At 40.7% G+C, this 144179-nt stretch overlaps 2 protein-coding genes, 2 long non-coding RNA genes and 1 pseudogene across 7 annotated transcripts in view; 2 read left to right on the forward strand and 3 right to left on the reverse strand.

Moving 5' to 3' along the window:
- The window catches only part of LOC117258750 (uncharacterized), a 9721-nt pseudogene extending 5146 nt beyond the window's left edge, over window positions 1-4575 (forward strand). Inside the window, exons 3-8 of the transcript XR_013488010.1 lie at window positions 1587-1790; window positions 2036-3079; window positions 3198-3267; window positions 3697-3871; window positions 4002-4167; window positions 4352-4575. The product of XR_013488010.1 is annotated as an uncharacterized LOC117258750 (transcript). The remainder of the gene's footprint in view (window positions 1-1586; window positions 1791-2035; window positions 3080-3197; window positions 3268-3696; window positions 3872-4001; window positions 4168-4351) is intronic.
- A 7907-nt stretch (window positions 4576-12482) lies between these two features.
- Window positions 12483-15510, reverse strand: LOC144458613 (E3 SUMO-protein ligase ZBED1-like). Its single transcript, XM_078161422.1, has 2 exons — window positions 13876-15510; window positions 12483-13539 (listed from the first exon to the last, which is right to left on the reverse strand). The coding sequence occupies exons 1-2, from the start codon at window positions 15361-15363 to the stop codon at window positions 13108-13110; spliced, it is 1920 nt and encodes a 639-aa protein (XP_078017548.1). The 5' UTR covers window positions 15364-15510; the 3' UTR covers window positions 12483-13107.
- A 22768-nt stretch (window positions 15511-38278) lies between these two features.
- bcl2l12 (BCL2 like 12) lies at window positions 38279-81239 on the reverse strand. Of its 3 annotated transcripts, XM_033643905.2 has the most exons (12): window positions 80908-81239; window positions 73206-73290; window positions 72016-72082; window positions 71051-71150; window positions 70790-70877; window positions 61948-62128; window positions 59413-59602; window positions 55784-56006; window positions 55316-55408; window positions 52348-52424; window positions 51736-51999; window positions 38279-44472 (listed from the first exon to the last, which is right to left on the reverse strand). In XM_033643905.2, exons 4-12 carry the CDS (start codon window positions 71054-71056, stop codon window positions 44431-44433), a joined length of 1164 nt encoding a protein of 387 aa, XP_033499796.2. In that variant the 5' UTR covers window positions 71057-71150; window positions 72016-72082; window positions 73206-73290; window positions 80908-81239; the 3' UTR covers window positions 38279-44430. The 3 variants fall into 3 exon arrangements, with proteins under 3 accessions (XP_033499796.2, XP_078017552.1, XP_078017553.1); XM_078161426.1 differs by lacking the exons at window positions 70790-70877; window positions 71051-71150; window positions 72016-72082; XM_078161427.1 differs by lacking the exons at window positions 70790-70877; window positions 71051-71150; window positions 72016-72082; window positions 73206-73290 and having other exon boundaries at window positions 80908-81017.
- Window positions 65661-67342, forward strand: LOC144458692 (uncharacterized). Its single transcript, XR_013488078.1, has 4 exons — window positions 65661-66163; window positions 66279-66443; window positions 66540-66653; window positions 66845-67342. It is a non-coding gene; the product is annotated as an uncharacterized LOC144458692 (long non-coding RNA).
- A 14321-nt stretch (window positions 81240-95560) lies between the features above and the next one.
- On the reverse strand, window positions 95561-98665 carry LOC144458680 (uncharacterized). The gene is made up of 2 exons (XR_013488059.1): window positions 98457-98665; window positions 95561-96352 (listed from the first exon to the last, which is right to left on the reverse strand). It is a non-coding gene; the product is annotated as an uncharacterized LOC144458680 (long non-coding RNA).
- Between the last annotated feature and the right edge of the window lie 45514 nt (window positions 98666-144179).

Raw genomic sequence — 144179 nt, forward strand, 5'->3', positions numbered from 1 at the left:
CCTTTACCAGGATGCGTTTGAGGTTGTGAATCCTCTTGGCTCAGGGAAGAAAAACATAAAGTTTTGGGAGTTTACATGAGTCTCGGTGAGGTCCAGCCACACAGTCGCTCTTCGGTTGATCCCATGCAGTTGGTGTTGCTGTGCAGAAAAAGTGACTTCAAGACTTTTGGTCAGGAGAAAGTCTTCTCAAGCATTATCAGATCTAGAAGATACAGGGATTGAGACAGATGATGGAAATACCCTTAAAGCAGCCTTAATTTCCATTTGTGGAGATAATCTTGGCTCACGCTGTTTAGGTGGCTTCACGGAAAACTTCAGTTGCAGTACACATTTTTGTAGATACTGCTTGATTGAAAGAAGTGACTTTGAAAAGACACCACTAAAGCTTGGCCCAAAAAGAACAATCAGTGATCACAAAGAGAGTGTACAACAGCTATCCACCACTGGCCAGGACATGGTACAGGGGGTAAAGTTTGACTCACTCTTCAATTCGCTGAAATATTTTCATGTCTGCACTGGGCTTCCCCCATGCTTGGGTCATGATTTATTTGAAGGTGTAGTCTCTAATGATTTGGCATTGTATATTAGTCATTTAGTGAAACAGGAAAAGCATTTCACTTACGCTCAACTAAACAGGTCGATCGCACAGTTTAAATACTCAGGAAATGATAGTCTCAGTAAACCATGTGAGGTTAAGGAGTGTGGCAAAAAACTTGCTGGTTCTGCAGCACAGAACTGGTGTCTGTTGCGATGGTTGCTATTGTTGGTTGGTGACAGGATCAAAAATCCCATGGACAGTCAGGTGTGGCAACTGTGTCTGCAGCTCAAGGAAATGGTTGAGCTCATGTGTGCTCCCAAAATCCATCATGACCAGATTGCATACCTTAAGATTATAACTGAGGAGTATGTGCATTTAAGACACACAATCTTCCCTAATCACTCACTCAAGCCCAAGCATCACTATTTGCTTCACTATAGTGACCTCTTTTTGCACTTTGGGCCACTTATTCGTTTGTGGACTCTCAGGTTTGAGAACAAGCATTCATATTTCAAGGAATGCACCTGAAAACTGCACAACTTTGTTCACCTTTGTAAAACACTGGCAGAAAGGCACAAGTTGCTTCAGGCGTACCTCAGCAGTGGATCATTGTTTGCCCCAGCAGTTCAAGCAGTTGGTGAAACTAGTGAATATGATGAGCAGTTGTACAATGCTCTTATTCAGGAGTCTGTCAGGACAGCTGGCTTGACAAAAGAAACCACGTCAGAGGTATCAGCAGTAGTTTACAAAGGGACAAAGTATAGCAAAGGGCTTGTTGTTGCGATGGGTCATAATGAACATGGCCACATCTTTGGAAAAATCTCAGTGATCTTCATCAGTCACAAACAAGTACACTTTGTTTTAGACATGCTTCAGTCTGTGTTACTGATCGATCTTGGACTTCACTGCCTACAGAATTCTGAAAAAAGATTCATATGTGTTCAAGCAGACAGTTTGTGTGATTACTACCCTCTGCCAGTGTATAACGCTTCAGGCTTGACCGTTGCATCTTTACATCATTCAATATTCACCTCTTAAATCATTGCAGATATGGATGATGGCAGCCTACAGCATGAAATTAACCTGACATTACCTGAACTGCATGAAGAGACAGCAAGGACACTTACTGAGCACCTAAGAGACATTATCGGTGTCAGAAACAGAGAAGATCTCCTGTTTGTTGAGCCTGACGACATTAAGTCTTTCCTGACGCCAATACAAAGTCGAAGACTTATTCAAGTATTCAGAAAAGGTGAGAATATATTGGTGTCATAAATGGTAGAACACCTGTCTTGAAAATAGTTGGACATGAGTTATTTTGAGAGGTATTTTAAAATTGTACTTCATATATCAATTCATAGTTCATAAAAGAAAAAAAAAATGAAACTAGCTTTCATTGCCATGGGTATTATTTCTCCAAACACTCTTGATTTTTATTATTATTATTTATTATTTATAATTATTCTGTTGTGTTTGTGTGTGTGTGTGTGTATTCAGATGACCAAGTGGAGTCAGATTCTTCAAACCACCCAAAGGAACCTGAAACCAACTGCCCACCAACTGTGCTCGTGTCACTACAGGGTTATTCACTCCATTCTGCACAAGCATCAGGTCAACTCCCTTCCACATAACCAAATGCAAGCAACGCCTCCTGGATCAGCAGTTTTTCAGTTCCATGGGAGAAGATGCCGACAAGACTCTCACAGGCCATGGCAAGAGGTGGAATGGCTCCCCCAGAAGACAGGAGAATAATGATTATGACTGTTGTAGAAGCAATGCGAGTACACTGCCCCAACCCTAACAGAGCTGCTTGTGCGGAGGTAGCCAGAGCTATAGTATCCGGCTACCTTTGCGGATAAGACTGCAGACGGTGAGCAGTTAGGCTGCGGTTATTATTCCCTACTCAAACAGCTTAAAACAAGAGTTGAACATGTAAACAGAGACAATGGCAGCAGCAGAATCCAACAGCCAAGGAAAAGGCCTACCAGTGAAAACAATGATGGTGATGCTGCCATCAAAAGGGGGAGATCTGAACTTGATAGTTATGGTTGCATCAACTGGCAACCCACAACTCTACCAGAAGGAGAAACGGCAGAAACCTTGGAGACAAAAAGACAGACTATGTCAACTGTCTTCAGATCAGCAGGACCTCAAACTATTGAGACAACAGATGTTAATGAATTTATGTCATTGACTTATACTTACCAGAGGCACATGCTAAATTCTTGGCCTGCCCACACCTTATGTGAGATTCAAGAGCATTGGCCATTTCTTTTTACTAAAAGAGGCCTCTGCACTCACTTCCACACACTCACAGATATTGAGGTAGACACACGCCTCAGTGAAGCTCTTCTTATGAAGGGAAGGAGAATTTGGAACTTCTTTCAAAGCCAGAGACTTAAGTGGAACAAGGAGACTGAACATCTGCTACGTGAGTGTGACAGCGCAGAGTTGAACCACCACCAGATCGCCACAACAGCCATCCTTCTACTGATGAAGTACTTCCAAGAAAAAGAGGACTCAATCTTCATCTTGGCTGATGTAATTATCTTTTAAATTTTACACATTCACTGTCAACATAAAACACACATCTTAAAGGAGAAATGTTTAAATTATTTAGGGTATCATCATTCATATCACTTCCTTTTATGTTTTAAAGGCATCTTCCACCAAGATGTCTGTTGAGAGGGAGATGACCTTAGCCACCACATCAAGGGTAATCGTGCTTGGTAAGTAAATATTTTCTATCATATTGTAATTTTTTTTGTAGAAATCTATGTAATTATTGTGGTATTCTATATTTTTACCCACGACAGTTAACCTAACAGGGGGTTGTCTGTTTTAGATTGTACAAAAATAGGATCCACACACAGTTTGCTGCTGTATCTCTTATTATTTATTATACATGATGACCAACAGGAAAAAACAGCCTAACGTTTCGGCACAGGCCTAAAGGCCGAAACGTTAGGCTGTTTTTTTCTGTCATCTGTCATCATGTCAAATAATGTCAAATAATAAGAGAAACAGCAGCAAACTGTGTGTGGATCCTATATTTGAACAGTGTGAGGCCTGCTATCTGTGGACTGATCCAGCACCCGTGTGGAAACAATTATTTGTAAGGGTGAGCACATTGTCCTGTTGAACTCTGTCTGTTTTAGGGAATAGTTTGGTGTCTGCAACCCAGTGGATGGTCAGTATGGAGGGCAAGGTATTTTACGAGCCTGAGCAGCTGCATGACTTTGCCAGCGCCCTTGCTGTCTTCTTTGCGTCATACTACATCTTCAACCTGGAGTATCAGGAGTCAGCGTCCACCACGCTGGAGATGATACATAGGTAAGTACTTGACACCATAAACCATTTAAGAATGAAAACTAATGCGTGATGAAGATGAAGAAACATATAGGTGATTGCTGTACTGTATGTCTTCATTTTAAAATTAAAGCGCCCTTTTTTCTGTTAAAAGATTCTTTGTGAGGATCAACCCAGACGTGGGTACAAAATGCCCTGCCAAACTCGGTACGAGCCGCAAGACAGGAAGTGTTGTCAAGAGCAAAGTGGCAAGCATCAGCTCTCAGGTCACCACCTTCCTCCAGCGACTCACTGAATTTGAATGGAGGACTTCCAACTAGGTAAGAATACAGAGATGATAATATCTTTCACATAGCCGATGAATATATACATAACTCTGTCCAACACTTATATATTACTGTACACACATCCATACAACACCATAAATAATCTCAGACAGACAGACGAGAGACAAACAGGTGTATAACCTTAGGAACATGAATACTGATCATGTGTCTCTGACAGGCGGTGATAAAGATCATTGATAACACTCAGCTGAACCCGACCATCCAGCAGAAGGTGAGAAACTCAACAACTCAGCTGTTCAGATCATTGATTAGTTTGGTTTTCCAGCAGCACTGAGTGACTGCTTTCATATTAACTGCTGTCCAGTAACAGCCAGGAAACACTGGCTTTAAAGACAGAGAAACAAACATGATATTATAGTTCATTAACTGAGTTTCTTACAGAGCAAACGTGTTACACATACTACACATTGTTAATGTTTTCTGATAATGTGGTCTTTGCTGTTTGGCATTTAATTTATGTACATGTTGGTGGATATGTTCTGTTTTGAGAACAAAGTTAAATGTTGCAAAAATGTTGTAAAAATGTTTTTTTTTTAAAGGAAAAGAAAGTTGCTTTTAAGCTTTCAAGTGTTTATTATTAAAAGTGTATGAAACCCATGACAGAAACAGTCATATTCTGTGTAAGTTATCAATGAAATTCTAGGGGAAATTTACTGGGGACCCCCTGATTATTATTATTATTTTTTATGAATTTCTTTTTTTGACAGACAGACAGACAGGTGACAGACAGACAGACAGACAGACAGACAGGGGACTGACAGACAGACCGACAGACAAACAGACAGACAAACAGAAAGACAGGTGACAGACAGACAGACAGGGGACTGATAGACAGATGACAGACAGACAGGTGACTGACAGACAGACAGACAGACAGGTGACAGACAGACAGGGGACTGACAGACAGACAGACAGACAGGGGACTGACAGACAGACAGGCAGACAGACAGACAGGGGACTGACAGACAGGTGACAGACAGACAGACAGACAGGGGACTGACAGACAGACAGGTGACAGAAAGACAGGGGACTGACAGACAGACAGACAGACAGACAGGGGACTGACAGACAGGTGACAGACAGACAGACAGGGGACTGACAGACAGACAGGTGACAGACAGACAGGGGACTGACAGACGGGACAGACAGACAGGGGACTGACAGACAGACAGGTGACAGAAAGACAGGGGACTGACAGACAGACAGGTGATAGACAGACAGGGGACTGACAGACAGACAGACAGACAGACAGACAGACAGACAGACAGGGGACTGACAGACAGACAGGGGACTGACAGACAGACAGACAGACAGACAGGTGACAGAAAGACAGAGGACTGACAGACAGACAGACAGACAGGTGACAGAAAGACAGGGGACTGACAGATAGACAGGTGACAGACAGACAGACAGGGGACAGACAGACAGGGGACTGACAGACAGACAGGTGACAGAAAGACAGGGGACTGACAGACAGACAGACAGACAGGGGACTGACAGACAGACAGGTGACAGAAAGACAGGGGACTGACAGACAGGTGACAGACAGACAGGTGACAGACAGGCAGACAGACTGACAGACAGGTGACAGACATGTTGGTGGATATGTTCTGTTTTGAGAATAAAGTTAAATGTGTAAAGGTTGTAAAAATGTAAAAAAGTTGCTTTTAAGCTTTCAAATGTTAAGAAACTGTATGAAACCCATGACAGAAACAGTCACATCCTGTCATTGTGTTATTTGAAATGAAATGAAATGAAATGCATGAAATGCTAGTGAAAATAATTTGCTGGGGACCCCTGAAACCCCTTCAAGGACCCACTGTGTCACTTACGGTAACTTACTGGCAACAGTGTTGCCAGTAAGTTACCGCAAAAATACAATAAAATGTCTAACAGTAAACTGTTAAAAAGCGTGACATTAAACTGACTGAAAAAGCACTTTTGGGAAAAATTGCTCACCTGGAAAAAGAAAGAAAGGTGAAATTAAAAAAGGCATGGGATATCAAAGAAACAGTTGTTGGTTTGATGAATGACAAAGGGTTTGCAAAAGAGGTGAAATGTTCATTTGCAAAGTTTAATGCTCTGTGTGATTAAGCAAAAGAAAAACATGACACTTTGATGGGTTTATTACTGAAATATGAGGTGGAAAAACATGAAATGTGGTTCAAGGTAAAAATTCTCAGTGTCACTGACTTTACTGCTGGTCAACCAACAAATGGTTGGTTCACAATGAAAGTTGCATTCAAGCTGAAAGTGTTGCCATCAACAATGACGAGGTTAATGTGGAGCCTCAGGACACTGAGGTTAATGTGGAGCCTCATGACAGCATTTCAAATGTTCAATCCAATGCTTCCAGCACCAATACTTCCAGCAAAAGCTCTGGTCGAAAAAGCAATGTCTCAAAAAGCAACAAATCTTCAACATCATCTTCAAGCAGAGGCAGAAAAGGCTGTACTCATGGCACGTGCTGCAGCACTACAAGAAAAACTTGCTTTGGAGGAGCAAGCAGAGCAACTGAGGGAGCAAACAGAGCAACTGAGGAGGAAAAAGGAGCAACTCGAAATTCAAACTGAACTTGCAGCATCTGCAGCAAAATTAGCAGTGCTAAACACCTCATGCCACAGCAGTGTTTCAAATGCACATTCGGATGGAATGAGTTCCTATTTCAAAAGAGGAACACTCAATCCTCATGCTGAAACATACAACCCACAGCAAAAGGACACATCTCAGCAGAGATACTCATTATCTGCCAACACCCATACAACACAGGAAAAATCAATGGAAATGGACAAGAATAAAAATGCACATCATCAAGCAAGCTTCAAGTGGAAAAAATCTGGTCAAGCAGCATCACATCAATCAGATTTAAATCCTGCTGGTCAGCAAGCAACACATGTTCAAGACAATCCTCAAGCATCTGGAGATCTCTACAGTCTGTTACAAAGACAGAATGAAATAACAGCACTGTTGGTAAAGACGCAGAACTCTCATTTTCTGCCACACAGAGAAATACCTGTTTTTGATGGAAATCCAATGCAATATAGGACATTCATCAGAGCCTTTGAACAGTGTGTTGAAGCTAAAACAACCAAGAAAGGGGACTGCTTGTATTACCTGGAGCAATTCACTAGAGGGCAGCCTAAAGACCTAGTGCGCAGCTGCCAGCACATGACGCCAGACAGAGGTTATGCTGTGGCCAAAGACCTTCTCCAAGAACACTTTGGTCATGAATTAAAAATCACAGCTGCCTACACGGACAAAATCATTGCATGGCCTGCTGTTAAGGCAGAAGATGTTAAAGGGCTGCAGGCTTACTCATTGTTTCTACGTGAGTGTTGCAACGCAATGGAGGATTTGACATATTTGGATGAACTCAATATGCCGGCTAACATGAAGACAATCATTCAGAAACTTCCTTACAAGCTCAGAGAGAAATGGAGAGTAACTGTATGTGAAATTTCTGAAAGCCAAAGGCGCAGATCTGGCTTTAAGGATATTGTCAAGTTCATCGAGTACCAAGTCAAAATCATTTCCGATCCAATTTTTGGTGACATCCAAGACACTCAAGTGGTAAATAAAGGAGGTATCAAGACGAAGGTACAGCAAAAATCACAGTTCCAACGAAAGAGTTTTGCAACTGCTGTATTTATGCCTAAGGAACCAGTTATGAATGCAACCAAGAAAAGCATTCATACTCAAACACAAAGTGTGTCATCAACAATATCAAGCTTTGTCTCCTGCTTGTACTGTACACGTGGACATGAATTGGATCAATGTCCACAACTGAAAAAGAAGATGCATCGTGAAAAGCTGGACTTTCTAAAGGAGAAAGGAGTATGCTTTGTTTGTCTGCGCATAGGGCACATGAGCAAGAATTGTAATAAGCGCATATCTTGCAAAGTTTGTAACCAAAGTCATCCCAGTATTCTTCACATTGAGAAGATGGCACAAGGCAAAGATGAAGGTTAGTCAAAGGAAATGTCGGTGAGTGGCACGGCTGTCTCCACTTGTGGTCATACAGGGGCCGGGGGTAGTAACGGCATCCTTTCGATCCTACCTGTCAATGTTAAGTGTACAAAAGGAAACAAGATCATCCAAACTTACGCATTTCTGGATCCAGGAAGTATGGACACTTTCTGCTCCGAAAGTCTAATGGAAAGGCTGAACATCAAAGGAAAAAGGACAAAGATACATCTGCGTACAATGGGTCACATCACCACTGTTCCAAGTTGCATTGTAAAAGGTTTGGAAATATCTGACTTTATTGGCATGCAGTTTTTTGAGCTTCCAAGTATGTTCACACCAAAGGAAATGCCAGTGATGACAAATAACATCATCACTGAAAAAGAGTTGTCCAAGTGATCATACCTGAGAGGCGTGCATATTCCCCGTATCAACGCTAATGTTGATTTGCTCATCGGCACAAACTCCTCAAAGTTAATGGAACCATGGGAGGTGATCAACAGTCGCGGAGAGGGACCATATGCAGTGAGAACTCTCCTGGGCTGGGTGATTAATGGACCTCTACATGGGAACAGTGCAAAGCAGTGTGAGAGTGGCTACCCTGCTATCACTGTTAATAGGATCAGTGTTGACAAGTTGGAAGAGCTGCTGATAAATCAGTACAATCTTGATTTCAACGAGAAATTCTTTGACAAAGAGGAGATGTCAATAGAGGAAAGAAAGTTCATGGAAACAGTGGAAAAATCTGTGCAACTTCTCGATGGTCATTACAAGATGAAACTGCCTTTGAAGACACCACATGTGAAAATGCCAAATAACATTTCTGTTGCCAACCAGCGTGTAAATGCACTGAAGAGGAGACTTCAGAGGAATGAAGTATTTCACAAAGAATACACTGACTTTCTTACCGATGTCATTGACAAAGGACATGCTGAGAAAGTTCCAGAGTGTCAATTGGAATGCTCTGATGGAAAAGTTTGGTATCTCCCACACCATGGAGTGTACCACCCACAGAAAAGAAACCTGCGTGTTGTGTTTGACTGTGGCGCAGAATTCAAAGGAGTGTCACTGAATAATCAGCTTCTGCAAGGCCCAAACCTCACAAGCTCTTTGCTAGGAGTCCTGACACAATTCAGGGAAGAACCCGTTGCAATCATGGCCGATGTGCAGGCAATGTTTGACCAAGCCAAAGTGGCAGAAGAACATCTGGACTTTTTGAGGTTTTTGTGGTGGCCGGAAGGGAACCTGGAGCATGAACTTGTACATTACCGTATGACTGTTCATTTGTTTGGAGCGGTGTCCTCTCCTAGCTGTGCATGTTATGCTCTGCGAAAAACTGCAGATGACAACCAGACCAGTTTCCCAGCAGAGGTAGTGGACACGATCACAAGAAACTTCTATGTGGATGACCTTTTGAAAAGTTTGCCTTCTGAAGAAGATGCTAAGCTCATGGTCAGGAACCTCACAGCTATCTGCAAGCTAGGAGGTTTCAATCTGACAAAATGGATCAGTAACAGTCGTGAAGTTCTGTTGGAAATTCCAGAGGGATACAGATCCAAAACCTTCAAGGAGTTGGATCTGGACAGAGACGAGTTACCAGCTGAAAGAGCTCTGGGACTGCAATGGTTCATTGAAACGGACACTTTCAAATTCAAATTTAACATCAGAGATCAACCACAATCAAGACGTGGAATGTTATCCATGATCAGTTCCGTCTATGATCCTTTGGGTTTCTTAGCTCCATTCACAATCCCGGCTAAGATGATCTTGCAAAACCTGTGTCAGTTGAAATGTGGTTGGGATGATCCAATACCCCAATGCTTTCAGCAGAAGTGGAACAAATGGTTGGAAGATCTTGAAAAAGCTGGAAGTTTCAAGATCAGCAGATGTTTCAAACCGCAAGACTTTGGACAGGTAACATCTGCTCAGTTACATCACTTCTCTGACGCCAGTGAGAATGCATATGGTACCATTGCATACCTCAGGCTGCAAAACAACAAGAACAAGATCCATACTGCTTTCGTACTTGGCAAAGCAAGAGTGTCTCCGTTAAAACCAGTGACTATTCCTCGCTTAGAACTGACAGCTGCCGTTCTTGCTGTTAAAGTGGACAAGATGCTAAGAGCAGAGCTACAACTTCCTTTGGAGAAGTCACAGTTCTGGACTGACAGTACATCAGTACTGAAATACATAAAAAACAAGGACAAAAGGTTCCAAACATTTGTTGCAAACAGAATAGCAACTATCAGAGAAGCCACAGACATCTCACAGTGGAGATATATTCCGTCAGCACAAAACCCAGCAGACGACGCATCAAGAGGACTGAAAATCGAACATTTGGTTCAAAGAAGATGGATTGACAGTCCAAAGTTTCAGTGGAAATCAGAAAATGAGTGGCCAGCACACTTATTGGATATGGACATCACTGATGACCCAGAAGTTAAAAGGAGCTTCACAGTGAATGCAGTTGTCACTCAAGATGTTTCAAATGCCACACACAAACTGATCACTCACTTTTCCAGCTGGGAAAGGTTGAAGATTGCAGTGGGATGGATTCTCAAACTGAAGATGATCTTGATGGCTTTGAGCAAGGAAAGGAAACGGCTAATTTCTATAAATACCAGTGACAACGGAAGTCAACAGACCATCACTGCGGAAATACAGAAATTTAAAGCCACATTGAGAGGACAAAGATTGTCTGCAGATGATCTCATTAAAGCTGAGACATCTATTGTTCACTTCAGCCAATGGGAAAGATTTCACAACGAGATTGTTGCATTAACATCTGGAAAATCCAAGGTGAAGAGAGAGAGCAATATCTATAAACTGGACCCAGTTTATGAAGATCTGTTAAGAGTTGGAGGACGGCTGAATAAGGCTTTCATGCCTGAAAATGTGAAACATCCGCTCATTCTAGCCAAGGACCAACATATCTCAATTCTTATACTCCGTCACATTCATGAGCAACTGGGCCATGGTGGCAGGAATCATGTACTCTCTAATCGAAGAAAAAGATACTGGATTACAAGCGCCAACTCAGCAGTGAGAAAGGTAATTGCTGAATGCTGCTTCTGTAGGCGTTGCAGAGGCAAGGTGGGTGAACAAAAAATGTCGGTGTGGATTATTTGGGACCAATTGATGTGAAAAGAGGTTGCAGCATCTTAAAGAGCTACGGAGTACTTTTCACTTGCATGGCAAGTAGAGCAGTCCATCTGGAAGTCGCTTACTCACTTGATACAGACTCCTGTATTAATACCTTGAGAAGATTCATCTGCCGTAGAGGACAAGTTTCTATGATGCTATCAGACAATGGAACTAATTTTGTGGGAGCGGAAAGAGAACTCAGAGAAGCTCTAGTTTCATTGGATCAGGACAAGATTCAAAGAACCATGGCACATGACGGAATTAAATGGAATTTCAACCCTCCTGCCGGATCCCATCATGGTGGCGTATGGAAACGAATCATACGTATGGTCAGGAAGATTCTGAACACTGTTCTTTGTCAGCAATGTTTGGACGATGAAGGATTCCACACTGTGTTGTGTGAATGTGAGGCCATACTAAATGATCGTCCTATTACAAGGTTGTCTGAAGATCCTAACGACCTTGAGCCATTAACACCAAATCACATTCTGTTGATGAAAGGAAAACCTTTTTTGGCACCTGGACTCTTCGAAAAAGGGGATCTGTACATTAAAAGGAGATGGAGACAAACTCAGTATTTAGCTGATCTCTTTTGGAAGCGATGGACGCAAGAATACGTATCATTGCTACAAGAAAGACAAAAATGGAATAAAGAAAGGAGAAGTTTTCTACCTGGGGATATTGTTGTTGTTGTCATTCAACAGCACCTCGTGGATCCTGAATACTTGGAAGGATACTGCAAACATTTCCTGATAGGAAAGGACTAGTACATTCTGTTCGTTTGCAGACCAAGACCAGCATAATCGAAAGACCTGTGACAAAGATTTGTCTTCTGTGTGAAACAAATGACTAATAATGGATAATGGAAACCATACCCATGGTTAAGAAAAAAGAAAAAAAAAAAAAGAAATATTGGTTTATGGTTTATAGGCCTGTGAATCTTTGAGTGTCCCACGATTCGATTCAATATCGATTCTTGGGGTCACGATTCGATTACAAAACGATTTTTTCGATTCAGCTCGATTCTCAATTCAAAAACGATTTTTTTCCGATTCAAAACGATTCTCTATTCATTCAATACATAGCGTAGTATATATATTTTTTAACTTTTATAATTGTAAAGGACAATGTTTTATCAACTGCAATAATGTAAGCACATATTAATGTAAATCCAAGACAACAATAAGTTGTCTCTCTGATTTATTTATGCTTGCAGACAGAACATATTTTTAACTGGAAAAAACAGTTTAACTAACATCTGACTGAATGAATGTCACTCAGTTGCTTCAATTATCAGCAGTACACAATAAAACAATAAGGTGCTGTTAGGCTAGCTGCCAGTCTGTGCCAGAACTTGGTTCCACTTCTCAACATTACTATAAACAACACAATACTGCAACAATTAACAACAACTGTTGTTCATTTACTACTTCTTATAAAGCAACAAACAAATCAAATGGGCATAGGCTAGCCATCTTATATTCCTGAGAATATGCCACTTCCAAAATAATTACAAAATTAAAATAAATACCAGTAGTTATATTTCTCATTTTTGTCTTAACAAAAACATTAATACTGTTACAACAACTTCTTTACTACTGTAAACTGTTAGCCTGGCTGACTTGACTTAGGCTAGCTGCCTTTATTTCTGAGAACATTCCACTTCCAAAAATAAAATTACACAAACTACTGTAGTAGACAGTTACATTTCCCTTTTTTTCCTAACAAAACAGTACAATAAAACTTTGTAACTTGACAACAAATCCCAAAAGTGCTTGACAAAAATGTCAGTGTAGAATAGGAGGATTAATTATCATAGTCACTAATCTGTAGGTTCTTTTGGAGGAAAATGAGCTGATCTACATGCTCTGATAAGAGACAGCTCCGCTGAGCTGTCACTACATCTCCAGCAGTAGAGAATACTCTCTCTGCTGCAACACTTGTACCAGGGATACATAGAATGCGTTTAGCTAATTTGGCTAGTAGAGGGAGATCTTTCTCTTTGGACTTCCACCACATAAGGGGGTCTTCTGTGAGAGGGAGTGCAGGTTGCTCCGAGTACTTTTTCATCTCCTCCTCAGCTCTGGTACTGACTGATTTGGGGGCAGCTCTGACCTCAGTGAATGTCTTCCCCAGCAGATTGACCAGTGCAGCAGATGTTGATCTTCTTTTTGGGGCAGGGCCTTCAGCTTGGCCTGTCTCTGGCTCCACAGGACTGCCTTCAGCCTCTCCTGGGTCCTGCAGGAAAATATTTATCATGTTTTACTTTTTGTAAACAAAAGTCCATAAGGAAATTACATATTATTCTCTTACTTGTCTGTTCATTTTCAAATTATTCTTGTTTTCTACTCTCTTAAGTCTATTTTTCCATGCTGTCTTAATTCAATGTTGTTGTTTTTTAATTTTCCTCACATTTGCTGTATGTAAAGCAGTAAAGCACTTAGTTTGATGAAATGTATATATAAAACTGTATGAAAACTTAGGCAATGGGCATTTAGGCTGGCATGACAATATAGGCTACTTACAGCAGGGTACAACACACACACACACTAATAAATAATAAGTTCATTTTACCTCGAGTGCTACAGCCTCTGCTATCATCCTGGCATGGATGTCCTGCTGTTCTTCTTCAGAGAGGAAAGGCAGTGCTTTAAACCGGGGGTCGAGTGCAGAGGCCATGTGAAGAAGGTTCTGAGTTTTCACACTGCTGTATCTTGGTGCTAAGTCCTCATGGACCGCCCGTTTGATGTCACGGACCATTGGAGAGTCAGCCAAGTCCAACTCTGTGTCTTGAATCAGCTGTGCAGTCAGTGGAGCTATGACTGACAGTGTGGGAGAGGAATCCTCGGACATAATGTTGGTGGCATCTTTCAATGGTCTGAGTGTCATGACTATTTCTTCAGCATGTTTGATTTCTACATCAGTTAGCGCGGCACTGTCGGTGCTGTTATTTCTTCTCACATCAGGAGAGGCAAGAGCGGCACATACAGCAGGTAGCTGCTCCAGAAACCGTTCCACCATATCGTGCGCGCTATTCCATCTGGTTGTGACGTCGGTTATCAATGAGTGATCCGAGATCCCCTTCTCATTCTGACTCGCTTTTAGGGCGTCAGCTGCCACGGTGCTCCTGTGGAAGAACCCGGTTATTCGTCTGATCCTCCCTAGCAGCCGGGCAACAGTAGGAAGCTTCAGAGCCTTCTGGGCTGCGAGGTTGAGTGTGTGTGCAAAACACGTTATGTGTGTTAGCTCATCATCAAGCCGCATAGCAGCAATCATGTTGGCTGCGTTATCGGTAACAATCACCAAGTCACTGAGCATCAGCCCCCATTCTCGTGCGACCGCGTGAAATGTTTCATTCACGTTAGTAGCAGTATGACTTACATGCATCGCCCTTGTTTGCAAAACTTGAGACTTGAGCTCCCATTTATCTGTGATGTAATGGGCAGTGAATGTGGCGAACGACTCGGTTGCCCTAGAGGTCCAGTGGTCACATGTAAGCGCTACTCGGGCGGCTTTAATAACAGCGTTCCCAACTTTTTCCTTAGTCTCTCTGTAAAGACGGGGCACAACAGTGTCTGTGAATACGGCGCGTGATGGTATAACATACCGTGGCTCTGCAACTTTCCACATGAACCGAAAGCCCTCTTTCTCCACTGATCTGTATGGTTGCATGTCTTTTGCAATGAAATAGCCGATGGCTGTCGTTAGCTTCTTTGCCCGTGCAGAACTGGGTGGTAGTTTTGTAAACTGGTGGAGAGTGCGTTGGTCAGCTGCAGCTGGTGTTGGTGTATCGTCCTTTTCTTCTGATAACTCTGGGTGGTATCTGTTCAAGTGTGCACGGGTATTTGAAGTATTTCCAAAATACTTTACTTTTGCGTGGCAATGTCGGCAAACTGTAAAAGTCATGTCAAGCTCTTTCTTGCCCGGTTGACGGTAAAATCCAAAGTGTTTCCAAACGTGTGCTTTCAAAGAGCGCGGAGGCGGTTGTATTTCTTTTTTAGCGTCATCTCTAAGTTCTGTTGCCAGCGGCTGCGGCTCCGTTTCATCTTCACCCCCCTCCATTTTAGCGAAGCACAACAACACTACACGGCACACTACACGCCCCTTGTAGCCACGCTGGTTTTACAGCTATATACCTCAGGGGCTGCCGTAGAATACTACAGCAGCCAAGAAGGTTCAGACAGCACCGACGCGCACACACGTTGTCGAGAGCGGGGGGGGTGGGGGATTTTTAGAAAATGTGAATCGATTCTGAATCGCGCGACGTCAGAATCGCGATTCGAACTCGAATCAATTTTTTCCAACAGGCCTAATGGTTTATATGGTTCTTATAAATTGACTATTTCAGTCAGATTTTTTTGTTTCAAAGGTAATGGCTCCTCATGTAAATTTAAGAATTGTTTTGTCTTCTGTCAGAAACAATTAGGGGCCGGTGTGTGAGAGCCATTTGTATTAAATGTGTTTATTTGTATTTTTTGTTACACTCCCGCCACTTGGGGGAGTAGTGGTACTGGCAATTGGGCAGTGCCAGAGTTTATATAATCAAGGTGTAACCACACACAGGTGTTGCTGTGTGGAGACGAAAAGTTTTTTGACCGTGCTGCATGCACCATGCACCTGTCGTCTCCACAGCGCCTGGTGCATGCAGCACCAGGCGCTGCATGCACCATGCACCAGCGCCTGGTGCATGCAGCGCCTGGTGCTGCATGCACCAGGCGCTGTGGAGACGACAGTCGAGTTATTTTGTTTACTTATTTTTGGTTTATGAGTGACAAATGGCTGTACCTGAACTGAATGAAAGTAAGTAATAAATCAACATTGGAACATTGGAAATATGGTCTGTGATTGCATTGCACGCATTATAAATTACCTCAAATGGCAACCATGGTGGTGGTCTTTTTTTGGATAGGCGAAGGGTCACTACAAAATATATATACAACCTGCATCCAACACTCCATCAACCTCAGCACCAGGATCCTGTTAGCACACTGCATAAGGAAGAGGAGAGGTTAATACAAAACAGGCTGCTTTACATTACAGGGGCATGTGATTTACTTGAGGAATTTCAGTCAGGATTTAGAGTGCATCATTGCACTGAGACAGCACTAGTTAAAATTACAAATGACCTTCTGATTGCTTCAGACAAAGGACTCGTCTCTGTACTTGTTTTATTAGCTCTTAGTGTGGCGTTTCACACTATTGACCATCAAATTCTGCTACAGAGACTGGAACACTTAATTGGCCTAAAAGGTTCTGCACTAAGCTGGTTTAAGTCCTATTTATCTGATCGTTTTCAGTTTGTTGACGTTCATAATGAATCATCCTTACGTACTAAAGTTTGTTTTGGAGTTCCGCAAGGTTCTGTGCTCGGACCAATCCTATTTACTCTATATATGCTTCCTTTAGGTAACATCATTAGAAATCACTCTGTAAATTTCCATGCGGATGATACACAGTTGTATTTATCTATGAAGCCAGAAGAAAGTTATCAATTAACTAAACTTCATAATTGCCTTAAAGACATAAAAACCTGGATGAGCACCAATTTCCTGATGTTAAATTCAGACAAAACTGAAGTTATTGTTCTTGGCCCCAAACAACTCAGAGACTCTTTATCTGATGACATAGTTTCTCTAGATGGCATTGCTCTGGCCTCTAGCACTACCATAAGAAACCTCGGAGTAACATTTGATCAAGATTTGTCTTTTAATTCTCATTTAAAACAAACCTCACGGACTGCATTTTTTCATCTGCGTAATATTGCGAAAATTTGGCCTATCCTGACCCAAAAAGATGCAGAAAAATTGGTCCACGCTTTTGTTACCTCAAGGCTGGATTACTGTAACTCTCTATTATCAGGTAGCTCTTGTAAGTCTTTAAAAACTCTCCAGCTAATTCAGAATGCAGCAGCACGTGTACTAACAGGAACTAAGAAACAAGATCAAATTTCTCCTGTTTTAGCTTCTCTGCACTGGCTCCCTGTAAAATCCAGAATTGAATTTAAAATCCTACTGTTAACTTATAAAGCTCTAAATGGTCAAGCTCCGTCATATCTTAGAGAGCTCATAGTGCCATATTATCCCACCAGAACACTGCGCTCTGAGAACGCAGGGTTACTCGTGGTCCCTAAAGTAAAAGTAGATCAATAGCCAGAGCCTTCAGCTATCAGGCTCCTCTCCTGTGGAATCATCTTCCTGTTACGGTCCAGGAGGCAGACACCGTCTCCACATTTAAGACTAGACTTAAGACTTTCCTCTTTGATAAAGCTTATAGTTAGGGCTGGCTCAGGCTTGCCTTGTACCAGCCCCTAGTTAGGCTGACTTAGGCTTAGTCTGCCGGAGGACCCCCTATAATACACCGGGCACCTTCTCTCCTTCTCTCTCTCTCTCTCTCTCTCGTATCCTATTACTGCATCTTGCTAATTCGGCCATTCTGGATGTCACTAACTCGGCTTCTTCTCCGGAGCCTTTGTGCTCCACTGTCTCGCAGGTTAACTCATATTGCAGCGGTGCCTGGATAGCGTGACTTGTGTGGTTGTGCTGCTGCCGTGGTCCTGCCAGATCCCTCCTGCTACTGCTGTCATCATTAGTCATACTTCTACCGTTATTATATACATATGATTATTGTCACATATGTATATTATCAAATAATAATATATACATTCAACATATTGTGCCACAGTAGCCAGAACTATAATTATAATATTATTACTTTCATTAATGTTGTTGTAAGCTACTGTCATTACCGTCTGTCCTGCATCTCTGTCTCTCTCTCTCTCTCTCTCTCTGTCTCTCTCTCTTTCTGTCTCATTGTGTCATACGGATTACTGTTAATTTATTATGCTGATCTGTTCTGTACGACATCTATTGCACGTCTGTCCGTTCTGGAAGAGGGATCCCTCCTCAGTTGCTCTTCCTGAGGTTTCTACCGTTTTTTTCCCCGTTAAAGGGGTTTTTTTGGGGGGAGTTTTTCCTTATCCGCTGTGAGGGTCCAAAGGACAGAGGGATGTTGTATGCTGTAAAGCCCTGTGAGGCAAATTGTGATTTGTGATATTGGGCTTTATAAATAAAATTGATTGAATTGATTGACAGCGCATCCGCCCCCAGGTTATCAGACCCCTTAATGTGATGTATGACCAAACAGTAAGATTGCAACATCAGAGACCACCTGATCAACCTGAAACACTGGGTTTCCCACACCAATCTCATTACAAGGCAGCCATTTCCTCACCAGCACACCATTGTCCAAGAAATAGCCATGAGCCCTGTCCCTCACTTCTGCCACATTACTTACGACCTCTCGCAGCTCCTTAATGGAATCTGACTGCTGCTCTGCCACCAACTCTGCATGTGAAACAGACAATGGAAAGTAAGACAAGTTCACACATGGTTCCTCCACCACACTCAATTTGTCAGGAACACCACCAGCACGAGTGCCAGCACGCGTCACTACACATGCTGGAAACTTGCGTTCATACTCATCTGGTCCATCACTAATTTTCAAAATATGCCCCAGCAAATAGATACCGAAATTCAATTTGAAATGTAAAATTTGAAAATTAAAATGCATTTGCAGAACTGCTTTTTCATTTTAAGAATGTGGCTGCATTATTTCACTCATAAATAAAATGAATAGCCGGTTCCGGAACGCCATGTGAAACAAGGGCGTCCCGAGCTCCACAGACAAACTTATTTTACAGTTAATTTAGCATGTGAAGTACTCAAACTTATTCACATAACATTGTCAAGATCTTGTGAAGGGAGAAAGTTAGTGTGCGGACGGGGAGAAAGTTAATGTGCGGACGTCTATCTACGAACAATGACTACCCGTAATGACCTGAGGAGCACCCAAGCTAACGTTAGCATCCCGGCTACGGGTGGTAAAGAGGGGAACTGTCCATTGGTCCGACAGCCCATTGGTTCGATATCCCATTGTTCCGACCATATTAAACCCATTGTTCCGAAGTCCGCTCCGAAATCATCATGATGCCCTATGGTTAAGGTCTGGTTAGGTTTAGGCACAAAAACCACTTGGTTAGGGTCAGGAAAAGATCATGGTGTGGGTTAAAATGAAAAAGAAAGGGACAAACACATAAGCCGTGAGCCTGCTCCGCCTCAAGCCTTTCCCAGCTGACCCAGAGCCGTTCAGCACCGTGGACAGTCAGACTAATGGGATGTCGAACCAATGGGCTGTTGGACCAATGACATGGACCCGGTAAAGAGACGCTTTCTAAAACCGATGAACTTCCCTCACGTGCTGTGGAGAGGTTTATGGCCGCAATTGAAGCGTTGGGCACGAAGGTGGAGACTCAAACTACCTCTCTTAATCAAGAAATAGCCTCTATCCGCCAAGAACTGCACACGACTCTTAACGCACTACAATCTGCTAGCTTGCAAAATACTAAGCGGATTGACGACCTGGAGCACTCCGCCACTGTGTGGAGCTCATCCGTCAGGGCGCTGGAAACTACGGTGGAGCGCCTACAGTCAGAAGTGTGTATGCTGAAGGAGAAGTGTTTGGACTTGGAGGGCCGGAGCCACCGCCAAAATATTCGCTTGGTGGGAATCGAGGAAGGCCAAGAAGGGGGAAACCCTCGGCAGTTCTGCGCGACTGCGCTGAAGGAGATACTGGCCCTTGATGACATCCCACGCCTGGATCGCGCACATCGTACATCGGCACCAAAGCCCCATGAAGGAGCGAGGCCCAGACCGATCATCATCCGAGTGCACCATGGAGATGTCAAGGATCATATTCTTCGCCTCTCGAGCCAGAAGACACAACTTGCATACGGGGGAAACGCATGCATATTTTCCCCGATTATGCACCGGAGGTTGCCAGGAAACGAGCTGCTTTTACCGACGTGAAACAGCTCCTGAAAGACATTCCTGATGTCAAATTTGGCCTCCGCTTCCCAGCCAAACTTCAGATCACGTTTCAGGGACAGGAGAAATCATTTGAAGATCCAAAGCTGGCCATGTCCTACATACGTGAGAACATTGTACCACTACCATGACCAGGTTAAGGTAATGGCTATTCAAGTTATGTTCCGCGATCTTGCTGATAGCTGATAAACTATGACGAAGACAGTTTTTTTTTCTCTATCGCTCTTGGGAAAATCCTGAGACTTGACATTTGAATACACAAAAAATAAGTATCATTTGACTACTGTCTCACATCTGTCGAGCATGTCAGTGGCCTTACTTTCACTATGTGGTTTGTGCTTGTGACAGCTGGATGTTAAGTCATAAATTTGTATTTTGTATTAATGGCACCTCTTTTGCTGCTTTTGCCCTGTTTTTGTTTGTTTTAAGTTTCTTTACACACAGAAAATTACTTCAGCATTTTGTCCAAACAGCACGTGAAGCTACTAGAATAAATATTTTGAAACTGCACTCATAAAAACTAGTATAATTTCATTTATTTATTTTTCTTTTTTCTTTTTGGGGCGGATGTAAATTGAAACAAACCAATCACGTCTTGTCCTTTGACAACTGACAAGTGGCTCAACCTCAAACACCTCATCCCTCTCCTCGCATTACTGCGCCGCTAACAGCTGTTAGTGGCCAGCGGCACTACTGCCGCATAACAAAGTCCCACTCTTTGAGCATAATGCAGGATCATGTATTATGCAGCATCACGGGAGACAGAATCCTCGTCGCCAAGAAAGTGCAAAAGGGAATCAAAAAGGCAACATGACCGGCGAATTAAAAAAACAAGGGTCAGCATTGGGGTTGCCTTTCCCAGGTGGAGAGAGCTGCCGAAGGAGAAAGGTAATACAATCACAGGCCAGCGCTAACAGCGGCTAACAGCGGCGCAGTGATGCAAGGAGAGGGATGAGGCTGTTAGCGACTGGCCGCTAACAGCGGCTAACAGCCAACAGCGGCGCTGGCCTGTGATTACATTACCATTCTCTCTCAGCAGCTCTCTCTACCTGGGAAAGGCTACCCCGATGTGGGCCTTTGTTTTTTTAATTCGCTAGTCACGCTGCCTTTTCTATTCCCTTTTGCGCTTTCTTGGCGACAAGGATTCCGTTTCCCATGATGCTGCATATGCATGATCCTGCATTATGCTCAAAGAGTGGGACTTTGTTTCAAATTTGCCAGGTTAGTAGCGAAGCGCCTCTTGCTCCTCTCCTTCGGCTCCTCAGTCATGCAGTGCTGGCCTGGCTCTCAACGCCGAAGGCAGTGCTGTATGTCCCTTGCTGGCAGGTGTATTCTCAAGATGGCGAAATGTAATGGAACCCCACAGACGACTTACCCGCACAATGTACAAACAAATCCGAAATTCTCCTTTTACGAGAATAAGTCAGATTATTGGTGGAGGTAATAGTACACCAGTGATGACATATTTATGAATGCAGACATCAATTTTTGTCAATAAACAATTGAAAATGTTACACAATGTCTCTTTAAGGTTTAGCTAGAGACCCAAGCTTGTGAAGCTGGGCATATTGCCCCGGGTTCATGCACTGCATTTGGGGTAGTGCTGTAAGGTGCGGGGTAAGTATTTTGTGTTTGTTAAATACTGTATTTCGCTTTTTAATGTTTAGTGTTTCTTTTCATTTATCTGTTCTTATGTTGGTTTTTATTTTTTGTTATGTCAACCAGAGTCACAGAGTCTATTTAATAACATACTGGATATATAAAATGTTATACCCATTTGCCTTTAATATATTATATTAAGCAAATATGGCTGATTTAGGGACACATATGAATGATAGCAGGCTGCTAACTAATTTTACCAACTGGAATGTAAAAGGACTAAATCATCCTATTAAACGCACTAGGGTGCTTACTCACCTTAAGCATTTGAAAACAGACATAGCCTTCCTTACTGAAACACATGCTTAGTTCAGACCATGTCAGTATGAGGCGGGGCTGGGTTGGACAGCTGTTCCATTCGTGCTTTCAGCGCAAGGCCAGGGGAGTCATGATTCTGATTCGTAAGTCAATACCATTTGTTGCATCTAAAACTATCTCAGATCCGAATGGATGCTATATTATTGTTGTCGGAAAGCTCTATAATATACCTGTGATCCTTGCCTGTGTTTATGCTCCAAATTGGAATGATTCTAAATTTATGAACAAATGTCTTTCATCTTTACCTTATTTAGACACTCATCGGTTGATTTTATCTGGGGATTTTAATTGTGTGATTAATCCCTTATTGGATAAATCTTCTAACAAAATGACAACTAAATCAAAAACATCAGAGTGTATTAAGAGCACTATGCATTGTCTGATCCATGGCGATTTTTGAATCCGACCCAAAGAGAATATTCATCTTTTTCACCCGTTCATCATACTTTTTCACGCATTGATTATTTTTTCCTGGATAAAACCTTACTTCCTTTTGACTTCTGCACAACACAACTGATGGTCCCAACCCCATTGATAAAGCAAGAAATTCCACTAATTAACCCTGATAAGGCACACCTGTGAAGTGGAAACCATTTCAGGTGACTACCTCTTGAAGCTCATGGAGAGAATGCCAAGAGTGTGCAAAGCAGTAATCAGAGCAAAGGGTGGCTATTTTGAAGAAACTAGAATATAAAACATTTTTTATTCAGTTATTTCACCTTTTTTTGTTAAGTACATAACTCCACATGTGTTCATTCATAGTTTTGATGCCTTCAGTGAGAATCTACAATGTAAATAGTCATGAAAATAAAGAAAACACATTGAATGAGAAGGTGTGTCCAAACTTTTGGCCTGTACTGTATGTTTATCAACTCAGAGACAGGTTTATTGACGGACCCTTCGGATATAAACAGACAATTTCATAACTTCTATTCTAATTTATATACATCCGAATAGTCAACTGATCCGGATTTAATGGATACATTTTTTGAAAATCTAGTAATTCCTACTATGAACAGAGATTCTAGAGAGTCTTTAGACAGCCCCATTACTTTAGATGAAATAAAAAATGCTATTTTGTCTATGCAAAGTGGCAAAAGTCCAGGCCCAGATGGTTTCTCTACAGAATTCTATCCAACATTTTCTCCAAAATTGAGTGTTCTACTTAAAAATGTATTTGATCATAGTTTAGACCTATCCAGTCTTCCTCCAACACTCCGTCAAGCTTCAATTTCTCTACTTTTGAAAAAAGGCAAGGATCCTCTAGACTGCTCCTCGTATCGTCCAATAAGTCTCCTTAATGTTGATGTTAAGATATTAGCTAAAGTGCTGGCTTTCCGTCTTGAATCTGTTTTGCCCACCATCATCTCCTCAGACCAGACTGGCTTTATTAAGAATAGACATTCTTTCTTTAATATTAGGCGTGCATTGAATATCCTTTACACTTCATCTTAATCACAGCGTCCAGAGGTACTTTTGTCCCTTGACGCAGAAAAATTTCAATTCAATTTTATTTATAAAGCCCAATATCACAAATCACAATTTGCCTCACAGGGCTTTACAGCATACGACATCCCTCTGTCCTTATGACCCTCACAGCGGATAAGGAAAAACTCCCCAAAAAAAACCCCTTTAACGGGGAAAAAAAAAAAACGGTAGAAACCTCAGGAAGAGCAACTGAGGAGGGATCCCTCTTCCAGGACGGACAGACGTGCAATAGATGTCGTACAGAACAGATCAGCATAATAAATTAACAGTAATCCATATGACACAATGAGACAGAGAGAGAGAGAGAGAGAGAGAGAGAGATGCAGGTAATGACAGTAGCTTACAACAACATTAATGAAAGTAATAATATTATAGTTATAGTTCTGGCTACTGTGGTACAATATGTTGAAAGTATGTATTAATATCAGACAGTATACTTGTGTGACAATAGTCATATGTGTATAATAACAGTAGAAGTATGACTAATGACTAATGATGGCAGCAGCAGCAGGAGGCATCTGGCAGGACCACGGCAGCAGCACAACCACACACGTCACACTGTCCAGGCACCGCTGCGGTATGAGTTATTCTGAGAGACAGTGGAGCACAAAGGCTCCGGAGAAGAAGCCGAGTTAGTGACATCCAGAATGGCCGAGTTAGCAAGATGCAGTAATAGGATGAGAGAGAGAGAGAGAGAGAGAGAGAGAGAGAGAGAGAGAGAGAGAGAGAGAGAGAGGGAGCCCGGTGTATTATAGGGGGTCCTCCGGCAGACTAGGCCTAAGTCAGCCTAACTAGGGGCTGGTACAGGGCAAGCCTGAGCCAGCCCTAACTATAAGCTTTATCAAAGAGGAAAGTCTTAAGTCTAGTCTTAAATGTGGAGACGGTGTCTGCCTCCCGGACCATAACAGGAAGATGATTCCACAGGAGAGGAGCCTGATAGCTGAAGGCTCTGGCTCCTGATCTGCTTTTGGAGACTTTAGGGACCACGAGTAACCCTGCGTTCTCAGAGCGCAGTGTTCTGGTGGGATAATATGGCACTATGAGCTCTCTAAGATATGACGGAGCTTGACCATTTAGAGCTTTATAAGTTAACAGTAGGATTTTAAATTCAATTCTGGATTTTACAGGGAGCCAGTGCAGAGAAGCTAAAACAGGAGAAATATGATCTCGTTTCTTAGTTCCTGTTAGTACACGTGCTGCTGCATTCTGAATTAGCTGGAGAGTTTTTAAGGACTTACTAGAGCTACCTGATAATAGAGAGTTACAGTAATCCAGCCTTGAGGTAACAAAAGCGTGGACCAATTTTTCTGCATCTTTTCGGGTCAGGATAGGCCTAATTTTCGCAATATTACGCAGATGAAAAAATGCAGTCCGTGAGGTTTGCTTTAAATGAGAATTAAAAGACAAATCTTGATCAAATATTACTCCGAGGTTTCTTATGGTAGTGCTAGAGGCCAGAGCAATGCCATCTGGAGAAACTATGTCATCAGATAAAGAGTCTCTGAGTTGTTTGGGGCCAAGAACAATAACTTCAGTTTTGTCTGAATTTAACATCAGGAAATTGGTGCTCATCCAATTTTTTATGTCTTTAAGGCAGTTATGGAGTTTAGTTAATTGATTACTTTCTTCTGGCTTCATCGATAAATACAACTGTGTATCATCCGCATAACAATGGAAATTTATAGAGTGATTTCTAATGATGTTACCTAAAGGAAGCATATATAGAGTAAATAGGATTGGTCCGAGCACAGAACCTTGCGGAACTCCAAAACAAACTTTGGTACGTAAGGATGATTCATTATGAACGTCAACAAATTGAAAACGATCAGATAAATAAGATTTAAACCAGCTTAGTGCTGAACCTTTTAGGCCAATTAAGTGATCCAGTCTCTGCAGTAGAATTTGATGGTCAATTGTGTCAAACGCCGCACTAAGATCTAATAAAACAAGAACAGAGACGAGTCCTTTGTCTGAAGCAATCAGAAGGTCATTTGTAATTTTAACTAGAGCTGTCTCAGTGCTATGATGCACTCTAAATCCTGACTGAAATTCCTCAAATAAATTATTATCCTGGAGAAAATCACACAGCTGGTCTGCGACTACTTTCTCAAGGATCTTTGACATAAAGGGAAGATTAGATATTGGTCTATAGTTGGCTAACACCTCTGGATCCAGGGTGGGCTTTTTTAGGAGAGGTTTAATTACAGCTACCTTAAAAGACTGTGGTACATAGCCTGTTAATAGGGATATATTGATCATATCTAATATATGAGTGTTAACTAAAGGAAAGACCTCCTTAAGTAGCCTAGTTGGGATGGGGTCTAAGAGACACGTTGATGATTTAGATGAAGAAATCACTGCGGTCAATTCTTGAAGAGAAATTGGGGAGAAGCAATCTAAATATATATTAGATTCTACAGCTGTGTTTGAGGTTAGATAGGTAGGCCTACCATCCGAGGGCAGGAGGTCATGAATTTTGCCTCTAATAGTTAGAATTTTGTCATTAAAAAAGCTCATAAAATCATTACTGCTAAGGGCTAAAGGAATACAAGGCTCAATAGAGCTTTGACTCTCAGTCAGCCTGGCTACAGTGCTGAAAAGAAACCTGGGGTTGTTCTTGTTTTCTTCTATTAATGCTGAGTAATAGTTTGCTCTGGCATTGCGGAGGCCCCTCTTATAAGTTTTGAGACTGTCTGTCCAGATTAAACGAGATTCTTCCAGTTTGGTTAATCGCCAATTCCTTTCAAATTTTCGCGATATTTGTTTTAACCTACGGGTTTGAGAGTTATACCAAGGAGCAAACTTTCTTTGCTTTGTTAACTTCTTTTTAAGAGGAGCTACAGAGTCGAGCGTTGTTCGCAGCGAGCCTACGGCGCTATCAACAAAATGATCAATTTGGGAGAGGTTAAAGTCGGCACGGGAAACCTCTGTTACTGAAGGTATTGGTATTGAATTTAACGACGAAGTAATCTTTTCCTTAAATTTTGTGACAGCACTATCTGATAAACATCTAGTATAGTAACTGTTGCTAAGTGGCGTGTAATCGAGTAAAAAGAAATCAAAAGTAATCAGATAATGATCTGATAGCAAGGGATTCTGTGGAAAGACTTTTAGGTTATCAATTTCAATTCCATACGTCAGAACTAGATCGAGGGTATGGTTAAAACAGTGAGTGGGTTCATGTACACCCTGACTGAAGCCAATGGAGTCTATTAATGAGATAAACGCGGTAGCCAGGGAGTCATTATCAACGTCGACATGAATGTTAAAATCGCCTACAATAATAACTTTATCTGATTTAAGAACTAAACTGGATAAAAACTCTGAGAATTCAGATACAAATTCAGAATACGGGCCAGGAGCACGGTACACTATAACAAATAAAAGTGGCTGCGAGGTTTTCCAGGTCGGATGTAAAACACTAAGAACGAGGCTTTCAAATGAATTATAATCTAGTTTAGGTTTAGGGCTGATTAACAGACTAGAGTTAAAAATGGCTGCAACTCCCCCTCCTCGGCCGCTGCCTCGAGGAATGTGGGTATTATTATGACTGGGAGGAGTGGACTCATTTAGACTAACATATTCATCTTGACACAGCCAGGTTTCAGTGAGACTGAGTAAATCAATATGATTATCTGATATTAATTCGTTTACTAACACTGCTTTAGACGATAGAGACCTGATATTTAACAGTCCGCATTTAATTCTCCTGTTTTGTCTTTCTGTCACAGAAGAGGTTTTAATTTTTATGAGGTTGTTATGCACAACTCCTCTTTGTTTAATTTTAGATTTAAATAATTTAGGTGGTCGGGGGACAGACACCGTTTGTATAAAACTATGAAAACTATGGCTGGGTAACTGAACTAGAAGCTCAGAGAGGCTCAAAAAGCCTTTGATCGTGTGGAATGGGGTTATCTGTTTTATGTTCTTCGACGTTTTGGCTTCAGCGATACTTTTATTTCTTGGATCAGACTGTTATATACTTTCCCCCTGGCTTCAGTTAGAACAAATAATACACACTCACCATTTTTTCCTCTGCAGCGCGGGACAAGACAAGGTTGTCCATTATCTCCTCTACTCTTTGCACTAGTTATGGAACCTCTGGCAGCCTCGATTTGGCAATGCATAGATATTAAAGGGATTTTTAGGTCAAATCGGGAACATAAAATTTCATTATATGCAGATGATGTTCTTTTATATGTATCTGATCCTCTTTTATCTATTCCGCATATTCTTAATACTCTTGAAGACTTCGGTAAGTTTTCAGGATATAAACTCAACCTTGACAAAAGTGAGCTACTACCTATTTTCAATACTGCCACCAGTCAAATCTCTTTTAATTCCCTACCATTTAAAATAATAAATAATAAATTAAATTACCTTGGTATATCTCTTACAAAATCTTACTCTCAATTGTTAAAAACCAGTTTCACTCCACTTCTGAATCATACCCGGCGGGATCTTCTGCGCTGGTCTAATATGCCTCTATCATTAATCGGACGAATTAACACAGTTAAAACAAACATTCTCCCTAAGTTTTTATATTTATTTCAATGCATTCCACTCTTTCTCACCAAGTCTTTCTTTAACCCTATGGGCCCGAATGACGCATAGTGTGTCCAAATTCATACCTGTTCTTCTCTATTGATTTTCTCCGCGACCGTGCGTCATAGCAAGAAGCCACGTACAGTACAGGCCAAAAGTTTGGACACACCTTCTCATTCAATGCGTTTTCTTTATTTTCATGACTATTTACATTGTAGATTCTCACTGAAGGCATCAAAACTATGAATGAACACATGTGGAGTTATGTACTTAACAAAAAAAGGTGAAATAACTGAAAACATGTTTTATATTCTAGTTTCTTCAAAATAGCCACCCTTTGTTCTGATTACTGCTTTGCACACTCTTGGCATTCTCTCGATGAGCTTCAAGAGGTAGTCACCTGAAATGGTTTTCCAACAGTCTTGAAGGAGTTCCCAGAGGTGTTTAGCACTTGTTGGCCCCTTTGCCTTCACTCTGCGGTCCAGCTCACCCCAAACCATCTGGATTGGGTTCAGGTCCGGTGACTGTGGAGGCCAGGTCATCTGCCGCAGCACTCCATCACTCTCCTTCTTGGTCAAATAGCCCTTACACAGCCTGGAGGTGTGTTTGGGGTCATTGTCCTGTTGAAAAATAAATGATCGTCCAACTAAACGCAAACCGGATGGGATGGCATGTCGCTGCAGGATGCTGTGGTAGCCATGCTGGTTCAGTGTGCCTTCAATTTTGAATAAATCCCCAACAGTGTCACCAGCAAAACACCCCCACACCATCACACCTCCTCCTCCATGCTTCACAGTGGGAACCAGGCATGTGGAATCCATCCGTTCACCTTTTCTGCGTCTCACAAAGACACGGCGGTTGGAACCAAAGATCTCAAATTTGGACTCATCAGACCAAAGCACAGATTTCCACTGGTCTAATGTCCATTCCTTGTGTTTCTTGGCCCAAACAAATCTCTTCTGCTTGTTGCCTCTCCTTAGCAGTGGTTTCCTAGCAGCTATTTGACCATGAAGGCCTGATTCGCGCAGTCTCCTCTTAACAGTTGTTCTAGAGATGGGTCTGCTGCTAGAACTCTGTGTGGCATTCATCTGGTCTCTGATCTGAGCTGCTGTTAACTTGCGATTTCTGAGGCTGGTGACTCGGGTGAACTTATCCTCAGAAGCAGAGGTGACTCTTGGTCTTCCTTTCCTGGGTCGGTCCTCATGTGTGCCAGTTTCGTTGTAGCGCTTGATGGTTTTTGCGACTCCACTTGGGGACACATTTAAAGTTTTTGCAATTTTCCGGACTGACTGACCTTCATTTCTTAAAGTAATGATGGCCACTCGTTTTTCTTTAGTTAGCTGATTGGTTCTTGCCATAATATGAATTTTAACAGTTGTCCAATAGGGCTGTCGGCTGTGTATTAACCTGACTTCTGCACAACACAACTGATGGTCCCAACCCCATTGATAAAGCAAGAAATTCCACTAATTAACCCTGATAAGGCACACCTGTGAAGTGGAAACCATTTCAGGTGACTACCTCTTGAAGCTCATGGAGAGAATGCCAAGAGTGTGCAAAGCAGTAATCAGAGCAAAGGGTGGCTATTTTGAAGAAACTAGAATATAAAACATGTTTTCAGTTATTTCACCTTTTTTTGTTAAGTACATAACTCCACATGTGTTCATTCATAGTTTTGATGCCTTCAGTGAGAATCTACAATGTAAATGGTCATGAAAATAAAGAAAACGCATTGAATGAGAAGGTGTGTCCAAACTTTTGGCCTGTACTGTATATCACGTGAAACAGCGGAAATGTAGCTTTCCTGTAGCTTTCTGACAAGGCCAAGCACTTGTCGGTAGTCCAGTGTTTTCACAGCGAAAAAAAATGATAGTTACACTAAAATTATGTATAACAGAGCTTTCATACAGCTTTGCACACACATTACTCTTGGATGGATTTCTCGCGAATGCAGGCTCGCACAGAAATGCCACGCATATCACATGAAAGCTCAGTACCAGAGCTTTCCAATGATGACACACACATTATTGTGCTGTCATCCCAGCACACTATAAATCCAGATTAATTGTCTACAAAACAAAAACCTGACGAATTTCTTTACAATCCATTATACAGATCTTGTTATCAGTCACTTCATATAGTGAGAAATATTGTATCTTACCACGTCTTAGGCTTGCGTGTGTTTCTCCCTGTCTATCCACATTTGTAGTCCGGCTTTCAAGATGCAAATATCTCCATATTGTCCAGTTGACACTCCATCAAACTTTGTATGACAAGACCAGCCACTTCACCTTTGCGCACCCAGACAACTGCAGCCTAATTATGTATGCATGACAGGGCCGTAGTCACCATACATTGAGGGGGACATGTGTTCCCCCCAATGCCCAAAATGCCCCCCCAATATGTAACTGAAACTGAGAAACAACAACAAACTTTGTTTACTGCAAACAAAGTGGCAAATATTATCTTGGAGGACATCATTGCACTTGGTTGACTATTTTTCTATGATCTTAGATGTAAATATTGCATGTTTCTTTCAGATAAAACACATTTTTGACTTGTGAATGAATCAATGGAATTTCTTGCAATAATGAAAAAATACTGGCAATCATGTCTGCCTGGCACAAACCACATGTTTTGGACAACTGTGAAGTGACAGAATGTCCCAGCATCATGATTCTTATATTGCCAGATTCCAGAGAGTCTCCCCTCTTCATATATGGCAGAATATGTTGACTTCCAACTTGCTATGGTGAGATATATGTAAAAATGTAAGAATTTAGTCACACAGATTTATTTTTTCCATTGATATAAAGATTAATATACAATACAGGCACATAGAAGGACATGGAATGATGGCAAATCTGGATAGCCCAGATTGTCCTGAAAAAAAAAAAACAAGATATAGCATGTGTATGTAGCCTTTATAATGACTGTGATATGAGCTTAGAAGTAAAGGCAGTAAAAATACCCCAAAAATGCCTAGGGCCCATAGGGTTAAAAAGTTGGAGAGCTTAATTTCATCATTTATTTGGAGCAATAAAACAGCTCAGATTCGGAAAGTATTCTTCCAAACACCAAAGATGCATGGTGGTATGGCTCTTCCGAGCTTTCAAATTTATTACTGAGCAGTAAATATCAAGACTATGCTTTATTGGCTGTTTGATACCACTTCTCATGATACTCCTGCTTGACTACAAATTGAATCAAGTTCCTGCACTCGATTTTCACTCTCTGCCCTTCTGTGCTCATCAATCCCTTTGCGCACCCCCCAAGCCTGTCTGAATCCAGTGGTCTTACCCTCTTTGAAAATTTGGTCTCAGTTCAGGAAACATTACAGACTATTTTCCCAGTCTATATATGCCCCTATTGCAGCTAAACATCTGTTCCTAGCCTCCCTCATTGACAAAGCATTTGATCAGTGGTCCAAAGCAGGTATTTCAAATATAAGCTTTCTGTATAATGAAGGAACTTTTATGTCATTCGATCAAATCAAGAACAGATTTAATCTTCCTCCACATAGTTTTTTTTTTCGCTATTTACAAATTAGAGATTTTATTAAAAGTCAGTGTATACATTATCCCTCCATGCCACCAAAAACATGTCTTGATTTATTCTTGGAAATCAAACCAGAAGTCAAGGGAACAATATCCAAGCTTTATACATTTATTTTTGAGTTGGAAGACTCTTCACTTGTGTCTATAAAGGAAAAGTGGGAGAATGATCTTGAATGTAGCATATCAGAAGATAAGTGGTCTAAAATTTCTCAAAAACATTCATTCTTCATCTATCTGTGCAAGGCATGCTCTTATTCAATTTAAGATTGTTCACCGTCTTCATCTGTCTAAGGTCAAGCTCTCTCAAATTTTTCCGGAAATTAGCCCCACATGTGACAGATGCAAGCAAGCCCCTGCCTGCCTTTACCACACATTCTGGTCATGTCCCACTTTGCTAACGTTTTGGTCTTCTATATTTAAACTGTACTCAAAAATCGTGGGCTGTACAATTAAACCATGTCCATTCTTTGCTCTTTTTGGTGTGCCATCAGGGGATCTCATTTTAACGAACACTCAACTTAATTGTATAGCTTATTCTGCTCTTTTGGCAAGACATCTTATTCTTTTAAACTGGAAGAGTGACTGCCCTCCTTCCTTTGGCAGGTGGATTTGTGATGTCATGTATTTTCTCAAAGTCGAAAAGGTTAGATATGTATTACAAGGAGCTACTGGTAAATTTAGTGTAATATGGCAGCCTTTTATTTCTTACGTGGATCAGTTAACTACACCTCATAACACTTAGAAATGGGTTTTACTTGGTATAATTCTGAAACTGTGAGCTGGTGCTCTGTTGCTGTTGTGTTGTGTTTTGTTTTTGTTTTTTTGTTTTGTTTTTTTCTTAGGATTACACAACTGTAAATGTATTTGGTTGTGAGTATTGTGATTGTCAATGTGTTATGATTTGTTATGTAATAAGGACATGATTAGATGTCGCTTTCATGTCTTTGAGCTCATGTTGATACAATGGCGCCAGATAAACATATATAGATATATATATATATATATATATATATATATATATATATATATACAGTACAGGCCAAAAGTTTGGACACACCTTCTCATTCAATGCGTTTTCTTTATTTTCATGACTATTTACATTGTAGATTCTCACTGAAGGCATCAAAACTGAATGAACACATGTGGAGTTATGTACTTAACAAAAAAGGTGAAATAACTGAAAACATGTTTTATATTCTAGTTTCTTCAAAATAGCCACCCTTTGCTCTGATTACTGCTTTGCACACTCTTGGCATTCTCTCCATGAGCTTCAAGAGGTAGTCACCTGAAATGGTTTCCACTTCACAGGTGTGCCTTATCAGGGTTAATTAGTGGAATTTCTTGCTTTATCAATGGGGTTGGGACCATCAGTTGTGTTGTGCAGAAGTCAGGTTAATACACAGCCGACAGCCCTATTGGACAACTGTTAAAATTCATATTATGGCAAGAACCAATCAGCTAACTAAAGAAAAACGAGTGGCCATCATTACTTTAAGAAATGAAGGTCAGTCAGTCCGGAAAATTGCAAAAACTTTAAATGTGTCCCCAAGTGGAGTCGCAAAAACCATCAAGCGCTACAACGAAACTGGCACACATGAGGACCGACCCAGGAAAGGAAGACCAGGAGTCACCTCTGCTTCTGAGGATAAGTTCATCCGAGTCACCAGCCTCAGAAATCGCAAGTTAACAGCAGCTCAGATCAGAGACCAGATGAATGCCACACAGAGTTCTAGCAGCAGACCCATCTCTAGAACAACTGTTAAGAGGAGACTGCGCGAATCAGGCCTTCATGGTCAAATAGCTGCTAGGAAACCACTGCTAAGGAGAGGCAACAAGCAGAAGAGATTTGTTTGGGCCAAGAAACACAAGGAATGGACATTAGACCAGTGGAAATCTGTGCTTTGGTCTGATGAGTCCAAATTTGAGATCTTTGGTTCCAACCGCCGTGTCTTTGTGAGACGCAGAAAAGGTGAACGGATGGATTCCACATGCCTGGTTCCCACTGTGAAGCATGGAGGAGGAGGTGTGGGGGTGTTTTGCTGGTGACACTGTTGGGGATTTATTCAAAATTGAAGGCACACTGAACCAGCATGGCTACCACAGCGTCCTGCAGCGACATGCCATCCCATCCGGTTTGCGTTTAGTTGGACGATCATTTATTTTTCATCAGGACAATGACCCCAAACACACCTCCAGGCTGTGTAAGGGCTATTTGACCAAGAAGGAGAGTGATGGAGTGCTGCGGCAGATGACCTGGCCTCCACAGTCACCGGACCTGAACCCAATCCAGATGGTTTGGGGTGAGCTGGACCGCAGAGTGAAGGCAAAGGGGCCAACAAGTGCTAAACACCTCTGGGAACTCCTTCAAGACTGTTGGAAAACCATTTCAGGTGACTACCTCTTGAAGCTCATCGAGAGAATGCCAAGAGTGTGCAAAGCAGTAATCAGAGCAAAGGGTGGCTATTTTGAAGAAACTAGAATATAAAACATGTTTTCAGTTATTTCACCTTTTTTTGTTAAGTACATAACTCCACATGTGTTCATTCATAGTTTTGATGCTTTCAGTGAGAATCTACAATGTAAATAGTCATGAAAATAAAGAAAACGCATTGAATGAGAAGGTGTGTCCAAACTTTTGGTCTGTACTGTATATATATATATATATATATTTTTTTTTTTTTTTAATTTTTTCTTGTTGCACACGTTGTACGAGATGCGCATGTGTATTATTCATGATGCATTTGTGCATTGTACGCGATATGTAGGCAGTCATTTTCACAACACGCTAGTATTGTTGTTTTATTTTAGGGAGGGACTGGCGTTTCCGTATGGGTGTGGCCTTTTTTTTCAGGCCCCCATGTGATTTTGGACGTTGTGGCGGACTTGAATGCGACTCCAACAAGACTGTACGGCTATGCGGCCCTAGTTTGTTGTGTTTTTTCTTGTGTTGTTGTCTCGTGTTGTGATTATTTGTTTTTTTTATATTTTTGGTTTCTTTTTACTTAGCCTATAATAATGTATTATGTACAATACTTGGGCAACCTTTTGTGCTTTCGTCATGTTGTGTCCATGAATCTTTTGTGTTTAAAAAAGCTCAATAAAAAAAAAATGAATAAATAAATAAAATGAATAATCAATCAACCTATTTGCATTTGCATTTTCTTCTTCAAGACTGCACATTTTATGCCATAATCAAAAAGAAAACAAAGAAGACATTGCTATTTCATTTTCGTGGTCTGCCCTGCAAAATAGTGCCCATAATTCGAAAATGATTTGGCAATCTGAGCGGCGCAGGAGAGTGACGTTAGTAGCTGCTCTTCTTCAGCTCTGTGCTGACCATGGTGCTACCCATCTAATACGGTAGGGGGTGGTGTGCACATTTGATATATGGATGCATCACAGATCATGGCGCTCCCTGAGATTGTGCTTTCTAAACATCGTAATTTCCCAAAATTTAATAAATACCACACATAGCAACACAAAACTGCTTCATATTGTAACTAAGATATCTGCTGGAAAAAATAATTTTTTCATGGACTGTTCATTGAGTTATGGAGTTAATACGTCTGCTGACTTGACAGTCATTTAAGCTAGTAGCAGCTTATACTTGTATTTATAGCTTATATTTTGTAGACATCGTGATTTCCCAAAACTGAATAAATACCACACAGTCCAGCAACTTTTCCGGGGGAAACCCTGTGACATTGACACGTTAAATAATTTTCATACATACAAAGCTGCCTAACATAATTTAGATCTGCCCTGTAAAAGTGTGTGTATAGCGCACTGAATGAGTGTTTGGTGCGAAGAGGACCTTACAAGTGAGCACATTGTGTTTTCTTTTGACAAGCGGTAATAACATCTTCGCACAAAACACTCATTCAGTGTGCATTCAGTGAGCCACACACTGATAGGCAAAGCCTGCCAACCCTGTGGCTCGTGGCCAGCCCTGGACTATGGATTCATCACCCTCCTTAAATCAAACCATCTCTACGGGGTCTAATTGCCAAAGACTTTACACATTCCTATTCATACATTCACATGTTAATAAATATTCTTTTACCATAAAAACAAGTCTCTCCTGATTGAAATGAAGCTCAGCATAAGTTCAAGTTCTGCTGATCCCAGCCATCATTTTACCTCTACCACCACCAGCGACTAGACCATGGGGAGAGGAGGGGGGGTCCCTATTCGACTATGGATTCATCACCCTCCTTAAATCAAACCATCTCTACGATGTCTACTCGCCAGAGACTTTCCACATTCTTATTCATTCGTTCACATGTTAATAAATATTCTTTTACCATAAAAACAAGTCTCTCATGATGGAACTACAATGCACAGAGCTTGATGTCTAACAGTCACAATCAATGTCTTTGTAATATATTACTTGTAAATACATAATCAAAATGATTGTATAGACACTTAAGTCATGTGTATTTTCTGTTCTGCTGCAACCCATGCTAGGGAGCTCAGGTGTGGTTTCAGTTTCAGTGGTTTCAGGAGTGCCTCACAGAGGTTTCAGGTTGGATACATAATCCATCATGGATTTTTTTTTTTTTTGTAAATAATTGTGCTTATTTGTAAATTGTATTTTTTTTATCTGTAAATTGTATTTTTCTAATGTATTTTGTCTATGTGAACTGTAAAGTGTTTCGAGACCATGTTTATGGTGATTTTACACTTTAAATAAAGCTGAATTGAATTGAATTGAATTGAAGGGTTATTCATCAGAACACTTCAAACAGAAAACTGGCCTGTTCATTGTTTAAAGACACTGGATCCAGAGGTTATGGGAATAGGTCAACAGATAAACCAGAACTAAATCCTGGTTCTATTAAAGGGTCAGTTCCCCCAAATCATTACAAACATGACATTTTTGAGATAAAGCGTTTCATGTTAATTTGACTTTTACCGTAGTGCTATTGTTTTCTCAATTCTGCTCCCCTTATTTCTCTTCCAGTCCCATTCACTCTTACAAATTGTTGTATATAAACAGCTGTTGCATTGATGAGGTGTTGCTCTCTTTTTTTCTGTCAAAGTGAAACTGTAAATAAAAATATAACTAAAATTATACAACAGTAGGTCCAACCAAGCAATTTGATTGGACAATAGGCATTCCATGAGTGCTGATGCACAGTATAACAGCACTGGGACTTTCAACTCTGCAAGCATCACTCTACTTTACAGGTGTTCTGAACCATTAATTATGTCAATCATTAATTAGCCAACATTAAGGGTCGTCGTAACAAACTTCGCACCGAAAAATGAAACCTATTACCACAACATATATGAGTAAAATAGTGATCATGAGAAGAGGATGAAGGGGGTGAAGCCTGGATAGGCAAACTTCACAGCAAATCTCCAGGTATTTCAATTTCAATTTCAATTTTATTTATAAAGCCCAATATCACAAATCACAATTTGCCTCACAGGGCTTTACAGCATACAACATCCCTCTGTCCTTAAGACCCTCACAGCGGATAAGGAAAAACTCCCCAAAAAAAAACCCCTTTAACGGGGAAAAAAACGGTAGAAACCTCAGGAAGAGCAACTGAGGAGGGATCCCTCTTCCAGGACGGACAGACGTGCAATAGATGTCGTACAGAACAGATCAGCATAATAAATTAACAGTAATCCATATGACACAATGAGACAGAGAGAGAGAGAGAGAGAGACAGAGAGAGAGAGAGAGAGATGCAGGTAATGACAGTAGCTTACAACAACATTAATGAAAGTAATAATATTATAGTTATAGTTCTGGCTACTGTGGTACAATATGTTGAAAGTATGTATTAATATCTGACAGTATGCGCATGACATCAGAAGATGACGCAACATACTGATTAACCTGTTTACTCATTAACATCACACATATGCCACCAAAGCGACTGTCAACAGGCTGATTTAACTGGTCGTAAAATAAATAGAAAAATACACAGATGTAGCCTACACATAGTTGCTGATCTGCGGTAAAGTGTCGACCTAAACAAAGTAGCAAGCTAGTGTGCAGTGTGTGTGTGTTGCTTGGCAACATTACAGTCCCAATCCAGTTGCTAAACTATTTGTGCTGGTGGAGCCAAATAAATCATTAGCTAAACTAACAAATTATAACCTGTTGCCACTTTTTTATTGTTAATAAATGGAGCTTGTAGAACTTATGTCTAAAAGCAATATCACGAGAGGGAGTGCTGTTGTACTGAATATCAGCACAGCTGTGATTATCTTTGGCACTCCTTCTGCAGCCTTGTGCCTTCCCCTGAATCACAGCCGTGCTGATATACAGTACAGCACTCCATCCCTGTGATACCACTTAGATAAAATCTAATATTTAAGTAGCAAAGGAACTGTTTCATTCACCCATTGCATTCCGCATGGTGTGGAAGCAAACAAAGAAATTCAAAATGCCATTCAAAATGTGTGTGTGTGTGTGTGTGTGTGTGTCACATGTATATGTTTACAAATATAAAAAATGTAAACATGGTATACAAGCACAGTCACTATTTCTTGGAACCAAACAAAATGCGCATTTGTTCACAATATTTTAATTATGTTCAAACAAAAATAATGTCACAACAGAAAGCAACAGCACCTCAGACTGAGTTGGTTTAAACTGTTCATCTGGGTATCAAAAGACCTGTTAATTAATATGACAGTGATAGAATCTTTTTATCAAATGAGACTGTACCTTTAACAAATAAAATAACAATAAAAAAATATCTTGCCAAAAGTGGCCATTCCAGGTTCCAGCCCTTTCTTCGTCCACAGAAGGAGGCAGATCAACTGCTTAAAATCACAGGTCCAAGCGGCAATGAGCAGGTTTCAGGCTTCACAATGCTCAGTAAAGTTACTTGAGCTGGTTTAAGTCTGTCTAAAGAAGAGGACCAAACACACTTGTTTCATCATTACAGTGTATGCGAAACTTCGTAATTGTAACCCAAAGTCCCACCCTTTGCCACGCCCACACACATTTGTGGACAGAACTTGACGTGTATATTAGAGGCTGACATTTTTTCGGGAGTCCCACGGGTCACGTGGATGGGAATCAGTTTCACTATTCGTCATGTGATTGGGACGGGATGGGAAAAAAAGTCAACGGGAGCAGGCGGGACTGGGAATCATAATTAGGCTGTCGCATATGCAATAAGTCGGTTAATTGCACGGTAAATTAAAAGGGAGACGGTAACTCTTCCGGCCGCGATTAATTCATGCGTGTTTGTTTTTCTCGTGTCTCTCCACCAAAAAGACTGGACGACAAGAGCGTTCACTGCCGTGCATTGTCTGACAGCCAGGTGAGTTGTCATTAGCGTAATGAATGGAGGGAAAGCTCTTGTCATCGAGTGTCTTTGTCTCTGTGGGGGGGGGGGGGGGGGGCTATGGGCTACACACACACACACACAGATCTTCGTGAGGGGGAGACGAGGCGGAGAAAAAAACAGAGAGTTGAGCGTAAGAGAAAGACAGGGAACTTGCAGTGTTGCCAAGTCCGCTTATTATAAGCGACTTTGGGCTTGTTTTTCTGTAAAGTCGCTTACAAATATTGGTAGTCACGTAGTTGCTTATTTGGGCTTGTTCCCAGCTCCATAATAAGTTGTCAAGCCGATATTTTCGATATGTTATTTAAACGTAGGATAGTTTGTCTTGCCTGTTCCCTCTGTCCCTCCCCTTTCCCCAAACACACAGGAGACAGCAGAATTTTTTCCCACCCGCATCCTGCTTCTAATTAGCTCTGACCCTGATGGCAACGAGTACTAGCCAATCAGAGGCAGAGCAGGGTAATGTGTTTTTTTTCTGGTTAGGAAAACGTCAGTCCTGTAACTAAAAGAAAAAGTTAGATGAGTGCATAAAAAGCGATAATAAATAAAGAATTTGTGAATTCAGGATGATATTTATTTGTGTGTGCAAATTTTAATTATCAGAGGTTTACTGTGTATATAATGTACTTGGTACATCAGTCTATATTTGATATCCCATCTGTTTTCTAATGTTAAATAATGTTAAAAGGTGGTTTAACTCCCTCTTGTGGTCATTGTCCTGAAGCTCAGGGGGGAGAAAAATAAATAAACTGTGTACCGTGGGTACAGTTTTGCAAAACTGCGCACAGTTTACTAATCTGTCCACATGGTTGTAAATTGGCAATCTGTACCATAGACTGTATAAAATAAGATCTGTACCCACAGTTTAAAATCCGTCCCCACAGACTGTAAAACCGTGCACATAGTTTATTTAATTTTCTCTCACTGGAACCTAGGGGGGGCTCCGTAGAAAAAGTCGTTTGTTTTGGGCTTGTTTTCACAGGCCTGGTTACTTATTTGTCTCGCGAGATCTGGCAACACTGGGAACTTGTTCCTAAACCAAATGCAACGGCCAATGTGTGGGAGTGTTTTGGATTTAAACCAAATGACAGAGGGGAGCCCAGTAATTTGACGAGCCGGTGTGTGGGGTTTGTTCTAAAACCATCTCAACAAAAAGAGCGAATATGACCAACTTAACTGCACACCTGAGAGTGAGAGACTGACAGTCTTTTTTTTGTATTTATAAGGTCTTTATTTAGCCTATTTATTTCGATATTTTTACATGTTATTTCGGGTATTTAAATTTTATTTTTTGCATTCCTCAATATTCTTGTTAAATAAATGTTTATTTCTCTTTAAAAGGGTGTACTTGCATCAATATGTCTTTATTATCATTATATAAGTTTAAAAAATGGTCTAAAAACAGCAAAATTACAACAATAATAAAAATGGTATTAAAAGCACAATATTACGCAATATTATTGCTTATCGCGATAATTTTTGACACAATTAATTGCCCAGCAAAATTTGTTATCGTGACAGGCCTAATCATAATAACAATAGTCAAGTCTTTATAAAGTAGTTGAAACTAGCTCCACCTCCAGCAGCTACAACAGTAACATGCTGCTCTAACACTGATGCTTCAGTATTAATAATCTAATGATGTCATATAATATCAGTCAGAGGAACCAAACACTACTTTTACTGCAATACTTTGCCATTTTTATAGCCTGAGTGTCAGACTGAAGCTCCCAGAACCTTCAGTCTGACATGGCTTCCATTGAAGGCGATTTACAAGGGGGAGGGAATTTGATTTTTTTCCCTAACCAATCAGTAGAGATCAACGACTCACCCAGAATCTGACGTCATTAGTATCCATGCCTCGGGGGTGCCGAAAACAAGCGAGCATTGCCCGTTTAAAATGTCTCCATCGTCGTGCACGCCCAGCTGCATCGCCGTTAAATCCAGTTTAGCAGCTTCCTTAACTTGGTCCTCCATTAACACGAATAGTGGCGAAATACCTCAATAGCATCGTTAATGTGGTCTGTAGGATCTGTAGCGGTCGCCATTGTTGCTATCCTCACCAGTTACCCACCGGCGTACAGCTTGACATCAGCGTGACGCTGATTGGCTAATCGCTAGACCCCCGGCGTTCATTGGTCCGTCCACCGTTTGGACGAGATAAATCGCAAATTCATTTAAGTATGCCAGACCAGAGATGCAAGCCTACTCAGTTGAGTGGGCAGGGTCTATGGTCTGGAACCAGGCTACCATTTTTATCTCTCAGAACTGGTTCTTATGACGTGTTTTTCATTCTGAACAGCTTCAAGGTGGAGTGAATGTAAAAATAATTAGGCAATAAACATCAAAACACAACATTAGATGTCATATTTGGGTTTATATTCAACTAAGGTAAGCATTGTGTGTTCCATGTACTGTATTTTTTAAATTTTTTTTCACTGTAACTGAAACACAACACGGGAGCGGGATGGGACAGGAGTCATTCTTGTGGGATTGGGACGGGATGGGATTATTTTTGTGGGAGTGTCCCTTTAGACCTAATGACATCTTAATGAATCGCCTTGAAAAGGTGGTTGGTCTTTCTGATTGTGTGTTAAACTGGTTCAAAACATTCATTTAGGAGAGGAAGGTTTATGCCAGTCTTGAAGATCGTGTGTCTGAGAAACATGACCTCTGTTTTGGGGTTGCACAAGGGGTCCATTTTTATTCTCATTGTACATGCTGCCACTTGGTGACATCATTAGACAACACAATGTGTGTTTCCATAGTTAGACACGCAAGACACGCAACTGTACATCTCTGATGAACCAAACAATACCGAAGCCATAAACTCCTTTACTACCTGTCTTTTGGCAATAAATAAATGGATGAGCAGTCTTCTTATTTTACTATATCTGTGTGTGTCTGTGTGTCTGTTCCACGTTTTTCTCCTCACTGACTTGGTCAATCCATGTGAAATTTGGCACAGTGGTAGAGGGTCATGGGAGGATGCGAATGAAGCAATATTACATCAATTGGCCAAAGGGGGGCGCTATAGCAACCCATTGAAATTGCAAACTTTGAATGGGCATATCTCATGCCCCGTATGTCGTACAGACATGAAACTTTGCACAGAGATGCTTCTCCTCATGAGGGACAAATTTGCCTCAAGAACCCATAACTTCCGGTTATATAGATTTTCCGCCATTTTGAATTTTTTGAAAAACACTTAAAATCGATCTCTTCCTAGGAAGTTTTACCGATCTGCATGAAACTCTGTGAACACAATCTAGGGACCAATATCTAAAGTTCCCTCTCGGCAAAAGTTGGAAAACTCACTAAAACTGAGCTTCTATAAGGCAATGAATATTGCAGAGGGCGTGGCTCATCACATAAAAGTGTATAACATCTCAAGGATTTCACCGATCACCACACAACTTTGTAGGCATATGACCACACATACTCTGAGGGGACCCCTCCATTATTGACCCGATCAAACAAAATGGGGGCGCTAGAGAGCTAATTTCTTATCTAGGCCTAACCACCATATCAATTTTTACTAAACTTGGTAGATATGTAACACAGGACACCTCAAGGTGACTGGAGAAAATTAACTCTAATTGGCAACTGGGTGGCGCTATGACAACAGAAAAATGCTTAAAAATGGCTAAAATGCGACCGATCGCTGTGGCTCCCCCTGTGGCTGAATGTTGTAGTTTTTTTCTAATTTTTGGTATGAAAAAATAAAGTGATAGCATGGTATGGTCATGGTATGGTATGCTGTACATAATCATGGAAACTGTCAGTGTGTCATTTTGTCAGTCAGTCATTCTGTCTGTCCCACATTTTTATACTCACTGACGTGGTCAGTCTATGTGAAACTGCACATAGGCATTGGGGATTGGCATAGGTAGAAAGTGACAAAGCTACCAGTGGGTATGGACTAGTAATTTCTTAAAGTCAAATAAAGACAAAACTGAAATCCTGCTTGTCAGCCCTAAAACAAAAAGAAAAATGCTACTTAATAATCTGGGAAATTTAACTCCCTGGATAGATTCCGAGGTTACAAGCCTTGGTATGATCCTTGATTCAGATCTCATTAAAGGGCCAGTGTGTAAAATGGGTTGAAAACAGTGACATCAGTGGTCAAAATCTAGATTGCAGGGCTCACTCGCTCACCCCTCCCGTCGGGTAAATGACAGCCACAGCGCCGCGCCGGCAGCGGTGTGTGTTGCACTAGAGACTTCAGCTCATTCAAAACTCTGCAGCTCACCTATTAACTTGAACCAAGAGGAGAGAGCACATCAGGCTAGTCTTAGCTGCCCTGCACTGGCTTCCTGTTACATTTAGAATTGATTTTAAGGTCCTCCTCCTTGTATACAAAGCCCTACATGGGCCGGGACTAAGCTACATTGCTAACTCCCTTGTTAACTAATTGTCTCTGTGATCACAGAACACTGTGATCATCTGCGCCCCATTACACCCCAAATTTTTGGAACGAATGACTATAGATATTTGGGACGCTAGCTTGCGAAATATTTTTAAAAGAAAGCTAAAAACAATCTGTTCTCTTTAGTTTTTAACTAGCTTTGACTTTCCTGATACAGGTCTGAAACTCTTTATGCTTTTACTTTCTATTTACACTTCATGCTGCTGCAAGTCTTTTAAACTCTTACTTGATTTTATGATTCATAGTTTTACAACTCTATGATTTTATGAATCAGTTAATCCATGTTTTAAACTGTTTTAAATTAATAAACATTGTTGAGCGTTACACTCTGAGTAACGTTGCTTGTTAGCAAGCAAAAAGAAGCAGCTTGTGACTGTGTGTGTTAGGGAGAGCATGACTGTTTGCTACCTCCCAAGGACAGGAATGACAGATAGCAACAGTGAGGACTGCAGTGTAAACAGAACTGACATGAAAATGCAAAGAATAAAAAAGAACACAGTATAAGTAAAAAGTTTTTTAGAGGGACCTGAGATAACGGAAACTGCAGCTTTAACAATGGGATTATATCATTGAGCAGAGTCAGAGAATAAAATGCTTGTTTGAAAGGCTTAACTCATGATCCAAATGTAAACCACCCATTAACCAAGTCAAAACACCATTACAGCCTGCTATCACTTTCAAACTGACTGACAAATCCTTCATAAAAGTATCTATACATAGCTCCTTCTTCTGACCGTGTAAAAACAGTAACTTTCTGATGCCTAAACCCCAGATTAACATCAATCAAAGAGGTTTTTGGAATCTTGTCACAGTCCAGATGAGACTCTGTGAGAAATCTTGTCCATCTGCCTCTCTTCACTTTGATGACACCATCCAGAGCTCAGTGTTGGCCAGTGATTATTTGGAATAAAAAGACACCTGAGAGCTGTGAGAAGTCAGTCGTACTCTGCAGGGTCCTCCAAATGTACCACATTCTCCTACAGAGGAAAAAAAAAGGTCAGATGAAAAGTAGAAACAAAGGAAAATATCAGTGTGGGTGCAACAGTCTACATCAATCAATCAATTCAATCAATCAATTTTATTTATAAAGCCCAATATCACAAATCACAATTTGCCTCACAGGGCTTTACAGCATATGACATCCCTCTGTCCTTATGACCCTCACAGCGGATAGGGAAAAACTCCCCAAAAAAACCCCTTTAACAGAGAAAAAAAAAAAAACGGTAGAAACCTCAGGAAGAGCAACTGAGGAGGGATCCCTCTTCCAGGACGGACAGACGTGCAATAGATGTCGTACAGAACAGATCAGCATAATAAATTAACAGTAATCCGCATGACACAATGAGACAGAGAGAGAGACAGAGAGAGAGAGAGAGATGCAGGTAATAACAGTAGCTTACAACAACATTATTGAAAGTAATAATATTATAGTTATAGTTCTGGCTACTGTGGTACAATATGTTGAAAGTATGTATTAATATCTGGCAGTATACATGTGTGACAATAGTCATATGTGTATAATAACAGTAGAAGTATGACTAATGACTAATGATGGCAGCAGCAGCAGGAGGCATCTGGCAGGACCACGGCAGCAGCACAACCACACACGTCACGCTGTCCAGGCACCGCTACGATATGAGTTAATCTGAGAGACAGTGGAGCACAAAGGCTCCGGAGAAGAAGCCGAGTTAGTGACATCCAGAATGGCCGAGTTAGCAAGATGCAGTAATAGAATAGGAGAGAGAGAGAGAGAGAGAGAAGGAGAGAAGGTGCCCGCTGTATAATGGGGGGGGGGGGGCGGGGGTGTAAGCCTGAGCCAGCCCTAACTATAAGCTTTATCAAAGAGGAAAGTCTTAAGTCTAGTCTTAAATGTGGAGACGGTGTCTGCCTCCCGGACTGTAACAGGAAGATGATTCCACAGGAGAGGAGCCTGATAGCTGAAGGCTCTAGTTCCTGATCTACTTTTGGAGAATTTAGGGACCATGAGTAACCCTGCGTTCTCAGAGCGCAGTGTTCTGGTGGGATAATATGGCACTATGAGCTCACTAAGATATGATGGAGCTTGACCATTTAGAGCTTTATAAGTTAACAGTAGGATTTTAAATTCAATTCTGGATTTTACAGGGAGCCAGTGCAGAGAAGCTAAAACAGGAGAAATATGATCTCGTTTCTTAGTTCCTGTTAGTACACGTGCTGCTGCATTCTGAATTAGCTGGAGAGTTTTTAAGGACTTACTAGAGCTACCTGATAATAGACAGTTACAGTAATCCAGCCTTGAGGTAACAAAAGCGTGGACCAATTTTTCTGCATCTTTTTGGGTCAGGATAGGCCTAATTTTCGCAATATTACGCAGATGAAAAAATGCAGTCCGTGAGGTTTGTTTTAAATGAGAATTAAAAGACAAATCTTGATCAAATATTACTCCGAGGTTTCTTACGGTAGTGCTAGAGGCCAGAGCAATGCCATCTAGAGAAACTATGTCATCAGATAAAGAGTCTCTGAGTTGTTTCGGGCCAAGAACAATAACTTCAGTTTTGTCTGAATTTAACATCAGGAAATTGGTGCTCATCCAAGTTTTTATGTCTTTAAGGCAGTTATGGAGTTTGGTTAATTGATTACTTTCTTCTGGCTTCATCGATAAATACAACTGAGTATCATCCGCATAACAATGGAAATTTATAGAGTGATTTCTAATGATGTTACCTAAAGGAAGCATATATAGAGTAAATAGGATTGGTCCGAGCACAGAACCTTGCGGAACTCCAAAACAAACTTTGGTACGTAAGGATGATTCATTATGAACGTCAACAAACTGAAAACGATCAGATAAATAAGATTTAAACCAGCTTAGTGCAGAACCTTTTAGGCCAATTAAGTGATCCAGTCTCTGCAGTAGAATTTGATGGTCAATTGTGTCAAACGCCGCACTAAGATCTAATAAAACAAGTACAGAGACAAGTCCTTTGTCTGAAGCAATCAGAAGGTCATTTGTAATTTTAACTAGTGCTGTCTCAGTGCTATGATGAACTCTAAATCCTGACTGAAATTCCTCAAATAAATTATTATCATGGAGAAAATCACACAACTGGTCTGCAACTACTTTCTCAAGGATCTTTGACATAAAGGGAAGATTAGATATTGGTCTATAGTTGGCTAACACCTCTGGATCCAGGGTGGGCTTTTTTAGTAGAGGTTTAATTACAGCTACCTTAAAAGACTGTGGAACACAGCCTGTTAATAAGGATATATTGATCATATCTAATATATGAGTGTTAACTAAAGGAAAGACTTCCTTAAGTAGCCTAGTTGGGATGGGGTCTAAGAGACACGTTGATGATTTAGATGAAGAAATCACTGCTGTCAATTCTTGAAGAGAAATTGGGGAGAAGCAATCTAAATATATATTAGGTCTTACAGCTGTGTTTGAGGTAAGATAGGTACTATCTGAGGACAGGAGGTCATGAATTTTGCCTCTAATAGTTAGAATTTTGTCATTAAAAAAGCTCATAAAATCATTACTGCTAAGGGCTAAAGGAATACAAGGCTCAATAGAGCTTTGACTCTCAGTCAGCCTGGCTACAGTGCTGAAAAGAAACCTGGGGTTGTTCTTGTTTTCTTCTATTAATGCTGAGTAATAGTTTGCTCTGGCATTGCGGAGGCCCCTCTTATAAGTTTTGAGACTGTCTGTCCAGATTAAACGAGATTCTTCCAGTTTGGTCAATCGCCAATTCCTTTCAAATTTTCGCGATATTTGTTTTAACTTACGGGTTTGAGAGTTATACCAAGGAGCGAACTTTCTTTGCTTTTTTAACTTCTTTTTAAGAGGAGCTACAGAGTCAAGTGTTGTTCGCAGCGAGCCTACGGCGCTATTGACAAAATGATCAAAGTCGGTACAGGAAACCTCTGTTACTGAGGGACTTGGTATTGAATTTAACGACGGAGTAATCTTTTCCTTAAATTTTGCGACAGCACTATCTGATAAACATCTAGTATAGTAACTGTTGCTGAGTGGCGTGTAATCGGGTAAAAAGAAATCAAAAGTAATCAGATAATGATCCGATAGTGAGGGATTCTGTGGAAAGACTTTTAGGTTATCAATTTCAATTCCATACGTCAGAACTAGATCGAGGGTATGGTTATGGCTGTTACTGAGGGACTTGGTATTGAATTTAACGACGGAGTAATCTTTTCCTTAAATTTTGCGACAGCACTATCTGATAAACATCTAGTATAGTAACTGTTGCTGAGTGGCGTGTAATCGGGTAAAAAGAAATCAAAAGTAATCAGATAATGATCCGATAGTGAGGGATTCTGTGGAAAGACTTTTAGGTTATCAATTTCAATTCCATACGTCAGAACTAGATCGAGGGTATGGTTAAAGCAATGAGTGGGTTCATGTACACCCTGACTGAAGCCAATGGAGTCTAATAATGAGATAAACGCGGTAGCCAGGGAGTCATTATCAACGTCGACATGAATGTTAAAATCGCCTACAATAATAACTTTATCTGATTTAAGAACTAAACTGGATAAAAACTCTGAGAATTCAGATACAAATTCAGAATACGGGCCAGGAGCATGGTACACTATAACAAATAAAAGTGGCTGCAAGGTTTTCCAGGTCGGATGTAAAAGACTAAGAACGAGGCTTTCAAATGAATTATAATCTAGTTTAGGTTTAGGGCTGATTAACAGACTAGAGTTAAAAATGGCTGCAATTCCCCCTCCTCGGCCGCTGCCTCGAGGAATGTGGGTATTATTATGACTGGGAGGAGTGGATTCATTGAGACTGACATATTCATCTTGACACAGCCAGGTTTCTGTGAGACTGAGTAAATCAATATGATTATCTGATATTAATTCGTTTACTAACACTGCTTTAGACGATAGAGACCTGATATTTAACAGTCCGCATTTAATTCTCCTGTTTTGTCTTTCTGTCACAGAAGAGGTTTTAATTTTTATGAGGTTGTTATGCACAACTCCTCTTTGTTTAATTTTAGATTTCGATAATTTAGGTGGTCGGGGGACAGACACCATTTGTATAAAACTATGAAAACTATGGGTGGGTAACTGAACTAGAAGCCCAGAGAGGCGTATAGGACTGTGACTCCGAGTCCTGGTCTCAACTCTGGGTTGTCAGGGATTTGATTTACTAATAAAGTTTGCCAGGTTCCTAGAAATGAGAGCAGCTCCATCCAAAGTGGGATGAATGCCATCTCTCCTAATAAGACCAGGTTTTCCCAGAAAGTTTGCCAATTATTAACGAAACCCACATCGTTTGCTGGACACCACCTGGACAGCCAGCGATTAAATGATGACATGCGGCTAAACATGTCATCACTGGTCAGATTTGGGAGGGGTCCAGAGAGTCCGACATCGTTTTTGCATATTCACACACCGAGGCAATATTAATTTTAGTGACCTCCGATTGGCGTAACCGGGTGTCATTGCCGCCGACATGAATAACAATCTTACTGAATCTACGTTTAGCTTTAGCCAGCAGTTTTAAATTTGACTCAATGTCGCCCGCTCTGGCCCCAGGGATACATTTGACTATGGCCGCTGGTGTTGCTAACTTCACGTTCCTCAGAATAGAGCTGCCAATAACCAGAGTTTTATCCTCAGCGGGTGTGTCGCTGAGTGGGGAAAAGCGGTTGGAAACGTGAACAGGCTGGTGGTGAGCCGTGGGCTTCGGCTTGGAGCTGCGCTTCTCACGAACAGTTACCCAGCCTCCCGGCTGCACGGGAGTTGCCGGAGGACAGTTAGCAGAGGCTAAGGCTATGCTATGTGGCTCCGCACCGGCTACAGGGGTCTGGCTAACTACCGCAGCTACTGAATGGTTTTCCATGGTGTGGAGCCGCGCTTCTAATTCACTAAGCCTCGCCTCCAACGCAGCAGATAAGCTACACTTATTACAATTACCACTGTTGCTAAAGGAGGCAGAGGCATAACTGAACATTTGGCACACCGAGCAAGAAAGAGCAGAAGGAGAAACCATCGCTAACTGTAAAGCTAATGTAGCTACCAAGGCTAGTAACGTGCAAACAACAGCTAAGAGATTAGCAAGAAAGTCGTAGAAAGGAGGAGAGCTATAAGTGCTTAAACAGAACCACTATGGGTTAAGACTTGAAGTAGACGTTAAAGCAACTGAAGTGAGAAAGCAGGCTAGAAGAATTCACTAGAGCAGTACAGAGACGCTGTCACAGAAACACCGGAAATGACACAACTCGCTTACCGCAATACGTCAGCAGGTCAGCACGTCATTCCTCGAACCATGTGTGTGAACATGTGTAAATGTGTGTAAATGTTGACAATTGCACTTGTCTGTGAGGCCCTAATGACCAAACAGATTGTGCAGGATACTTTGAGCATTTTAGGCAAAAATGAATATACAGTAAACTGATCTGTAACTCTGGTCCCAGGCTGTTATTTGCTTAAATCACTGAAGTCAACAGCTTTATATTAGGGACAGGCGTCTATACAGGACAGGCCTTTAATTCCTTTTACACAAAACTGTTGCTCGGCAAAGACTGGGAAACACAATCAGTTTCTTTTATATACATATTTGAACCAGTACATTGTATAAAAATTAAGCTTCAAATGACATATCAATTATAAATCATTTATTTGATCTAGCTCTGACAGACAAGGCATCAGAGAGAGTGTTATGATTTTTGACTTTATGACTTTTTCAGCACTTCAGCATAACTGCCTAGTTTGACAGTTTCGCTGCAGTTCACAAGCTCACAAAATGAATTAAGAATTTTGATACTGCATTGCCTATTTCTCACCTCAAATGCTTTCAGAAACTAATTTTAGTGAACTGTTTAGCTGTAAAAAGAAGTTGGTGCGGCTGGTGGGTGGTGCTTAGTACTCCGTTTAACTGTGTTCAGTGTGGTGGCTGGGTCACAAACTTCCTTGTGGCTGATTTCAGCAATGTGGAAAAGTCCACAAGATTTCATAACGACACTGTAGAGACAATTGGTTATACACACTATGAAGCAGACAGCATCAGGAAAAGGTAAGGAAAAATGTTTAATGTAAGGTCCTTTCCATAATGATGTCAGACTCCTTAAATAACAATCTGAGCCCGTCAGTGGCAAAAACAAACACTTTCAGTGGATGTAAATTGACAGTGTACAGTTGCCCGTAGGGATTACAATGCAGCCTCTTTTGCCACTGCAGCTGCAGCAGTCTCTCTCAATACAGGACCATTTTCAAAAATTGTTGTCTCAATTAGTCACAAAAACATGGGAATATAAGACCTGGGTTTGAAAGTTACCCTTTAAAATCAATAAAAAACTTGAATTACTGCCTACTGGTTGTATGCCTCCACGTGCCAGTCAAGGTTCTCTGACAGTTTACATCCATGTCTGTGAACACATGTATGCTTCACACATATCATCCCCCAGCAACACAGAAGATCTATACAATCAGCCCAGTTTATATATATTTTCGCTTCTGTTCCTGAGGTATGAAGTTGAATAATGGCCAGAAAAGTGTTTTATGCAAAACATTATGATGTCATAATGAAGCTGACCTTTGACCTTTTGGATATAAAATGTCATCACTTCATTATTTTATCCTCTTAGACATTTATGTGAAGTTTTGTCATAAATAGCATGTGAATATGGCCAAAAACATATTTTGTGAGGTCACCTCGACCTTCGACCACAAAATTAAAAAGAAATAATAATAATGATAATAATAATAATAATTCAGTTTATTCTTCAGTCTGTGTGGACATTTGTGCCAATTTTAAGAAAATCTCTTGAGATAATGTGTTCACAAGGATGGGGCATACAGATGGATGGACAACCCGAAAACATAAAGCCTCTAGCCATGGCTATCACCAGCACGGAGGCATAAAAATAGGTGCAATGGAATAAAATGAATGAACTGATTAGTAAATGAAACTAGTATTCCTGTTAAAAAGAGGATTTTAATACAGCAGAATTAGTTCTGTGGTAATAATAATAATAATAATAATAGATTTTATTTATAACGCACTTTACATTTGAATACAAATCTCAAAGTGCACTGTGGTAATGTGCATTATACTGAATGGTGCAGGTACTGTAACCCTGAGCCCCCATCCCCATCAATGTTTTTTTTACACAGTTCACGCAGGCAATTACAGCATTTGACATTCGGCCATTATTTGAATACCAGCTTCTATATGAGAGATGTCTTAAATGCACTAGAGGAATTTCAAAATGATTCATTAAATCACTCACCCATCCTCCATGGCTCTTGACCCAGGGAGCAAATGTCTCCATGTAGCACTCTGCGTAGCCTTGCATGCGCTGGGTGCCTGTGGCTGTCACTATCCTCCGTGATACCTCCATGGTGACAGCCATACGTCTTAGTGTTGGACTAGCCGTTGGCGGCAGGGTTGGAGCCCCAGATACCTGAATACTGTTGAAAGTGTCTAGAAGCTTGGCAAACGATGCATAGGAAAGACGAGTCAAGCTGGAGCGTAGAAAGGGGTCTGACTGGATCTGTAAACAGACACGTATTTTGCAATATAGGTAGTGTGGAAGGCTTACTCTGCAAGTAAAACTTTGTTGTATATTCATCTGTTTGTGTCTATTGTTGCTGTTTGTACAGAGTCATAGCTGGCAAAGCAAAGCTCCTGAGCAACAAAACCAACCACTATATGTCCAGAAAGCTGGACTCACATGTCCCATCTTTTCATACAAAGTATCAAAGGGCAGCATGGATTGACTGCAGTTTGCTGATGTTACTTCACAGAATTTGAGTCAAAGATCCAAAGCCTACTGTCAACACAGTGAGCTACCAGTATTTGACAAGCAGCTTTACATAACTTATGATGAAACACTGCCTACCTTAGTGTTGATAGAATCTCCCTCCAAAGACAGCACCTGAGCAAGCTGCTGCACCACTGCGTCTTTCTCACTCGCTGCTAAAAAATCACAAGCAACAACCTTACAGTCAGTGAGTTGTTGTGTCTTTACTTTAGGCTAGTTTCAGACTAAACAAAATCCACTCATTGGTGTCAGCTTGTGCCCACAGATGTGAGAAGATGAAATACAAACCAGTTAGTCCAGTTTGGGGAAGAGATCCATGAGCGCCACATGCTGTGGTGTATCCATTTTGTTTGAAGCCTCAGTAGTGCAAGGAGCACGGCTGTTGAGAGAAATTTCTTTGAGGGCTTTCTCCCACAAAGGTATCTCTTGGTTAAGATTAGGAAAAAAGTCTTGGTTTGGGTTAAAATTAATAGACTTCATATTGGTAGTTCCAGTTTACACAGATGAACATGTGTGTGAGGAAAGCTTATTCTGCATGAATAGCTTGGTTTGGGTTAAAATGAAGAGATTTCTTCAGAAAGAGCTTTCTTGGAGAAAGTCTACAAGGAAAACCTCTCCCATGTGCAAGAAGCACATGTATGCACATCTGTACACTGTGTAATTACCCTTGACAAAGAATAATCTGTAACTCTAAAAACACTACTGCTATTTAATATGTATTTCTTTGGACAGTTACTTTTGCTTTTAAGAACATATATATATATAATGTTTTACCAAATACCACATTATGCTTTCATGTACTTTCCTCATTGACATTTTCATTTACTTTGTATACCGTAATTTTTAACTGTTGTTTATGTGTTGTGTAATGTTTAACTTGGTCTCCAAAAAAGTCTTTCAAACTTGGATTCTGTTGTAAGTGCTTACTGGGACTGCATTAGGCTCACTGTCTAGGCTCTATAGGTAAATCATAGACATATATAAAATTATGGACATGACCACCATAACGTCAGGTTTGAGGACTCCTGTTCTAAAGACTCCAGTTTTCAGTCGTCACCATTTTGTTTTGAGACTGAGACCCGAGGACACTGCCACACCGCTTTGAGTATTTTTGCGATAACACCATTCTTGACGATATGACAAATTAGTAAAAAATATTGTATTATTACTTTAAGAGCATCAATTGTAACAAAATAATCAATATAGTTTAGTATAGGGAAAAAAAATCTCTTTCAGCAAAATCCTTGATGAGTTGTTTTTTTCTTTTCCACCTGGACCTTTATGCTCTGCCATTTCTCCTCTAATGATCACATTGTAACCTGTGACAGGCTGTTATGCTGCCATAACTATTGCACAAATATATTCAAAATAGTCCAAACAAATTCATATAGCCTACTTTTTACCTAAGTGTTGTTTTGTCATACCTTGACAGTTTCGACGTCAAGGGTCAGTCGTCATCATCAGAAGTCGTCATCATCAGAAGCGTCACGTGATGTGGTGACGTGTCCTGCAGATGTTTTATCCAGGTTGTCATTCCACCTGAGTGGTGGAATGACAGTGCCCCCTGGCGCCAGGTGCCAGGTCCACCACAGTCCATCAGGCAACAGGGGACAGGGCCCCCCGCCATTAGGTAGTGTATCTGATGGCGACAACCTGGATAAAACATCTACAGGACACGTCACCACAACATCACATGACGCTTCTGATGACGACGACTGACGCAGTCGTCGAAACTGTCAAGGTATGACAAAACAACACTTAAGCCTGTAATATGAACCATATCAAGCTAAGATATATTCAGAATATTATCTTAACTATTAAATTATCATATTCAAATATATGTAGTTTTTTATCAAGCCACAAGTGTCACCCAGGTTTACATTACCAAATGTTTATGACAAAATCACTTGACAACACCGACTCCTGAATGCGCATGGCGAGAGAGGAGAGGGAGAGTCACTGTGCTGCTGCCAGAAGAGCCACTGAATGAGTTCCCTCTGAACGGTAAGTCACTAAAAGAGTCTAAGAAGTTCAGGGCTGTTCATAAAACATTAAGGACGCCACAGTTTATTCCACACTACTGAAGCTGCTCCTCTTTTTGGAACCACCACAGAGTCTGTAATGATTTCGCTTTCAACCATGTTTGTTCTTGCCGTGCGTGACTACATTACGTCAACATGTACACAAGTTGAAATATCGTGAGTAACGTGATGTGAATATTTACAGCCTGGAAAAAAGTTTAGGTCTCTATAGCTAATTTCAACATTCACGACAACTGTACGGGGGCTGCTTTTTCATATAACTTAAATGTTTACATTTTATTAAGGCTAAAAGTTGCGCATAATTAGGGGCGGGCCACTTTGAGTGACAGGCCCTCTGCCCATAGTGTCCTCAGCTTCTCAGTTAGATCCACCTCCTTCACAGTTCCACCGTCTTGCCCAAACATGGTCACTTCTGGCTCCCAAAAAACAAGATGGTTTTGAGGTCAAGACTTCAAAACAGGAATCCACGAAGTACCGGGTGATGTCATGGTAGCTATGTCCATTATTTTCACTGTATATGCTGGGAACAGTGGACAGTGTGGGCATATCCAAGCTCACCTGCTATTTTGGTTTAGCCCATTTCTCAAATCACAGGCTGCAGATTTATTAACATATGTGTCCCTCTGCCTTCAGATGATTTAATGAACTGAAGGAGAAACTCCTCATACAGTATAAAGCAGCTATGGACAACAAATACTGTGAATCACTCATATTCAATTAGAGGCAAATGCAAAAATGCTTGACTGATGCCTAATGAAACAGAGCTACTAGCTGTTTGACAAACTCATCAGACTGGCTGATGATGATATTCTCAGTGTCTAAGACTCATTTTTCGCCAAAATACCAACAAATCTCTTTGTGCTGCTTCATTTGAATGAACCTCCCATCTGTTTGTTCCTCTCCTTCCATCTGTGCACACCAAAATACCATAGACAGAAAAATTAAAAAATACCAAACCGTCATGGTGTGTGTGTGTGTGTGTGTGTGTGTGTGTGTGTAATTACCTAGTGTGGGGCTCAGTTTCTTTACACTGGTGGACCTCTGGGCAATCTTTTCCAGCTTCTCTGCTACTTCATCATAGAACTCAGGAGGATGGTCTGCATCAACATGAACCACAACACCATAAGATCTCAGATCAACACCTTAAATCTATTTAAAACATTAAACTTTTACCACTCTCTTCTGAAGTCATGTCAGTAATGTCCACATACATATAAAACACAGGTTAGAACCAGATGCAATCAAAGCTAAACACAGAGTTCTGTGTTTGTTTGTCAATCAACTTCAACATGCTCCCTACAATGATAGACAGACTGGGTGGTGGCACAAAATATTAAAGCATGCAGATTCAAAGCAATGAAAGTTTAGAAATTCACATTTTAACTTCAGGCTTAGCAGCAAGTTCATAAACATAAACACAGTTAGAGTTAGAGCTGGTTTGGGTAGTTTTACAGTGTAATGAAAGAGCTCACTGGGAGAGACAAGGGTCGGGGTAGGCTCTGGTTCTTTGGCGATTGACAGTGTGGTAGGTCTCTGAGGAGGAGATCCAGGCCTCTCTTTGTCCTTCTCTTTCTCTAACTTTAACTTGAAGATCTTGGAGAGCTTTTTCTTAAACTTCTTTCGGCTCAGCTTCTTCTGCTGTTTCTTCTCACTGTCCTCATCTTCTGATGTAGAGGAGGGGGATACGACATCATCCTATGGGAAAAGATTGTTCTGCTCAATATTAAGGCTGTGGTGATTCTGCTGTGAGTGTGTTAATAATTTGCCTTCATTGATATGCTTTGACTACTGCATTACTACCACATTTACCTAATGGCAAACTAATCTCTTCCCAGTTAACTGGAAATGGAGTCCTTTTAACATACTGTTATCACATGAGAAATATAGCTTTACTCCCAGTTTATAGTAGCTATAATATATTAGATACAGTACAGGCCAAAAGTTTGGACACACCTTCTCATTCAATGCGTTTTCTTTATTTTCATGACTATTTACATTGTAGATTCTCACTGAAGGCATCAAAACTATGAATGAACACGTGTGGAGTTATGTACTTAAAAAAAGGTGAAATAACTGAAAACATGTTTTATATTCTAGTTTCTTCAAAATAGCCACCCTTTGCTCTGATTACTGCTTTGCACACTCTTGGCATTCTCTCGATGAGCTTCAAGAGGTAGTCACCTCAAATGGTTTTCCAACAGTCTTGAAGGAGTTCCCAGAGGTGTTTAGCACTTGTTGGCCCCTTTGCCTTCACTCTGCGGTCCAGCTCACCCCAAACCATCTGGATTGGGTTCAGGTCCGGTGACTGTGGAGGCCAGGTCATCTGCCGCAGCACTCCATCACTCTCCTTCTTGGTCAAATAGCCCTTACACAGCCTGGAGGTGTGTTTGGGGTCATTGTCCTGATGAAAAATAAATGATCGTCCAACTAAACGCAAACCGGATGGGATGGCATGTCGCTGCAGGATGCTGTGGTAGCCATGCTGGTTCAGTGTGCCTTCAATTTTGAATAAATCCTCAACAGTGTCACCAGCAAAACACCCCCACACCATCACACCTCCTCCTCCATGCTTCATAGTGGGAACCAGGCATGTGGAATCCATCCGTTCACCTTTTCTGCATCTCACAAAGACATGGCGGTTGGAACCAAAGATCTCAAATTTGGACTCATCAGACCAAAGCACAGATTTCCACTGGTCTAATGTCCATTCCTTGTGTTTCTTGGCCCAAACAAATCTCTTCTGCTTGTTGCCTCTCCTTAGCAGTGGTTTCCTAGCAGCTATTTGACCATGAAGGCCTGATTCGCGCAGTCTCCTCTTAACAGTTGTTCTAGAGATGGGTGTGCTGCTAGAACTCTGTGTGGCCATCATCTGGTCTCTGATCTGAGCTGCTGTTAACTTGCGATTTCTGAGGCTGGTGACTCGGATGAACTTATCCTCAGAAGCAGAGGTGACTCTTGGTCTTCCTTTCCTGGGTTGGTCCTCATGTGTGCCAGTTTCGTTGTAGCGCTTGATGGTTTTTGCGACTCCACTTGGGGACAAATTTAAAGTTTTTGCAATTTTCCGGACTGACTGACCTTCATTTCTTAAAGTAATGATGGCCACTCGTTTTTCTTTAGTTAGCTGATTGGTTCTTGCCATAATATGAATTTTAACAGTTGTCCAATAGGGCTGTCGGCTGTGTATTAACCTGACTTCTGCACAACACAACTGATGGTCCCAACCCCATTGATAAAGCAAGAAATTCCACTAATTAACCCTGATAAGGCACACCTGTGAAGTGGAAACTATTTCAGGTGACTACCTCTTGAAGCTCATCGAGAGAATGCCAAGAGTGTGCAAAGCAGTAATCAGAGCAAAGGGTGGCTATTTTGAAAAAACCAGAATATAAAACATGTTTTCAGTTATTTCACCTTTTTTTGTTAAGTACATAACTCCACATGTGTTCATTCATAGTTTTGATGCCTTCAGTGAGAATCTACAATGTAAATAGTCATGAAAATAAAGAAAACGCATTGAATGAGAAGGTGTGTCCAAACTTTTGGCCTGTACTGTATATTGAACAGATAAGGTCATGAGTGTTCCAGAGTTCTATAGTGTAAAGTATGTTAAACTGAATGTTAAGGCACCATAACCCATACACGATCAAAGTCTGTATAGTTGAAATTGTATGAATATTATACAGAGCTTGAGATAATAAAGAATAAGCACTCCAGGAAAAGGTTTCTTGTAGGGATGCAAAAAATTTATCGGCCACACATCTGTGTTACCCAATACTGGACTTGACTGCAATCGGCCTGTCAGCAAATACGATGACATTCACTAATGGCAGTGGCTAATGTTTGTCCGTTGTGTCACACATTTTTGCTCAGTAGACAGTAGAAATCATTTTTTGGGATGAAAAGAGATCTTCCCTGGAACACCTTTGGGACAAAAGGACACAGGAAACTCACTATTGATGCATCAAGGGACGCATTGTTTCACTAATAATGCTTCATTGTGAACAACAAATCCATGTTGAAAATCTCCTGCTGTCAACACCAAACACGCTGGGTCCAACTTCGTCTGATAAATTGCCATTCAAAAATTGCTGTACGATATGATGTGATGCGATAGAATACGATATGGTACGATTCGATACGGTAGGATTTCGAAACGATACAACTTTATTGTCAGTTTACACTGAAATTTATTTTGCGCCCTCAGACAGCTCAACACAAATTAGACATAATTTACAAATTACACAAACAACCCATACCCCTAAAAAGCACACCAAACAGTCAAATGTGGTTCATTTGTACTGAGGGATCTTTCTCTCCAGTCTTACATGTTTTAAGTTACATTCTGTTAAACTGGGAACAATAATATTTTGCTAAACTGACCATAGAAAATAGAGGTTGTGGTCTTTCTTTACAAACAAGACTAGAAGCTTAAAGTGAAGAATTGGTTGTCATCTGAAATGTAAATATATAATATATAAATGCTGGCTTCACTGGGTCTTTATGGTGGTGAAAGAGGAACGCAAATGGATTGTCCAAAATGCTCTGGCAAGTGAAGCTGTGTTTGATAAATTTCGTGGCGCTGCAGTTGCAGTTTTGTGTAAAGTAGAAATTCATGCCCTGAAGATAAAGTTTGTGTTTCAACAAAACCATCAGTATACCAAGAAATAAAGGACATCTGGTCATTAGTTGATAAATGTCTTGCACTATAGACCTCAGTGCTGGACAGAGACTGATAGACAGACTGACCAGCCTAATGATGTCATTGTCCTCTAAGCCCCACCACTAGAGGACACATTGGACACCAGTTTAAGGTGATTCTAAATGACTTGAAAACAGGCTCATCTGTCTGTAGATGTTTTGAATGTTTTTTGATATCTTATAATTCTGTGTTCTTTGCTTTAATTTTAAATTGTCATATGTTTGTATTATGTCTGATTTTGTGCTGCTGCCTGTCTTTGTCAGGACACTCTTGAAAAAGACATTTCTAATGTCAAGAAGTATTTTACTCCTGGTTAAATAAAGATTAAATGAAAAATAGACAAAGAGGAACTGCTTATCAAGCAAAATGTACTTTTTTAAATTAAAAAATGCAACATCTTACTTCTATTTGGTCTCTGAGGTGTGACGGTTTTGTCTTGTTGTCCCTGTCCAGTGAGCGGCGTGAGCTGTTGTATCGAGGCAGCTGCTTTATGAAGTCCTTGAATCCAGAATTCTTCTCATCTGCTGAATTGCATTCTTCAGCTTGAGAATCCCACCCATCCTTTGCTTTGGGTTGTGGCTTGGAGCTAGCACTGAAAAGACCAAAGTATGGTGAACTACAGGGCTGGTATCACACCATTCAGCACTATTTCAACTCAGGTTGATCCTTCATGCATCTACTGTTCTTACCATATTAGCACACTTAAAGTAACAATCATTAAAATCCATTACAAAAAAAATCAGATGAACTTATTTTCATAGTGTCAGAAAAATGTTCATAATCCACGTGTGTATCAAAATTTCTATCATGACTGAAATGAAACTGTATTAACTAACTGTATTGTCAGCACTCATTGACACAACACTGCATTGATGGTGGCTTTCTACATTCACAGCCAACAAACTTAACTCATCATACTCACAGTTGATTAAACTAATTGTAATGTACTTAGTTTAATGCCAAAATCTCCAAATAATGAGTCAGAGCCACTTTAAATGATACTGCAACAGAAACAACACCATTATGTCAAATGTGCACAGCATCCTGCGGCTCCTGCTTTCTGTGATCTTTCATACCCCTTTCCCATCAAAATTAGTGCATGTATTTAAAAAACAGGTAAACCTGCTAAAAATAGGCGTTAGATTTTTTTCCCACTGCCAGTAGACCAGAGCTGTGTTCATGGCTCTACTGCAGGTGAGTATGCCTTTCTGTGTGAGGAGTTCTTTTCTGGTGTGTCACATTCAACATCACAGACAGGCCAGGCCAGTAAACAGTAGAGAGGAGCATGGAGGCCAATGGAAATGTACAGTGGTTACTTCTTTTTATATATCTCTTATTTATTTAGTCTCAGTGTTTGGATCAATGTTTGGAGCACTGCCTGGATGGAGAGGGACGGTAATTTGTGGTGGCACGTCATTGCATCTCGCCGTAAAGGGACTAAAATTAGCGTGTTCATCGGGTTGTCTTCTCATCAATAACAATCAGAGCCGGAGGCGATTAACACCTGTGACTACTGCAGTCATTTGACCTGGGTGTGAATGCCAATTAAAACCTTTTCCAAATCCAGATGTTGGCAGGTGTTAGTGGGTATTTGTGCAGTGGGAAAGGGGCTTTATACTGTGTTTAATGCAGCCAAATCATCATATAGTTTTTCTCATTTACATACTGTATATTTCGGTGTCAGACAACAGAACAAGTATGAAAAATTGTCTGAATCTTTAAAGTTTCACCAAAGTACCTCACTTTGCACTGACTGATTTAAGTGAAATCTGAGACTCTCCTCAGACCATTGCACTGTGTATTATGTGGGGAGTGACCATATTTGGAAGAGAGGGTGGAGCTGTGAAGGAGCAAGGGATGGATTTGACTTGGAGCTCGAGGACACTATCGGAAGACAGCCTGTCACTCAAAACAGCCCAAACTTTCAGCATTAAATACTTATAAACAGGTTAGAAATATATTCCCCCTCAAGTGGCCTATAAAGGAACTGCAGTTTTTGGCAGTTGTGCATTAGCGTCATTTTTCAGCCCCTGGGATTGCCGCTTGATCAGTCCTCATTTTTGTTATCTTCTCCACCATCTTGATTGTAAGGGAGCCGGGGGCCAATCCCACTGGGTTCAGCTGTACTGTGTACCTGCTGCCATGGCTGAAATTCAGATTTTGTTTTGTCCTCCACATGGTGTCATACCACACTGGGAACATTTCAGAAGCAGAGCATTTTGCCTGCCTGATTTTGTAGAATTGCAGATTTTTTTGATTTGGTCATTTTCCTGGATATTTGTGGTTTTGCAGAGGCACAAGTAAGAAGCCTATCAAGTTAAATGGTTTCTTTCTCATTTTATTTTCATTCTGTTTAATGTTAATTCCTACTAAGTTGTGCTGTAGCCTACAGACAAAGTTAATACCATAAAAGTCCAGTTATGAACAACATGGATCAAAGATTTGTGGCTGTGTTTTTGTCATTTAAAATACATTCATCCCCATAATTATATTGTATCAATGCAGATTTGTATTAATTTCTGGGATGCTTTAGAAATGCGGTGTGCTACGTCTGCTGGTATCACAAGATTTGTCAGGAGTGGCCAAGATCATATTGGGCAGCCGCAGCTGAAAGCGGATGCCTGTCAAAGATGTGGACTCTACTTAGTGCACTTTTCTAGTTCACAACTGTGATGAACTTACTCAGTAAGAATATTGAGCCTTTATGTGCTGTTTTTGTGTCTGGCTTCAAAGTTAGAGGTTCAAAAAATACATGTGGTGGAGTAAGACCAAGACAGATGAGATTAATAAAATTAAATCATTATATATGATTATTTGTTGACACCAGTACCCAGTCTGAGGTACAAGGAGATTTGTTTGTTGTTGAGAAAAGGTAAAACAAAACAAAACAAAAAATCAACAAAAACCATACAGCAGAAGCCCAGAGAGGTGTGTTACCTGTACTTGTTATGATCTCTGTAGGCCCCTCCTACAGTCCCAGGCCTCTCTGTCAGGGGGAGGGAAACAGTCCGATGGAGGAAAGCTTGAAGGACTAGATGAGTCTCAGCTCTGATCTCTCTCAGAGAGATGGAGGAGATGGAGGAGATGGAGGAAGAGCGGCCTATAGACTCTGTCATAACTGTAAAACAGAAAAAACAATTTTCAAAGGTTAATTTTCTTATTCTGTGTTATTTAAGTGAGAACCCTCCTTAAAAGACATCAAGTATGGTGGGTCTGTTGCACTATCATTAGTTTCACTGCAGTTTAAAGATCAACAACAGTTCAAGTCATGTTTTGTGTCCCAATTAAACACTACATTATGCAGTATGTACTATATGCCCTTTTTACTACTATACTAAGTTTTTAGTTACCATACAAAAAATCTATGTATTTTGCCATTTTTATCAACAGTAAAAAGGACAATGACAAGACTTGCACCAAACACACCAACCAAACAGCAGCACTGCCATTTAAACTTTACAAAACAGACAGAAAAATGTTTTTCCAAATGGTTTAATAGTTATTTGTCTTCTGAACGTTTAATGACGCTCTATAATTTAGAGAACAGATAACAGGTATTCTAAAGCACTTCAGTCAGGCATTTATGCTCACAAATGCCCACATATTTAACAGTTGTGAACTGACAGAACAGTCAGGTTTTATGTATCAAATTGGGAATGATCCCAAGTTTAGGTTTTAGGATACTGAAATAAATAAAACCTACATATACAGTGTGTTTGGCATGTAAATGTCTATGTATGTGAATACATTTTGGCTGCAATTGCCATTTGAAATTTAGTAGTGAAATACATGAGCCTCAAAGGATGTATTCTTCAGACTCTAGTGCCACCATGAGGTTCACATTTGTGGTTTTGAGTGAAATGTCTCAACAACTATAAAATAAATTACCATGGTCCACATATTAATCATCCTCAAAATGAGTTGTAATAACATCTGTAAACTCTTCACTTTTCATGTAGCCTCAGCTGTACTTTGTGTTTAGTGCTAATTAACACATATTAGCATGCTAACATGCTAAACCAAGCAAGTGAACTTTGTTATAGTTGCACTTTCCTAAACATGGTTGAGGTATATTTCCATCCATCACTAGGGCTAAAAATGATCTTTATATTGTACACAGCCTTACTACAACCAAAATTAGCTACAGCCAACATAGCGAAAATACCCCAAGAGTCAACGAGAGCTGGGGTGGAAAATGACTCACAGGTGGATTACACGGTAACAGACATTGGAACGGACACGACTATGCATTGGATCTGTGACTCAGTGAAGGATATGGGCACGGACCTATCCACCAGAGCTAGAATTAGCAGCACTCAGGGCAAGGCGAGCGCATCTGTAGAGGATAAAAGTAGCACAGTTGAGAACAAGATGCTTCAGGTTTGTCCTTGCGGCTGGCAGGAAGTAACATCACTAAAAAGCCTCAGAACTCATCAGGGAAAGAAGAAGTGTGTGGCAAAGAAAGGGCAGAGTAGCCGCATTGATCAGTACTTCCTATAAAGTCCAGCGGCAGGAAGAAAACCACAGTTCGCAGGATATCAGTAACACTGCCACTGAGGAGGAGGAGGAGGAGGAGGAGGAGGAGGAGGAGGGGGTAGTAAGAGAGGATGCAGGTGACACTGAGGTCAGTATGCCAGTCAGAGAGAGAACCATGGAGCAAAAGGTTAGAGTTAGATGGCCTAGGGCAAATGACAGTAAAGAATGGGAGATAGTTAATAGAGATTTGTCAGTAATCTTAAGTAGGCTTAGAGGAAATGCAATAGAAAGGTTAGAAAAGATGGGAGATATAATTTACTCATATGGTGCAGAGAGGTTCGGGGTGCATGAGAGAAAAAGGAGTGAGAGGGTGCAGTCAGGGAAATCTAGGTGGCAAAGAGAAATAGAGAAATAGAGAGAGAAATAAATATATTATTATCCATAAATATTATCTGACTCATATCAGTTTGTTCTCAGTCTCCAATTGATTTAATCATGATAGATTAATTTACTAAAATGCTGATGGGCAGTGCCATGTGAAGACGGAGTTTGGTTGGGCTCCTCATCGGACAACCAATTTCATATTATTACTCTTTTTAAACCACTCTCTACAACCCTACACATTTTTATAAACAAGTAGACAATTTTTCAATTGCTGAGAGGAAAATGCCAAAAAACGTCACCAGGGAAGCAACAAGTCAGAGTCGGAAGCTAACACTAATGCTAACGCTAGTGCAGCAGAGGATGCAAATAACGATAACCAGTATGCAGTCCTGCTGGCCATCGAGTCTTTAAAGCAAGATTTGATGGCGAAAATGGAAGAAAAGGCCACAGCCCAGTCGGCAGAACTCCGAAGCCAGATTAGCCAGATCCAGACAGAACTACGATGTGTTTTGGAAGTTAATAAACGAATGGAGGCAGCCGAGAGCCGGGTGTCCGAGCTGGAGGCGGAGGTTAGCGGCCGCTCGGACTCAGGTGCCTCCATGGAAGCAGATTTCGGCGACATGAAAAAAGAACTGGCCACACTGAGAGACCGCTGCGAGGATTTGGAGCGGTATTTCGGCGACATGAAAAAAGAACTGGCCACACTGAGAGACCGCTGCGAGGATTTGGAGGCGAGATTGCGGCATTACAATTATCTCGAGAAGCCTCCGACCATAGACCAGGCACATCACACCCTCCGTAGTAGACCGACGCAAGACAACCTCCCACCTCAGGCATTTGTGGTGAAGTGCCATTATTTCTCCGAAAAAGAGTCGCTTCTGAAGAAAGCCATGAAGATGAAGTAAGTCAGTGACGACCACAGACGGCGACCATATCCGAATCCTGACGGATTTCACCCAGACCGTGAGTAAACAATGGGCAGCCTTCACTGAGGTGAGAGGACTGCTTCGGGGCTGTGAGGGGGTTCGCTACGGCCTGAGATACCCAGCAATATTGAGAATAACCACAGCAGACGGTCAAGAGGCGAGTTTCAAGGATCCAAAGCTGGCTAAGGAGTTCATTTTAAAGAAGGTGATGCACAAGACTTCATAATGGACGTGTGTTGGTGAGTAGCTGATGACAAAGGTACCAGTTTTATCAACCCAGGAGATGGAGGCAAGACACACCAAGGACAGTTTTCTTTTCTTTTGAAAGGTTCAGGGGTGTTTTTTCCTGCTCAAAGCAGTCTTGGTGTCTCTGCTGGCAGCATTTGGGTGCGCGCAGACTAATGGAGGACAGTTCAGGCAGGCTACACCAAAGACAACTTTATGGGTACACCAGTATATGGGATTCTTCTTTTTTTTTTTTTTTTTCCTCCAAAGATATTTTTCTTCTATTTCATTATATTGTTCCATGTTCACGACTGTTTAATTTCCTACTGGAAAGACCTTGATATCCTTGCTGGTTACGTATGCACAAAGAAGAGTGAAAGAGTTACTCCATGGACTATATTATGGGTATGCAATTACTGTATGTGGGACATTTTTATTTCATGGTACTTTACAATTAGGACTGTTTAACTTCCTATTTGGAATATGTTTGATATTCTTGCTGAGGACTGGAAAAAGAGCCATCTCGTGAGTTTTGTTTTATATACTAAATAATATGTTAAGGAAGGTTTGCTTCTCTTGACCATAATAATTTTTGTTTTTATTTTTTTCCTTTATAGTTATAACATTTAATGACGCTATGTGGATTGTGTTGTCTGCAAATTCAGCTCTAATTGATATGTTGTAAGAGATAAGAGATTTATTGTGTTCTAGATCTGTTCCTGTGTGGAGCTCCCATGGTAAGCAGTTCAGGAAAAGAGGTTGACTGGAAGAGCAGGCAGTCTCCATGCGAGAAACAAGCGTTGCAGTGTTTGTGTTTGTAATGTTTAAAATTGTTAGAGTTACACGTTACTTAATGTTTTTTGAATGTTTCTCTACCGAGCCCTCGCCGACAGAACCCCAGATAACTCGGTGACATCACCAAAGTACGTTTTGTCACGCGAGAACAAAACAGGATGTGATGAAGTTCCCCAGCGGTAAACTTTACTTGTCAACATGGATGTATGACAGCTTGGAGCTCTGCAGGTCGTTTGTGCCCTGCTTTGCGCTGAGAAGAAACAGAAAAGAAGAAAAGGATTTGGGTGAAGGAATGGGTTGCTGCACGCAGATTGCACAGGTTGTCAACTCTGCAAAGAGTGTTGGAGGTGAGTTCTATGAATGAAACTCGGTTGCCACTGTGCCGCTAGCCTACTAGCTTGCATTGTACTGTCTACATAGTCTATGCATGTATTCTGACCCAGATTATTGTAACTTTCATAGCTGAATGATCGAACGGGTTTTCGGGAAATGCTACGGATGACAGCGGAGGACTTTGATTTCTTGCTGGGGCTGTTAGAGCCACGCATCGCAAGGAGACCACCAGATTTAAGCTTGCCATATCCCCTAGAGAACGTCTGTCCTTGACCCTGAGCTATCTGGCTACAGGTGGGTTATTTAATTGCGTGGAAGTAAAAATAAAGCAATGGTCTCTGTTGCTGTATGGTATGTGTAATAGTCCTTTTCGTTTGTTTTTTGATTCAGGAGAAACGTTCCGGTCCTTCCGCTTCCAGTACAGGATTGGGACCAGCACAATATCCGCTATCGTCATGGAAACGTGCGGCTTTGTACGATACCATGATGAATTATTTCTTGAAGGTGAGTTTACTATTATCGCTAGCTTTTAAAGGTTATTCAACAGCAGTTAACATTTAAAGGTATTAGACATCTACACACTAAACTAGGCCTAGTTTTAATTTCTGCTGTTTAAAACCAAGTGAGATCATATACAAACAGAATTTACTGCAGCAACAGAAAGTAATTGTACCCTATCTCTTCTTTTCCATCAGACACCTTCAACAGAGGCAGAACGGCAGGCAATAGCCCACGGCTTTTCCCACCAATGGCAGTTTCCACATTGCCTTGGGGCTTTAGATAGTAAGCACATCCAGATACAGCCTCCAGCAAAAAGTGGCAGCACATACCTGAACTACAAGGGCAGGTTCTCTGTGGTGCTGATTACAGATACAGATTCATCTACGCCAGTGTGGGGACCCAGGGCAGAGCGTCAGATGCCTGACGCCTCATCCAAGTCTCGCGACGCAGGCGCTGCGGGAAAGCGTAGCTTGTATAAACACAAAGAATGAAAACATGGCGGAAGGTGGTGACAACGGCAGGACATTTTCCCCCCAACTAAACGCACAAAATCTGAGGTCTGGGCGTATTTTGGGTTTCTGAATAATGCAGAGGGACAGCTGGTGGAGGACAACTATCCTGTGTGCAGAGCATCCACAGCTTTACAGCCAATGCAAGTTATGCTATGCAAATGTCAGTTATTGTGTGAGGGACTTCGGTTAATAAAAATAAAAGCCATTGTCATTGTTTATTGATGCTCTCCAGAAAACTGTAATGTGGGTGCTGCGCACTTGTGGTTGGTGCACTGGTGCGGTATGGTGTTGCTCTGGGGGTCAGGCACAATTTCTGGGCATCATAAATAAGGCACAGTATCAGTCTTTTAAATCAAGACTGAACACCTTTTCTCCTTGCCGTTGCCTTTTATTAAATCATATTAGAGGCTTTTAATTAATTCCTCGCACTGCACCGTAAGCTTTATTCTATTTAACTTTTTAATTGTACTTGTATCTCCGTTTATAATAACGTTTTTTCCTCTGTAAATCCACCCCCAACTGCCGTTTTATCACCTTCAGAAATGTCTCGCGCTCGCCATAAAACACAAACTGCCAAAACCGGTATTCTTTCCTGTCCTTTTCGGTCATTTTACAAACAGCAAAACGTTGCAGAAATGCCAGCAAATGGTACCATAGTTTTGTTCTTCCTTACAATTATCAAAATAATTTTGATAAGAAGAAAACACATAACCAGAGAGAGAAGGCTGAGACGTGCTGCTCTTGCTAGACTAGCAAGACGTAGATAATAAGTGAAAAGATTATGCTAGGCCTGTACATTTATATTTAAAATATACACAAACCATCATTTCTGAATTGTCAATGTAAATTTTCAGTGGCAGACCAGTGGTCAAATGACAAGATTTTTGTCCCAAGGACGTCCATCTGATAAGATTTTTTATCTTATAATTGTTATTACATAAAGAAATATATTGAAACCCATGGCCAGAATATCTGTTATTGTGTGACTTGGATGGAATTATAGTGAAAATAAATTATTCCCCTTTTTGCTGGGGACTGCCTGGAACCTCCTCAAAAACCCCTGGGTGTCAGACCCCACTTTGACAACCACTGACATACAGTAAACTATTATAACTAGTGATGTGACGTTCGCGAACGAGCCGAGTCTTTGAGCCGGCTCTTTGAAGTGAACGAGTGAACCGGCTCTTTAGAGTGAAGGAGCCAGTTCCTAATTCACGTTGTGTTGATGACCCCCCTCGGTTAGAAACGAAAGGTAGGAAGCTAACCCACTATCAGCACTTGCTTGTATTGGCAGGCTTGTTGTTTATAAAGGGCGTTGCTATGGCTACACCAAACTTTATATGTGCAGGGTCTATTCTGGGTCCACGTTACAATATCCAGATCATGTGATGTGATAAATCAGCAATGTGATTCGTCGTTGAACCCACTAACACCCTCCACACACACACACACACACACAGCAATAACCCCCCGCCACCAAAGTGAATGACAGCCAAAGAACCGGCTCTCACAAGTGAACGAGAAATCCCATCACTAATTATAACACGTATAACTATTATTATCACAATGTGATCACATTGTCACATAGCTTTTATTCACATATTTAATTTCATGACAAGTTATCAGTTTTAATATCTTTATTTGTTATTAGTATTTACAAGGTGCATCAGAAAAATTATTTCAAATCTAAACTACAAAATACAAGTTTTCCCCTTCAGAATATTCCCCCTCGAGTCCAACACACTTTTCCATCCTTCTCCTCCTCCAAGCACTCCTGGAAGGATTCTCCCAGGATTAAATAAATAAACACCTCCCTACTCACATGACCTGGCTCCAGGTGAATTTTTTTGGCTCAAGGTGATTTTTCTCTTGCGGAAAAAAATCACATGGAGCCAAAAAAAAACAACCTAAAAATCACCTTTGGAAAAGTGCGTTAGACTCAAGGGGGATTATTCTGAAGGGGAAAACTTGTAATTTGTAGTTTAGATTTGAAATAATTTTTTGTGACCCCAGTCCTGTTTCTTTTCTGATGCACCTCATATTTATTTTTTACAGCATGGCCCACCATCTCAGTATTGTGTCCTGAACTGCCAACTGCCAGTCTTGGCCATATTCTTTGATGGCCAAAGTGATCTGAGACCTGACTTCCGCCTCTCCAGGCCCACAATCGCCAATCTCATTCAGTCCCTCCGCTCTCCAGTTGATCATGGCTGGGGTCATGACCTGGAAATCCTGGTCTTCCTATTTTGGCTGGCCAGTGCAACATCCTACCGTGTTGTCTCACGAGCGTTTGGCATCCCTCGGTCCACGGTCAATGATATCATCCACAGAGTAGCAGACAAGATCATCAGCCTGAAAAACAGGGTCATCTGCTTTCCACCACCTGAGGAGCTTGAGATAGTTGGTGCAGGCTTTCACCGTCTTGCTGGTTCTGCAGCATTTGCGAGGGTTGTGGGCAGCATTGATGGCTGCCACATTAGGATAAAACCACCAAGTGTAGATCCCCAGTGTTATTTCAACCGTAAATTGTTTTATTCTTTTCAGCTCCAGGCAGTGTGTGACCCACATTGTCAGTTCATTGATATATTTATAGGTTATCCTGGCTCAGTACATGATGCCAGCGTTCTCAAAAACAGCCCCACTTATGTCCATAGTCTGTACCCACCTGAGGGCTACTGTATTTTAGGGGATGGAGGATATCCCTGTATGTCAGAGCCCATCGCCGTCATCACACCATACAGGAAGCCACTGAGAGGTGCAGTTCAGGCCAGGTTTAACCGGCACCACACAAAGGCCCGTTCTGTCATTGAACGGGCGTTTGGCATCATGAAGATGAGGTGGCGCTCAATCTTTTTCAAAGCCCTGGAAGTGCACCATGTTTTTGCTGCAAAGGTCATCACATGCTGTGCCATTTTGCATAATGTCTGCCTCAAGAACATTCTTGAGCCTGTTGAAGAGGCACTGGGGCCAGATGATGGAGGCGGTCAGCTTCAGCCAGACTTGCAGTGTGGGGAACGGCTGCGTGGTCACATTGCTGCTGCTCTCTCAGCACCAAATAACCCTCCTCTAGCTCTTCAGGATCAGTGCCATTTGGAAAATACTTTATTTCAGAATTTGTTTACGAATTTGTTTCCATTTACATTTTTTCAACAATTTTTTCTAATAAATTCACAAGTCTTTCCTCCCTTGCCTCCGCTCTCTTAGCCCTATCTTCTGCCCTCTTCTCTTCCCGCTCCAGCAGCTCCAGTATCGGGTCCCTTTTCTGCCTTTTTGATTGCCCTGGCTCTTCAGGCTTTGGAGTCTGACTCCCTGGCTCTGATGGCACTGATTCGGAATCGGGGGAGGCTGATGCCAACATTAAAGTGTTCTCCCCCCAGGCTGAGGCAATGAGGCATGGAGGCTGGATGGATGGCCTCCCACCTATTGCCTCATCCATGAGGGAGAACCACTTCCAATTCTCAGCTGTGGCCTCCCCCGATTCAGTGCCATTCCCTGACGGTGGCTTCCTGACCTCCTGCACACATTGCAATTTAAAACAGCAAAGGAATTACTCAAGGAGAACAGTACCTGATCTTTCATCTATGCTTTCACTATTTAGGACTATTGGTAAAAACAATGAATACAAACCTTGTATGTCTTCTTGAGATTCTCCCACTTCTTTGCTGCTCGGGCAGGGCTCACCATCCCAGCCAAGCCCATCTCTTTCAGTACAGCTCTACAACAATACAAAACGTAACAAGTGAATTGAAAAACAAGAAATTAATCTATCAGTATCATCAACAATGTTGATATATGGGAATATAGTAAAAGGATTAAGAGTAATTTTACTTTTGTTATGAATTCACATTAAAATAGGATACTCCTTCAAAAGAATTTGACATAACTCACTTCCATCCGGCTGCCGCGGCAAACCTTTTGCCTGAGAAGAGGTGGTCCCTCTCCCTCTCTCTCCTCAGTTGAATTAATTTGGCCACATCATCATCAGTCCCTGAAAAGATTACATTTATTGAAAATTAATTTATCTGTAGTGCTTATGTGACACTCCAATTAGGGCTGCAACTAACGACTATTTTGATACAACTACTCAATGACCATTGAATTGATTAGTTGACTAATCTGATTATGTATTGCATTATTATTATATTACTCTAGCTTTTAAATTTAGCACGAGGTTGCTTTAATTATGTGCACATTAATAATAAACACAAGAAAGATGATAATTCATTGAAAATTACATTTTTAATCAACTTTGCTGCTGATATTTAGCTGCTACAAAAAGTAAATAAAATGATTAATGTGTTCGGCTTTTGGTCTATAAAATGGTGAAAAATGTTGATCACTGTTCCCCAAAGCCCAAGAAGACATCCTCAAACCAACAGTCCACAACCCAAAGATCTTCACTTTACTGTCATTGACTAGAGAAACCAGAAAATATAAGAAGCTGGAATCAGAGAATTTGGACTTTTTCTTCTTAAAAAAAAAAAAAAAAAAAAAAAAGACTCGTCGATTATCAAAATGGCGATTAATTCAGTAGTCAAACGATTAATCTTTGCAGCCCTAACTCCAATGTAATTTTGTTACTTGTCATTTTAAACAGAAATTGACAATCATCTAGTTATAGCTAACATTATAGCCTTGCCAATAAAAATTACTGTACAAAGGAAAACGAACTGGATCACTAGCATGGATGTAACAGTTAACGTACATGTAACGTTAATACGTCCATGATCGGTAGCCATGATTTCTGCCATAATGATGCAGCACATACAGTGTTGAGTGATTTCGGACACAACAGTTAAACAAAAACAGTTAAAATTCAACATATCATCAAAAGTCAGCGGAAATTTACTTACATTTGTATGTATTTCCCTGCTGCACTGGGTGCTCCTCCTCACTGTCCGCCATGTCTGCTGTCTGTTACTGGCGCCACCGCAATGCATCATGGTACATATTGCTTGGTTAGTGACCATTGGTTGTACACTACTTTTCGCGCTGCATTGTGGGATAATATGAGTCCACTATATAGGATATATTAATTTACACTAAACATTCGGACAGCACTACAAAATGGCGAACACACTATTTAGTGCACTATTTAGGGAGTAGTGAATGATTTCGGACACAGCCTATGTCTTTTTTAACCTGGAAACTGTTGCTGGGTCATTGATCAGTTCCAGTTCCACAGCCACTTGGTTTCCAAATGATGCAAAGTGGCTGGGTCTTCCTGTGTATAGAGCCGCCATTTGCTTCAGGACGTCAAGTTTTTGAGTCTCACTGTCAGTACCAGTACCAGTATATCAGTTCATGTAAGCACATCTGTACAACATTTTATACATTTTAACCCGATGGACAGGAAACAAAGTGCACCAGAAATAAGCATATAATTGACTGTACAACCAGAAATGAGAATTGAAATACAGTTCTTACAATAAACTGTCAATTGATATATTGTGTTTTAGCTGAATGTAATCGTGCTGTGGTAAGCTCTAACTGTGCAATGTCTTTGTAAGAAGAGAGCCATTCCTTGGTCAACAGTATATGTGGGGGTTTCCAGCGGCAGGCTATCATCCTCTTGGCTGCTGTAAGCCCAGCCAACAGAAGACGCCTGTTATTTATTGTTAAGTTCAAAGAAGAAATATTGTTAAGTAATAATAGAGACTGTGAACAAGGAACAGCTTTCTCCATTATACCAGACAATATACTTCAAATATTTTTCCAAAATCTATTAACCTCCGGGCACTGCCAAACTAAATGAGAAATGTACCAATGGTATTGCCTGGACAGAAATCACAAAATGGGTTAGTTCTGAGTTTCATTTGATGAAGTCTTTGAGGTGTAAAATAGGACCGATGAACAAATTTATAGTGAATCACCTGATGATTTGGATTTCTAGATGAACTATTAATATTTGACCAAATAGATTGCCAGTTGAATTCTGAGGAAGCATCGATGTCACTTTTCCAGAGTCTATTTAAAGGCAGATGTTTATATGAAGCCTCAGATATCAATTTGTACAGCTCAGAGGCAACACCCTTGTTTTTACCTTTAGTACACAATTTTATATGAAGAGGATGATCTTCTAATTCAGAGTCCCACGGAACACCTTGACCGCACATTGCTGCACGCACCTGTAAATAAAAGAAAAAGAAAGTGCCCGGAAGGTCAAAAGTTCTTCGTAATTCCCGGAATTCAAGGAGACCTTGTTTCCCTATAACGTCTTGAAGAGTGTTTACTCCCTTATCACTCCACTGGGGAAAGGAAATTGGTTTCCCATCTATTAGAAGGCTATAATTATGGAAAATTGGAGACTGACGGAAAAATTTAGAATGTATTTTTGCAAACTGTTGGACTTTACCCCACACAGAGAAAAGATGTGAAATGACTGGTCCAAAATCATGTTTCACTAGCTTATGTGATATATTAGAGTATATCAGATTATGTACTAGGTTATATGGACATGTTAATTTCTCCTCAATGGGGCGCCATTATACCTGAATATTTGGATTTAGCCAGACAACAAGTGGACGTAGAACAAAGCACCACGAGTACCACTCAAAATTGGGCAAATTCACACCTCCTGCTGATTTGTACCATTGCAATGTAGAGGTTTTAATTCTGGGTTTTTTCTTGTTCCAGAGAAATTGGTTTATAACGGAGTGCAACTTTTTCCAATAACTGTTTGGAGGGGTAAGAGGTACCATTGAACTTGCAAAATTTACACGTGGCAAGACATTCATCTTAATAACCGATAATCTAGACTGAAAGGAGGTTGGGAGTTTACCCCATTTCGTTAAATCTTCCTCTATGTCCTTCAAAGCCTTGTTATAATTGTTTATGGTTAGTGCATCCAAAGAAGGAAAAATAGAAACACCTAAATATTTAAAATTAGTAACAACAGGTATAGGAAAATTTATAGTGAGAGTCTGACCGCTTTGCTCACCCAGTGGCATTAATGCTGATTTGCTCCAGTTGATTTTATATCCAGAAATATTACTAAAAGTCTCAAATATTTTCATCAGATGTGGAAGTGATTTCGACAGATTCTTTATGAAGATCAAATTATCATCTGCAAATACAGAAATGAAATGTGGTGTATCATATACTATCATCGGCTCTATAACCTCTGACTGCCTTACTGCCTGAGCTACAGGCTCTAACGACAGTGAAAAATAAAAGAGGGGACAAAGGGCACCCCTGGCGTGAAGATCTAGAAACTTGGAACCTAGAAGAACAGATATTACCAGTTATCACTACAGCAGAAGGATTAACATACAACAGTCTGATCACGAGGATAAAATTATCGCTAAAGCCCATTATGTCAGAGCACAGACCACAAGTAGCACCACTCCAACCGGTCAAAAGCTTTCTCTGCATCCAATGAGAGAATAGAGCTGTTATTTTCGGACCTGGAGACTGAGTTTATGATATGGAGTAGGCGGCAGACATTATCCGAAGCTAATCTTGATTTAATGAACCCGGTCTGATCATGGTGAACAAGAAGGGGCATATAGCGCTCTAACCTGGATGCCAAAACCTTTGCATATAATTTGATTTCACAGTTAAGGAGACTTAGAGGCCTGTAAGATGAGCAATCGTCAGGAGACTTATACTTCTTTAACAGAAGAGAAATTATAGCAGTATTGGAGCTTGTGGAAAAAGATACTCTACAGATAGAAGCATTTATCATATACTACAAATGAGGGCCGAGCTGGGGCCAAAAAGCCACATATAACTCCGGAGGTGAGCCATCAATGCCTGGTGATTGGCCTTTATTCATTGATTTGATAGCTTGGCCTAGCTCCTCTAAAGTGATTGGTGCCTCTAATGAGCATACAGCGTCCAGGGGCAATTTTGATAAAGATAACGAATTAAAAAATTCATTACAAGTTTTTCCGTCATAACCCACCTCCGATGTATATAATTTTTGAAAAAATACTTTAAAGGTGTGATTGATCTTTACAGGATCAGAGGTTAAAATTCCTTCTTCAGTTCTAGTTGCTGCAATATTTGCTCATTGGTTATTTGCTCTTAGCTTAAAGGCAAGAAGACGGCTAGGTCATATACAGTACAGGCCAAAAGTTTGGACACACCTTCTCATTCAATGCGTTTTCTTTATTTTCATGACTATTTACATTGTAGATTCTCACTGAAGGCATCAAAACTATGAATGAACACATGTGGAGTTATGTACTTAACAAAAAAAGGTGAAATAACTGAAAACATGTTTTATATTCTAGTTTCTTCAAAATAGCCACCCTTTGCTCTGATTACTGCTTTGCACACTCTTGGCATTCTCTCCATGAGCTTCAAGAGGTAGTCACCTGAAATGGTTTCCACTTCACAGGTGTGCCTTATCAGGGTTAATTAGTGGAATTTCTTGCTTTATCAATGGGGTTGGGACCATCAGTTGTGTTGTGCAGAAGTCAGGTTAATACACAGCCGACAGCCCTATTGGACAACTGTTAAAATTCATATTATGGCAAGAACCAATCAGCTAACTAAAGAAAAACGAGTGGCCATCATTACTTTAAGAAATGAAGGTCAGTCAGTCCGGAAAATTGCAAAAACTTTAAATGTGTCCCCAAGTGGAGTCGCAAAAACCATCAAGCGCTACAACGAAACTGGCACACATGAGGACCGACCCAGGAAAGGAAGACCAAGAGTCACCTCTGCTTCTGAGGATAAGTTCATCCGAGTCACCAGCCTCAGACATCGCAAGTTAACAGCAGCTCAGATCAGAGACCAGATGAATGCCACACAGAGTTCTAGCAGCAGACCCATCTCTAGAACAACTGTTAAGAGGAGACTGCGTGAATCAGGCCTTCATGGTCAAATAGCTGCTAGGAAACCACTGCTAAGGAGAGGCAAGAAGCAGAAGAGATTTGTTTGGGCCAAGAAACACAAGGAATGGACATTAGACCAGTGGAAATCTGTGCTTTGGTCTGATGAGTCCAAATTTGAGATCTTTGGTTCCAACCGCCGTGTCTTTGTGAGACGCAGAAAAGGTGAACGGATGGATTCCACATGCCTGGTTCCCACTGTGAAGCATGGAGGAGGAGGTGTGATGGTGTGGGGGTGTTTTGCTGGTGACACTGTTGAGGATTTATTCAAAATTGAAGGCACACTGAACCAGCATGGCTACCACAGCATCCTGCAGCGACATGCCATCCCATCCGGTTTGCGTTTAGTTGGACGATCATTTATTTTTCAACAGGACAATGACCCCAAACACACCTCCAGGCTGTGTAAGGGCTATTTGACCAAGAAGGAGAGTGATGGAGTGCTGCGGCATATGACCTGGCCTCCACAGTCACCGGACCTGAACCCAATCGAGATGGTTTGGGGTGAGCTGGACCGCAGAGTGAAGGCAAAGGGGCCAACAAGTGCTAAACACCTCTGGGAACTCCTTCAAGACTGTTGGAAAACCATTTGAGGTGACTACCTCTTGAAGCTCATCGAGAGAATGCCAAGAGTGTGCAAAGCAGTAATCAGAGCAAAGGGTGGCTATTTTGAAGAAACTAGAATATAAAACATGTTTTCAGTTATTTCACCTTTTTTTGTTAAGTACATAACTCCACATGTGTTCATTCATAGTTTTGATGCCTTCAGTGAGAATCTACAATGTAAATAGTCATGAAAATAAAGAAAACGCATTGAATGAGAAGGTGTGTCCAAACTTTTGGCCTGTACTGTATAATCATATAATGATTTTGTCTCGTGCGATGCATGATAAATTCTGTTTTTTGTCTCAGTAGGCTACTAAGTTCATCCAATAAGTTCTGGTGCTTGTTAATGTTTCCAGGTGACATATTATTCAGCATACTTTGTTCTATTGCTACAATTTCAGTCTCTAGAAAATCAATATGGCGCTTTCTGTTTTTATTAAGATTAGATGCAAATGACACGGTTTTATTTCTGATGCAACCTTTGATTGCATCCCATAGCAGTCATGGGTCGTCGACAGATGCACTGTTTATGTGTATAAAGTCTTTTAATTCAGCCTCAAGTTCTCTTATAAACACATCATTTTGAAGCAAACTAGCATTAAAACGCCAACAAGGAGCTCTAGGTTGGCCAGCTCTTATCAAAAAAGTGCATAATACAATTCTATGGTCAGATAATGGTGTTGGACACAAAGTAGTACTGTCAATATTACTAAAAAGAGTTTTTGAGGCAAAATATAATCGATTCTTGAGAAAGTTTTGTGGCAAGCAGAGTAAAAGGAGAAGTCACGAATGGAGGGGTCATCACACACCAAATATCCACTAGTCCATAATCAGCAGCCAATTTTCATAATGTTCTAGAGGACAGCTGTTGATCTCTGCTCTCTGTTACCCCTGTTCGGTCTATTTCATGCAGCCACACCGCATTAAAATCGGCTCCTATCAAAAGCTCAAACTCAGGGAGGTCTAATAATATGGAGGTTAATGAATCATAAAAATGTTGGTCAAAACAGAGCATAGGCAGAAATCAGAGCAGTTTTCACGCCGTTTTCACGCCGTTTCCAGGATACTATAATTTAAATTACGTTTGGCAGCTATAAGGACGTCTTTGCTTTTTTTTTTATCAAAATAAGAGGAGGCAATAACATGATAATATTTATTCTGAAATCTATGTACATCAGTCTTCAGAAAATGTGTCTCCTGTATAAATGCGAAGTGAATATCTTTTCTGGACAGTTGCTCTAATGTACTTGTTCGTTTCTGAGGGGAATTAAGGCCCCGTGAATTCCAAGATAAGACAGTAATTTTATTCATAAACTTTAAGATTTATGTATGGCATGAACAGGTAAACAAACACAGTTTGGTAGATTGAAATACAAGTGACATCTGGTCTGACGTCCCCATCCCCCCCCCCCCCCACACACACACACACACACACACACACACACACACGCACGCACGCTCGCACACCTCCAAAAAACAACAAAAAAGAATAAAAAAAACAAAAAACAACAACCCTATCATAAAAAAGTGTACCAGTGTCCATGAGGAAATCAGACATAGTCCCTCCACCCTTCAATCAAAAATAAATTGCCTTTAAACCACAGGGCAGTGAGCAGCTTATTGTGGGCAGCTTACTCTCCCATCATCTATTTTTGGGAGCTACCTTTAATTTTTTTTTTTTTTTTGGAATATTTTATTTTCAGTTTTATGTAATTACACAAAGAACATATCAACATAACACAAAACAAGGCACACACACACACACACACACACACACAAAAAACCCAAGTCCCCACCCCACAAAAAAAGCCCCAAAACCTTCAGCAAACAAAAAAGAAAAGAAAAGAAAAAAGGTCAGTGCATAAAGTCAACCCAAAAGATCACATCAAGGACTTGGCACAAGAGACGCAGCCAAGCAATCCAAATAAGGCTGCCAAACTTTCAAAAAGGTGTCACATTGTTTTCTTATACTGTATGTAATTTTCTCCAGGGGAATGCAATTGTTAATCTCCAAAGATCACCTATTGATAGAAGAGGGGAATCAGATTTCCATGAGCTACCATTATTAACAAAAATACATATATATATATATATATATATATATATATATATAAAGCCGCTTAATTAATGTAGCCCACGTAAAAATAGCTGCCATAAGAAAAAAAAAAAAAAAAGGAGAGCAGGAAAAAAAAGAGTTCACGTTGTCAATTTAACACACGAAATTCTTACCATGACCATGACCATGACGTTAGAGGAGGAGACTGAATTCAGTCTTATTTCAAGTTGAATCTTTTAAGATCAGTCCAGAATCAGTCTTACCAACTCCGGAGAAACTTTCACTGCCACCTCTATTCCTCCAGTGTTGCAAGAAACCGCTCGGCCTCGCTTGGCTCCTGGAAAATATGCACGTCGTTTCCCCGGGATAGCTTGATGGTGGCCGGGTAGAGAAGGAAAGCTTGGAAGCCCTTGACCCTCGCCTCGTGCATGAGTTTATAGCATGGCTTCTGACGTTTGGTTGTAACATCACTGTAGTCTGCGGTGAACCTCAGTTGGGTATTGTCCACCTCCGGAGGATTTTTTCTTGCTTTGTTTAGCAATCTGTCTCTGTCGGTGTAACGAAGGCACTTGATTATCAGCGGGTGTGAGCGCTGTGTTTTGCCGCTAGCAGGTGGCCGTCCCAGGCGGTGGCCACTCATCAGCTCCAGCGGTGCAGACGCGAAGGCAGGGAACCATAATGGAATATTCTCCATAAGATAGGTGAGAACATTTTGGCCTTCTGCACCCTCTTTTAGATTGAAGATGAGGAGATTTTCCCTGCGCGCCCAGTCCTCCATTTCAGTGAGTTTGGTTTCAAAAGTTTGTTGCTTCTTCAGGCATTCAGACGTAGATTTTTCTGCCATAGCGACGCGCTCCTTCATATTGACAGTTTCTGAGCAAATAGATTTTATCTCTTCAGCGTGACGAGACAGAATAGAATGCATGCTTTCAATTCGTTTTTCCAGTCTGTTCATCCAAGCCTCGGACTTCTCCTCGGTGTCTTTGAAATATTTCGCCATTGTCTCTTTGATTACTTTTGCGAGAGCTGCATTTTCCTCGCCTAGCTCGTTCTGTAGAGAAGCCATCCACATTTGTTTAGCGGCAGTAGTTTTTCTTGTAGTTTTCTTGTAGTTCGCATTTAACGAAGGCTGCCCACGCGGCCATAGATTTGGAAAAGTTTGGAGGAGGGTGGACGCCAAAACGATCTATGCTGCCAACATGACACCGGAAACCAAAAATGACACATAAACCTGACATTTCATATATGAAAACTGGTGATGATAAAATAAGAAAATCATGGTGAAACAACAGAAACATCTAAACTACTCAAGGGGTTCACAAACTTCAAGCAGCACTGTATCTGTGGTTTGCAGAAATGCCAACAGTTTTCTGATAAATGTCTTGAGACGAGATGCAGCAGCAAGATATCTAAAAGTACATGAAAAACTTAACTTAATTGTCCAGTCACATGTCAAGTGCATCCAGTAACCATCAGGATTGCCCATTTGAGCTCATGGCAATACCCTCAACAGTAATAAACAAGGCACTGACGTCACATTTATTTGGGCTTCAGCTTCTGCTCATATGAGTATTCTTGATACTTAAAGAGTGAACTAACCTGCCAAACCAGCTGTTTAAAAAGAAAACATAAACAACTTCAAACTTGGAAAGGCAGAAGGAGGGGGCATAGTATGGAAGAAAATGATTGGGAGCAGCTCTGAGATAAGGAGATAAGGGGAGGGTATTTCCATTCAGTTCAAGATAGAGTGTGAGAAATAGGGGAGTAAATCAAAGAGAGGAGGTCAAAGTGACTAGATTAGGAAAAGACACACTAATCTGAATAACACACTTTATATCATAGGGAAGCATCCGGCGGGAGGAGGAGTAACCTGGCCGGGACGTGAGCGGATGAATCCACACCGGCCGGACGGACAGGACGGGAGGGAAACTCCACTCAACCACCAGGAAATGCTAACATGACTGCGCTCTTTTTTCAAAGCACACCCCAGCCGGTAACAGCAAAACGCATCTGAAACACAACTGTAGGCCTGCACTGTACAAAATAATACTGGGATTAATTGTAGCCGCGTGAAAATGTAATCGAAGGCTACAGTGAAACTCCAGAGTGTTTTATGTAAAAGAAAACTTTCCAACCTTCACGGAGGGAGTTAATACTGAGTTCACAAAAACATTTCACTCACTTTTATGAGATGTAAATAAAGGACAGGCGGAGGTAAACTCCAAATAAACTTATCTTCGTACCTCTTTCCCTGTGTTTCGGTGAGTTTCAATTGCATTTATGTTGTGTCCTCCCGTCCCGTCTGTGTGCGCAGCTACACTTCACTGCTCGGTAACAGCAGTACGGCACGGAGGAGCGGGGGGAGGAGCAGGAAGGTCTCTGCTGGACTCCAGCCTGCATGTTATCAGCCATGTAATTATACACAAATCTCAGCCACTCATTTGTATTATTTATAGATACATTCCTGCTAAAAAAAATTACAGATGCAACTTCTGTATCATTATGGTAGAAACAATACAACACTTATTCTTTCAGTGTGTACATTTGACAACAGGTTCGTATAGACAGTAGGTACAGACAGTGTAGCTGCACTGGGGCCCGTGGAGTTGGGGGCCTGCAAATGATTCAGATTCGCACCTTGGAACTACACGTTTTATGAAAAAAAATTAACATCAAATTAAAAGGTCAGGGTACCTTCAGGCAGTTCATTTTTTCGTTTTAAACCAAAAACAAAAAAACAGAAATATTTCCCGTTTTTTCCTTTTTGGTTTAAACCGAAAAAACGAGAAAATGGAGCCGTTTTTCTGTTTTTGTTGTCAGAATTAAAAAACGAAAAATGACAAAACCAAATTCAAATAACAGCCCAATTTTGGTTGAAGTGTTACATCTGCTGCCATAACCTTTGAACTAGCTTACAGGAAACTCTAGGCCTGACCCTGCTTAGCTTAAAACATAAAAACAGTAAGGAAACTCCAGTCTTTTTCTATTCTCCGCTGTCTGCTCCGCTCCTCTGCCGATGTCCAATCCTGGATTTCCCCCACCCTGCCTCGACCAAGCTTCCTCTCCCTGGTCCTCCTTATAACTTGTACCTGCTACTTATCATCTCTCTGCCCATGTGGTCCAACAATAGCATCACCGCCTTTCAATCAAATGAACTGGGGTTGAATCCAACGTCAGCCGTTGAAGTATTTCTCACTTGATTGTGAATAAACCGTTTGAACTGAGCTCTGCTGTTGTCTTAATTTTTGAGCCAACCTGTCATTCTTAATTTAACAGACACACATCAGGTAGGGTATGGGTGAATAGCAGCTACAGACAAAATTATGCTAAGTGGTAAGATTAAGATGTCCTTTATTGAACCCAGGCATTGACACATAGTGCAAATATAAAAATAAGAAAAGAATACAATCAAAACAATTTGAGTAAAAATATACACATGATGTGAGAAAAGTATTAATAAAATGGAAAGTATGTACAAATGAACAGGGGATAGTATGTAGCCTATGATACATGCTATATACAGTGCAGCACAATGCTACATGTACAAAACGCTGCATGTTATATACAACACAGTGTTTCTTGGAATCTGATAAACTGCCCAATGCTGTTTAAACACGTTCAGACTATTAAAGAAACTCACTTTCAAGCTACATTCTGCAGCTGCACCACGATCCTGCTCACTCACAAATATTAATAATCTCCAATTTTAGACAATATGAATTATGTTCCATCAGCGTGACCAATCACATCGATAGAGATCATTATTCATTGATCCTACGTGTCTAAAGCTTCACACAGATTTTTATAATTTTAACTGAGATTACACATTTGCAATAAACATTTCAGTGCAGGAGCTGCTCTGACAGACTGACAGCTATCTGATCCATGTGCACAGAGGCACAGACTTAGGCTATATAAAATAAAATAAAAACTAGATGGTTCTTCTTACTCCACCATAGCAGGTAGTGTGAATCTCTAAACTGTCTGCACAATTATTATTATCAAGCATCTCCACGTGACCACAACTGAGGGGAAAGTCCAGTGACAGCTTAACTCTAACTGATAGTAGCCTATAGTAAATGCCTTTCCATAGATGTACATCAGTTTTTTCCCCATCTGGCTGTCAACATAGGCCTATTCATTCATATTTGTATTTTTGATGACAACTTTGATGCAGTGCGACACCTGCTGGTCATTTTTAATAACTACTTTTGGCGCGCTTGCTGTCATGTTGATAGTTTTACCAAGAACAGACTTCACTGTTCATGGTACATCCTGAAGAAAACTTATTATAGAGCTTTCATTTTCATGGTCATGATCAGCTGCATATTAACAGGCAATACAATAAAACGCTGTTGCATTACTTCATTGCCTGATGCCGTTAGCTGATAGCCCTTAGCGGTGTCTGTAATAACTCACTAAATGGCCCGTGAAAAAAACAAAATTCCAGCGGATGTCTTAGTTACAACATGATTGAGCTAACTGGAGTAGTTTCATGTCGTATCCGACAACGGGAGGCTTTTTTTTTTTTTTTTTTCCTACTTGTCTGCATTGGTCTTCATAGCGTAGCGCCACTAAAGGGTGTAAGCTTCTTGTGAAGATTGATGCACTGTTAATCTTGCAGTCAAGTATTTTATACCCATAATGCGTGGTTGTGGCCGTCACTAACAGCCTTTATTGGAAAAACTTCCTAATATGAGTCAGAGAGGGCCGTGATACACCAGAGTGTGTGAAGGGGAAAGTAAGGAAACAAGCGAGGGGGAGGGGGCAGGTGCTTAAGTCCTGAGTTATATAGTGACAGTGCATGCGGAGAAGAAGGAGGAAAAACAAACAGACAAATAAACAAACAAACAAAAAAAAAAAAACGGGAGAAACAGGCAGTGTAGCTGATGTATTGTGGCCTTGAGGTGGTTGTGCTCCATGCAGATTATCAAAAATAAACATATACATGTCTACTATACTGTACTGAAAAACAAAAACAAAAGAGAAGTCTATACTGAACACCAAAAATGTGAGAGTCTTGGTGGAGGGGGAAAGCCCGATTGCAGAGAAGAGTTGCCAGCGCGGTGTGGTAGGTTTGAGAAGCAAGTGGGCCCCTTTGGTGTGATCCCATCGGTTCTTTGCGATGCGTCACGGAGCTGAAGTATCGAACATGCATGCGTTTATTTGAACCCTCCCAATGTGTTTATGAAAACCATCACCAGGGTCCAGGGCCAGCCCTGCGGGGGAAGGGGGGCGGTATGGCACCCCAAGACCGCAGGAGCGCCCAGACCCCAAGACCAGGGAGCTGCAGAGGCTGCAGGACACCACGCAGGCCCAAGGACCCAGGGCGGCAATGGCCGGCACCCCCAGAGAGCCAGAGACACACCCCAGACAGGCGGGGCAGGAGGGCCCGCCCACCCACCGCCCGATGCGGACCACCCCCACCCCCCCCAACCACCCGCCCGCCCCCACCCATGGACGCACCCAGGGACTGCCCCCGACCCAAGGAGCCAGGCGCGGGGGCCTGGCACCGCCCCTGGGGAGAGAACCAGCACCACACCGGACGGGCCCGCACCAGGCGCCGGCCACCAGCAGACGCCGGACTGGACGGTAGTGAGAGCCCACCCAGGCCCGGGCGGACGTGGGAGGCAAGGAGGCGATGCTGCAAGGCATATGTCCCCGGCGCATCGGGAACCAGGGGACCGCGAAGGGCCACCCGCCCGAACCCCCCAGGACGGGCCCCCACCAACACACAGGAGAGAGCGGCCCGCCACGAGCAGTCAGTCCCCCATCGGGACCCTCTGGCAGAGGGCCCATAAACCACAGCCGGTCAGGAGGCAGAACCCCGGCAGGAACCCACAGAGCCCCCAGGGCGCCACCCAGCCCACCTGCCACAGGGCCACGGGACCCCCCAGACACCAGGAACCCAGCCACACCACCATGATGTAAATGGGCTCCCTGGCTCCAACCCTCAGCCCAGGAGGGCCGGGCCCCACTAGCCACGCCATGCGTATCTACAGTGTGTGTAAACCCACCACCCCCCCTCTTACTATGATTCTCCGATCCCTGACGGAGAAACATTAACCCTACACCGTGAATGTGAATGTGAGTGCCCATAAGTGTGATATGGTGCATTAAAATTGAGGGACATAGGAGACAGGTGGGGGCAAGGCTGATGGCTACAGCATACTGCTGTCCTGCAGCCCGTGCAGCCATAGGCACCTGGAACCTGTCCCCATCTGTCCCACAAGATGTAGGTGTATGTGGTGCTTTAAAATTGGAGAACAGATAAGGATGGGCCGGGGGGCAGCATGGAGGGCTACCGGACACCACTGTGCCATAGCCTGCCCCATCATGAAGCCCCCCAATCAATCCGTGGTCTGCACCTCAAAGAGTGAGTGTATGTGGTGCATTAAAACTGTGGAATGTGTGGTGAGTGAACTAAATGTGGTTTAGGAGGCCAGGCCAGTGTAGGCCCGGCCCGAGGGCTGGAGGAATGAATGGGAGGGGCTAGAAGGTAGCGCCAACCAGACCCCGGCGCCGCAAGGCCCCCAGCGCCCATGGACAGTGGGCCAGGCGGGCCCCAAGGAAACCCAACGGGCCCCCACCCAACCCCGCCCCCCAAGCAACTGCAGCGTCAGGCCCCCGCAATGGTCCCGACCTGGGCCACACCGCCCGCAGCAAATCGACCTCCAGCAGAAGGACGAGGCGCGCCACCAGGGTGCACGGATGACGGGCCCCACCCAGCCCCCCCGAACCCCGACGCACAGGAGCACAGGCCAACCCGCAACCCCGCCAGTACCCCCCCAGACCGCCACAGACCCAAAGCCGGATCCCCAGCCCATCCGACCCGCCCCCTACCGCCGGCCGCACACCAACGGGCAGGCCCACACTAAGCAGCACCAGAACACCCCTGCGGGCAGCACCCAGCCCCCACACCAGGCCCCCCAACCCGGGGGAGGACCCCGGGCCCGCCCGAGGCCGGGAGAGAGGAGCAGGGAGGGATGGGGAGAGGGGGGAGGGAGGAGGGAGGGGGAAGGGCAGGAGCGGAGCGAAGCTCACCCCACACCACCAGGGGCGGAAACAGCCCCCCAGGGGGACCGGCCACGCCGCCCCAGGCCCAGGGAGCACGAGGAGACCCCGCCCCCCCCCAGGCACACAGGGCGAGCAGTCCAGACGCACCCGCCCCCAGGGGAATCCGCCCGGCCCCGCGATCCCCCACAGAGCCAGGGAGCAGGCCCGGATTCAAGGGGAAGAAGGTGCACCTAACACATGCTTAAGACCTTGAGTTCTGATGAACCGCTGTGGTATATTGTGGTGAGAGAGATAGAGGGATTAGGGGTTACATCATTAACAGAAACACGTTACATATTACACAACAGACTTTCTTGAGTTGTAATATTTATATGTACAGGTGGCATATGCTCACAGGCTGAGTGGCACTATACAGACACGTTTAGTGAGTGAATAAATGGTGACCATTTTTCTGTAAAGTATGTTAATTGGTTTCTGTGGCCAGCAGATATTTTCTCCAGCGAAATATGTTCTACAAGGAGATTCAGCCAACGGTTGATGTTGAGGGTCTGTTTATCTTTCCAGTTGACTAGGATTGTTTTCTTGGCGATGGCGAGAGCTACAAGAAGAGAGTTGCAGTGGCTGTTTGGGAGGTCAATTGTCATCAGGTCACCAATTAAGCACAGGTTGTTAGTGAGTTTTTGAGTGACTGTTGACCAGAAGTGCTGGACGGGTGAACATAACCAGAGTGCATGAAAGTAGGTGTCTGCAGTGTTCTGAGTACACTGAGTGCATGTGTCAGATTGACTAAAGCCCATTCTATTCATCTTTTTTTGGGTGATGTGTGTTCTGTGGAGTACTTTAAATTGGATAAGTTGTATATTAGTGTGTCTTGTCATCTTAAATGTATTTTTGCATATCTGAGTCCAGAAGTCAGGGTCCGGTGATACACCCAGCTCTTTTTCCCATTTTAAAATTGGTAAATGTATAGAACTGGTCTTTGACAGTAATTTATAAATCTTAGAAAGATTCTTCTTATTACTCGGAGAAAGCTTTGTAATATGTTTGGCAAATTCTGGTGGCTGCAAAGTGTCCTGAGGCGCTGGAATTCTCCTCTTGATTGTTTTTATCAATTGTAAATATTGTAGAAAATTGCCATTTCTTATTTCAAAAGTCTGAAATAAGTTTGTGTATGTCATAAGTATATTGTCTTGGAAAAGGTGATGGAGATGAGTTACTCCCTTCATCTCCCATGTGCTAAAATGGAGAGGTCTTTTGTTAATTTCAAAATCCGGGTTGTGCCAAAGTGGAGAGAGCAAGCAAGGTTCTATCGGAGAGTTTGTGATTTCTAGTGTTTTCCACCAGGCTGATAAGGTGGAAGCAATCATTGGGTTCTTAAAACAGTTATGACGTCTGAGTGTAGTGGTGATAAACAGGAGGTCAGAGAGTTTTATATTGTTGCAGTCCGCCTGTTCTAGTTCGAGCCAGGAGTTGTAGTCTTCGTTAGGATATAACCATTTCAATAGGTATTGTAGCTGGTTAGCTAAATATTAATGTTTAAAGTTAGGAACGTCCAATCCCCCTTCCAATTTGTTTTTCTGAAGGGTGCTTAGGCTAATTTTTGTTGTTTTGTTCTTTGAGTAGAATTTTATAATTGCAGAATCTAATGACAGGAACCATTTCGATGTGGGTGTGAATGGAATCATGGAAAAAAAATAGTTAATTTGGGGTAGAATTTTCATTTTAACTGTGGCTATTCGTCCCAGGAGGGAGATGGGAAGATTATTCCAGCGCTTCAGGTCACCACAGATCTTATCTAGCAGCGGGCTAAAGTTCAGGTGGACCAGGTCTGATAGTTTGGGTGAAATATTTATGCCAAGATATCTTATGTTGCCCACAGGGAGAGAAAATTTTTGGTCTGCAGGATTCCAAGAGTTCTCCGTTATTGGCATTATTGTCGATTTAGACCAGTTGATGGAGTAGTCCGAAAGTTTAGAAAAATGTGTTATGAGATTAAATACTTCATGTAAAGACGATTTCGGTTCTTGTAGATAAAGTAAAATGTCGTCGGCATATAGATTAATTTTATGCTCTGAATTGGCGGAATGGATACCTATGATCTTGTTGTTCTGACGGACTGCCATAGCCAATGGTTCGATGAATATTGCAAACAGTAGAGGTGAGAGTGGGCACCCTTGTCTGGTTCCTCTCTGCAAAATGAAGCTTTTAGATGTGATCCCGTTGGTGGTGACTGTGGCCTTAGGGGAATTGTGTAAGGCTGATACCCACTGGATAAATGACTCTCCAAAGCCAAATCCACTCAGGGTGGCAAATAGGAAGGACCAGTTGACCTTGTCGAAGGCTTTTTCTGCATCAAGTGACAAAATAATTGCTTTTGTATTAAAGCGTTGTACTTTACTTATCAGATTAAGAACTCTTCTGACATTATTACTTGAGTGTCTGCCATTAATGAAGCCCGTTTGATCATTATGAATTATTGATGCGATTATTTTCTCCAGTCTAGAAGCAAGTGCCTTTGAGATAATTTTGATATCACTGTTGATTAGTGATAGAGGACGGTAGCTAGAAGGAAGTGTGGGGTCTTTGTCTGGCTTTAGTAATAATTTGATTGCTGCTGTATTCATGTGAGGTCTTATACCTCCGTTCTTTTTGATCTCTGTCACTGTCCTGATGAAAAGTGGTGCTAATATTGTCCAGAAATGTTTTATAAATTCGGCAGGAAAGCCGTCTGGACCTGGAGCCTTACCTGTTGGCATTTTGTCTAATGCGCTCTGCAGGTCATTAATAGTCAGGGGGGCGTCTAACATATTTCTGTGTTCCGTGGATAACTGAGGTAAATTTAGGTTATCGAGAAAAGCCTGAATATCTTCTGGGTTTGGATTGTTTACTGTTGAATATAAGTTATGGTAGAAAGAATAGAAAATCTGATTGATCTCCTGAGGAGATTGTGTGTAATTTCCGGACGGCCCCTGGATTGCTGGTATCAGAGATTTTTCTTTATTGCGTTGGAGCTGATTAGCCAAAAATTTTCCTGATTTGTTACTGTGTTCAAAATTATTATATCTTAGTTGCTGTATGATAAATTCAGTTTTCTTTGATAGAATATTGTCCAGTTGCGATTTTGTACACTGTAATTGGGTCCATACTTGATCACTTGGATTGTTTGCATATTCCTGTGTTAGTTGTTTAATTTTTTCCTCAATGTTTTTTTCTGCTTGCAATTCCTTTTTCTTCTTGTAGAAGAAGTTAGGAGTATGATATAATTTTTCCTCTGATTACTGCCTTCCCAGTTTCCCATATTAAAGATGGAGATAAAGTTGGAGAGTCATTGTCTTCAAGAAAGTTTGCCCACTCCCGTCTCACCATTTTGTCAAAGTCTGGGTCTTTAAGTAATGAGATATTAAAGCGCCATGTTGGGGACCGTTTATGGATGGTTTGTATTTGCAGATTGAGTGATATTGGTGCATGGTCGCTGATAATGATCGGGTGTATTTTTGTGGTAATTTTTTGTGAGATGGAGTTATTTAAAAGAAAAAAGTCAATTCTTGAGAATGAGCGATGCACAGGAGAGAAGAAAGTATATTCCTCTTCGATGGGTATTTGAGTCTCCAGCCATCGCCAAGCCCAAAATCATCCATGTATTCCTGTATTACCTTAGCCGATTGTGATTGCTTTGTGTGTACTGAGTTACTAGATCGGTCTAATGAAGCATTTAGGACTGTGTTAAAGTCTCCTCCAATTATAGTTGTCGAGCTGTCTGATAGGTTAGATAGTAAAGAGAAGACTGTGTGAAAGAAGGCTGGATCATCATTATTAGGGGCATACAGATTAACGATTGTATATAATTTGTTAAAGATTGTTGCCTGAATAATGATGTAGCGGCCTTCTGGGTCTGTTACCGTGCTGTTTAAAGGAAATGGTAATCTCTTGTCGACCATGATAGAGACACCTCTTCTACATGAAGGAGGGAAAAAAATAGAGAAGGAAAGGGAGAATACTGGGTGGAGTATGTGAAGTGTACATTCACACCCTGTGAGATTTTTTTTCCCTTTTTTCCTTTTCAATAAGTCAGTGTTGTGTTCATTATATATACATATATATACATATAACCACATGTACATACATATACATCTGCATATATACATACATACATACATATATACCAGGGCCGCATGATTAATTGCATTGCAATCGCAGGAATGCTTACTTATCTGTTGCAGGAGAAATGTGTCAGAGTACCATTTTGAATGAATATACATACATATATTTATTTATTTATTTCAAGAATAGTGCAGCCCCAATATATATATATACATGCATACACACATCTTTTGGTCTTTTTTTTTTTATTCCTTTTATGATACAATTAAGCTATGGTTCCACTTTGTTTTGTGGTTTTAGGGGCACTTATCTCACTTAGAAGAGCCATGGGGTGGTGGTAGAGTGGCGGAACAGCTGCCCATCTATGTATAATTTGTCGACCACAAGAGAGGTCCTATTTCCCTTCTGCCTGTGCTCTTTTAAAATGGGATATAACACTTTCCGCCTCTCGTTGATTTCCCTGGGGAACTGATCGTTCATACCGAACGAAGTGCCTTTTAGCTCTCGTCCTTTACTCTTAACGAGCATTTTCTGCTGATAATGTTCGAATTTGGCGATGATAGGACGAGGATGCTGACCTCCTCGGGGTCCGAGCCTGTGGACGCGGTGAAAGGTGATGTTGTTGACAGTCTCCGTCGGGATCTTGAGGGCCGGCAATCTTCTGGGTTGTCTGGTGTGCTCTCCGGGATGCCAGAAATGATTAAATTGTCTCTCATACTTCTGGACTGCACGTCGAGGACAGTTTCCTTCAGGAGTTTATTTTCCTTTTTGAGGAGTTCTACATCTGACGTGACCGCCGCTAAGGTGGAGCGGAGTTCAGCGTTGTTTTGCTGCAGGTCGCTAATCTGCTGGTAAGTGAACTCCAAGCTTACCTTCAGGTCTTTTATCTCCTGGTGAAGCATACTGAGCACTTCTAGCTTCTTGTTGATGGATTCCAAGACGCTAAATTCGGAGGATAATAAGTCTTGTGTATCGGTGGCTGAGTCGGTCTTCTTCCTCTTATTGGGGTTGTCGGCAGGACCCTCCATGACGCACTCGTAGTAGTAGTGATTGATAAACTCTTCTAGGTCCTCCACTCTGGCTGATGGTGCAGGCTGGAGTTGTCACCCGTTAGGTAATTATATTTGTTTGGCTAGTTTGTTGATATCTGATCTAGCAGCTAGGCGCCGCCATGTTGAATCTCAAAATCCCACAGTGGTCTCGCGGTCTCACGCTGCCACCCGGTTTCCGTCCCCAAAGGGTACGGGAGGCTTTTAACAGATGCCGTCCTGATGTTAGCTTTGCTGCTGCTGTTAGCTGTCCCTGTCAGCGGCAGCCACTGATGCTTTCTAGACATCGTGATTTCCCAAAACTGAATAAATACCACACATAGCAACACAAAACTGCTTTGCTAGCTCAATCATGTTGTAACTAAGATATCCGCTGGAAAGAATATTTTTTTCACGGGCCATTTAGTGAGTCTTTTTTTACATGGCGGAGAAAGCTATATGAACGAGCTAATCCTCGTCTGCTGAGTTTTAAAAATGTCAGCTATTTTGTTGCTTTCTGTTGACATCACATCCCTCCTTGAGTATATCCAATCAGCACCAAGTAATCCCCAAGCCCCAGCCAGGAGTCTTTCGGGGCCGTTCTGAGTACCTACCCCGAGGCAGCCCCCGTAAAAGTTTCGGAACTCTGTCCTTCAGGGGTGGTTCCTGCGGTGGAGACACGCACCAGCCGCCCCGGCCCCATAAAATTACCCCGAAGTTCCTGTGGTGGAAACGGGCCTATCCTGCTGGCGTAAAGGCCAAGAGGTAACCTTATTTTGAAGGGCACAGCCCAAATGTAAGTGACAGAGCATGTTAGCCAATCAGAAGTAAGGAAGCGCTGAGAGCCTGCCCACCAATGAAACGAAATATGGAGTGATAAATTTGTTTTTTGCTGTAGGATCAGAAAACAAGAAATTGAGCTGAATTTCGTTTTTTCATTTTTTTGCCACAAACGAAAAAACGAGAAAATGACTTGTTTCTGGTTTCTGATTGTGTCAGTTATTCCCAGAAAACAAACGGTTAAAAGGTACCTTGGTCCTTAAAAGTGGTTCCATTTGTTATAGGCTATACGACCTCAAATATGCAAACCCATCACCGTCATGATTTTTTCTTTTCTTTTCTTTTCTTTTTTTCTTTTCTTTTCTTTCAGTATTCAGTAATAATCCATACAAAATTATATGCTTATTCCAGAGCTGAACTAGAGCAACCATGAATAAACTATAACTATATATTAACTTTATATAAATAAACTATTCAATTAAATGAATTGGTTCTTTTTTTGATATTTTTGTCATATACAGGTATGCGACAATGATTGTTGGGTAACATGTTTGTCAGTGATAGTGATGTTGCATAATGTTAAATTGCTATTTGATATGTGACAAGACAATACAATATGGTGGCTAATTTAGGCCCAAAATCTGTCAAGACTGACAAATTTAGCACATCTACAAGTCCAGCAAGCAGAGATGCCTTTTAAACATTACAGTGGCAGTATGAAAGGACATGAGAGAAACAAACAGGAGGAAAAGTAGAAAAAGCTCTATGAATTAGATTACTTTTTTTGATAAACAGTTGCCAGTGGTGTGTGTGTGTGTGTGTGTGTGTGTAACTAGTAACTAGTGTGCATTAAGTCCGTCACAATAGCGTGTGGGGCCTTTGTTAATTACCTTACACCACTGTGTGACTATCTTCTGGACTGATTTTCAGTTGGATCTCCACGGACATTTTAGCAAGGACATTTAACTCAACAAACCTGATTTGTTACTAATATTCAAAAATCAAAATTTCTCCAAGAATGAACAATATGTAATTAATTTGCTCATCATTTTAGCTAGATTTTATATTCATAAAATAACGGAATTGCCTTCATATCCTGTTTAAAAAACAACGCATACAGATACATATCTTAAAACAATATCAAACTTAAAACTATGAAATAAGAAAACTAAGCAAAATTGTTAATCTATATAAATCTTGCATCTTTATAACTAATTAGGTAAACCTCTGTGTGTGTTCATGTGTGTGTTCATGCTTCTATCTGTTTTATTTATTTATGTCTGTCTGGTTTTTTACAATTGCATTGCTGTACCCTAAGTTTGTACTCATTTGTCTCATTATTTTAATTTGTAATTTTTGGTCATCACTTACCACTTTATATACAAACTGAACGTACTGACCACTGAATGCACTGTGTTAAAAAAAAAAAAAAAATTAAAAAAGAAAAAAAAGGTTATCAGCCAGGTAGCACCCAATAATGTAATAATTTCCAGAAACTGTAATAAAATTTGCACTTAACTTGATTGAAAATGTTACAAAACCCAATGATACAATAACTCTACCAATAATGTCACTGATGTTGACATTTTTACAGTAGGCTAATACCTAATTACATTTTTGGGAATTTACACAACACAAACTGAATCAAACTTTGCTTTATCAGGAAATAAATCATCAGGGTTGTAAAAAGTAGTCAGACTAAAAGTGTTGAAGTGTTAAAAAGAGTTAAAGCAGTGGTTCTAGGGCCCTCCTTTAAACTGATTGTGAGGCCGTTTACACGTCGCCGGCTATTTTCATAAACGGACATTTCACCGTCTCCGTTTTCAAAAAGATCTTCGTTTACACTTACCCGTGTATATATACACAAGAGCATGCCAAACCTGTAGGTGGCAGTGTAACGAGAAGCTCAAGCCTTCCATGTATCCATTGTCACCATAGCAACATAGGTCGCACTTTTTACACAGGCGCAAGTTCCGGCGCATACTGTGACGTGGGCTGCCTATAACTCCGTTTATCTGCGTTTATCTCAGTTTACATGCAAACGCGCAACCGGAGTTTTCCAAAATCTCCACTCTGGCCGGAGTTTTTAGAAAGACTCGTTTTCAGAGGAGAAATCTCCATTTGCGTGTAAACGAAGGGCACAAACGAAGGAAGATGTCTCCGTTTATCAAAATCACTGTGTACGTGTAAACGGCCTCTGTGTCTAATGTATACTCCACAATGACCAATCCGCATAGGTATGGCTGGGTTCATTTCTGTTTGATAGGGATTTCAGTTTGATACATTTTTGCCTGATAACAACGTGCCACTTGCCAATGGTTGTAAATTTCAAATACTACAGGAAGCCTTGAGTTAACATTTCCAAAACATGAAATTGTGTCAAATGTTAATGTTTTCAGTAGGCTAATATGACACTAACATTAATATACATTTTGGATTTTTTGTGCACATTACAGTTCTGAGAAAAAAAGCAGACTTTTTTAAAAAGAAAAAAAATATTTTGTTACATTTTATTACATCATCAGTTTTGGGGGTTTTTTTATTAAAAAAAAAGACCCACTTAAAAGGTATTAGGTATTAATATTACATCATGGATAAAAATGTTACAACAATGTAGGTCAGAACATTTTTTTATATTATTGGTCAAATTATTACATTATTCAGTTTTATCACATTTTCAGTCAAGATAAGTTCACATTGTATTACTTTATTGGGTGCAACAAACCATCACACGGATAAAAGCAGGCAAATCTAAAGGAGACAGCCATTTTCAAAATTCATTCATGTTATTCCTTTTGTCTAAGACAGTCCAAAAATATTAATAAACATGAACAACTCTCCCAAATCCAGAAACTAGAGCACTAAAACTGAAATATGTGATGTCATAGGGTACAAAGTCTGACAATGAATGGTGAACGATGTTCTAGATGACAGTACAACACTGTTGTACAACACTACAACAAAATAAAGCTCATTTAGTTATATATAAAAAAGAAAACTAACATTCTGTGGGTCCATAAAATCAGTCTCCCATTCATTGTCTATAAAGCAGCTCTTCTTACAGACTTCGTACTATATGAAATCACAAGTTTGAGACTTCCTTCTCTGATTTCTGGCTTTGACAGAGAGTAGCTAATGTTCACTAATACTGATTGAACTTTCCTAGACCATGGAAATAATCTGTTGGAATTCCTCATTTAGATGGTGTTCGCCTTTTAATTTGAAAAAGAAACATTTATCAAACTTTTTAGTGCTATTCATTAGATGCAATCCACCACGTATAAGGGCAACACTCTATTAAGTGTAATCCATTATTTATTTATTTTTTCATTATTTTATTTATTTGTTTGTGTTTTATTTATGATTTAATGAATGACTGATGATGATGATGATGATGATGATGACAATGATGATGATGTTTTACTTGCTTGTTTTAATGACTATAGGTGGCACCTGATCAGATGTAGCACTCGTAATCTCAATGTATACTATTTGTACAATGACAATAAAGGCTTTTGATCCTATTCTTTATGAATATGGTATAATATTCATAATCAACAGACCAAATCAGTAAATTCTTAGAGACAAACTTGACATGTACACATTGTTGCTATGAAAGTGCTACTGTGGGATTTGTGAATTTTCTGGTGTAGTTTATTGTATTTTCCACTAGATGTCCCGCTAGGGTCATTTGTCTTTTCTGTTGGCTTCCTGTCATTACCAGGTAAATGAAGCGTGAAGCACGGTGCAGTTTCATAATGCTATACACAGGCTCTTCTTATCGAGGTTTATATAAACTTATCTGAGATATTCAGTCTGTGGACTTGTTTTCTTGAAATGGTGAAATGAGATTCTGATTCCATATTAAGGTTTTTTTTTTTTTAACTGAAAAGATCTTAGAGTTTTGTTTATAGGTTAAAATTTTCCTTGATGTCAAAAACTGAGGTAATCCTAATCAATCAATCAATCAATCAATCAATCAATTTTATTTATAAAGCCCAATATCACATATCACAATTTGCCTCACAGGGCTTTACAGCATACAACATCCCTCTGTCCTTTGGACCCTCACAGCGGATAAGGAAAAACTCCCCCAAAAAAACCCTTTAATGGGGAAATCCAGCTGGATGCAATGATAGTGAAGGAATGACCTGCCCTACACTCCCTATGATTGGAAGTACTCATTGCTTTTGTTGGTTGGATTGGTTAGAGTTAGTTACACTTAAGCATCTCAGTGTTTGTTTAAATCATAGAACAATAATCCACCAGAACAGATGCAAATGGATTGTCATATACTATTTATTAATGTATAACTGGCTATGACTGAGATCCTAAAAACAAGCATGTGCAAGAACTGCTATATGACTCAAAAACTGCATGTTTCTGCCATATTGCAAATACAGAACTTTTGCATCCTAAACCCACTTAGTGTGTAATACATTAGGGTTCTGATGCCAGATGCATAAAAAAATGGCACCAGAAAAACAAAAGACTTCAAACTTTATTATGATGATGAAGGTTTGCAACCAGATCACAAAGTTAACAATCAACATTAACACACAATTTCATAGACCCACACTAAATATTTAAAAAAAAAAAAAAAAAAAGCCAAATGAATGGTATTACAGAGTAAATCAAAATGCACTTGCTTATGCTTGTGTATAAGATTAAAGCCTGTCAACTGGTGCACAAATGAGAGAGTGTCTGTTAGCGGCATCCTGAAGGGAGCTGGCCAGACTCTTTATGGAGGGCGTAATCAGGACTGTAAAGAAACAAATGAGCGTTAATATCCTGAAGCAGCAGACAATTTTTATTTGCAAGACTCAAACCAAGCAGTACATCTAGTATAGGTTTTGTGACTCAAGTCTTAAAATGTTTAAGACTATAAACCATAAACCATACAAACTTAGCTTTGTATGCTTAGCTAGAGCTTTGACTGAAATTGTTATGACTGACATTGTGACCCTGTGAAATCAGCATGGGCAGATAATAAGACAGTGGATACTTGGGCACAGAGGACCCCACCATCTCCCCATAAGAAGCAAGACACACAGATTTGTAGTGGTTTTAAATCTCTTTGTAGTCATTTTGTGTCTGTACTTGTTTTGCTGGTTTCTGTAGTTGCTGTGTGTCTCTTTGCAGTTTCTGTATCCCTTTTTTGGTATTCTTTTGTGTCCCTTTGTGGTCATTTCGAGTGTCTTCCTGGTCAGTATGTGTTTATTTTAGTTACACTGGAAGTGTAGGCAGGCCCCGTTGCACTTTGGGCCCCTTGGCCTGTGTCCGGCAGGCACAATCAGTAATCCATCCATATAAATCAGGTAGTTTTTAAATGGATATCTTATCTGTTTATTGACTTTATATTAAATGATTTCTAAATTGTTTACAAAAAGAAATTGGGATAAAATTTTTCATATTTGCCTTACTCTTAAAGAAAAGACAATGTGCATACAGTGACAATATCTGATAGTAGGACCAATTTGTCAATAGTTTGGGTCTTTTCGTTGATTTGTTGAATTTAATGAGATAAATATTGAATATCATTCAAAATTTTAAGGCTGCAAAACCCCTTTTCATTTATGAATGATGATGAATGATGTCTTACATAAACACACTATTTTTGCTAAAGGTAGAACAGTTTTGTTTATTGCACCAGAGAAAATTCTGTACTTGTGTTCAACTTCAACTTCAACTTTATTATTATCCCCAGGGAAATACAATCTGCAGCAGGCATCACGACACAAGAAATACATAAAGGATAACATCAGAATTAAATACAAAAACACAGTGTCGTTGTTTTGAAAGTGGTGGAGCTCAATTAGTAAACCATGATGTCACATTTGACCCTGTACCAAACAGTATTAAGAAACATTTATATCAGAATCTGATGACAGTTACATCGTTATTTGCTGATGTTGCCCACCACAGTTGATCAAATCTGATCAGCCCTGATGAAGCAGATTAACTGTTTGATGTTTAACTCTCCTTTAAACATTCTTTCCTAACTGTAAATGTGACTGTTGTACTTTAACTTTTTGAATGACGATTGAATGCTTAGTGAGAGAGCATTAATGTTCGGTATGGACCACATATTCTATCCCGCCATCATTTATTGATGTCCTCAGCACGGCCGCCCCCAAACCTGTCCAGCGTCACTGTAGTATCAAGACACTGGTACAAGGATTGGGAGTGACCAGACCAAGAAAGGCATGAAGAGGAATAGCAGAACATTATTAGTATTGTAGAGGTTACATTGCAATAAAATCTCAAACAAGTCTTTAAGTCTGTTACTTAATTCTAAAATATCTTATTTTGTCAAAACTCATGATGACATTGCATCAGTGCTTTGGAATAAAGCAGAATGCAGGCAGTTGAAGGTGAAGATATAGGGGAATGCAGGGATCATATCCCCCATCAATATTTAGAATATGTGCAGTTGTCCTCTCCAATAAAACTTGGAAGTAGAGGAGTACATTTATTTTGACAAAATGAAAACTAAGTACACCATAAAGGGATGCAGAAAAGGTACAATTGGTGCATAAAAATTCACTAGAATACAGAAGGACCCCCAAACCTTCAGTTTCATATGTGTCCCCCCATTGATGAAACCCTCACCCTTGATGCACACATGCACTACACACAAAACAAATGGCACTACATTCTAGAAAATTCTTGCAGCAAGCTACTTTCAAGATGTAGAACTCAGCACTGGGCAAAATGACTAGTAAACATGTTTGTTTCTTTTTTTAACTGTTAAATGAAAAAGGTAAAGATGAAATACATCTGCATGTGTCCAACATATTCTAATGAGTTTCCTGGAGTTTAAAATTAGTTTAGTTCTCTGTCTGCATTTTTGTGTGCATGCTTACCTCCTCCAACACAAAGTCATTTCCTCCTCAGCAGTCAAGCGTCTGCTCTCTTCAACCCTCTTTGGAGTGTTCTCTGCACTGATGAGCCTGCCTTCTGCCTTCTGTCTTCTGCCTCATCTGGTGCTTCTGTCCCCCTGTCCATATTCTGATCCCTCTATCTATCCTCCTGAGCAGCTCCCTTCCCCTCGCCACTTTCTGACCCTCCCCGAAATCACTGTTTATCTGGGGCCAATAGGGAGCCAGGCGGCAGGGTGAGGCACTTCCTTTGTGACAGGAAACTAACAACAAACACCCAGAAACCCCGGGGGGGGGGGGGGGGTTGTGCTCTTAATGTTCTTAATGAGAACAGGAGATGAAGAGATGCAGATGTCTGATGGCTCTATAGAGGTCAGGAAAAGGTCAGTACTAGATATCTGACCTTTCTGTCTGAAAATTTAAATATGCAAACAAAAACATCCAACCCAATCACTAGGAAAAATGTTGGCATTGTACATTTCTGCTGCTACTACTACTGCGACTACTGATGCATCACATTTGTATGTTATTATGTAGTGAATACCAGTGGTATTCTAACAGTGGTTTGCAGCTTGGCAGGCATCTCTCCTACCATCCAACATCCTCTCCATCCCCCAGTGACAAAGTTAGCTCATATACTACATCACTTTACAAACATTAATATGGTATGTATGAAACATGCAAATGTAACATAATCATGGTTTGCAGAAATAGACACTTCTGCTGACAACTGCACTGAAACATCAGATCTGTTTGGAGCAAAATGGAAACTATATCCTTCCTCAAATTAACAAATTAAATGAACAGTACTGCGGCACAAAAGGCTCCTTCCTTGACTTTAGTATTCATTATTGAGACCAGTAAAATGTTTCAGTTTTTATTGCACCTTTGTGTTCTTTAGTCAATGCAGTGAGGTAGCAGTCAGGTGAGTGTTGTTGGATTGAAACCAGAAAGAACGAAAGAAAGAAAGGAACAAAGTTATCCCTGACATGTTGATGCCAATAAAGCAGTTTTGGTTTTGTGTTGAAGACAGAAAGAACATGCAGAAGGCGTCAGGATGGGAAAAGATGGTGAGCTGGAGGGCAGGGTGCTGATGGAGTGATAGTGACGGACGCATGTTCAAAGAGTGCAGATAAAGAGAATTGCTCCTGATAAGTGGTGGGCGGGCTGTCTATGGGGGATAGCTGTTTATGAAGGAGGTCTAGTCTCATTTATTATCTGCTATAGCATCCTCTACCACTCTCACCACACCATTACCTCCAGAGTTTATCAACTGTGTCACCATAGCAACCAAGCAGTTGAGTATATCTGACCTTATATGGTGTGGTCTGGACCTGCTGGTATGAAGTGAGATGATAAGTGCAGGGTGAACACGGTGTTCAGTTCTACTGTGTGTTTATCTGTACAACAAGATGGGACTCTTCCCTCATTATACCCATCATGATGATTATTTTCTCTGGGAATTTGTTTGTTCTTGTTAATTCTGGTGACAAAACACCAGTAAATAGGCCACAGAAATAAAGTTTCTCTTATTCTAAATGTTTTCTAGGTTAATGTCCACTCAGATTCTGATGAAACGAGGCAGTCAATGCAAAAGAAAGTCTGTTTTTTTTTAGTAGGTGTCCTGAACAAGCTGTGAATGACTCTCCTTACAACAGCATAAATGTGTCACCCTGCTACTGATTGTTGTTTCTTTTCATTCTGTGCATCTGTTAGTTGGAGCTTTGCTTGCAGTGGGTGTAGGGATCTGTGAACAGGAAATCCACAGTCACATAGGCAGGAAATGCTGCTGCTCACACAGAAATAAACAAGACTTGTAACTGAAATGCTGGCACTGCTGCTTGAGGACATACTAGTTTTTTCACCAGCAGCCTGAATGTCAAGGTCCACTCTTTAAACAGTATCAGTCATTGTCTGATGTACCTATACAGTACATCATGATATGAAGCTGAAGCTCAATCGAATGCAAAGTCAATGAGGATCTTTTGTTGTGGTGGACACATTACATGGATTAAGTGTGAAGTTAGCAAGAAAGTTTGTAAAGGGCCCACACATTCTCATCCCAACTTATCAAATACGCCACTTTTTAGTGGATATAAACATCAAAATATGACATGTCAGTAGGGTTGCCACATTTGACTTGTGAAAAACCAGGACATTTTATGCACAATGCTACAGTTGTGGGACTCCCTATTGCCTCTCCTACCTCTATCAGACCTGGCGTGAAGCCAAGCTGAAGGATGATGAAGGTAACAGTGATAGTTTAAATCATCATTACCTCTACAGGGGATGAAATGAAATGGATTACTGTCTGTGCCTACAATCAGATAGTAGGAAATCTCAAACTGAACAGTTTTTTTTTTTTTCAAATCATTTGATAAAATACTTACATGCTCATATGTACATTTAAAGTATTATAAATTTACTGTCCTTACTCCCTTCTGAAAGCAATTTCAGTCTAAGTGACGGGGAACAAAATGTAATATGAAAGCTAATGTGAGGCATCAGCAGTCTGAGTTGGTCAAATCAAGTGGACATTTTCGCCCCAAAGCTATGGAACACACTACCTATAGATATCAGGGAAACCAGCTCACTAAATGTTTTTAAAAGCAAAAAACATATCTGCTCACTTTAGCCTTTAACTAGCTCTGACTTTCCTGATAAAGGTCTGAAACACTTTTTATGCTTCACGCTGCAAAACGTTGTATTTTGCTTGATTTTATGATTGATGGTTTTACAATTCTATGATTTTATGACATCATGATTTTATGACTTTTTATGATTTATTTCATCTTATAATTTTATTATTTGTTTTGTGATTTTAAGGTTTATGGTTTTGCTGTGATTAGTGGGTGGTGGATTTGACAGAGAAAGACTGTGGTGAGTTTTATTTGATCCAGAGTGCCACAGCTGGGTGGTAGATTCTGGGGCAGCTGTGAGCTGTACCTGGCACAGACAATACCCTCAGTGAGGTTAACTGCTGAAAAGACATTCGGGGGTAATCTGAAAGACGCCTATTTCAGTTCATCAGTGTCTGTTAGTGAGTTTGTGCCCACCGGAATTATAGACTCTGATTGTTAATGACGGCGGAGGCCTAAGAGGTTACATAAGAAAGATACTATATGAGGTTTTGATTAATACGATCTCAAATCACCACCACTTTTACATGAAAATTGAAGCAGCTGAATCAGTTAATCCTTGTTTTAAACAAGGGACACACAATAATATCTGCATGTCATCGATATCAGCTAATTTTGGCTTTAAAATGAAATATCAGAATCTACCACCATGCTGATAACATTGATACATCATCGATATCTACCAGTATCGTCCAACATGCTTTTTCTTACTTTGCACAATGACTGAATATTACATCCATTGAAAAGTATTGTATTTCATGTCTCCATCTGCTGGTGGGCCATCCCAGTAAGAGTATGCATACATAGTATGATGTTAATTCCACTACAGAAGAGACTTGATGATCATTAAAATTAGGTGGGGAAAAACAGTGGATTTTTCAGTTATAAGTCAAATGACATGTTACATATCGGCAAAAAATCCAATATTGTGCATCCCTATTTCAAACTGTTTTTAAATGTCTTTTTATATTGAATTGTCTTGTTTGTTTTATGTTCATTATGTCTATTTTCATGTGAAGCACTCAGTGCTTATAATGTCCTTATTGTAAAGCACTTTGTGCTAAAAGGTGCTATATAGATAAAGTTTATTACTATTATCATTATTATTGTTAGAATTATTATTATTATTATTATTATTATTATCTATAATGTTGTAGCCTTTTAGAATCAACTTCCCTCTTTGTTCTACTGTCCCTTTGCCACAGCTCAGCAGCACTCTGGAAGCACTTTGTGGCATACTTTGTGCTACAAAGACTGTAACTTTGAAATATTCTTTATTCATCAAACTCAGAGTGAGTGAGAGGTTGGTACGGAGCAGGAAATATGCAGCAGAGAGACTACAGAATAATAATATGTGCAGAAGACAGAGTTTGTTGGAGTAAGGTGAACCTGCAGGAAGACATCTGATACCTCAGTGGAGAATAGGCAGAAGAAGTAGAAATCCATTAAATAAAGCCCTGTTCTAGTGTTTGCCATTATGTGGTCAGTCTCTGAGGGCAAATGCTTTAGGACTCTCTTCAAAACAGGAATCTCCTCTTCCTACTCTCCTTGGGTACGTCCCAAGTCTCTTATTTTATACTGCTAACTCCTAACTCCTTACTTGAACCGGAAGTCGTTCGAGGTCCGCCATCTTTAAAGCCGTCTCATGTCTTTTCTTCCTGCCAGTAAGGAGTTAGCGTTAGGAGTTAAGAGGGATCTGTTAGGTGCGATGAGTAAGGTAACACGAGAGGTTCGTAACAGGAAGTCTTTTTCAGCTTGAGGCTCTGACGTATAAATACCCGCCCCCTACGTCTGGCTCATTTGAACGAGATGGCGGAGAAACAGCGCAAGTCTAACCGCTACATGCATTCTTTGCAGTGAAACGCTGTAATTCACATGCCTACGTGAATACAAAGAGTAACGTTAATGATTCGTGCAAGACTGTCATGTTGTAATTAAGTTTATTTCATTCACAACCCGTTGTGTTGTTCAGCAGACTGTCAGTGATGTGTGGCTGTTAAATGTGCAGCTGCTCATGTCCAGAACCACACATGTTGATATAACACCACGCACGCACACACACACACACAAACACACAAACACATTTGCCCATCATTAATTGTCCTGGCTTTGATCAGCGAATATAATGTGACTTGGGATGTACGTCAAACGCTGGCTCCATTATGCAGCAGATCCAGCTGTCGTGCTGTCATCAGAAAAGGACGTCGCTTTACGTGACGCTTCAGAGTAAGGCTGTCTCATGTCTCTTATCAGCAATCCTCGCTCCTCACTCCTAACTCCTGACTCCTTGCATGTTTTCCTAAGTGGGAGGGGCTAAACAGTTAGGTAAGGTGGCTAGGTTAGGTGGTTAGCAGTAATTTTAAGGGACTTGGGACGTACCCCTTGAAATCAGCTGTATTCCCAACATTCCTTCCTTCTGCTCCTTCTTCTTCTTTGGGGTTTTATGGCAGCTGGCCTGGCATCATTTGTGTTGCATCACTGTCGCCCTCTGGTTTAGTCCTTGGCAATGTCCTGTTTCTTAAGCATTGCCGGTGTGTTGTCAAAGACTGTTTCCCTGTGGATATGTGTTTCCACATATCTGCTGTAAGTCTGAACCAAACCTTATCCCTAACTGCACCAGGTGTCTCTGCTGAGTAATGAAGGCTAAATACAAGAATGCAGGCTGGAAAATAACTGGAGATGTGAAGAAAGTAAGAAAGGAAATCTGTCAAGTCATTAGAAAGCAAAAGTCATAGGAAGCAAATATTACAGTTGTTAAGATACATATACAAATGGGACCAAAGATGAAAATGATAAAGTAGGCATAGAAATATATGTACCCTCAATGAGAGTTTGTATAGGAAAAAGAAGATCAGTTTAGTGTGTCAGTTTATAGAGCAGAAATTATGTTAGTAATCATCAGCCCACAGTGGGTGGAGGAAGTGAGACCAGATAGAGTGTTATGTTGTGTTGATTCAGTAGCAGTTCCTCTCAGTGTGCAAACTATGAAATCCAACAGGGAAGACTTCATGTTGGAGATTTTTTTTTTTTTTTGAACACTTTATTTATACTTTTTTAACAGTAACGGTAAGACTGGGATCATCATGTCTCACTCCCAGGCATCTTTTGTCCTGGTCAGTGGCAGAGGGTTTATGTGCCGGATTAGAATATATTGTGGTGACCCATATAGAGAAACTGAGAGAGACATTCACCAAAGGACTGTACCTTTAAGAGAAACGGTGATGTAGTAGAGAGAGTGTCTGGTGGTTCCGGTTCCAGCAGTTAGCATGTTGTTGCCTCACTGTACAGTGTACATTATTTTATGTGGAGATTAAAGCAGATTCGACTCATCTCCGTCTCCTGTTCTGTTATTCACGGCACCTCCACAATATGCTCTAAAAATCTGTCCTTTAAGGTTTGACTCAGACCTCAAACATTTCTTAAGAGGGCAGTTTGATGGGAGGAGGGGGAATATTGTATATTGTTTCATGGTGAAACTACGAGCATGTAAAAATCTGAAAAAATTAGATCTAGGAATGTCAAAGTTTTTTAGTAAATCATCAAAATTGATGAGTAAATTATTTACAAAAAGATCCTTAAAAACAATACGCTTTCTGTGCTATAATTTAAACACCGGGTCCATCAGGGCCGGAGTAAAAAAAGTGTCTCAAGTGATATTTAAAGCCAAAATAGAGCAAACACTGGAACAAATTTTGAGTGTTCTGAACCACAGTATATCTAAGATAGTTGTTTTCTTTCACAGGTCAGACGGAACACACTGAGGATATAGGTGAGGCAGGCAAACTTTAATTTATTTCCATGGTGGACCAAATAGAGGCTATACCATCTCTAAATGTAGAAAGCGAGACAATGTTTGCCTACCAGTAATGGTGTAAAAAATTAAGGCCCCAGCCAATTTAGAGCTTTGTAGATGTTGCGAGTCCATGCAGTTCTTCTGTGCCAGATAAATGTGGATATTATTTATTAATTATTATTATTTATTTTGTTCAGCTTTTTAAAAAATGATTTGCATAGAAAGACAAGGATCATTCAGCAAAGGAACAGGAATCTGTTTTAAATTGTCATATTAATTGTGTTTATATGGCCTGATGTTGGAGATTCAGAGTTTATTCAGATTTAATTTGGTAGGTGTGGAAGTGCTATTCTGCTGGGTTTCTGCTCATGAGAGAATAAAAAGGGAATGTAGGAGCAGACAAAAAGCCAAAAAAAGCAACCAGGCTGGAAGATGGCATAAATATAGCCTACTTTTTGATAAAGGAGAAGTTAAGAGGATCCTCAAGAAAGAAACGTTGAAAAAATGGTAGGACAGATAGGACAGGGATAACAACGGATAAGGTAAGATAATTTCACAGTGTACAGAAAACCATGAATGCACAGGGTGTGTTTAGAGGATGAGACAGTTTTGACAAGACTAAGGTTCAACTACACAGGATTAAATCAAACATTGTTTCTGCGAGGGAAAAGTATATCAGATGAATACTGTGAATGTCAAGTAACAGAGAATTTGTTTTTCTTTATTCATTCTTTATTCATTTATTATTAAGAGGGGACACCCCAGGTGAACAGGGTAAATTTTTAACCAATAGATAGCACCATGAAACTCCCTCAGTTAATTATGTACATAAGACAATTATTTTTGATATTTTTATATTATTTTTACATTAAGTTTTCCGAAATGTTATGTTTTAATATGTAAATAGGCACTGTCTAATGAAATATGCATTGATTTGCAGACATTTCCAGAACAGAAATCTGAACACTGGGTAAAACCAGGTTCAAAATTCTTGTTTAACTTTGCTGTCATATTACAGCCAAAGGTTTTTACAGAGGGAGTTTTGGATATCTCATTATCACTCTATGAATCAGAAAATACTGTCAACAGCCACTAAATGTGGCTGTTTTTAGGAATACAATGTTCTGTAAATCAGGCTCTGAATGGCATATGAACAGACACCTTCAGAATATAGATAAGAATAAAACTGGAAAGTTTAATGAATGAAGTGCTACCAAAGTTGAGATTTTTGGCTCAGAGTATGAGAAAAAAACTTACTTTGAGAAAACAGCCTTCACAGATATGTATTGTAAAATTGCATACATTCTTAGACAAAAGATAAAAAAGGAGGGTAAAAATGTAAACTAACAGATATCACCATGAAACTTCCCCAGTTAATAATTAACATCTAGACTGTTTGCTTTTTTTTATTACAAGGTTTGTTTGTTTGTTTTTTATGTTAAAATTTGCAAATAAGGCATTGTCTAATTTAATGTACACTTTTTGCATACATTTCCAGAACAGAAATTTGGACTTAAATAAACATCAAAATGTGTATTTTGGATATTTCCTCTCTGCTAGTCTGAAAGAAGGCATGTAAGGGAAGCAAAATAGCCCCAAATCTCAAAATTGACCGGTGCATGAAAAAAACTATGTCTTTACCTGGGGTGTCTCACCTTAATGGGAAACACTGGTTAAATGAAGAATTCCAATATGTTATTTCTATGACTAAATTATTTCCAGAAAGTTACAATATGTAACTGTAATATTTCACAATAAATTACATCATTATCACCGTGAAGACTACAACTGTGATACTTAACCATTTTCAGAACTTTATTGTGAAATTCATGCAGGTAAATACAGTAATTTTACAGAAGTACACTGCTAAATCATAGTATGCTAATATATGGAGTTTAACTATGAGAATACAGTGTAATACAATAACTTTATGGAAGCACAGTGCTAAATCAAAGTAATCCAAACTGTGACATTACAGTAAATACAGTAATTACACAGGAACACACTGTTATCACACTGTTGTCACAGTAATGTAATCGGCTTTAACTGTGAGGTTATACTTGAATACAGTAATTTTACAGGAGCATACTGGTAAATCACAGTAATGTGCAGGCACAACTACTGTGAGATCACAGTATACAGCTGTCATTTCACAATAATTCACTGTAAAAATGAGACAGTAACTTACTTTGAAAAAATCTTTGAAAATACTACCAAGAGTGTTACCAACTCAATGTTTATAAGGGGAACAGATGAGAAAGAAATCTTGGATACTGTCAAATCATTTCAGAGCAAGAAATCCACAGACTGCAAAAACATTGATATGGATCTGATTAAAGAAATCATCGAGTGTGTGGTGAAACCGTTCACATACATCTGCAACCTATCTTTAAAAACTGGAGTTTTCCCTGACAAAATGAAAAAAGCAAAAGTCATGCCAATATACAAAACTGGAGATAAACACATACTATCATTACTCCCACAGTTCTCCAAGATACTGGAAAAATGTTTTACACAAGACTAAATGAATTCATCACAAAAAATAATATACTATGTGAACAGCAATATGGTTTCAGATCCAAAAGAACAACTGCACATGCAATAATTGAATTTGTTGATTCAATAACAACAGCAATTGAAAATAAAGAATATGCAATAGGTGTATTTCTTGACCTGAAAAAAGCCTTTGACACTGTTGATCACAACTTATTATTAAAAAAAGTTATTTAAATATGGAATTAGAGGGGTTGCTTTAACATGGGTAAGTAGTTACCTGAAAAAAATAGAAGTCAATATGTTCATATTTATAACGTCAACTCTAATCTGAAGGATGTCACTTTTGGGGTTCCACAGGGATCTGTTCTGTGTTTATTATACACATATGACTATTGTCACACAAGTATACTGTCAGATATTAATACATACTTTCAACATATTGTACCACAGTAGCCAGAACTATAACTATAATATTATTACTTTCATTAATGTTGTTGTAAGCTACTGTCATTACCTGCATCTCTCTCTCTCTCTCTCTCTCTCTCTCTCTCTCAATTTCAATTTCAATAACCTTTATTGGCATGACTGTAGATTAACAATATTGCCAAAGACATTAAAAATTTACAAATAAAGTACAATAATAAAAGTAAGTCAGAAAACTATAAAAAAAAAGATTAATTATATGATATATAATACAAAATACACCAATCTACAATACAATACACCAATATATAATATAGAAAAAAAAAATGAATAAAGAAAAATGTAGGTTGTGAGTTACAAGGACTGTAAATATAGACAGGTGTGTCAGGTGTTGTGATGGTTGTCCCTCAGGCTGTGGCATAACCTGACATATTTTGCTGCTGCTAAGCTGCTGACTCTGTTCTCTCCAAGGATGTGTTGCATTTTAGTTTGATCAGGCAGAGAATCAAAGTCAGTGACTTTATGTTTTATTTTTGAGAGGAAGTCGGCTCTGATGTGTTCATACTTGCTGCAGTGCAACAGGAAGTGTGTCTCTGTCTCCACTTGTCTGTGTGGACAGACCTCACACAACCTGTCCTCTCTGGGCAGCCAGGTCTGCCTGTGTCTGCCCGTCTCTATGGCCAAGCTGTGGTCACTGAGTCTGTACATGGTCAAAGTCTTCCTCAGTTTCTCATCAGTCACGGTGCTCAGATATTCTGCCACCGTGTACTGTCTGTTTAGAGCCAAATAACACTGAAGTTTGCTTTGCATTTTTGTGGTCGATGTCCAATAGTTAATGTAATGTTCTTTTTGTTTCTCTATAATTTGGTGGGTCCAGATTGTGTGAGGGCTGTCCTGAGGTCTTGTGCTGTTAGAGGAGCTGAGCCTCAGGACCAGCTGGCTGAGGGGGCTCTTCTCCATGTTCTCCTCTTGGCATTGCAGAGCTTTGTAGTGGTAGGAGTTGGGGTCACTTGTTTTAAGGTGTTTATAAAATTTGATGGCTCTTTTTTGAATTCTAATTAAAAGGGGGAATTGGCCTAGCTCAGCTCGGCACCCGTTGTTGGGGGTGTTCCTGTGCACTCTAAGGATGCTCTTGCAAATCTCTGTATGCAGGATTTCGATGGGGTGTTTGTCCCATTTTTCAAAATCTTGATTTGCAAGAGGACCCCACACCTCACTACCATACAGAATAATTGGTTCAATTATAGATTTGAATATTTTGAGCCAGATTCTAATGGGTATATTAATGTTTGAAGATTTCTTTATAGCATAGAAAGCCCTTCTTCCCTTCTCTCTGAGATCATCAACAGCCAGGTTAAAGTTTCCCGTGGACGTGATGTGTAGTCCTAAGTATGTGTAGTCGTGTGTGTGCTCCACCTCATGAGAGCCCAGGAAAAACCTGGTTTGGTCTCCCTGACCCCTGGGTCGTTTCTGGAATATCATAATTTTGGTTTTGTCCAGATTAACTGTCAGGGCCCAGGTCTGACAGAAGGTTTGCAGGTGATCCAGTTGCTGTTGTAGTGCTTCATTTGATGGAGCCAGCAATATGAGATCATCTGCAAAAAGTAGGCATTTAACCTGTGTGTCAGACAGAGTGAGACCAGGGATGTCAGATAGTTCTAGTGATTTGGCCAATTCATCGATATAAATGTTGAAGAGGGTGGGGCTGAGACTGCAGCCCTGTTTTACTCCTCTACTCTGGGGGAAGAAATCTGTTTCCATGTTGTTAATTTTAACAGCACATTTCATATGACTGTACATGGTTTTGATGATGTCATAGACCTTCCCCCCTACACCCTTCTCAATTAATTTTAAGAACAGTCCATCATGCCAAATTGAGTCGAATGCTTTTTTGAAGTCCACAAAACAAGAGAAGATTTTCCTCTTGTTTTGGTGGACGTCTTTATTAATGAGGGTGTGAAGGGTGTAGATATGGTCTGTTGTTCTATGTTTGGGTGTGAATCCTATCTGGCTCTTGCTCAGGACATCATGTTCTCTGAGGAAGTCTTGCAGTCGGCTGTTTAGGATGCTGCAGAACAACTTCCCCAGGTTGCTGCTGACACAGATGCCTCGGTAATTGTTTGGGTCGAATTTGTTTCCACTTTTAAAGATTGGTGTGATGATTCCTTCACTCCAGAGGTCAGGGAAATGTCCGACACCCAGAATAAGGTTAAATAATTTTAATATGGCAATGTTAAATTTATGGTCATCAAATTTTAGCATTTCATTTAAAATGCCATCAGGACCGCTGGCTTTCTTTGGCTGCAGTGCCTGGATTTTAGCCAGCAGCTCTGCTTCAGTAATTTGGTAGTCTAGGGGGTTCTGGTTGTCTTTAATGACTGATTCTAAAATTTGTAATTTGTTGAGAAGATTGTTTTGGGCCGAATTCAGGGGAACAGCAGTATACAGACTTTCAAAGTGATTTTTCCAGATGTCACCATTTTGAATAGCCAATTCTTCTTTTTGTGGTTTGCTGAAAGAGTGCCATTTCTTCCAGAAGTCATTGGAGTCAATGGACTCTTCAATTATTTGTAACTGATGCCTCACATGCTGTTCTCTTTTAGTTCTGAGTGTTTTTCTGTATACTCTCAGTGTTTCCCAGTACTGGAGGCGGAGCTCAGGGTTGTCAGGTTGTCTGTGTTTTTGATTTGACACATTTCTGAGAGTTTTTCTCAGTTGTCTGCATTCTGTGTCAAACCACTTGTCATTGGTCGGGTCTCTTGGTCTGTGGTGCTGGCGCTTTTTCAGACTGGATAAGTCTGCCACATGGTCAAATATGTTGTACATGTCCTGTACAGCCTGTCTGAGGCCGTCCTGATTGAGGGGATACGAGGTGGAAAGAAAACAGTCTAAATGGGATTGAAAGATTGGATTTTTGATTGCTGTCTGATATTCGTCTTTGCTTTTGTTTGTCCATTTATAAGGTTGTTTTCTGTAGGTCAGATTGCAGGGTTCTACTGTGTGAGGGTCGTTTGCTGTCGTTTTAATGTAGAGTGTGATTTTACTATGGTCTGATAAGGGGGTTAAGGGGCTGACTGTAAATGCTCTCAGGTAGAAGGGGTCTAGGTCAGTGATGCCATAGTCTACTGTGCTGTTGCCAAGAGGAGAGCTATGAGTGTAAAGACCGAATGAGTCCCCTTGAAGCCGACCGTTAACCATGTACAGACCCAATGTTCGGCAGAGCTGCAGTAGTTGGTGCCCACTTTTATTGACAGTTTTGTCAAAGTTGTTTCTGCGGGGGTGTGAAGGGAGGGGGATGCTGACTTGACCAGGTATATGTTTGTCTCCCTGTGTGCTGATAAAGTCTGGTTCTGTACCAGTCCTGGCATTCAGGTCTCCACAGATCAGTACACTTCCCTGGGCCTGAAAGTAACTAATCTCATCTTCGAGAATGGAGAAACTGTCTTCATTAAAATAAGGGGATTGTGATGGGGGGATATATGCTGCACACAGGAATACATCTTTATCTGTGGTGATAAGGTCTTTTTTGATTTTGAGCCAAATTGAAAATTCTCCTTTTTTGATTAATTCAATGTATTGTACAAGGTTTGCCTTATACCAGATCAGCATTCCCCCTGAATCCCTTCCTTGTGTTACTCCCTTTAGTTTGGTGGACGGGGACATTATCTCTATGTAGCCTGAGGGACAACCAGTGGAGACATCTCCTCTACACCAAGTCTCTTGCAGTATAAACACATCTGCATTTTCTAACTCTCTAATAAAGTCTGAGGTCCTGCTCTTAAGGCCAAGAGCAGAAGATCTCAGACCCTGAACATTCAAACAAGAGATGACAAAAGATTTAGATTTCATTTAAAACTCAAAAGGCTGCATTTGGTGATCAAAATGAGACAAACTACTAAGTCAAAGAAAATAATTTAAGAGTATCTACATGACATATTATAAAAGGTAACAAATCAATAACTGGTATATTAAATAATCAATACTTATGTACAATGTAAATGTCCTTTTTTTTTTAAACTGTATGAGAACAAGAAATACTCTAATAATAATAATTCATACAGTGTCTATTGTGGTACCTGTCCAATCAGATGAGAGCAAAGCAGGCTGAGCATCTGCTGAATGTCCTTCAGTTCATTGTGTGGGGGGGTGGTTAAGGTTGGTTCTACTGCTCTCCGGACCACCTGGGCATAACTCAGTGGGCCAGGGTGTGGCTCTTGTCGCTGTGGTTGGGGTGGGGCCCCTATGGACAGGAGTGACTGTGGTCTGGCTTGAGGGGGATCATGGTTGCCTTGGTGGGGTCTGATTTGGACATGATGTGGGTGGGGCTGAGGGTGGTCTTGTCTCCATTGTGTTGGTCTGGATGTTGGTTGAGGATGTCTTGGTGTTCTGTGGGGGTTGTGGGCTGATGTGCTCTTTCTGCGGGCCGTGGATTGGTCTCTGTTGAGAGCGACGCTTTTCAGTGTTTGGGCGAAGATGGGGACTGTGCTTTTAAACAGATGGACGTGGTCGTAGAGACAGCTGATGTCCAGGGTGGGGTGGTGGGCTAGGTGGACATTGGGTCTCCGTGCACAGTCTCTGGACAGGCTGCTGTTGATCCTGTGGATGGTGTCAGGGTGGAAGTCTTTCCTTGGGAGCAGAGTGGATATGACCACTCTGCTGTTGGGGAAGGTGGTGGAGGCTTTCTCTATCACTCTCTTGAGTGACTCTGACACCCTCTCCTGCTGGCTCCGCAGATCATTGGTGCCAGTGTGGATGATGATGTGACTCAGAGATCCAAGCCGCTCCTCTGACAGCAGGTCTATGGCTTGGTGGGTGTTTGGACACCAGATTTTAGCCACTTTGTGGGTGGGGAAAAGTTTCTTTTCATTAAGGAATTTTCCATTGGAGTCGATGAGGAGGACAATGTCTGTCTTCTCTCTCTGTTGTGCTGGTCTGGTGGAATGAGGGGAGGTGCTGGTCTGTGGGCTGGATGTGGAGCTGGGGGTGGAGGTAGGTTCTTGGATTGGTGGGTCCTGGCTGCTCACAGGGTCCTGGTTGTGGTCTAGTTTTTCATCCAGGTCCTGTGTAGCTCCACCTCTCTCCTGAAGCTGTTCTGACAGAGTGGTGAGTGCTCTGCTGTGCTCCTCTGTCTCTCCTCTGAGCTCCTTCACCTCCTTTGAGAGAGAGGTAAGTTCTCTCCTGTGCTCCTCTCTCTCTCCTCTGAGCTCCTCCACCTCCTTTGACAGAGAGGTAAGTTCTCTCCTGTGCTCCTCTCTCTCTCCTCTGAGCTCCTTCACCTCCTCTGTCAGAGCTGTCAGTGCTGCTAGACGCTGCTCTCTGTCCTGATGCAGCTCTCTGATCTCAGTCCTGAGCAGGCTCAGCTTTCTCCTGCAGCTGTCCCTGTCCTGCCTCAGCATGCCCAGCTCTGTGCTGATGGTGCAGGGATCAGGCTGAGCTGTGGTGGGCTGGCATGGCTGTTGGCTGATCAGCTCTCTCAGTTGTACTAGTTCTCTCTCCAGCTCTGTGAATTTCACCTTCAGTTCGGTGATGGTGCGGTTCAGCTGGGTGTCCTGGACCTGCTCTGGGCTGGTGGGCTCCTTCTCTTCAGGGGGCTGCTCAGTAGTTAGGCAGCTGGGAGCTGGGACCTGGGAACTGTCAGTGGAGCTAGATCTCTGCTGTTGGGCTCTTTCCTTTATAAGGAGGAAGTCCATCTCAAACAGTTTGAGGTTCCCCTGCACCATGATAGTCCCATTCTTGTATAAGTTTACTGTCGTCATGGAAGTATCTGAATCCTCTGCTTCTTTTATTTTTATTTTCCAGCCATTACAGATCCCCTCTTTTTTGACAGAGGGGTAGTGGGCACTGATGGCAGAGTGCCATGCTAGCGGCTGGTCTGTGAAGAGGATCAGGTTGCTGACCTCCCCGGTCTTGTAAAGATCAGAAAACAGGGTTTCTGGTCTTTCTTTTAGCAGTTTTTGTTTAAATGCCTTCCTGGCAGTCTCATTGGTTACATCAGGAGGATAGAGGAGAGGAACAGCCTCTGTACAGCCTTTGGTGGATTCCATCAGGCTCTGCTGCTGTTGAACTGCTGCTATTTAAATTCCTTGGCAACAGTTGCTAAGGGTCTTGTTTACAGCTAGCTGTGTTATGCTAGCTTAAGTTTATTTAGTGTTCAGCAATTTTTTGTTTCCTCTTTTTAAATGTTATATTTTCTTTCTGATGGTTCACTCACTTGCGTCTTCAGCTGTTTTCCTCCTCTTTGCTTGACCTTTTTTTTTTGTTGTTGCTGGTTGGACAGTTAGGCTAACTGTCAGTTTGGCAGTTGGTTCCGTTGTTTTCCAGTCTATCACTGTTTTCTGAGGTTTTTGCTGTTTTTTTTCCTTCTTGGTAGATTTTTTTTTAGAAACAACGGTTTTCTCTTCTGTTTTCTTCCAGCTCTTAGAAGAACAGTAGTTTATCTCACTTTAAAACATCCAAAAAAGCAAAAATATTCAGGAGCTCATGTTCATGCTCATCTTCATGCTCGCTCTCTCTCTCTCTCTCTCTCTCTCTCTCTCTCTCTCTCTCTGTCTCATTGTGTCATATGGATTACTGTTAATTTATTATGCTGATCTGTTCTGTACGACATCTATTGCACGTCTGTCCGTCCTGGAAGAGGGATCCCTCCTCAGTTGCTCTTCCTGAGGTTTCTACCGTTTTTTTTCCCTGTTAAAGGGGTTTTTTTTGGGGGAGTTTTTCCTTATCCGCTGTGAGGGTCTTAAGGACAGAGGGATGTCGTATGCTGTAAAGCCCTGTGAGGCAAATTGTGATTTGTGATATTGGGCTTTATAAATAAAATTGAATTGAATTGGGACCATTGCTATTTTTATTGTACATCAATGAAATATGTGTAATCTCCAAAATAATGAAAACAGTATTATTTGCAGATGACACCAACTTATTGTGCTGTGGCAACAACTTGGAACAGCTTCTGGATGATGTGGAAAATGATTTAAAAAAACTAAAGAGTTGGTTTGACTACAATAAACTAACACTGAACTTAAGCAAAACTAAATTCATAATATTTGGAAATCGTGCAACCTCCACAAGCAAAAAACTCATAATAAATGATATAGAAATAGAAAGAGTATCTGAAATAAAATTTCTTGGAGTAATAATTGATAATAAACTATGTTGGAAACCACACATTAATTATATTAAAAATAAAATATCAAAATCAGTCGCAATCCTTTACAAAGTTAAAGATCTCGTGTGTCAAAAGTCATTATACCTTCTGTACTGCTCATTTGTACTTCCATACATACTGTGTGGAGGTGTGGGGGAACACATACAGTACCAACACCAAACCAATATTTACACTACAAAAAAGAGCGATAAGAATAGTAAACAAAACCACCTACAGTGAACTGTCAAACCCACTCTTTATCAAACTAAAAACACTCAAATTTAGTCAACCTCAAAACTGCACAGATTATGTATAAAGCTAATCATTGTGGCTAGTCATTGCCACAAAATATTCAGAATCTATTCCAAGCAAGAGACAAACACCATAACCTGAGAGGATCCGACATGTTCAATAAACCCTTGGTAAGAACCAATTCCAAATATCACAGCATCACAGTCAAAGGAGTCAAAATATGGAATGAATGTACAGATGAAATGAAAAACAGCAGCACTTTAAACAAATTTAAAAGATTGTTCAAAAACAGTAGATTGCATGAATATGAAGCACAGCTGGCATAGTAAGAATCTTCCTTCCATGGGTATCCATTCCACATTACAACTAGGTTTTCTCGTATCATTTACATATAGTCAGAACCAGAACTATTCCAGCTCGCATTTGTGATTGTATTTCTTTGATTATGTATATATGCATGCTAATATGCATCTCTGAATCTATATTTAATTGTAGTAAACTTACTTGAAATAAGGGGTCGGTGGGGCGTTGGTAGCTTAGTGGTAGAGCAGGCGCCCCATGTACAAGGCTGTTGCCGCAGCGGCCCGGGTTCGAATCCAGCCTGTGGCCCTTTGCTGCATGTCATCCCCTCTCTCTCTCTCTCTCTCTCTCTCTCTCTCTCTCTCTCTCTCCCACCTTCACACTGACCTGTCCTGTCCATTAAAGGCAAAAATGGCCAAAAAAATATCTAAAAAAGAAATAAGGAGTAGGTCAAGATAATTGCATAACTTCTACCTACTCCTTTTCGAACGCTAAATATTTACCTCTGTTACTATGATTGTTTTTTATTTTTATTTTGTATGACTGATTACCTTACTGATCACCTACATTTTGTTCTATTTTTATTTATGTTTGAAATAAAGATTCTACAATTAATTTTTACAAGTTTTACTGTAGCCATAAAATTTGCGATCATAACATTTTATTTCTATTTTTATGAATAAAAAGTTCCTCACAGCAATGGCAGGCAGCTTTTCAAAATGCGCAAAACATCAGGTGTAAGTGGAAATAAAAGATACATGGGAAAGTTTTATAGGATATCTATAAGTTTTATAGGCAATCTTATCTTTCTGTCTTTTATTTTGAAGTTATTTCCGCCTCTGTCACCGCCATTCTACTTTTTGTCCAAAACAATAAATGAAAAAATGAATCTGCAAAAAAACAAAATCGGGCTGTTATTTGAATTTGGTTTTGTCATTTTTCGTTTTTTGATTCTGACAACAAAAATGGAAAAACTGCTCCATTTTCTCGTTTTTTCGTTTTAATCCAAAAAGGAAAAAACAGGAAAACCATGGTATTTCTGTTTTTTTGTTTTTGGTTTAAAATGAAAAAACGAACTGCCTGAAGGTACCCTGACCCCTACAGACAGGTACCCATTGCTCCGCCACTGACTGCTCTTGTCCTGTCCTCTCCCTCTTCTTTCTCTCCTGTCCTCTCTATCACTAAACTCTGAGCTTAATCATTAGCTTTTAGCTTAGCAGCACTCGTAATTGAGTAGGCTTTTGAATCAATTCAATCAATCAATCAATCAATTTTATTTATAAAGCCCAATATCACAAATCACAATTTGCCTCACAGGGCTTTACAGCATACGACATCCCTCTGTCCTTATGACCCTCGCAGCGGATAAGGACAATGCAGGAGAAATGTTGCAGACAGTTTATATTATCAGCCTGGGCCTGGGGCTTGTTGTAACAGTAAATGGGATGTGTTGTAACTTGTGTAAGAGTGTGGGATATACCACTACTAGGAATGGGAGGGCAGGACTAAATCTTTTAAGATTTAAATAGCACATTATTGCGGGATTATAATGAGCACTGCTTACATTGTGCTTTTAATAAATACTACTGCATTGTTCAAAAATTATTAATTGTGTCTCAAATGATTCTAGGGGGGTACAGCTTTACTGAAGGGGGAGTCATGTCCCCCCTGTCCCCCCCGGGATTTCCGCCCCTGTGTGAACATGAGCTACTCTCTCTCAAAGCCAGAAACCAGAGAAGGCAGTCTCAAACTTGTGATGTCATGGGGTATAAAGTCTGGAGCTGATCCATAGACAATGAATGGGAGACTGATTTTGTGGACCCACTGAATGTTAGTTTTCTTCAGATGAGCTAAAAATTCATTGTCTGTGGAGCAGCTCCAGTCTTCATAGCATATGACATCACAAATTTGAGTTTTAGCACTCTGGTTTTTGTATTTGGGTATGTTGCTGCAGAATTTCTTCAGAAATTCAAGGTACAGGTTACACCAAAAAAATATGCTATTATTTTTGATGCTGTCCCCATGGATATCAGGTCTAAGCATATTTTTATTGGAAATATTGATATTCTGAATAAACCGTGCTGTAACAGAGACATCAGAAATACTCTGGACTGTGTTACACCTCCTGCAGCAAGTTCTTTTTGTCCTCTATCATGGCTGATTGATGGTGGAAAAAAGGCTTGTTCTATTGTTTGTTCAAACTAATATGGTATCAATAATAAAGTGAAAGATGTATCATTCAAAATCTTACTTAAAATTTACTCAGCTAAATAAAGTGTTGGAAATATTCAAGCTCAATATAAATTATAAACACGCTTTTTGTAATTCAGATAAAGAAACAATATTTAGGGAGTCACGTGATGCGGCGAAGCTAGTAAGATGCTGGTCCGGGGGCTCTCTGAATAAATCCGTTTTAAAATTATTTCAAACACCCAAACCCACTTATAACTTGGTCGTACAACTGCAGTATGGACTTGAGATCCAGGAAAAAGTTTCCTAGCCAAGAAAAAGCGAGTGAACGGAGCCTGACAGCCGCAGAAAAAACTACCGAGAGCGACCACGAGGAAGCTAGCATGATGGCGGCAACAGCACAGGAACACCTGAGCGGCGGAGATCTACCCATTCTCCTCCAGGAGATAAGAAATGGCAATGAGGCTCTCTCTAAAAAGATTGACTCCAAAACGGCAGAATTAAATCAGTCCATCTCTGGACTGAAAACCATGCTAGACAAGTTGAGCTCTTGTGTTGCTGAAACAGAGGAGCGTCTTGGCACAGCGGAGGACCAGCTGGTGGAGCTCGACTCTAGTGTTACCAAGCTGAGAAAGGAGAACAAGTTCCTAATGGATAAAGTCGACCAGCTCAAGAACTACAGCCGACGCAATAATATACGCCTCATTAATTTGCGAGAAGGCTGTGAAGGGAATGATCCTGTCAACTTTTTTGTCAACTGGATACCAGCCTAGGACCGGGACACTTTAAGGAGCCACTGATAATCGAGCAAGCGCACTGCGCCCTGGCACCCCGTCCACCTGCTGATCAGAGGCCGAGACCCGTTCTGATTCGGCTGCTCAAATATCAGGACTGGGAGAGAATCCTTTGCATCGCCTCACAGCTATCCAGGGAAAAAGGCCCATCACCTACGAAGACAAGCTGGTGATGTTTTTCCCCGACCTGAGCACCACCTTAGTGAAGCGGAGGAAGGAATACTGAGGATCACGCTCCCCGATGGGAAGAGGAGACTCTTCAAAACACCAAAGGAAGCAGCGGCGTTCCTGCGTGAATCCTCAGGGGACTGACAGATCGGATGTAAACCGGACAATCAGCCACAGTTTGTAGTTACCACACCAGTTTAATACTGTCGTCAGTCCTGATATATTAAAGACACTCTGGATACTGTAAGTTATGACAGTAATGTTTACATTTATCTGCATTTGACTGAGGCAGATTTCAGACTAAGACGACCAAGTTAATGTTATTGCAATTGTTTTTTTTTTTTAATGGGTGTATTTTACGGAAGCCCTAAACAGCCATACATACATACATTTTATTTCCTCCATTTTCCCATGATAACGAGATAATTCCCCTCCGTTCTCCCGTGATAACGAGATAATCTTCCTCCGTTTTCTCGTGATAACGAGATAATTCCCCTCCGTTTTCCTGTGATAACGAGATAATTTTCCTCCGTTTTCTTGTGATGACGAGATAATTTTCCTCCGTTTTCCTGTGATAACGAGATAATTAATTCGAGATCTCGAGAAAACAAAACGATAGTCTTCTATTAAATCATTGCAGGAAATATCATTCAGTGTAGCAATGTCAGAGGAGCAGGAGAATATCGATAAACGCATCACATATATTTTCAATCAAGGCCTGACACAGGCTGAAATAGCTTTATGCCTTGCTATTACAGATAATGTACACATTAGTCTGTGTCATCTAAGAAGACGGTTGGCAAGACTTCAGCTTTATTGGTGGCGCAATCTAAGTGAGCCTGATGTCGTTAACTACATAGCTGACCAGCTACGAGGCCCCGGGCGTCTCCATGGATACCGGATGATGACTGAGAGATGCAGAGCAGCAAGATTGTGGGTCGCTAGAAACCTAGTGTATGCAGTGCAATCTGTTTTGGACCCAGAAGGTATACGACAGAGAAGAGCTAGGAGACTCAGAAGAAGGCATTACAGTGTTCCGGGACCAAATTACATTTGGCACATGGACTCCTACGATAAACTCACACCCTTTGGCATCGGAGTTAACGGATGCATTGATGGTTTCTCACGCCATATCATCTGGATGCAAGCGAACGTCACAAACAGTAAACCTGAGGTTGTTGCAGCTTAATTCATCAGTGCTGTCAGTGAGTGGGGGGCTGCCCAAAAATAATCAGATCGGATCTCGGTACTGAGAATGTGCATGTGAACAGATTCCAGTGTTTTCTGCGTGAGGATGAAAATGGCACAGTTCATGGACCTCGTGTTCTTCAAGGAAGAAGTATCGCCAATCAAAGGATTGAAAGCTGGTGGGGAAACTATTGGAGACAGAATGCAGAATACTGGAGAGACTTGTTCCAGGAGTTCCAGTCAGTGGGCGACTTCAATGTGGACATGGTTGACAAGGGACTCATTCAGTTCTGCTTTCTTGATGTCATTCAGGTAACCTCTCTCCCTCTTTCTCTCACTGACTAGTCTGAGTGGGTGGAAGTTCGCTGCAAAGATCAGCCTCTCATTGGGCGTAATGAGCCACCCGCTGAAGTCCTGCCCTACCACCTCCGGTTGCAGTTTTCAACACGTTCTTTACTAACTTTTGCGGTGTTTGATCTTGCGGGGATGTAGCCATTTTTTTTGCTATGGTTCGTGTCCTGTAGGCGATATTTTTGTGGGCATGTTACACCAAAACCTGTTTCCCCCCGGCAATATTTTTGCAAGCGCACCGTTGCCGTGGCACCGCCAAGAACGATTGTGATTGGTTGAAAGAAATACAAGCAGCCGGGGCGTTTTTTTCTCCAATCTTACAGTGAGAGTCGGCCCAGCCTTTCTTGAGAAAGGTCTGGCGAGCGAGACTACTCACTGACTGCCTGACTGACTGACACGGACCCGTGCACTTCTGAAACCGTGCATTATTCTATGCGATTTGGCTGTTTGGCCACACGCAACCACACTTTTGGGCCCCCGAAACAGCGTTTCTTTGAAACCGGAGACCAGGGTGAAGTTTTTGGAAAACTCCGGTGCCAGCAGTTGGGTGTAGATAGGATAACCGCAGTATTTTATTACCTGTAGCCCTTGTTTGACGTCAGAGCTACGGTAAATAGCTCTTTTCTAAAAGCTACTAACTACTAAAATCCCACATCCTGTGTTAAATACAATGTATCTTAACTATATTTACAATGAAGCTTGATTCTGCACTCTGCACTTAGCCCATATGTGAATGTTTACCGTTGCTATGGCAACAAGTGACAGCTGACGTTAGCGTCAGTTAGCTTAGCTCAATCGTCCGACAAACAATAACCCATTAAATGATAATTCAACATATTTAAACAAAATCAACAACAGCTACCAACAGTTACAGTCCTTAAACCATTAGCTAATGTGTTGTCACAGGTTAGATCATCAAAATTAAAGTAATAACAGCTTAAATCCCTGAGGAACTACGCTAGCATTAGCGACGGTTGCATCCACTCGGTCTTAGCTTTACTCTCGGTGTAACTGCCAACTGAAGAACGCAGTGCAAACCAACCGATTATATAGGCTACCCAGATTTGCTCTCGTGCCTTTACTCAAATCAGTTAGGCTATGCTTTAAATTAAACGGGGGGCATCTGTATGGTATCTGTAAAGATACAAAATTGATATCACATGCATAAAATACAACCGCAAAAGCAGCGACGGGCCTGCCAGCGGAGGTTCTGGATCCGGCCGGGTCGGCTTTCTGTTGGCAGGCCTGTCGCTGCTTTCGTGGTAGTGTAGTTGGTCGTTCAGGCGCCTCTGCTGTTGAATTAGGTCACGCTATTTTTGTGAGTCGGGTTTGTTTATATTTTCCACATTTCCCTATTTCGGTATTGAGTCTGACGTCTGATTGATTAGAATGACCTTTCCGTTAGAAGTTACATCGCCACCTACACGCTTTGGCATGTGTATTACATCACTTGGTAGCGTTTATGTGTGTATATGCAAAACAATAATATTGCTAGTAATTATGAATGTAATGGAGTTGCTGGTAATTAACATTATTATTTTTACATTATTATTACATTATTATTATTGTTTCAAAATGAGATTATTCATGTATATAGCCTGAAAATCAAAACTGACTATCTGTACTTCAAACTCAGTAATTGTTTGAAACGACAAAACAAGAACAAATACTTTACTAATACACTAAATGTGTGCACTATAAGTAGTCTCTCTCTGGTCCACTTTGTTTTACATGTCCAGCACCGGAAATCAGTATTCTCTCACCAAATATGATTTGACTGTGAAATAATAAGATTAACATCATATTTAAATGTGAAAAAAAAAAAAATCAGTTTAATGTAAAACATTTCAATACAAAACTAAAATACAAAAATATTTCCTCAGTGTGATTTTTTTCCATTCCACTACATCACAACATCCCATTACACAGCAAAAACTTTTTGCAGTGCACATGAAGCAAAGCTTGTTGTATGAGAAGTATGAAAATACATTTAGGAATGATACAATGAAACTGTAATTCTCTAACAGTACCTCTGGGTAAAATTCAACAGTTTAAAACAACAAAAAGGACCAGCATGTGCATTAAAACATGAATGTATAACTTTGCTTCAGATTTTGCTATCTGGTACATTATAGGTTCAGTCAAAAATAACTTGTAAGTTTCTTAACCCTTCTCTAAACAACTTCAACTTTTTGTGCAAAACTGCAAAATGTATCAAAAACAACTTCAATTTTTTGTGCAAAATTGCAGAATGTATCAAAAACAACTTCAACTTTTTGTGCAAAACTGCAAAATGTATCAAAATGCATTATCTCTGTTAAAGTATCTTCAAGCATGTAACATTTTGAAGTTATTAGGACATTGTTGGCTTTTGGTGAAGCCACTGTTCCACCTTTGTAGTGAAAACACACTCAAATCATCTAAGAGGCCATTTACACGTCGCTGGCTATTTTCATAAACGGACATTTCACCGTCTCCGTTTTCAAAAAGATCTTCGTTTACACTTACCTGTGTATATATACACAAGAGCATGCCAAACCTGTAGGTGGCAGTGTAACGAGAAGCTCAAGCCTTCCATGTATCCATTGTCACCATAGCAACATAGGTCGCACTTTTTACACAGGCGCAAGTTCCGGCGCATACTGTGACGTGGGCTGCCTATAACTCCGTTTATCTGCGTTTATCTCAGTTTACATGCAAACGCGCAACCGGAGTTTTCCAAAATCTCCACTCTGGCCGGAGTTTTTAGAAAGACTCGTTTTCAGAGGAGAAATCTCCGTTTGCGTGTAAACGAAGGGCACAAACGAAGGAAGATGTCTCCGTTTATCAAAATCACCGTGTACGTGTAAACGGCCTCTGAGTGATCTCATGTATCTATGCTAAACACCTATACTGTATACAAAATGCTCCAGAAATACAACATTTACAAATCACAACAATCACAACATTGCTACTCTAAGAATAATATGTTGTAGTCTTTGAAATACTTAGCCCTTAGTGTAATGTTTGTATGTTACATAGCATTTATGGTGCTCATGACACTGTTGTACATGAAATACTGACACCTAGTGGCTGATTGTAGTTAAGTGGTATAATCTATGATTATGCTCCCTGATGAATGCGTGCATGTGCAGGTTCATTGCCAAAGATCAGTGCAATTTCTTAAGAACATCACAACCATGACCATTCTGAGGTCTTCACTTCACATACCATGTTTAATCCATATCCATCACCCATATTCTGCTTTGCAACACAGACAGAAACTCTGACCTGAATTTTGAATAAGTGCTGTAGTTGCATGCAAGTTCCAGTCCACAAGTGCAGGTGTGGGCCACAGGCCTTCTGGAGAACTCAGACATGCCAGTGAATGTAACCTTGATGGTTTTTGACAGAAAAAGGTCAGACCCTGTGCAGAACCTAAGGAACTGTCCAATCTCTCTCTGATCAATTTCTCTGACAAATCTCAGAAGATGAAGAGAGGTGGTCCTCTCTGCTGGTGACATTGTGTTTGGAAACTGAATGTATTTTGTGATACTTCTTGCCTTTGGTTGAAGATCAGCAAGGATCTTGTCCAGCACTCCACCACTCAAAGACTCTCCAATAGTTTCCAGGACTGGCTTCCAGCACTTTATTATAAATGATGGCTGTTGTACCAACTCCTTGTGTGCGATTTCTTCCAACAATATTGGTAAAATGTTTTCTGTTGGTAAAGTGGTGCAGTTGTGACTGCTCAGAATGGTGAGAAGCTCTTCCATATCAGCTCCCTTGAAATCAGTCAAAGCCTCTGTAAGTGCATCCTTCTCAGTGGGGCTGATATAGTTGAAAAATACCTCCATAAGGCTGCAGTTTTTTGAAGATATGGAAAGAGCTTCATTAAGAAATGGTGGAGCCAGCTGAACTGGTAAGTATTCAAATCTCTGCCATCCAAAGGCCAGAATACGGGCAACATCTTTCCACTCCCTTTCTTGAAAGGCATGATGCAATGTGGGGATCTTGTATGTGGTTCCAGAGGTTCTTGACGCATAGAAATTGCTCCAGAAATCAGTGAGACAGTCCATAACAAGACCACTTCCAACTCCATTCTCCAACTCACCATTTTCCAGCACACGCCTAAATCCAATATTGGCATCTAGTAGATTCTCATCTGAAAATGCCTCAATCATGTCAGAAAGACAATGCACTGTGCGAATAATAATGGTCTGCTTCTCAACTATGTTCTCTGGATTCTCATAGAAATTTACAGGTGAGCTGGTTGTTGAGGTGTGGTTTGAACTTGCCTCCTGATTTATGACTTCAAGTGGTGCTGACTGACTATCAACAGAGGTGTTACATTCACTGTTTGTGGGCACAAGGTTGGAACTTTGTACTTCAGTCATGGGTTCAGGATTCTCGATTTCTATCACTTGCTGGATTATTCTGCAATCTCTGGTACTGGAGGCAGGGTTGGAATCCACTTGAACTTCATTGACATTATCTGATGCCTGCTGCTCAGAAGCATGGAGATGCTGATAAATCAGTGTGTCACAGAGAACATCCAAGGAAATGTTTCCATCATCATCAAGGAAAATTACTTCATTATCAGGAGATAGACTAAATGTCTGGGCCATAGATGTCTGAGAAGTTGGGGTAGAATTAGAAATCAAGGTTGATGGTACACCTGCATGCATGAAAGGGCTGGAGCTAGACAAAGGCCCGTCCGAGGACAGAGAGGACAGAGAGCTCCAAGAACACTCAGGTGACATGATATGAGAGGAAGATTTGGGAGAAAGATCTGGTGAGGTGGGAGCCTCTGCTGCCCGAGATCTCTCTGGTGACTCGGCTTGTGCTGATGTGTCACTTAAATCTGAATCATCACTTTGTCTTTTCTTTGAGCAAATGTACAACCTGAGTATTTTATGATGAGTTGTATCGTACAACGCCCCGACTGTGAGTGTGCCATCTAAGGGCTCCTCTGAGCCCATAACACAAAGTGTGAAGTCAAAGTCCTCAACTCTTCCTTTTGGCGATTTCCCCTTGGGAAAGAATATTTTCTTCCCATCTCCTAGAATTTTGTTCACAGTGTCACCTTTACTAAAAAAGCCCACCCTGGATCCAGAGGTGTTAGCCAACTATAGACCAATATCTAATCTTCCCTTTCTGTCAAAGATCCTTGAGAAAGTAGTCGCAGACCCACTGTGTGATTTTCTCCATGATAATAATTTATTTGAGGAATTTCAGTCAGGATTTAGAGTGCATCATAGCACTGAGACAGCACTAGTTAAAATTACAAATGACCTTCTGATTGCTTCCAAGCCCCAACCTCCGGGGGAGATGAGTGAGACCAATGCGGAAGTGCCAAAAACTGCAGTTCACTGACTGTCCACTTGAGGCTGGCTCCGGAAGTGAGTCAATTCCCATACACCCCTATGTTAAAATGCCCAACTTTAGAGCAGAAATAAACATGTTTACAGCCTGGTACAAAAAATGGTTTTGGTCTCTATAGTTAATTTCCCCTTTCATGACAACTGTGGGGGGGGTGAATTTTTTTCTAACTCTTCCGTTTAAATGTTATTAAGGTTTGAACTTGCGCATAATTAAAGGCGTGGTCACTTTGAGTGACAGGTCGCACCATCACGGGTGGCTAACTAGCATGCTAACTAGCCGCTGGCTCTGCTGTGCGGAGCTTGGCGGAGCTGAGCTCAGACTCGGCCGTCTGCTCGGCGTCATCTCAGCCAATTCGTGCCCATGTTCAAGGCATTGAACTTGTCCTCTCAGCCGTGTTTGTGCCTTTTGGATATTTTTTCAGGCAAATATTGGAGTAATATGGCTTGCTGTTCGATTAATTATACCAACAGACCGTCCAAGAAGTCTGTGCTCCAGGTTTTTCGGTAAGTGAAATTCGGAAATTCTAGTATTATTTTATTTATGTTTATGTTAGCACTAATTAGCGGGTATCGGTGTCTGCGGTCACTATGGTCACCACCTAGCTTGTCAGCAGCGTGTATCGGTGTCTGCGGTCACCACCTAGCTTGTCAGCTTATTATTATATTATTAATACTATTAATATTATTACATTACATTATTTAATACATGTAAAATCACGTTGATACCGGAGGTCTCATTTTCAAGTGCGACCTGTATCACAGCAGCAACATCCACATCAAGTTACAGAGCCACAGACAATACAACACAAGCTTAGCTCGTTAACTAGCTAACCAGCCAGCTAACATTTAGCCTTCGAGCAAGACGCCAGTCCGGGGATGCATCGAAGTCAGAGCCTGACAGAGCAGTGTTAGGATGTAGGCATTTAGGGAGAGAATATTTTGAACAAAAGGCTGAGGCTGTGTGAGGTTTGAAAATAAAGGTCCACCACGTTAGTTAGCTAACGTGATGCAATGTTAACGTTGTCATATGAGCAGTGTAACGTTAACGTAACATTAAGGCTATCCACCTTATTTTTCACGGAAACACGGAGGCAAAACAGAACGCAGCCAGCTTCCGTTTTTTTGTGCGACACTTCCTGTCCAGCACTCTTACCACTGTGTAAATGGGAATCGCCTTGTTGTTTACCTTGCTGAGTTTAGCTATATATATATATCACATTTTTCACGTCACTATATCACTGTTTAGACTAATCTGATGTTTGTAAAGTCTATAAACACAATGACTGAACAAACATTAGTATTTTCTCTGTGTGTAATTAATAACATGGTTATCGTAGATTAGCTGGGCTAACCGTTAGCTGTTAGCCGTTAGCCGTGTCTGTAATAACTCACTAAACTCACAAAGTGGCCTGTGAAAAAAATATTTTCTCCAGCGGATGTCTTAGTTACAACATGATTGAGCTAATTGGAGTAGTTTCATGTCGTATCCGACAACGGGAGGCTTTTAACGGATGACGATCCTGATGCTAGCTTTGCTGCTAGTGTTAACGTTAGCTGTCCCTGTCAGCTGCAGCCACTGATGCTTTCTAGACATCGTGATTTCCCAAAACTGAATAAATACCACACATAGCAACACAAAACTGCTTTGCTAGCTCAATCATGTTGTAACGGCTGGATGGTTGATGCGTACATGCTGATTCAGGTGCTATCAGAGCCGATCCGCGCATCACTATGGCTTAATGATCAACTCAGTCAATTCAAACAACCCGTCCTGTGTTAGGAGTGTATGTCGCTGACAGAAAGAAAGAAAGAAAAGGGAAAAAAAGATAGAAAAGCAGCGTACACCTCACATATTTATTTCTCACAGTTGAGCACACGTTTGGCTGGCATGCAGAAGCACCGTCTGTGTGTCTGTGTGTCGAGGGTGCGAGCCGCAGCTTCAGCTGTTCAGGTAGAGAGGCTGTGTAGCCCGGTGTGTTTTTTCACTGATTCGGTTCTGCAGGTTCTCTGCTGGTACACTGGAGACGGGGATCAAGCAGTTTGTCTCACTCGGGATAGATTGTGCTTTTTTGGTTCATAGTTTATGATTGATGTGCGATTTATTCGTGTTTAGAGGGAATAAATTTCCGTTATAACGGAAACGTGGGCACAGTTATCTAACGTTATACAAAATACACAGACTAACTAACTAACTAACTAACTAACTGATTGACTAACATAAACAACTGAAAATTGAAAAAAAAATTAGCTTGCACCGTTAGCTCCGGTAAGGGAAAGCATGAGGGAAAGTGGCTGACCGGAAGTCACGCACAAAAAAACGGAAGTTGATCACTATTTACTTCTGTGTTTGAAAATAAGGTGGATACTTGTGTATGTAAATTAAAAAGTGGTGAACTGTGTGAAATTACAATAAGGTGTGTAACGTAATAAAAAAAACTAATGTGACATTTGACTGTCACATATAAAATATTAAGAAGATTAGTGTATAATATAGGCGTGTAGTTACACAACAATAGATAATGCACAGACAGAATATGAGGACTGTGATGGCCACCACCTTTTTGTTTTGCTAAAATAAACTGATTATGATCTGTTAAACATTGAAGTAATTTAAGTTGTATCGTTTGCATGTAAAGGTGTCTGTGAAATAGGTAGCTAACACATATATTACTTTTAATATCTATTTGTCTGTGTAAAGTTTTCCTCTAGGTGACCCAGAGAGACTGGACCAGTGGACACTCAACATGAAGAGACAAAACTGGACTCCAAACAAGACTTCCCGTCTGTGCAGTGAACACTTTGAGAGTCATCACTTCAGCACTGACTCCAGGATAAAGACACAGTACCTCACAAAGAGTCAAGAAACTTATTAGTTTAAAATGATGAATCATTGTCCATAATACATTTAAATGCATTACATAAATTACTAATTGTCATACATTACTAAGTACTCGATTAGGGCACAGCTTGCTCTGTACTATTCCTGATAAGGTGAAATTAGTGACACACCAGTGCAGTTTAGTGTTCCCATGATGCAAAAGGCCAAATGAAGATTTTATCAATCAAGGAACATGACATGTATTTACCGACTTTAACATTTTAGTGCCTTTTATGCAAAGACCCTTTATCAAAGTGAGAATTACTACCTTTTTCCCCACATACAGTCTGTGAAGAACCAATGGAAAAAATATTCTCATAATGAGACAGCCGAACATAGCATGATTCCACAGTGGCAGTGAGCTTTGAGAACAGTTCAGTTTCCTTTTGATAGCAACAATTATTTTAATGTGGATGAATTGCATACTGTACATTCATACTCCAGTTGTCTTGATAGTACAGTTAAATTTAAAATCACATTCAAATATAAAGTCGAATATCTACAGAACTTAAACACAAAACTATTTTATGAATGACAGCCACTTACTCAGCAATAAGATCATTTTGGTGGTGAGTGGGCTTTTAACCAAGACAGGCTGTTGTCAGTGTTTTCTACCTGTGTTTTTAACCTGTCATCTTTCTCTCATGTAGGACACTTGAGGAAAGTTACAACGCCTCGACCAATGTGATATTTACTCCACAGTAAAGAGGTTGTTTGACAAGAAATTAAGATTTTGCAAATTATGACACTGGGTGCTGATCCATAAGTTTTATAATTACTGTTATAAATCTTTTCATCTTTTGCTATATAAAATGGATCAGACAAAATTTACTTTAGAGTAAAAGCAAATTTTCTGAAAGCTGTCTTTCATCAGTTTCCTGTGATGATTGGAAATATAGTGATGATTTAAACCATTAACAAAATATAATCGTTATTAATGGCATCTTGATGTTTTCATTTATGTCTTAACATTTACCCAAGTTTGCATTTGTCTTAGCAGAATGTAAAAAAAAAAAAAAATGAAAAGCTGATGTTATGTGCTGGTTTTGTTTGGACATTTCTTTAAGACAAATGAAGAAAATTCACTGAGAAACGATTCTCCTTTTGTGAAAAACAAGGAAATATCTGCACACTGAATAGTTTTAAGTCCCGTAGGAGGTATTATTTATTTGTGACGTTGTGACATATGAGAAGGTTCTGTGGGTATTGCTCGGTATTGAGGCTTATGTAGTGAGGCTAAAAAACAACACATAATTGGCTGATTATCTTTCTGTTTGCCTCACTACAAAAAAGTCACAATACCTTTGCCTGAGGAAGACCCTCTCAGAGTTGGCAACATAGCGAACAAGTGATACCTCCTTGGGGGCTTCAAAACTATTGTGTCCAGCGAATTCTTTGTTTTTCACTTTGAACCCTTTTATCCAGTCTCATTCTTCTGTGTTAAAACTAGACTTCTAACAGAGCAGCAAACAAAGGTTACTCTCCAAAATCTTCTCAGGCTCTGCTGCTGGGTGTAAGGTGCTTAGTTATCTTCAAGTACAAAGTTAAAATAATCAGGCCCACACAGAAATGGACTGCTTAATTTTTTGTCAGTGACAATGTTAAACATTAATGCTTAATGTTTTATCTGTAGTGTATGATTTGTTTGCCCTTTCAATTGACAGTCAGATTTGATTGTGAAATACAACATTCAGTCAGTAACAAAGACAAAAGGAGTGCAAATATAAATAGAATTTATTGAAATTTTAAACAAGTTATAGATGAATATCAAAAACTCAACATTAGCCATGACAGCCTGGGCTATGATCAGGCCTAACAAAATGTGTCCTGAAGGCCAAATTCAAAAGCAGTGACACTGCCAACAGTAAGCACTTCACTGCGTTTGGAGGTGGTCTTTAAGACAATTAACTAATTTACTTAAAAACATATAATTTCTAACTGTAAGCACATTTCCTGGCCTTATCAATCTTTGCTGGATTGCCACCAGCCTCCCACCTGCACCTTTGGGTCAATGAAGAAAATATTATCTTAATGCCAGGATGCTGGAGGTGAAGCTGGTGCAGGTCCTCCTTCATCATGCTGACCAGCTTGACACTGCTGACCTTCCTCATGTCATTGCCGCCACAGTGGATGATGAGGACATCTGGTGCTGCTCTTCCTCACAGGGAGTGGGAAAAGAAGGAGAAAAGGCCTCTCCACTGCAGTCCACCCCAGCCAAACCAGCAGACACGGACGCCCGGCATACTGAGGGTGATTCCCAAGGTCTCTGCAGCTCTCTGGACACCACGCCGGACATAGCTGTCACCAGTGCTCCACACTGTGCATATGAAAGTAAAATGAGTGTAATAAAAAATTAGCGTTATATATTTAAAAAAAAGTTGAAGCGTTTTTTTTAAGATAACAGCTGAATCATTGTTTCAAGGTTTGTTGTATAACGTTAGTTTCAGCTAAACTCAACTTACCTCAAGTTTCGCGAGGGAGCTGGCAGGGCTAGCCAAAGTAGCGTAGCTTGTTAGCCTAGCTTGTTAGCCTTAGCTAACTTAGCAGCGCCGAGCAAGGTGGGCGTGTTTAGGCAACCAGGCTTCCATTGACCTGCCTCTTTGCCCATTTTTGATTGTCCGGGAGTTGGGCGGAGTCAGGCACTGCCAAGATGGTGACGTCCAGAGCAGAGTATTCTGAGCTTCAAATCCACTCTTCAGAAACAGAGGGATGACGTCACGGTGACTACGTCCATTATTTTATACAGTCTATGATTGCTTCAGACAAAGGACTCATCTCTGTACTTGTTTTATTAGATCTTAGTGCGGCGTTTGACACTATTGACCATCAAATTCTACTGCAGAGACTGGATCACTTAATTGGCCTAAAAGGTTCTGCACTAAGCTGGTTTAAATCGTATTTATCTGCTCGTTTTTCAATTTGTTATCGTTCATAATAAATCATCCTTACATACTAAAGTTTGTTTTGGAGTTCCGCAAGGTTCTGTGCTCGGACCAATCCTATTTACTTTATATATGCTTCCTTTAGGTAACATCATTAGAAATCACTCTATAAATTTCCATTGTTATGCGGATGATACACAGTTGTATTTATCGATGAAGCCAGAAGAAAGTAATCAATTAACTAAACTCCATAACTGCCTTAAAGACATAAAAACCTGGATGAGCACCAATTTCCTGATGTTAAATTCAGACAAAACTGAAGTTATTGTTCTTGGCCCCAAATAACTCAGAGACTCTTTATCTGATGACATAGTTTCTCTAGATGGCATTGCTCTGGCCTCTAGCACTACCGTAAGAAACCTCGGAGTAACATTTGATCAAGATTTGTCTTTTAATTCTAATTTAAAACAAACCTCACGGACTGCATTTTTTCATCTGCGTAATATTGCGAAAATTAGGCCTATCCTGACCCGAAAAGATGCAGAAAAATTGGTCCACGCTTTTGTTACCTCAAGGCTTGATTACTGTTATTCTCTATTCTCAGGTAGCTCTAGTAAGTCCTTAAAAACTCTCCAGCTAATTCAGAATGCAGCAGCACGTGTACTAACAGGAACTAATAAACAAGATCATATTTCTCCTGTTTTAGCTTCTCTGCACTGGCTCCCTGTAAAATCCAGAATTGAATTTAAAATCCTACTGTTAACTTATAAAGCTCTAAATGGTCAAGCTCTGTCATATCTTAGAGAGCTCATAGTGCCTTATTATCCCACCAGAACACTGCGCTCTGAGAATGCAGGGTTACTCGTGGTCCCTAAAGTCTACAAAAGTACATCAGGAGCCAGAGCCTTCAGCTATCAGGCTCTTCTCCTGTGGAATCATCTTCCTGTTACGGTCCGGGAGGCAGACACCGTCTCCACATTTAAGACTAGACTTAAAACTTTCCTCTTTGATAAAGCTTATAGTTAGGGCTGGCTCAGGCTTGCCTTGTACCAGCCCCTAGGTAGGCTGACTTAGGCCTAGTCTGCCAGAGGACCCCTATAATACACCGGGCACCTTCTTTCCTTCTCTCTCTCTCTCTCTCGTATCCTATTACTGCATCTTGCTAACTCGGCCATTCTGGATGTCACTAACTCGGCTTCTTCTCCGGAGCCTTTGTGCTCCACTGTCTCTCAGATTAACTCATATCGCAGCGGTGCCTGGATAGCGTGACGTGTGTGGTTGTGCTGCTGTCGTGGTCCTGCCAGATGCCTCCTGCTGCTGCTGCTGCTGCCATCATTAGTCATTAGTCATACTTCTACTGTTATTATACACATATGATTATTGTCACACATGTATACTGCCAGATATTAATATATACTTTCAACATATTGTACCACAATAGCCAGAACTATAACTATAATATTATTACTTTCATTAATGTTGTTGTAAGCTACTGTCATTACTGTCTGTCCTGCATCTCTCCCTCTCTCTCTCTCTGTCTCATTGTGTCATATGGATTACTGTTAATTTTGCTGATCTGTTCTGTATGACATCTATTGCACGTCTGTCCATCCTGGAAGAGGAATCCCTCCTCAGTTGCTCTTCCTGAGGTTCCTACCGTCTTTTTTCCCTGTTAAAGGGTTTTTTTGGGGGAGTTTTTCCTTATCCGCTGTGAGGGTCCAAAGGACAGAGGGATGTTGTATGCTGTAAAGCCCTGTGAGGCAAATTGTGATTTGTGATATTGGGCTTTATAAATAAAATTGATTGATTGATTGATTGATCTTTCCTGGCAATGATCTCTGTTGTGCCCCCACCAGTTGGTTGTCTAACCTGCCTGAAATAACCATCTTGATAATTCATCCAACCCAGTTCTATTTTTCTTGTTTTTCGTGCAGCATTCTTGTTTCCCAAACCAAGTCCTGAGCAAGTACGATTTGATGAGCTTGTTGTTGCTTGGCCAGAGCTTGGAAGTTTCATTTTAGCTCGTATGCGTTCTATAAGTTTCTTTTTCTTATCTACATTGCTCCCAGCTTCTGCTGAGGCTGAGCCTGTCCAATTTTTGGCAAACACACGGTCTCCAAAATGAGGAATGTACTCTGACAGGGTTTCCTCATCCATCATCCTGACAACATCTTGGTCCACCTGCCAGGGTAAAAAAGCCAACAACAAAAAACTTGTTAGTATCAACATTAATATGAGATTAAGGCAGGTGATCTTTAACCTTAAAATTGTTAGGTTACTGTCTTAAGGAATAGTTCACTTTAAAACTCACTTTATGGTTTAGGCTCCATGTCTGTCAAAAGCCAAATGAAATTTTTCAATCCACATAATATTCACAGAGTTACAATATCATTGTCTTCATCAATTCAGTGGCTGGACCCCATAGAAAGTTGCTGCTTATGGCCATAAAGTGAGTTTTTAAGTGAACTATTCCTTTAATGTAGACCAATAAGGGGTATTTTCACAACCCATTGGCAATATTCATATTCTTAGGGTATGTGTTTTCAGAAGGATTTTCATTACTATTTTGTTGGGGTACAGTATTTTCCAATTATAAGAATTTCCAATTAAATCATGTCACATTTGAATAGCAGTTTAATCACTTATATCTAAGGATAAGCAAACCATAATGAGAAATACATTGAGGCAATGTGGGTTGTCAGCGGTTAGCAAGATTTAGTTTAGGCTATGTGAGAAAAAGAAAACAAAACAGAAATACCGGTATGTCTTTCTCTTTCTGTAACGACAGCATCCTTATTGATGTAGGGCATGCAATATTTGCATGTTTCCTTTTTTTCTTCAATTAACTGCAAAACTGTACAAAACGGTTTTTGACATGAGCTTAAGTACCACTTTTGGCTGTCTTGTAGATAATCATTAAACAGTGAAAAAGAAATTAATTCACTGCACATAACACAACAACACACCCAATTTATCAGGACAGCAAATATTCCCTCATCAAAGCAGGTAATTTCCCCTTTATCATCAGTTTTACTCATTTTACAGCTTGACCAGGTAAGTAAAAACATTTATCATCTATAAATATTTCTCTTACAGAAACATCAGGTAAGTAGATGATCTTTTAATAACAAAATCATCATCAACATCATATTTAACTAGACGTCCAAGGCATCCATTGGTCCCATGTCATGATAGCTTATTGGGAAGTGTTGTTATTGTGGTTGTGTTGATGTTATTTACCTTGTCCTGTGACATTTTCTCAAGGTTTGCATCAGGTATCCCTCTATCCCTCAAGGCAGCAAGGAACGAATCATCCATTTTGGCGCAGCTGAATGAATGACAGAAGTGTTAGTGGTGGGAGGCTCAGAAAAAATAGATAACTTTCGTGGTGCTTATTTTCTTACCAGAGTAACATAACCTACGTTACGTTAACTAAATGAGAGCGTATAGCTAGCAAGCTCACGTAACGTTAGGTATCGATACACAACACAGTATCCATTGGGAGCGGGTGGTTATTTGTGCCCAGTTTCTCCTGAGTGAGAGGAGCAGACTGATATGCACGCTGCACACAAGTTTTATTGTGTATCAGTATTATCGCTGACACAAAAATCCCGGACCTCACTAGCGAGCCATCAAGTGCGCTGACAAACAGCTGTTGTAAACATTCCTTGTACAAAACACAAAACAAAACACAAACAAACAGAGAACTCGGCTTAACGTTACCTACATTGCTGTTCAAGGAGACGTCAGTCAGCATGACATGTCGCGTGTGATGGAAATCTCAGGCCTATCACGTTTCATTCATTACCTCTCTGATTATTTCATTATCACAAGAAAATGGAGGAAAATTATCTCGTTATCACGGGAAAACGGAGGGGAATTATCTCGTTATCACGGGAAAATGGCGGAAATATAATGTATGTATGTATGGCTGTTTAGGGCTTCCGTAGTATTTAGCATTTGTTTTTATCTTAATTTTTTCCACTTAAAATGGATAATTATAAATATAAGTCCATAATTTTAGATAGAGCCCCAGGGCAGGGGTTGACATGTTTAGTTTGATAGGTGCACAGTGCACATTCCAGTTTGATAGGGTAGATGGTGCTGAATGTTCAGTGTTCAAGAGTAGGCACTCGGGTAGGGAGGTGTATGGCAAGCCGTTTTAACATTTAATCGCTAGACTGGATATTCATTTCTGATATCTGCTACATAATTTTGCAGAGTCAAAACTCTTATTCAAGATATCTGTAATTAGATTTTGACTAGTAAGATTCAAACTATTTTTGCCATTCATGTGTATGGGGTTTGTCATTATAGATATCTCCAATGTAGTTGCGGATATCTACAATTGTTATTTCGGATATCTGCAGCTGAATTGTAGATATCTGTAATTCCAGTTTGAGATATCTATAATTTAATTTTGACTAGTCATAATTCAAGTTCAAGATATCTTTAATTATCATCAATTGAAGATATCTACATGGTCCTTTCTAGATATCTTGAATTGAGTTTCAGATAGTCAAAATGACGTTGTAGATATCTGCAACTGAATTATGACTAGTCAAAATGACGTTGTAGATATCTCAAACTGGAATTATAGATAGTCATAATGTAATTGTAGATATCTATAATGACAAACTCTATACACATGAATGGCAAAAATAGTTTGAATCTTACTAGTCAAAACTGAATTACAGATATCTGTAACTGTAGTTTTGACTAGTCAGAATGACGTTATAGATATCTGTAATTCAGTTTTGACTAGTCAGAATGACATTATAGATATCCGTAATTCAGTTTTGACTAGTCAGAATGACGTCATAGATATCTGTAATTCAGTTTTGACTAGTCAGAATGACGTTTGAGATATCTTAAATTAAAATTCATACTAGTCACAATGACATTACTACTAGTCAAAATGACATTATAGATATCTATAATGGTAATTCCGGATAGTCAAACTTAGCGATTAAATGTTAAAACGGCTTGCCATAGGAGGTGGATGGGGAGAGATGTCGTTTTTTGTGGGGGTTTTTTTGTCTTTTGCCGTTTTTTTATATGGTCAGTGCTTTAATTTTTACTACTTGGTTGTATGAGACACATTTATCTTATGGAGAGGGCAATATTTTTGTAAAAATATTTACTGTTGATGAATAGAGTAGTGAAATTTGTTAGCTTTAATGTGAATGGGTTAAACGGACCAGTTAAACGGAAGAGAGTCCTAACACATTTGAAAAAACTGCAGATACATATTGCATTTATACAAGAAACCCATCTAACATCACTGGAACTTAAGAAATTGAGGAGGGATTGGGTAGGACATGTAATATCATCATCCTTTAATTCCAAAGCCAGGGGAGTGGCTGTTTTAATAAATAAGAACACCCCTGTGACAACTGGAGAAACCATTGTGGACACGTTGGGGAGATACGTTTTAGTGAATTGTCAAATTTACTCAGAGCCCTGGACTCTCTTAAATTTATATGCACCCAATTATGATGATGAGTCATTTATTCAAGACATATTTTTGAACGTGTCAGAAGGACGCCAAAATATTCTTATAGGGGGTGACTTCAGTTTTTGCCTGGATCCTCTCCTGGATAAATAGACGTTATCAGTATCCAAAACAAAAGCAGCCAAAATTACCATAGATCTTATGAAAGAATTAAACTTAACAGATGTGTGGAGACAAATGCACCCTCAAACGCGAGATTACTCCTCCTTTTCTGGTCGCCACAACTCTTTTACTTGGATTGATTTTTTTCTGTTGTCAACACAGTTGATTCACAGAGCAGTAGAATCTGAATATTTATCTAGAACACTGTCGGATCTTTTACCTTTGACCCTGTCTATTTATATGCCAGAAAAGGCTACTAATTCGTATAGGTGGCGTCTGAACCCTACCCTCCTTCAAAAACCGGACTTCTGCAAATTCATAAGAAATCAGATTGGGCTATTCTCTGAGACAAACTGTGCCTCCTCTCCCAATAGTTTTATACTATGGGACATGCTTAAAGCTTTTTTAAGGGGACAAATAATCTCTTATACCAAAGGTATCAAAAAGAAATATATGGCAGAAATAGAAGAATTGGAAAAAGACATTTTGAATTTGGAAAAGGAGTTTCAACAATCAAAGTCTAAAGAAGTACACCAGTTCAAACAGTTTTACACATATTTATATACATCAGAACCACCAGAAAACCTGAGTAAGATAGAAGATTTTTTGACCATGGTTAAATTGCCCAAACTTGGCCATGAAGACCAAGATAGTCTTGATCTGCCTTTCACACAAAGAGAAATTGAAAAGGCTCTGGGCTCATTACAGGCAAATAAGTCGCCAGGAGAGGATGGGTTTCCTCCTGAATTTTACAGGGAATTTAACGATTTACTTCTCCCGCTTCTCATGGATGTTATTAATTTAGCCTCTAAGACTCAAACATCATTCTCCACTGCCATAATTACTGTGATTCACAAAAAGAATAGAGATCCATTAAAGTGCTCTTCATATCGGCCAATTTCATTGCTAAATACAGACTACAAATTGATTTCTAAGGCCCTGGCTAACAGACTTGGCCAATACTTGCCACAACTAATAAATCCAGACCAGACTGGCTTTATTTCAAAACGCTCCTCAGCTAACAATTTATGTAGGCTCTTTAATATTATTCATTTAACAAAATTTGAAACAGAGCCCAGTATAACAGTGGCTTTAGACGCGGAGAAAGCCTTTGATAGGTTAGAGTGGCCGTATTTATTTAAAGTATTGGCCAAGTTTGGATTTGGCCCACTATTTATTAATTGGGTAAAAATTCTCTATCACAAAGCACGGGCGAAAATCAGCACCAATGGACAAGTTTCATCTATGTTTCCCTTAGGTAGATCAAGCCGACAGGGATGCCCTTTGTCTCCAGGACTTTTCATCTTGGCAATTGAGCCTTTAGCTGAAGTAATCAGACAGGATCTTGATATAAAGGGCTTCCAGGTCCATCAGACAGTTCATAAAATTAATCTCCTGGCGGATGACGGTATCTTATACTTAAAAGATCCTGACAATTCCCTTCCCAAATTACAAACAATATTAAATACTTATGGTAATATTTCAGGTTACAAGGTGAATTGGGAAAAGAGTGAAATTATTCCATTGACAAACTTTGATCACTCCAAACTCCAGCATACTAGTTCATTCAGATGGCCTTCTAACGGTATAAAATATCTTGGAATAATTGTAGACAACAACCTCAAAAACCTATATAAATTGAATTACCTCCCATTGCTCAGTAAGACTGAAGATGATTTACGTAGGTGGATGGGTTTGCCTCTTACCCTGATTGGCAGAGTTAATTGTATTAAAATGAATGTACAACCAAGACTGCAATATCTGTTTCAATCCCTACCCATTCCATTACCACAATCCTTTTTTAAAACTCTTAATAAATATGTCAGACAATTAATATGGAACTGTAAGGCACCCCGGATATCAATGGAGAAGTTAACATGGGACTATGGATTAGGGGGACTTCGACTACCCAGTTTTAAAAGCTACTACTTAGCAGCTCAAATGAGATTTATCTCATCCTTTTTTGAGGGCAGTGGCCCACCCCCTTGGACACAAATTGGGCTGCATCTCCTGAAAGAAAAGGTACACAGTGACTTCATTTATAAGCATAACTGTAGAACGGTAGCCAACAGGACAGATAACCCCATGTTGAAGCATTTGATTAAAATTTGGTATGAGGTTCACAAAAGTCTTGGATTGAAAGTGGAACTGTCACCTAAAACACCTTTAAAGGGCCAGTGTGTAATATTTGGCATGGTTTATTGTCAAATCTGAATCTGAATCTGAATATTCTACCCATTAATATGTTTATATAAGTGTATAATTGCTATAAAATAAAATTCGTTTGGTTTTCGTAGCCTTATAATTATGCTTTTATATATATATATAGCAAGGGCCTTGCTTTAGAGAGGTTGCCATCTTGCGCCGCCATGTATGTAAGGCAGCCCGAGCAGACAATCCAGCCAGCCAGAGAACGCGTTTCGCGTGTATAAATAAACCAACGAAGACAGCGGAAGGAAGGAAGAAGGAGGAGGAAACAGCAGAGAGTGTTAGTAGTTTGTCGATGGAGAGTAGTGAAAAGTTTTTTTAGTTATAAAGTTTGCGAATGGACCACACTTACCACACAACAGGAGAGAATGAACCCGAACCGTCATCTGCGAGGAAAAGAAGACGCAACTTCACTCCTTGTGATGCACTCTCTGTGGCCCTTTTCCTCCTGATGATATATCTCCCCAACGATGGTAGCAGTAGCACCGAATCCCATTCTGTGCAGCAAAATGGGAGCGGAGGATTCAGCCTCTCTTCTCGCCCGCTCAGGATCCAACAAATGGATTTCCTCATCTGTATGCTCCGGCTCAAACAGGTATGGCTCTGGATCTGTGTCCGCTACAAGAAACTCTTCAAAATTGCGTTCAAAGTCATCCATTGCAGTTACTATAGTCCGGAGATATTGCTAGGCTAAATAAACAACTGAGCTCTGTTTACAGGCTACACTGTCAGTCAGTGTGCGGACTGGAGATTGGTGGAGCAGAGAGGGGAGGGGGTACCCGCTAGGTACTGTAAGCAAGTATGTGTGTATGGAGTGTGTGTGTTACACTAGAAGAGTCAGAGTTTGGGACGGAGTCTTTTACCCCCTGGAGTGTTACCGGAGTTTTTGGAGTGCTCAAATAAACGGGCCTTGTTCCCGAACGCTACTCTGGTCTCCTCCTCGTGAGTGATTCATTACAATATCGTAACATGGTTTAGATTTCTAAATAAATATTCACCTTATCACTAGATAGACATACTCCTGAAAAACTCGTGTCTGCGCAAGGCTTTTTGTCCCTACGAGGCCACCATCATTTACCCAACGGAAGGGGTGAGCGAGTGAGCCCTGCAATCTAGAATTTGACCACTGATGTCACTGTTTTCAACCCATTTTACACACTGGCCCTTTAAGACAAAATGAACTTATACCCATGACTCTAAACAATAAGATTTTGGATGTATGGTATCAAAAAGGAATCCATCATTTGGAGGACTGCTTTGACAAAGGACTTCTCATGTCATTCGAGCATCTGAAGAGAAAATATGACTTGTCCAATCAAACCTTTTTTTGCTATCTCCAATTAAGATCTTTTCTGAGAGCTAACTTGGGTCCCGAAATGATCTTGCCTGTCATTAATGATGTTGAGAGATTGCTTTGTGAGGGGAATGCATGTAAATTCATTTCCAAAATGTACCGTCTATTGCTAAATGAGGGCCCAAAACCCGGTCTGCACAAATCTAGAATGAAATGGGAATCAGATCTCAGTGTTACAATTGATGAACAGCTCTGGGCAGATTTATGTCAAAGCAGCTTGTCGGCTACTATTATCGCCCATTATAGATTGATTAACTATAATATTCTACATCAATTATACCTTACCCCAGAAAAATTACATTCTTTCAAATCTAACTTGTCAGAAATGTGTTTCAGATGTGATATTGAAGTTGGTTCCTTTTTGCATTGTACCTGGCTGTGTACAAAAGTGAGGCCTTTCTGGCATAACATCTGCTCCACTTTGACCAGGATTACAGGAGTTAATGTTCCACCGGACCCGGAGCTTTGTTTACTGGGGAACTTTACAAGTATTCGTGGTTCTCTAAATAATGCACAACTTAAATTTATGGAAATTGCTCTATGTGTGGCCAGGAAGTGAATTGCAGTGTCATGGAAATCTGATTCCCCTCTTCCTATCAATAGTTGGTCTTTGGAGATTAACAGTTGCATTCCCCTGGAGAAAATTACATACAATATAAGAAAACACTATGACACCTTTTTGAAAGTTTGGCAGCCTTATTTGGATTACATGGCTGCGTCTCTTGTGCCAAGTCCTTGATGTGATCTTTTTGGTTGACTTTATGCACTGACCTTTTCTTTCTTTTTCTTTTCTTTTTTTTTTTTTTTGCCAAGGGTTTTGGGGCTTTTTCTGTGGGGTGGGACTTGTTTTTTTTTTTTTGTTTTTTGTTTTTTTTTGTGCCTTGTTTTGTGTTATGTTGATATGTTCTTTGTGTAATTACATAAAACTGAAAATAAAATATTCCAAAAAAAAAGAAACAATATTTAATTGTTTCTTTCACTGTGATCATTCAAGTTTATTTTGGATATATATGCAAGACTTGATAGATAGAAAAATTGGCACTAATATACGGATTAATGTATTTGATGTGATGTTGCATTTTGTGTTCTATGGGATGGATAGCAATGCCACAAATAGTATTCAGCTTCTGATCATTCTTGGTAAATTTCATAACCATAAATCGAAATGGTCTGACTCCAAACCTGCTTTAACAGATTTATTGTTGAACCCCAGCAGTATGGCACCTTACTAGAAGATACAGAGAACCAAAAAAGATAGATTTTCAGTATTTTAAAGGACATGCACTTTCTTTGAAATCTGAAAGGACTTTATATGAATGGACTTTTAACACCCCTGGCTTGATGTTGTGCTTTCTTGAATGGCAATTGTTGTACACCTTTTTGTTATAAATTAAGTGTTTTGGGGGGAAAAAGTTTATTATATTTTAGACTGTCTGAGACAGTATGAGTAACATTTATCAATTCTGAAAATGGGTGAAATTCAATGGGTGGCGGTATTCACCTTGTAAGTAACAGCTGCAATCCGCCTAAAGACGAAGAAGAGGTGGATTTCTAGCAGAATATTAAAAGCCATTATAGAAGTAATTGTACAACCGCTTGTTTTCTGTGTCAATCTCTCCCTTTCCACTGGAGTCGTACCGCATTCAGCAAAAATAGCCAAAGTTCTCCCAATCTTCAAATCCGGTGAAAAAAACACAATCCAAGTAATTATTGCTCTATATTCATCTTGCCTACCCTCTCTAAAATCCTGGAGCGAGTTGTCTACAATAGACTTAACAATTATTTAAATAAACTGAATATCATTGTTGCATCTCAGTATGGCTTCAGGAAGGATAGTACTACCTGTGTGGCAATACTTGATCTCATTGAAAAAATTAATGACGCAATCGATAGCAGTGACTGTGGAGTTGGAGTTTTTTTGGATTTGTCAAAAGCTTTCAACACAATCAATATTGACATCTTAATTAGGAAACTGCAGCACTATAGCATCAGAGGACTAGCATTGGACTGGTTTGGCAGTTATCTATATGGAAGGGAACAATATGTAATCCAGGTCCTGAAATGACATTCTCTTTTGTTTTGTTAAAATTCTCCCGTAACGTAATTCATTTTAATTATGGGATGAACAATTCATTAAGCAGTTACTAAGAATCTGTAAAATAATTCATTTTATTTTGAAATACATAAATAATTCATGGAAGTTTATTTATATGCATAAAAACTGTTCAAAGTGTCTTAGAAGTGTTAAAATGGAGAAAAGAAGAAAAAAATGTTTTGTACATGACCAAATGCAGTCTAGCACGGGGTTTCCCCACCTAGCCAATCAGCGAGCTGTGTGAGCCCCAGGTGATCAGCTCGGTAGTCTGACATCCTGTCGTGATATCCTGCTTCAGAGCATGTTCATGCTGCGGCCTCGTGCGAGCTCAGAGAAGGAAAACTAGTGAAATGAGTGGTGATTTACCGGGTAAGATGCTAGAAAAATATCTTAAATGAAGCTGTGTTAACTTTGGATAATGTATGACAGCTGTAAATGCTCACGTTTCACTTTGAATTCAAATAAACACAAGAAATTTGTGCTCTAATAAAAAAAAAAAAAAAAAAAAAAAGGGATCCCCACTCAGTGAATAATCCTCCTAAGCCCTACGATAAGCTATTATGGCAAGGCTTAACTATACAGACCCGTGAGCAGTGATAACTAACATGTCTTTGGGGTCATCGGGTGGGAACCTCCTTTCACCGGTGTTTCGTCTAGTTAGTCCCACGACACCTCCAGGAGGCTAGACAGTGATCTCTGGCGTCCCAGAGACACTCCCCTAATGCCAGGTCTCACTGCTCCCCACACTAACCGAACAACCTCCTTTACCTTACCTATACTACCACCGAGGAGGTAGACCCAGGGAAGGAAGCCTTGTTAGGCTATCACACTCCCCCGCCGGGTTAGGCTGTACAGTCTACCTCCCCAGGACGAGCCCTCACAACAATGACACCTCCAGGAGGCTGGACAGTGATCTCAGCCCAAACAGCACTGCCACCTTCAACCAAGCCCAGGCTCCGTTTATGCGAGCTCCAGGCAGAAGCAATGCTGATACTACCTTTACTAGCACATTCACCATACTCTATTTCACACGCTACATAGCATAACTACAATGTAAGCTAAAGTTAAAGGAGATACATGAACTCACAGGATCAGCAAACACACTCACTTTGCAGCATGGTCTCAAACAAAATGGATTCAAATAGGCCACTCCCACACTTAAATAACCTTCCTCTTCCTGGATTTCCTTCTTACTTACACATGGCTTTCTCAGCCCAAACAGCACTGCCATCTTCAACCAAACCCAGGCTCCATACATGCGAGCTCCAGGCAGAAGCAATGCTGATACTAGCTTTCCTGTCACATTCACCATACTCTATTTCACACACTACATAGCATAACTACAATATAAGCTAAAGTTAAAGGAGCTAACTGGACTTACAGGATCAGCAAGCACACTCACCTTGCCGCATGGCCTCAAACAAAATGGATTCCAATAGGCCACTCCCACACTTAAATACTTCCTCTTCCTGGATTTCTCCTGACAGGAAGTGGATCTCTCCACCTGATCTCAAGGAGTTATGTGCCCTGCTTAGTAGTTCCCCCTGCTGGCCCCCAGCTGACATTATTTCTT

This window comes from Epinephelus lanceolatus, chromosome 18 (assembly GCF_041903045.1).
Source record: "Epinephelus lanceolatus isolate andai-2023 chromosome 18, ASM4190304v1, whole genome shotgun sequence".
Lineage (NCBI taxonomy): Eukaryota > Metazoa > Chordata > Actinopteri > Perciformes > Serranidae > Epinephelus > Epinephelus lanceolatus.

What these genes read in the sequence shown, in the direction of transcription:
- LOC144458613 (XM_078161422.1), bottom strand. Translation starts at nt 15,363, where the DNA reads ATGGAGGGGGGTGAAGATGAAACGGAGCCGCAGCCGCTGGCAACAGAA. An exon ending in CAGAGGCTGTAGCACTCGAG is followed by an intron (nt 13,540 to 13,875) that starts GTAAAATGAACT and finishes ATTTTCCTGCAG; the next exon opens with GACCCAGGAGAGGCTGAAGG.
- bcl2l12 (XM_033643905.2), bottom strand. An exon ending in ACCTCAGAGACCAAATAGAA is followed by an intron (nt 56,007 to 59,412) that starts GTAAGATGTTGC and finishes CTTTTCCCATAG; the next exon opens with GATGATGTCGTATCCCCCTC. An exon ending in GAGATTCTATCAACACTAAG is followed by an intron (nt 52,000 to 52,347) that starts GTAGGCAGTGTT and finishes GTCTGTTTACAG; the next exon opens with ATCCAGTCAGACCCCTTTCT.